General features: G+C 35.5%; 1 long non-coding RNA gene and 2 pseudogenes across 1 annotated transcript; 2 read left to right on the forward strand and 1 right to left on the reverse strand.

Moving 5' to 3' along the window:
- The first annotated feature begins 529 nt into the window (after positions 1–529).
- On the forward strand, positions 530–6,713 carry LOC105038111 (uncharacterized). Its single transcript, XR_012140711.1, has 4 exons — positions 530–1,003; positions 5,482–5,528; positions 5,655–5,688; positions 6,464–6,713. It is a non-coding gene; the product is annotated as an uncharacterized lncRNA (long non-coding RNA).
- On the forward strand, positions 1,014–5,469 carry LOC140857182 (uncharacterized; annotated as a pseudogene).
- Positions 6,714–24,721: 18,008 nt separating the features above from the next.
- Positions 24,722–92,770, reverse strand: LOC140856169 (uncharacterized; annotated as a pseudogene).
- Between the last annotated feature and the right edge of the window lie 32,034 nt (positions 92,771–124,804).

Genomic DNA, 124,804 nt, shown 5'->3' on the forward strand with positions numbered 1-124,804 from the left:
CTTTCTACGTACTTCGGTAGGTGATGCATTAAATCATGTTCCTGAAATAATGGCTACATTGACCTCAAACAAAGCATAGGATATATTAAAAGAAAGAGTTCAAAGGATGAGACAATGTAAAACTTCAAACTCTTTGCCATGAATTTAAAACTGATGATGAAAAATTATGTCGCATTCCGAAGCAAGCATATAATAGATACTGCATGCCTGCAAGATGGAGCAACGAGGCTTTCTGAATAGCAAATCTAGTTATTTTTCAATAATTCTAAATTAAGACAATCCTCAAAAATTAAAATTTTCTAAATGCTCTAGACAATTTCACTACAAAAAAATAATATTTAATGATAAAATTTTCAACGGTGACAGAAAAATTACCATAAAATTTCCCGATATCGCTACAAAAAGTTTTTGCGGTGATTTTATTTTTTCACCGTAAAATATCGTCGCAAAATACTTTCCGCAATTTTTTGTTTTTTGGGGCCAACTTTTTCCCGGGAAAAAATTCGCCGCAAAAAATATATCGGTTTAAGCGGCAATGTTTTGGCTGTCACAAAAAATATTTCATAACCTCTATCGGTGAATTTTTGTGGAAAATATAACTTTTTTCCGGCGACTGGATTTTCGCCGCAAAATCTCTGTTCTACACTTTTTTCGGTGACTATATTTTCGCCGCAAAATCTCCGCTGCACATTTGCTGGCGATTCTTTTCACCGGTAAAAATTGGCCCCATTTTTTTGTTTCACCACGAATCAAACGGCACACTTGAGGTTTTTTCCCCCTCCCGCCTTTCTGTTTTCCTACTCCCCTGAACCAATTGATCCATGCCCTAGACCGATCCCTTCCAAAGCCTCTATCGCACCGTCGGCCTCCTTCCTCCACCGTCGGGCTAGCCTCGCCTCACAAGGTCCTCCGCACGAAGCTTATCAGCGACAAGGTCGGCCGGTGATACGTACCCCCACGGAATCAAGAACGATGACCCCCTCGTCCTCGCCTGTAAAGAGGAGTATGCTTCTTCTACGCCTCCCTTCCTCTCTCTCTCACACTCTCTTCTCTCTTCTCTGCATCATTCATTTTTATTTCTCTCCTCATGCTTGAATAAGGTTTGCCCGCCATATGTTTGATTTTATGCCTATATGAGAACTGCCATTGGCTCCACACTTGGAGCTCAGAACCTATTTTCCTCGGCCATAAAGCTCTAAGCTCATCCATGGTACAGCCATCTGCAATCCTTAAGAGAAGCAACACACTTTTACACATGGTGAACCCCACAGAAAAGACCAAATTGTTAATAGGAAAGCTAATATCCTACCCAAAACTAGTGGAAACCACATCCATGCTTGTTCTAAGTTGTAGAAATCCTTATGCCTGATTGTAATTGCGGGACCATGGATGCTAACACTTTCTCCCCACCAGTTTCTTGATAACCCAAACTAGCATCAACCTTATTCACTTTAAATACGGATGGGAAATTATCTAGCACTATTAATTGTTTTGGATTTAGGTCCAATTGATCCAAAAATAGATCATCTGATTTATGTGACACCGTGAGCTTCAATTATAACCAAAAACCAACTGACACAACGTATATAATGGAAAGACATCTAAACTAAAAGCCTTCAAACTTCAAAAAGTTTACTTGCAATGCCAGAAAGGGAATAACATGGAATTAATGGCCCTACAAATATATTTTATAATAAGTGTGCAGCTATCATAACAAAAGAAAGTGCTTTTGAATAGAGTGTACAACTAACATCTATTTCATCTTAAAGATTTAGTTGGAGAGCCATATACAAGTTACATCAAAATGATGTACCTGATTTATGCTTCCATGAATTGAAGCTCTCTCCCTCAACAAATGTACCCTGGGCGACATGCTGCTAGATGCCTATTTAAAGTCACTAAGATTAATCACATGTCACATAAGAACTAACCAGAAAACGAAAAAAAAAAAGAAAACAAAAGTCTTCCCTCCTCTTCCCACATCCTTCAACAAATTAATGTTACCCCTCCTTACCAGGTCCTCCTCCAACTTATACAATACCTCTAAGAAGATGGCCAACCAACTTGCATGCACCATGGACCACTTAGAGGGAGAAGACATTTCAGCATTTTCTGAGAAGATCTTGGAAACGATTATTGGTGGCCTTATTTTTGGCACATACTGCTTGAGAGAAATGAAAGATTAATTTTATTTTATCATTATTAGTTAGCTTCTTTATTTTATTTTATCTTATTTGGTAGGATAAGGTACTGTCCTGTTCTGCTATTGCAATCGAATAAAATTTGCTTCTTTATTTATAACTTAATAAGATAAGGTTGAGAAAATGAGAGCCCAACTAAGATTAATTTTTATTCTGGATTCTTGATCTATATGTTTAGTTGTAGAAGGTTGCGTAAGTTCCAAGAAACCATTTAGAGTCTTATTTCGTAATGATCTAGTACATTTATAGTTTAAATTTTGAGACATTTTGATCATGCACTTATAGTACATTTATAGTTTTAGTTGTTGAACTAGATATATGCCAATATAAGAATCCTCATTCATTTCATTCTATCACTATTTATGAATTGACTTTATTTGACAGGCATTAAGAATGGATAGGAGTTAGATGAAATTAAGACATAGATGGTGTAAAGAGTATGTTAATGGAGTTAAGGAGTTTATTGAGTTTGTGAAGGATCATATGGGTCAAGATAATATGATCCGGTGTCCTTGTCTTAAGTGCATGAATGCATATTACAAGCATTTGGATGAAGTGGAAGATGATTGGTATATAAATGGAATTCAAGGTACTTATACACGGTGGATATTTCATGGGGAAAATCCATCTTCCCATGGTACCTATTTCATCGATAATAGTACTAATAATAATGTATGGGGTAATAATGGAATGATAGCTAATGAAGAAGAGAAGAAAATGAAATATTGGACATGTTGAATGACTTTCAAGGGGAAACTTTCACAGATATCAGAGATATAAACACATTTGGTGGCCATCAGGCTCCCGAAAAAGATGTACAAAAATTTGATAGATTGTTGGGGGACGCACAACATGACATGTATCCAGGTTGTAAGAATTTCTCGATATTATCCTTTATGGTAAAATTGCTCCATATGAAGGTGCATAATCATTTGAGTAACAAAAAATTTGATATGTTACTTGAGTTATTGAACGATGCTTTTTCTGATGGTACAGTGCTCCCAAAGTCACATTATGAGGCTAAAAAGATCTTACAAGACTTGGGATTGGGGTATGAGTGCATTCATGCTTGTAAATATGATTGTGCATTATTTTGGAAGGTGCATAGAGATAAAGATGAATGTCCAGTGTGCAAAACACGTAGATGGAAAATAAATGATGGGAAAGGTAAGAAGATCCCTCATAAGATCTTACACTAATTTCTATTGAAGTCAAGGTTGCAGAGATTATTTATGTCAAGACATACAACTTTGGATATGAGATGGCATGCTGAAAAACATATCAATATAGAAGGGATTTTAAGGTATCTAACCGATGCTGAAGCTTGAAAATATTTTGATAGACAGTATCCTGTGTTTGCAAATGATCCCCATAATGTCAGACTTGATCTTGCATTGATGGTTTTAATTCATTTGGTAACATGAGCAATTCTTATAGTATGTGGCCGGTGATACTTATGCCATATAATTTACCGCCTTGAAAAACCATGAAAGAGCCATTTCTTATGTTATCATTGCTAATATTCCTGGACCAGAGGCTTCAGGAAAGGACAATGATGTTTATTTGCGGTCTTTGGTAGATGAATTGAAGGAGTTATGGGAAAATGGTGTTGACACATATGATGCCTCAACTAAACAAATTTTTTCTTAAAGACAGCTATTTTGTGGACCATAAATGATTTTTCTGCATATGGTAGCTTGTCAGGATGGAGTACAAAACGATATATGGCATGTTCATGTTGCAACGAGCAAACATCATCTAAGAGATTGAGGAGCAAAATTTGTTACATGGGCCATCACCGATATCTTCCTTTAGATCATTGTTGGAGGAGTAAACTATTTGATAGTCAGCTAGAGGCTCGATCCCAGCCACAGGAGTTGTCTGGGGAAGATGTGTTGCAACAATTAGATCGACTTCAAGATTTGAAGTATGGGAAGCACCCAAATATGAGGAAAAGAAAATATACTTCTGAAGAATTAAACATGACTAAAAAGAGTATATTCTTTGAGTTATCGTATTGGTATAAATTGAAATTGCATCACAATCTTGATGTCATGCATATAAAGAAAAATGTTTGTGATAATATTTTGGGAACAATTCTTAATATTGAGGGAAAAATAAAGGATACTATTAAAGCACGAATGGATTTGGCTGATATGAAAATAAGAAAAGAGCTACACTTACAACCTTCATGAAATGGATTTGTAAAGTGCCCCCTGCATGGTATGTACTAAGTCGAAAGGAAAAGCAAGACTTATTGGAATTCTTGAAATCTGTTAACTTTCCAGATGGCTATGCTTCAACCATATCAAGATGTGTAAGTGTGGAAGATGGGATGATTTCAGGGTTAAAAAGTCATGACTGCCATATGTTGTTGCAACGTCTGCTTCTAATTGGAATACATGGATACTTGCATAAAGATGTGGTGACTGCATTGGTTGAGTTAGCAAATTTTTTCCACGAGTTATATGCTAAGACATTGAACGTCAAAGAATTAGACACATTACAAGAAAATGTGGTTGTGATATTATGTAAGTTGGAAAAAATTTTTCCACCTCTGTTCTTTGATGTCATGATCCACTTAATAGTTCACTTACCAGAAGAAGCAAACTTGGTGAGCCAGTGCAAAATAGATGGATGTTCCCAATTGAACGGTAATGTTTCATACGATTTAATAATTTACATTGAATTATTATGTTAGCATTTATGCACTTTGATAATATTAATATTCATTAATACTCACCTTAGTCCTTTTAGATTTAGAAAGAAAAAAAAAGGGGAGAATTGTGGCAATTGCATGTCCATGTAATAAACCAGAATGTCCGCCTATTATAATGAAATGCACTAGTCATTATTAATTGCTTCAGAAGATACAGAATAACTCCCTATAGAATCTCTTCTAGTTGGACTTGGGTATCATATCAGGTTTATGCAGTTGATGTCTTTCTATCTGATAACTAATTCTAGTTCCTCTAGTGACTTGCTTGAATATGATCAGAAAGTAACTTCAGTAGTAATAATTGGTTCAGATAATTCCTTTGCCTTTTATGTCAGTTAACATTTTTTGCCAAATTAGTTAGAAGCTTTCATGTAGACTCAGAAAGAGGTTAACTTTTCCCTGTTACATTTCATGGCATGAAATGTGTCTCCTTTTTTTATTGCTTTCTTAAAGTTACTCGTTGGAGTTTAATTCAAGCGGGGCATTTAATTTCTCTGTTTGTTGGCTTCGATCTGTATCCTGAAAATAATTTTGCAAATTGTTCACTAATTTTTGTGGCAGAACCTTCCAAATCCGCTGCAAGACAATCCATCTTATTCAGCTGTCAAGTATGCTCATCTATTCTATCTTTTATTGTAGAATCTTCTTGTTGTAATATTTTGTCAGCTGCTGACCACATTTGCTTCCACATATTCATCAATAATAACTGGGAATTATTTTCTATTGTCAAGCAGTATTTTGTTAATGCGGATGATACTGTTCCTCAAGGTAAATCCTTGGTGCCTCCTATATTAGTTAATTTGACCTGATAGTTTATCTTAGTTAGTTTGTTTAAGTTGTGATGATAGACAAGGTGTTATGGAAGTTAGTTGTTTGCATATACACATTGTAATATCAAACCTGTATTGGCATGATTGGGTTCTATAGTTGTGCCATGCCCCTGTAGGGCAGTAGCATCTGCGTGCCAGTGCCATACTCTGTTAGACTTGTTCCTATATTTTCTTTGTTCTATTTTCGGTGTGCAATACAGATATTGTTTTTCTTTATTAAGACAGGATGACCCATTACAATGCAATATTAGTTCATTTTTGTTTAGAGTGTATGATTATAAAAGAATTAACCCCCTTTTTGAGCACCGAAATTTCATCTTAAACAGATATTATTATCTTTTAGGTCAGTTCAACACTTTGCTTGTTTGGCATGCATGCTTTTTTAGTTAAGATTATATGTTACTAACAAGGATGGCATCTTGTATGTGACAGAATAAGGTTTGAACTTTAGTTCATATTATCAATATATTTTAAGCTTTGGACTTGAAGTCCAAAGGCATACAAAGTGATGTTGCTCATTTTATTATTTTGTTTGTGGCGCTCTAATTTGATGTACATGATTCATTACCATGTTGATATTATATGCACCAAGCCATGAATTCCATTTTATGCATTGTTATAAACTCTTGTAATAATATTTGTTTATTACAATGCAATATTAGTCATAGCTCTTCATTTTAAACTAATTTGTATTATATCTGTTTATGTTGCAGATTGGAAGATGTTGGCCATCGAAGAAGATTTCAAGAACTGGCTCCAGGACTTATTTCTGTTTTAGATTTTTTTTAAATTTTATGAGACGTACGTGTAGTACCTTTTGGCTATGTATGACTAATGACAATATCGAAGACTTTCTTTCTTACATACTATATTGACAAATGTGACATATGGAGGATTTGTATTAGTTTAATGTGATTTTGGATTTTATATGATGGTATATTAAATGATATTTGTTTGTTGTAATATTAGATTTGATAACAGAAAAATTTAATCAGTCTTCGGTGGCAAATTTTTATGATGGCATTATTTTGTCACAAAAAATATAAATATATTTTTTTTCGATGACTAATTTTGCTGTAAAAAATTGAACCGTAATATTTTTAGCGGCGAATAAGTTCACCGTCAAAGACATGGATCTTTTTCAGTGATAAAGTTTCATCATAAAAACTATCATAAAATATCATCATAAAAACTATCATAATTAATATAGAATTATTTTGCGGCAACTATTGTGGTCGCTAAAAGATAACTTTTCTTGACGATGCAATATTGGCTGCTCAAGGTTTTCATTTTTCGATGAAAAATTTTGTCGCTAAAAAGCTCATTTTCATTGGCAAAATTATTTGCCGCTAAATATGCATCTGGCTTCTATTTTTCGGTCATATTATTTGTCACAAAAAATTTATTTTTTCACGATGACAAAAATTCTCGCCATGAAAAATATCTCCCGATAAGTCTTTGGCGGCAACTTTCTGGCGGCACATTTTTTGCTGCTAAAAATATTTTGCAACGACATCCAGATCTTTTGCGGCAATTATTTTCACTGCTAAAAGTAAATTTTCTTATAGTGAATCTAGTGCGCTACCCCAAATTCAAAATTTGAAAAATAGAGAAAAAATAATAATGAGCTAGCTTAGTAAATAACATAACACTCTAAAGTGGGTTAGAGCATGTTAACAAATAATAAATCAAATAAAATATCATTTACTAAGCAAAATTTTATGCTTATAAAAAATCAAAGAATAATATTTTTTTTTCAAAAACATGTTTTTATACTAAATCCAACATTTGGCTACGGTCACATAATCCAATGACGTGGATCAGATAATAGACAATTAATGATGTCCAAATACCACTATTTTAGTCATCAGTGGTAAAATGTCAAAACTATTTTCTCATATTACTCAATCAAATCCAATGATACCCAATTGCATCAATCAGCTTAGTTTTCCCATTAAAGTATTCTAATTGCTCAACCTCATCCAGTCTTATCACCTGGGAACCATTCCAATCCAGTTCGCTCTCATACCTAGTTTCATCACCAATTGATCAATGTTTACAAAAGAAATGCTATTGAATTAAATCAAAACTTATTCTTTTTTTTCTTGCATGAAGCAAGGATGCACAATTGCAAGTTATTGTTCTTCCATCTGAACGAAAGTACACTATTATTCGATAAACAAATTAATTATTTTTTGTGTTTATGATTACAACTTGAATTATGAGCCCATTGTGCACAAGAGATGAGTGCATTTGGTATGGGTATAAAGGCTTATTGAGTTTGGGTTTTGGTTTGGATTTTTTTAAAAAGAAAAAAGAGGTTTTGGTTCAAAAAGTGCCAAACTTGATCTGAAACGAACAAACATGTTACTGACACCCGTATTCCCAAGTCTATATTTGTTTCTTCTTTGGAGAGGGGATAGGATTCACAGACAAGCTCGCTTAAGTTTGACTTGATACCAATTCACTCAAGAAATAAGTTGTGCTAGAGTAAGGTTCATGGTAACTAGGATCATTGCCAACGCTAATAACTGCTATTTCCAATACTTATAAGTGTCGCAAAAAAAAGACTCTCGATGCTTCCAAAAGTGTCAAAAATGCATCAATAAGTGAAGCGCAGAATATCTTTTTTTCTATGCTTGAGGAAAGCATCGATGATTGCTGACGCTTTAAAGCATTGCTAACCGCATAGAACATATCGATGCTTTTAAAAAGCATCAGTATATTTGAATACTTTGCTAATGCTTTAAAAAGTGTGACTAACCATGCAGACCAATGGTTTTACAAAATGTTGGTATGTTTAAATACTTTGCCAACATTTTAAAGCATTGGTATATATTTTAATGCCAATGCTTTAGTGCATCGCTAAATTACTTAATTGGTGATGCTTTAAAGCATCGATGATATTTTTTTAAAAAAATAAAAATAATTTACTAAAATCTGTATAAAATACATAAAACTATCTAAAATTTGTAAGAAAAATCAAACACCAATATAAAATCATAATAAATACTATGTAACATATGTATTTATTAAAAAATACGATTACATTGACCATCATGTTCACTAATTATAAACTATAATAGAAGATAAGAAAATAAAAGAAGTGTACACATATAAAACTCAAAAGAAAAAAAAGACATCGGGCTATCAGTGATATGTAGGAGAATGATCATCATCAACTTTATGACTACTAGAACTGTCAAAAACCTACAACAAAGATATAAAAATTTTAGTACTTTAGAATACTAAAATCATAACATAAATTAAATGATTAAGTCTATACAAAAATATAAATATAGCAACATATGTATCCTAGAAGAGTCCACAAATATCTGTATCATATATGTCAACTGCACAATCTAAGTTCTTGTGGAGGATATTACGATGTCATAATTTTGTCTCATCGCCCCTATCTACACCTCAATCCTATGAATATCTGCATTGTTAGAACTCTCTCAAGCATCTTGAGTATATCGACTCACTTCAGACAACTAAATATGGGTGACTCAAACACCATAACTCCTCATCCAATCATAGCATTCCAGTCTCAGCAACTCTATCATCACCTGAGCCTCAACTCCATAGATGCTGGGGACTTGCCGATACGCTTTGTAACAAGCGATGAAGCTCTCTTTTGTATTCAAGCAAAAATATATATTAATGTTACGCTTAATGAAACTACAAATCATTACACTACATGATAATGAAACTACAAATCATTACACTAAATGATTTTCAATACATACAAATATATATCTCGACTCCTCACTAACAAAATGCCATCTCAATGGATATGAGTCATCCTGTACAACTCCATTTGACTAGGCTCCCTTCCATGCTCATCCATCTATAGAAAATATAAATTTTATAAAATATATGGTCCATGATACATCATAGATGATAAAAGACACTTATCATACATTTAATATGATATGTGATAGATGATATATCATACATAATTCAATAAATGTTAAAATATCAATATTAATTGACAAACTCTAAGAGTTTCGATAAAATTTATAAGTATCATGATACATGATATGTGATACATGATATAGTTTTACTAGGAAGCATAAGTGTAAATATATACATTGAATTAGTTTAAGAAAGAGTTTGTAATATGCCAAAAAGTTTGAAAGAAGCATATGAATTCTTGTCTACGTCGTGCATAGCTTTTGGATCCTGATGTATAAGGAATAGATAGAGCTACTCATGTAACTCTAATAATATCAAAATATCTGCAAAATAAAGTAAATAGTATAATATATCTTGTATATATATATATATAATCTATGTTAGTAATCAACATAATATAATATATATGATGAGTGTATACAATCTGTCCCCTCTCGGAGGATCAAGAATGAACAAACTCCCTCCACTAATAAGGATCTATATCTAGAGAATAAATACAAGCAACATTGTCCTCTACCAAACCCTCTCTCTTGTAGTCCCTCTTCAGTATTGCCTTAAATTCTTTCTATTTTTGATTAAAGGACTTCAGAATCTAGTCATAGCTATTTGGATGGAGCACAAATTTACTCTAAAATAAAGAAGGATATTTGATTATAAAACAACATACTTAATATATATTATTAATTTATTTTTTTATCGACACTACTCATAGAAGCTCAAGCTTATATGCAAGAAGTATATTATTTCATTTCGCATAGTTTAATGGACAAAGTTGACCCCTCCACATAGCTGTACCTAAAAAGCTCATCAATAATCTGGAAGCTTTACAGATAGACTGCCCCATCTAATTATATTGGATGATGACTCTCTCATCCTCAGCTAATTGTCAAATATCTCTTGCTAGTGTGGGTCCACATCTAATCCTCATTCTCCCAAATCCATCTACAAGAAACACATAAAACAAAAAAAATATTAAGAATCAATCAATAAAAAATAATATATATAATATTTCAATTAAATTATAATGGATGTACATCTCATCCATAATAATCTCCTCATCAGTAGGAAGGTCGTGCTGTGACTTGGCCTACTCATAGATAAGGAAGGACCAACCTTGGGCTAGTGCATGAACGACGGATCGGCCTTAGATTGCTGTGGCTGCATCAACTATCGAGGCTAACCAAAATATGGTCCATCCTAGGAAGTCTGTAACTCAATACGATAGAATCGTCTGCATCGAGGAATCATATCACTTAGTATTCACAAATAGAAATAAAAATCAGGGAACAAAAATTATCAAATAATAAATATAATATTAATTGAATTGCTAATAAAAAGCAAGATTTACTAAATGAATGTGATAACATAATACAATATTTCATACAACATATACACATTTTAAATATCTCTTACCAATTAAAAATTAGTCAATATTTTCTCCTTCAATATCCATCCTAACCAAGCTTGTAGCATTTAGATCATTAATTGAGGCAAGATTATAAGGCACACATTATGTATATGTCTCATCATTCTCTACTTCTTATCTTTTTTTCATATCATACAAATCCCTAAATTTCATTTTCATAACAACAACTCATTTCTTATTTTTTGAGTTTTATATAAAAAATACTTGATGAGCTTGAGATGAAAAAAATGAATGGATCATCCTTTAATAACAAACTGATATGGATCAATCTTGAAAAATTTATAAGTATAAACCTTTTTATATCTTGCTTCAAAACTCTTGGCGAGTTTATATCCACCCAATCACATCAAAATAATACTATAAATTTTTTATAATAATCCAACTCAAAAACATCTGTAAGTACATTATAATAAGTCTTTCTATCTGTTTCCACTATAACTCTATTGTTCTTGATTTTTCTAAATTTTTTCTACTCTTTTGTATGAAATTGGAATCCATTAAAAATGAAATCATTTTATTTGTTGACAATATTATTAAGATCTCGAGCAATGATAATTAATTCATCTGAGTAGTTACTCTCTATCATCATTGATACATAAAAATCATGATAAAATTATTAATGTATTATTTGATATCAATAAATATATTTCAAAATTAATCTTTTTTCTCTCATATATGACTAATTTGTTTAAAAAGTATAATTAGAAAATAACTCGACCAACCATCATTGCTCAATCCTTGGATTGGGTTGAATATTATGGTTTGATCATCTCTAAGCAACTAAAAATTTACTATAAGAAAATTAATTTATTGATTAAGAATATTATATATAATGATAATGAAAAAAATTAATGTATAATTATACTAACCTGCGATATCGAGATATTATTTACTATAGAGTAACACATAATGATATGCTTATACCTTCAAAAATAATACTTTCAATCTTCCCTAAAACTTTTTTAGCAGTGAGAACTTGCAAATTTTTGCATCGTTGATAACATCACAATTCTTTTAAGATTGATTAAAAATAGTTTCTACATCTTTGAGATATCTTGAACAATATATCAAGCACTCCTCAGCAATATATTCTTCTACAATCAAGCCCTTAGGATAAGCTATATTTTGTACATAATCCTTTAAATGCATAAGATACCTTCAAAAATTAAAAATTTATTGAAACATCAATATGATGTGACATTACTTATAGTAAAGAATTATAAATTATAATTATATAGTTTAGCAACATCATCTCTTAATAGGATACATTCATTTATGGTGTACCAATCTACTAAGTTTAGCTTCTACAACTAAGGAATAAGCAGATGAACCATGAAAGTAAAAAATCTGAAAGGAAAGATCTTTTTCATATGATAAAATTTAAGTACAATACTAGACTCTAATTGATTAAGCTCTCATGGATTAAGGACTTTCGAATATCATAACTCAAAAAATAATGACTATTGAGCAACAATGGCAATAACTTATTTTGGCATTGATGATCTTAAAGCCAATGAAAAAATATCTTGCATCAAAATGTGATCATCATGACTTTTAAGATTTGAAAGTTTTTGCTCTTTGAGATTTATACATTTTGACATATTGGATGCATACCCATTAGGAACCTTGATATTTTTTAGAAAAAAATCTCTCTCAAGTGGACATTATGTAACATATAGGAGATATATAAATTTTACCATTAGCAAGCACTTTAGGATGAAGTTCTTATTTAATACCTAACTCTTTCAAATCTAGACGTGCTTTTAAGTTATCTTTACTCTTTCATCAAGATTCAACAATGTTTCAGTCAAATTATCACAAGCATTCATCTCTATATACATCACATCAAGATTTTGCCTAAGAAGCACTGCAACAAAACAGGTTATTAGAGACAATTTTTTCGTCGCTAATAACCTATTTTCATCACTAATAGTTATTAGTAACAAAATTTTTATCGTTAATTTTTTATCCTAAATAATCACGTCATTGATAATATTTTATGATGAAAAAATATTTCATCGCTAACAATATTTATTTATGATGAATAATTTTCATCGTTAAAAACTTTTTGATGAAAAATTTTAATCGTTTAAAAAAATATTTACGATGAATTATAACATCACTAATAAATAAAAAATTAATAGCGATAAAAATTTTTTCATCGCTATTAATTTAATTAATTTTTTTTTGAAATAAAATATTTAAAAAATTTTAGCAACAAAAATTTACGTCGTAAATAGCTTTTTTTGCAATAAAATTTTTTTATCTCTATTAATTTAAGAATAAATTTTTTAAAAACTAAATTTAAATAATATTAGTGATGAAAAACTTACATCATAAATATGATAATTTCTGACAAAAATTTCCATCACTAATAATTATTTACGATGAATAATTTTTCATCGCTATTAATTATATATAAAATTTTAATAATTTTATATTTATTAAAAAATTAAATTATCATACTAAAATATTTTTGATGACCAATATTTCATCGATAATAATTCCATCACTAATAATTTAAACATATTTTTTTAAAAAATAATTTATGAATATATATTTTTAATTTATAACTATAATATTTTTCATAAATTAAAAAATTAAAATAAAAAATTTATACAATAAATTGATAAATAAATTTTATTATTTTATTATATTAAATTAAAATTATAAAAAAATTAAAATAAAAATAAAAAGGTACATGAAGAAGCCGTCAAGTGTCGGCATCTGGAGAACGAGCTGGGGAAGGAGAGTGCTCGAAAGAGCTCGAACCGGTTTGTTGCTGTCTCATCAGCTATTTCATCTGCTTCATCTGCACCATCTGCTCCATCATCTGGATCTGGAGCTGCTGATACTCATCGACGCGTGCAGCTAACTCTTGAGCTCGCTGCTCAGCCTGCTGTCGATCCACGACAGCCTACCTCTGCACCTCCATCAGCCAAGCCTCGCACGTAAAATGGATGTCAGCCCTAGATGAGCGTGAGGATGAGAGAGCAGTGATCTCATACCCTGGACCCCTAACATAATAGGATCTCGTATCAAGCACCTAATCATAGATTTCATCGTCTGTGGGTGCGGTCGAACCCTCAGGGATAGGTTGGGATCTTATGTCTGTCATACGATCTTAAAAATTAAAATTATAGCTATTTTAATTTTATAATAAAAATCAGACTATGAATAAAAAAATAATTGAAAAAATTTATAAAGAGTTTCTGGCTCCCCGTCGTCCACTCTCTTGATCGTCACTGGTGGATCCGCTGGTAGATATCGATCCTACTAAGAAACTCGCCACTCTCAGCATCTCTCTATAATTTGAGAATTAATTAAATTTTTTTTAAATAATTAGAGAATTATATGTTAATTAAAAATTAAAAATTATCTACCATGTGCTCCATGTGACGAGCGAATGACCTCGAACTTTCATAATGCGGTACGGTCTGTCTCACCCGATTCATAGTATTCTGGGCATATCTTCTCAGTATAGTTACCCATCAAATTAGTAGATAACAAATTTAATTTAAGAATAAATGATTCAATCATTAAACTCTAAAAAAAGAAGAAGTTGAATGCATAACCTGATATGCCAGATCTTCGTAATGCCGGTATATGACAGTCCAATCATCCATAGTGATACTGTCATAGGGCTACTGCCGCACTGCCTCCTCCCCATGATCCTGCACCACATGGTACCAATGCTGATGCATGTGATGGCGATAATCCTTGAAATGCAACGATAAATGAGTGTCCACGCTCCTCTCACACGATCCTCCTCAAATCAATGATGTCGAATACACCCTGCCAATAATAAATATTAGAAGAATACTATACAAATTAAATATTCATAATATAATTTATTTTATCTGTAAGTGGATGTAGAAAATCTCTCTTTGAGCTGGTAGAATGTGACGCCAATCAAAAGGCGTCACAGAGGCATAGCTGCAGCATATGATGTCCAGCTCAGTCTGCCACAGCTCGCACCATCCCTTAATGGGCCTGGTGTAGCTGGTTGGTATCTCGATACGGAGATGCTGTCCCGGGTGCTGAAAAGCGAGGTTCTTCGATGGACCTCGCCCTCGCCTCACTACCGATGAAGACTGACCTTAAATAATAATAAATAAATCATTAGTATGATAGCTATCCAAATAAAAGAATCAAATTTTATTATATAAAAAGTATAATAATATCACTCGGAGCCATCTCACTGGAACCTACCTCACTGGGACCTACCAGTGCAGGGCAATAGAGCCGGTGCGGCAATGGAGATCGATGAAGGCACCTCAACCTTCGGGGTAGACTGTGAACGCGAACGTCGTTGTCTGTCTCCTGGTGCCATATCTGTAATAATTGACATATAAATAAATATAATATTAAATAATAATAATAAAAAATAAATTATATTTTAATGAATACAATTATATCACATACCATTATTGCAAGAGAAGATTGAATGAAGAATATAGATCTACTCATCAATATTCATATCTTTCTTGATGTGTAGATCCTCCTCCAAATCATAATAATCGATATATGTGTCGTCTTTTATCTCATCATCATTTATCAACTGATCGTTGCCCTCTGACTTATCAAAATTAAATACAAAATCAGCTTCAACTTCGTTGGACGGTAGATCAGTCCTATTCAAAGGTGCCGTTATCAGTTCTTCATCAACAAAAAGCTCGGCTAATATTTGTTCTTCTTGCTGAAAAGTTTTCTCTTCATGTAAATTTGAATTTTTATTCATCTCTAATTGGATTGGTATGTCATATACGCCTCTAGGTATTATTTTTTGTACAATATGTCAATTACCTCGATATTTTAGATCTTTCAAATATATTACTTGTTTCGCTTGAGTTGCTAATATATGACTCATTTTGGTACCATATTTGTGCAAAATTTACACTGATAAAGTGTGAATCGATATGAATACCAATCTTTTTATTACTAATATCCCACCATTCACACTGAAACAAGAATACAGAATTACTGGACCCATACTTCAGTTCTATAATATCTACCAGTACACCATAATATTCAATCTCTTCTTCTCCTTCATATCCTATTATAGCAATCCCACTATTCTGGATCCATTGTTGCATCTCAAGCTTTCTTGTATGAAATCTCATTCCTCCAATGATACAGGATGCATAGTGATTAACCTTTCGATCGGGATTACATGCTAAATCATACAACTCATCAGTCGCACCCATTTTTTTATTGAAATACTTATGTTTCATTCACACCATAACATAAAAAATTATGTTGGTTCAAATAATATTATTTATACTTAAATAAATAATATATCACTAATGCAACTTACAAGATCACCAAATTATTTTATAAATTTTCTCTTATATTGATCATCAGCATTCGTATTATTCTCTCTACATAGTATACTCTTATGCTCACTGCAACAAGTTATTATTTTTGCAGTTATATCGATATAAAAAAATTACTTAAAATATTAAACAGTATGCTAAGATGGTATTTACTCAATGAAATCTTTAATTTCTTTACAATTATTTAGAACGTAAAAGTATATCTTGGATAGCTCATTCACGTCCATAAATTCATATCTCCTTGCACCAATAGGTCAAAATATTTATTTGAATATAGACAGTGTCGGTTCATTATCACTCCATTCACGGTCTGCGTTACGATCTATACAATTGAATCTTATTTCGATATCGTCAAGATATATCGAGCAGAATATGACACACTCCATAGCTACATATACTTCTGTTATAGACCCTTTAGACCTTGCTTTATTGCACACATATTTTTTTAAGATACATAAGAATCTGTAAATAAAAATAAATTTAAATTTTAGAAATATATTTATATCTTATAATTGATATGATAAAGTGTGTATAATTTTTTTACCTTTCAATAGGATACATCCATCGATAATGTACCGGTTTGACCAAAAGAGCTTTCTTTGGAAGATGAACAGCCAGATGCACCATAATATCAAAAAATAATGGTGAAACTTACAAAGAATGAGTACAATATCATTCTCAGATCTCTCAAGTAAGTTAATCTTCAATTTTCGACAACACAGTTCTCAAAAGAATACTCCCAGCTTAATCAATACAGTTTGAACATCACCATCCAAATAGCCACGCATGACCGCAGGAAGCAAACATTGCATCATCACATAGGAGTCATGACTTTTCATGCTAGAGATATTACCGTCGTTGTTCTCAACACACTGCGATATGTTTGAAGTGTATGCATCAAGAAACTTTATGATTTTGAACCATCCACAAAAAATTTTTTTTCTCATCAAATAGCAAATAACATACAGGTGGCATAAAAAATCTCTCACCTCAACGAACTAAATGCAACTCCGATCGATTCTCATTTTTTATAAATCAAGGAGAGCTTTTGTACCATATTTTATTTTTTCTGTGATGTTCAATATAGTACTGATGATATTATCATAAATATTTTTTTCATTGTGTATTACATCCAGATTATGACAAAGTAGTAGCTGCTTCCAATATAGTAGTTCAAAAAAGATGTTTCGCTTCATCCAATTCAGCTCAGCTTCAGTATAGTTCCGCTTGTGAGTACCTGATATTTTTTTAAATTGGATGTTTTCAATGACTTCAAGTTGTTCTAAAATTTTTGCTCCACTTAATTCCTTAGGTGATGGATGTCGGTCGGACTTACCCTCAAAATATTGATTATAATGGATCCTCCAAGAATGATTATCAGGGAGAAACCGTCAATGACCTATGAAAAATATTTTTCATCCGTGCTTTAAATGTAAGAAGGATGCATCCCTATTGTATATTGGACATGAAAGACATCCTTTGGTGCTCCATCTAGATAAGTTTCCATATGCAGAAAAATCATTTATTGTCCATAGAATCGAAGCATGCAACTTAAAATTACTTCGACTCACAGAATTAAATGTTTGTACCTCATTTTTCCATAGCTCGTTCAGATCATCCATTAAAGATCGTAGATATACATCAATTTCATTATCTGGTACTTTCGGATCCGAAATCAATAGTGACATAAAAATAAATGATTCTTTTATGCACTTTCAAGGTGACACATTATATACAACTAGCATTATAGGCTACATACTGTAAGAGGTACTCAGATTGCCAAAGGGATTAAATCCATCTGTCACTAGACCAAGCCAGATATTGCGCGGGTCACTCACAAAGTGCGGATGCTTTACATCGAAGTCTTTCCACACTAAAGAGTCGATCGGGTGACTAAGTATGTTCTCCTCCAAAACCTGCTGCTCATAATGCCGTCTTATTTCTTCAGCTGTCTTTGTAGACATATACAACTTTTTAGTCTTGGAATCAATGAAACATATCTCAAAATCTTTTGAGGTATCTTCTTTGCTTTCTTATTATCAGTTTTGTATCTAGGCTCACTGTATTTTGGACATTTAGTTTTCTATTCGTTATCCTTATAAAATAATATACAGTTATTTTTGCAGGCATGTATAGGAATATAGCCAAGTCTTAATTCCCACATGTATATTGTTGCTTCAGAATATGATTTCAGAAGTCTCTCTCTATCGGGAAGAACTGCTTTAATTAATATCAAAATTTGATCAAATGACGTCTGACTTCATCGATTCATGGTTTTAACATGAAGTAATTTTATCAAAAACTCCAACTTGGAAAACTTTATACAATTTGGATAGAGTGGCTCTTGTGCATCCCTTACAAGCTTTGTAAATTGTTCAGAAGTCTCTTCTACCTCAAGCCGGATATTATGTTCATGATCAAAATTACTTTCAGATGCAGTAGTACTCATACATATATTTGAACAAGCACCCTGATGTAAATCATCTAATAATTCTCCTATACCACTATGTTTGACAGATCCAGCAGCATCACTATCATCTTCAGTATCGTCATCGTTACGCACCACTTCATTCGGATCACCCTCCCCATGCCATATCCAACAAGTATACTTCTTATCCATACCATAATATAGCAGATGCTCCTCAACAAGTGTTATGTGATGATATACCATATTGACACATCTCTTGCATGGATACTTTATCTGACTAACACTGTCAGCCTTATGCCGTGCAAACTCAATAAAATCTCGAACTCTTTTTCGATATTCAGACAAAAAAATACCTCTAGCATTCATCCAATTTTTATTGATATCCATCTAACAATAAATAGAAAATCATTAATAACAAAAAGAAGGTTCAGTGGTATTTTGGATCTCGATCCAAATTTCGGATTGAATCGTGATCCGAATTCTGACCAAAATCTCGATTCGAATCCAGACACGGATCACTTTAAACAAAACAACACATAATAAAAAATACAGACTGAACAGTAACACAAAAAATATCCTTCCATCAATTTAATGAAGTAAAAATATATGATCCTATCCATTTCAAATCATTACTAACAGGTGTGGTCCTATCCCTTTCAGAAAAGTAATAATCTTATTATTGTTATTAGTAGATATTTTGTCTCATTATTATAAAAATTTCAGCAGCATCTCTCTATGGTTCTCCAAGTATACGATGTGAATATGATGCCTACGCACCCTTTCCACTATATACCCAAAGAACAATAGACAGATAACTACTGAATACCACATAATGAAATAAAATATCAACTATTAACAATAATATGATTATTATTTTTCCAAAAAATCTGAATACAGGATATTCAAGAGTCGATCTCGATGAAGATCGACTCTTGAACGAAAATCTACAGCTCAATACAATTTAACTACCATCTCTGAATATACATTCGAAGATGGATTTCTAATTTATCAAAAAAAATAATTCTACATTGAAATTTTTTCATCAAAAATTTCAATAGATTTTTTTAAAAATAGAAATACTTTTTATATTTAATTATAATAAATAAAAGCATATAAAATAGTATATAAAATAATTAAATTATAATAAGTAACAGCAATGTGCATTATGTTAGTTGAATAAAAATAATTAATTAAATAATTAAATAATTTAAGTAGTAATATTAAAAAATTTATGCAATAAATATAATTAATCAAATAATTTTTTTGGCCCCGTCTCCATCGGTCGACACCCTCCCCAGCCCCGTCTCCCCCGACCGCCCCCTCCCCGACCCCATCTCCACCGACCGACACCCTCCTCGGCCCCATCTCCCCCGACCGCCCCCTCCCGAGCTCCGTTCGCCGACTGACACCCTCCTCGACCCTGTCTCCCCCGACCACCAGTGGCCCTGTCCTCGGCCCGGTCTCCTTCGATCATCGGTAGGCCCCCTCCCTGGCCCTATCTCCCTCGACCGCCGGCCGGCCCCTCCCCGACCTCATCTCCGTCTGCCGACACCCTCCCTAGCCCCGATCTACCCCGACCACCAGTGCCCCTGTCCCTGGCCCCATCTCCTTCGACTGCCGGCAGGCCCCCTCCTCGACCCCGTCTCCACTAGCCGACACCCTCCCCGACCCCATCTCCCCCAGTCGACCCCTCCCCGACCCTATCTCTGTCGATCGACACCCTCTTCGGCCTCATCTCCCCGGTCGCTAGCGGCCCTATCCCCAGCCTAGTCTCCTTCGGCCACCGACAGGCCCCCTCCCCGACCTTGTCTGCCCCGACCGTCGGCTGCCCCCTTCTCGGCCCCATCTCCGCGGGCCGACACCCTCTCTGGCCCCGTCTCCATCACCACCGACCGCCCCCTCCCTGCCCCTGTCTTCTCTTTTTCTTTTTTTCTTTTTTTTTTTTCTTTCTTTTTTTTTTTTCTTTTTCTTTTTTTATTTTCCCCCCCTCCTTTCTCTCTTCCCTTCCTCCCTCCCTGTCGCCCCCTCCCCGGCCCCATCTCCCCCGGCCGTTGGCCGCCCCCTCCCTAGCCCCATCTTCGCCAGCCGACACCCTCCCCGGCGACAGAGACAGGGCCGTCGGCCGCCCCCTCCCTCGCCCATCCCCCACCAGCCACATCTCATCCCAAACCCTCCCTGGCCCCCATCTCCGGCCCCAGACCCCATCCTCACCGGCCCGATCTCAGTTGCCGCCAGCCCATCCCTGCCGGCCCCATCCCAATCTACCCATCTCCGGCCCCATCCCTGTCAGCCCCCGGGTGGCCCGAGAAAACACCAAAAAAAAAAAGAAAAAGAAATCATTACCTCCGACGACAGACGGTGATGAACGGGAAGCGACGGGACCGTGGACGGCGATGGACGGTGACGGTGGACGGCGGATGAATGCGGATGGTGGCGGACACAGTGGCTGGAAGCGACGGAGGGGAGAGGGAGAAGAGCAGAGAGGGGAAGGGGGAAAGAATGATTTCGCACGAAACAGGGGGGGTAAGAAGAAGGGTTTCGTGCGATGGGATGTGAACTATTAGCGACAAAAATTTTCATCGCTAATTATTTAGAAAAAAAAAATTTCGATAAAAAAATTTTACACCAAAAAAATTATTTACAATGAAAAAAAAATTATCGTTAATAACACTATTAACGACGAAAAATAATTTTCATCGCTAATAATTTTTGTCAAAAAAAAATTACCTCATTTTCCTACTAAAAAAGTTTTCCCACCAAAAAAAAAATTTACGATGAAAAACTTTGCATCGTTAATTAGGTTATTAGTGATGGAAAAAGATTTTCATCGCTCATAATTTTTGATGAAAAAAATTACCCCAATTTTTCAAAAGATTTACGATGAAAATAAAATATTTCATCATTAATTATCTTATTAGTAATAAAAAATAATTTTTATCGCTAATTATTTTCCATGAAAAAAATTTGAATGGACATTATTTTGCTATATATATATTTTAAAAATAATCCGTTATATGACCTAGAACCCGCACACAATGTAGGGGCTCAAAATTAGTTAATAAATATATTGGATCTCAATCAAGTTTCCTCCAATCTCTATTTTTGAAACTTTTTAAAATAAATGGTAATGATAAATAATATTTATTGTAGTTAGGCATATGCACAGAGGGTATTGTTTTTGTAATTTGAAAAAGATATGTGATTTCATGGGATATAAATTTTTCTCTTCCTCAAGCAAGAATAAACTAGAAAAGATATTAAGTTATTTTTATATAGTTATTTTTATATTAAATCTAAGTTTCAAGTCTTTTTTCACTAAGTTATGCAACACATATCCACCCTATATAGTCATATTCTATTAGTTTCATTTTTTTGTTATTTAAATTTGTTTCATTTAATACTATGAAAAGTATACTTTAGTAGTATCAACTGTAGTTTGAGTTAAGAGTATTTGATTACTTGAGTAGAACTCATTTTAGTTCTTATCAGTCCAAGTCATTATAAGTATTTTTGAATCTGGATCCTTAGATTGGGAACTGACTTTGGTCCTTTGAGATAACCAAATGCTCAAAATTACTTTTCATACCTTCTAATTAAACTTAAAATAATTTATAGGTAACTAAATATTTTAAAAAATACTAATTTATTATAAAAAATTATGATAAATATTATTATTTTGTATGATATTAATTATGCTCAATTTTTTTTCTTTATTAAAGTAACTTAGATGGAGACACCATAATTAATATGATTTATCATAAAAGATATCTTGCTATTTAGACATGATCAATCAATATTATAAATTTTGAACTTGATGAACATTATACCTATTATGCATGACTTAATTACATCATCATGTAAATGACTTATACAACTACTAAAAAGTTTAGAAGAGCTTTTATTTAAAAATGTTTAGGAGGACTAGTTTGGTATATATTCGAGAATCTTTGGATAACCTTTTTGTGGATCATATTTTAACATATAAAAATCCAGTATCATCTCTTTTCTATGTTCTTGGGCAGATCCAAGATCTTTGTACTTTATGACCTCTGATCAGTTTATAAAACCAACAATCTATATAAAATTGAGCAATAAGACAGATTCAAAGAAACTTAAAGACGAAAAGTATTGCCGTAAATAATTTTTATATTTTTTAAATTTTTCTTTTTTGAGAAATATGGATGATGAAAATATTTTTGTCTCAAATAATTGACTATTTACGATGAAAATTTTTTTTTTATCGCTAATAATCTGAAATTTTTAAATTTTTTAAATTTTTATTATTTTAATATATTAGCGATGAAAATTTTTATCGTAAATAGATGAGTAACCTATTATTTACGATGTAATATTTTTGTCATAACTAATCTGTAATTTTTAAATTTTTAAATTTTTTTTAAATATTAGCAATAAAAATTTTTCATCATAAATATTAGAGTATTGGCGATGAAAAGTTGATATTTATCACAAATACATAATTATTTATGATTAAAAAATTTTTATCACTAATAATCTGTAGTTTTTGAATTTTTAAAATTTTTTATTTTTTTCACGTATTTGCAACGAAAAATTTTTATCGTAAATCATCTCATATTTTATGATGAAAATCAGCATTCTATCATAAATACTTGATTATTTATGATGTAACATTTTCATCATTAATAATCTATAATTTTTAAATTTTTATTTATTTTTTAAATATTAGCGATGAAAATTTTTTATCATAAATATTAGAGTATTGATGATGGAAAGTTGATATTCATCATAAATATAAATTATTTATGATGAAAAAATTTTCATCGCTAATAATCTATAATTTTTAAATTTTTAATTTTTTCATATATTAGCGATAAAAAGTTTTCATCATAAATCATCTCATATTTTGTGATGAAAATTGGTATTCTGTCAAAAATACATGATTATTTATGATGTAACATTTTTGTCACAAATAATTTATAATTTTTAAATTTTTAAAATTTTTAATTTTTTTTAAATATTAGCGAAATTTTTTTTTTATCATAAATATTAGAGTATTGACAATGAAAAGTTGATATTCATTGTAAATATATAATTATTTATGATAAAAAAATTTTCATCACCAATAATCTTTAGTTTTTAAATTTTTAAAATTTTTTATTTTTTTCACGTATTAGCGATAAATTTTTTTTTATCATAAATCATCTCATATTTGGTGATGAAAATTAGTATTCCATCATAAACTCTCAATTATTTATGATGTAACATTTTCATCATAAATAATCTATAATTTTTAATTTTTTAATTTTTTTTAAATATTAGCGATGAAAATTTTTATCATCAATAATTGATATTTATGATGAAAAATTTATTTTCGTCATCGATACTCTAGTATTTGCAACGTAACTTTTGTGTCGCAAATAATCTGTAATTTTTTAAATTTTTTATTTTTTCAAATATTAGGGATGAAAAATATTCATCATAAATAAGCTTGTATTTGCGATGGATAATTACTTTTCATCGATAATACTCATTATTTACGATGAAAAACTTTTATTATAAATAATCTATAATTTTTAAATTTTTTATTTTTCTTCAAATATTAGTGGCAAAAATTTTTTATCGTAAATAACAAATATTTACGATGAAAAGTGAGTTTTCATCGCAAACACTTATATTATTTATGATGAAACTATTTTCATCACTAATATTTAAAAATTTAAAATTAAAATAAATATTTTATTATTTATGATAAAAATAATCATCATAAATAATTTATATTTATGATAAATTTTTTTCATCACTAATATAATTTATTTATGATGAAAAAAATTATCATAAATATTTTATTATTAACGATGAAAATAATTTTTCATCGTAAATAGTCTTATTTGCGATGAAAATACAATCCGTCACAAATAAATTTGTCATAAAAACTTTCTTTTCTTAGAGTGAAGATTATACTTTCAATAAGGTAAATCAAACAAATGCTCTTCTTTTTCCATAATTGCTTAATAATTCTATGTCTAGATGCTACCATTATGTTATCATTATTTTCACTTTCATTTACATAATCATCAATATCACAGAAGTTGCCAGCATCCTCAAATGCTCTTGCATCAATATTGCAAGCAATGTCCACTGTCAATCCTTCATTCATTGAGCTTTTAATATCTTTCCTTCCTCTTTTCTTAGAATATTTAGAAATGTTACCATATCGGTGATTGATGCCATGCATTTGTCTAAGAATCTTAGTTTTAGATGGTGGTATAGGGGTAGGTCGCAACAATATCTATGGTACCATCCAATATATCTAACTAAAATTGAAATAAATGGTTGGCTTCCAACCATCGATGATGGCCCATATAGCATAACTTCTCTTTATATTTTAACCAATGTGAATAGGTAGACTCTCCACAAGAGGGACATGCAATACGCCCCTTAGTGCTCCAACTAGATAAATTAGCATATATAGAAAAATCATTGATAGTCTAAATAAGAGCTATCCTAAATTTGAATGTCTGACTACTTGAAGCATCAAATACATTGATACCCTCCCATAGCTATTTCAATTTCTCTAATAAGATTGAAAAAAAAATATCAATACCATTGCTTGGACCCTTATCACTTGGAATAACCATCGATAAAATATGTGAAGATTGTTTCATACACATCCATGATGGCAAATTATATGGAATCAAAATAACCGGTCAAGTACTATAAGTAGAATTAATATCTAAAATGGATTGAAGCTATCAGTAGCTAAATCCAATCTAACACTACAAATATCTAAGGCCAAATTAAGATGCCTATCATCAAATACTTTCTATGCCAAACTATCAGCTGAATATCTTAACATTTCATCCTTTGTACGACTTTCATCATATCATCTCATCAATGAAGCTATCTTCTATAATGTATGGATCTTTTTCAATCTAGGTATTAAAAGAAAATAATTTAAAACTTTAGTCAATTTTTTCTTACTCTATGCAGCATTCATTTCGTTCAATATATCATCATCTTCTTATGTGATGCCCATCGTGAAGATCTATAATATTGCATGATTCTTTATTAACATTTTTATCATGATACAACATACCATCATTTGGATAACTATAAATTATTTTATATCCAAGATCCAATTCCTTACTATTTTCTTAGCTTCATAAGAAGATGTTGGCAAAACGGTACCCTCATAAAATACATCCTTTAATAACTGAAGCAGCATAATAAAACTCTTGCCAAATCATTTATTTTCAAATATTTCAGATGGAATAGATGCAGAAGGAAAAAAAATTAAAAATTTCTTATAATCTGGATATAGTTCTTGATCGCAATCTTTCAGTAAATTGCAATATCGATGTTCTGTCTCATCATCAGATGAATGTTATGACCTCTCAACATATATAGGATCAGTAAATGAAATCTCTCAAGTATCACAACTATTTCTTATCCTCTATTGAAATTTTCCAAATTTCCAGCACCAAATACTAGATTTGACCCCTTATATCATCTTCTCTTATAGGATTTCTTTGTAAACTATTAGATCCTAGATTAGATGTATAATCTATATGGAGGTGGCAAATTGAACTCTCCATGAAATACCCACTCAGTATAACCACTTACAAAACCATTTCACATTAAATATTTTTTAACTATTTGTGGATCGAGAGAAGAATTATTTATACATTTTCGATATGTACAAAAAATCTTTCCATTCATTAATCCTTTTTCAGCAACAAATTTAATGAAATTTTGAACTCTTTCAAAATAATTTTTATTAGACTTTGGCTTGTTTATCCAACTTTTGTCCATTATATGAGAATAATAACTGAATAACAGTTACTTAAAAAAGTTATACAAGTGAAATATTAGCTGAGCTTCCCCCGATAGAAAATAAAAAATTCAACCTTATATATTATTATATTAATATAAAGACATATTTTTAGTTCAACCAATTTGCTGTCTTTTAATGAAATAAAAAAATTAAGTCTCTGGATCAATCAAAGACCATGACATCCAATTGAAATTTGCCCTTAAAAATTCAAAAATACAATCATCTTTTTCTACAAGTATGTTCAGTCAAAAATGAAAAGATTACTTCATAATGTTAGCTTATGTAAATTAAAAAGAGAACACCTTAATATTGTAGTGATTCATGAGGTATTAATTAATTAGTATGCAAATATAACAGCTTGCACAAATCTAACCAGCATATGCAATAATTCAAGATTCAAGAGTTTCTTTTTTCCTTTAATACCATCAAGACCCTTTTGTAAACTTAGCCACCATAAAATTTCCCTTTAAGTCCACCTAGGACTCTTAACTTGAAAAGAAAAAAGCTAATCTGTTGTATCCTCTGAAAGAAGCAAGTAATGTCTGCTGTAGGATGTAATTTTTGTCCTGAATTTCAGTCAAACTGCCTCTGGATTAGATATGGGACCAAAATTTAATAATAGTCTTTAGATTATTTAATTGGCGAACTCTAGCCCTAAACAACCAATTTTCTCTTTACCAGCATAATGCTTCTTCAAGAAAACCAAGAGAAGTTATTTATTCCCCGCAAGAAAATGATGGTTAAATGACTATGAAAAAATAATCTTTTGTGAAAAGAAAGGTTCAACCATAGGGGATCGTCATCATAGTGATCAACATTAGAGATATTGCCACTAAGAGGGAATGAAAGGTATAATTAAGTTTAACTATTATTCAGATACCACTCAATCTTGATGTATTAACTACTCTTCTTATTCTAGTCATATGTTTTGTTAGAAATAGGGAGGAAAAAAGCTGTTATAGAATTAGTTCTCTTTCCATGTTGCTAATAAGTTCATGAATTTAGAATTCACCACAGCAAAAGGATCTAGTTTGCATGATACATGGGTTTCTGGATTAGATAGTAATCAATTAAATAACATCATATAATTAATTATATGTAGGATAAGTTTTAAAGCTAGTAGTAAAAAGGTGTTTATCAAACCTGTAATTGGAAAAAAGTATTATTCAGGCAGAGAAATAAACAGAAAAAAGGAGCAAAGAATGGAAATTTGCACTAAAATTTTTTATTTCTTAAAATCTTTCCAACCTGAAAGAATCCAACTCATAATCTGAATTTGGACCACTTTCTTGGGTTGTATGTCATAAAAATATCAAGTATCTCAGCGATCCTTGACATGTTGTTTATAATTTTGCTGGGGAAAGGCACATATTTTACATATATTTTTGTAATATGTTAATAGGAAGCATAAAATATGTCTCCTGAACAGCCAATAGCTGCTAGCTCAGATGATCGGCACCAATCTCCTAAGGGTGAAGGTCCAAGACTCAAACCCTGGTGGTGGCACATTACCACCATATGACTCAAGAGAAAGTCTCTTAAGCACAAATACAGGTTTTTAAACAATTTTAATAACAACATCAAACAACAAGGTGCTATTAGAAAATTATACTTTGTTTATGCATAAATATGTGGACCACATCCAAAAGGGAAAAAATGAAGCATGATAAAAGCATGCCACCACCAAGTTACTCATAAAAACACCAGTGTATATGTAGCTTCCCTACATCTTGTGGATAGAAAAGGGAGCTAAGAAACTAAGAAGAAAGAACCCTATAATGGGTATCCTATAATGGCAACCGCCGTATACTCATGAAAAATTCTCTCCATCAGTATGTAAGGCATCTTATCATGATATCACAAAGCAATAAAGAAACAAATCTAAATAATTAATATTTAATTTTAATTTAAATAACTAAATCAAATATCTTACAAAATAAAATTTCATGATCTCGTCTCAAATCTTAATAAATCATAATCTAAAATAAAAATATCAAAGTCTGTCTCTAGATTGCTCTCACATGTCAAATCTCTGAATCAAACTAGTTCTCTAAATCTGTAAAAATTCTAAAACATAGAGTAATAAGCTAAACAGCCTAGCTAGTAAGCAATATACACTTTAGCTAGATAAATTAAGCAATAATAATATGCTAAAAATAAGCATGCAAGATGCAATAATTCAAAATATACATCACTAATTAAATAAAATCCATACAAAATTACTTTCATTCATAAATCAAATTCGTTCGAAACATCATGTTCATTTTGACAGTCATAAACTAAATCAGAGTACTAGTGCATATCCCCAACTGATAAGATATCAAGTATCAGTATTTAACCGTCCCACTGGCAGGATATCAAAATACCAATCCCCACTGGTGGGGTATTAGAGTACCAGTATTTAACCACCCCACTAATAAGGTATCAAAGTAATTACTAGCGTTTAATCGCTCCATTGGTGGGATATCAAAGTACCAACATTTAACCTCCACTAGTGGGGTTCGATACGTAATTAGGCTATGAGTCAAAATTCATCTCAATTCAAAATACTTTTTCATATATATTCCAATTCGAAAAGTCATAAATGAAGCAACATCAAAAGCAATTGATATAATCTATAGTAAAATTAATACGATCGATCATAAATCATTTGATATATCAAAAAAAGGGCATATTCAATAATCCAAAATACTATGCATCAAATTTATAAATCATGAATCATTCAATATGAAAAAATATTTTATAATTTATTGATAAATCTAAAAAAAAGTAAAATATTACTTATCTTATATGTATTCCAACAAATTCACATCATTTCATAATTTTTTTTTCAAAATCTTCAATTTGTAGATCAGATCACAGTATCCATCATTAGACATCTTCTTCTCGAGTTGACTATACTCCTATATATAATTTAGTCCGATAATCAGAAAGAATAAGGATAATTAGGAAAGACATGATTCACAAGTAGTTGCATCTAGCGATCTAGGTCTGTCAGTTATCTAACCTCATCTGATCAAGGGTCATCTAAAATCTAGATCGTTCAACAGAGATCAAGGGTAATCAAATTAATAGTATCCAATAAGAGTCAAGATAAAGGCCAACACAATGCTCGATGATCAAAGGTCAGTTTAGTCAAATAGTTTTATTTAATCAAGATTGGATTAAGATATAGTTGACTCCATAAAAATCAAATAGATCAAAACTGATGATTTTCGAATTCGATCAAAATGGATGCCGGCACGCTATCCGATGATTACAGATCAAGACTTTCACTAAGCTAAATCAAAATCATGGAAAGAAAGTCCATTGAACTAATCTTAGAGAGAGAAATCATCTTAGAAGAAGAAAATTCATAAAGAAAGTGGGGCTTTTCTAGAGAGAAATAGAGAAAGAAATTGGAGATAGAAACTTTTTAGAGAGAAAATGGAAGAGAGAAGGGAGAGAGAGAATTTGTCTCTTTTTTTTTTCTTTTCTTTTTTCTCCTCTTTTTTTTTTCTTTTTTTCCTTCTCTCTTTCTCTCTCACAGTTCCATAGTGAAATAGAGGATGGCTTTCCCCTTTTTATGTGAGATCAGTAGAGCAACCATCGTCGGCGCGCCTGACTAGATTTGGATACCATTAGATTTGATTATCTATGATGTTTATTGAATCATCTATATACTAATTCAACTTTGATTTAATTAAATCATTTTGATTTGATCGATCAGATTTTCGGATAGTATCGCCTAACTAGCCCTATTCCATCTTATTGATTTCTCTCTCCTCTGATATTCTCACTATATGATTTATGAACCAACCTGCTTTTTTGAGTTTGAGTTGATTCTGATGGAGGAGTTTAATTTGAAATTTTTATTTTGATTTAATTATGAATTAGAATTAATGTAAGGATATAAATTTGAATAATAGGTTCTGAAGGATACTTTCAGGATTTGATTGAATCTGCCTATTCAATATTCTACAAAAATAAGTAATAAAAAATCTTCTCGAAATATTTCATAGTTTATTTTGAAAGTAAATAATTATTCTTAAAATTATGCATGATTTATGAAATTATATTTTGAATAGCAATTGATTTGAAAAATTGATATTTCTAAAATACTATGGTTTATTGATTATGCATATGTTTAGTAAAAATTATTGAAGAAGATCCGATAGCATACATGATACAAAAATAAAAATATAGCAAAAAGTAAATAGATTAGACAAGCATGCTAGAGATGGCATCTCTAAAACATCAGGATCCCTCATAGTTAGGATTAAGATTAAAACAAAAGAAAAGAAGATCTGATCTTCACCTTGCATGGATAGATCTTCACTGCGATTCGATGATCATGGATGTCTTCAAGATTTCTTCGAAGCTGAGTATGTATTCAGCCTCTACAGATATCTACACAAGGATGATGTGATCAGGAGATCCTGATCTCACTGGGGTGCTCACTTCTTTGCAGAGATCGCTCCTTGGATGTTGAATATTTTTTTCTTTTCTCTTCTCTTTTCAAGAGAACAACAGAGAATTGGAGGAGGAAGATGGGAGAGGAGATGGGCATGGAGGCTAGGGGATGTCCAACTCCTTGGACATTGAAGAGAAGAAAGAAGGGAGGCATTACAGATAAAGTATCACCCCTTGTGCATGAACTACTTTCATGCAGATCTCTTTTTGCATAATCTCCTTTCACACATGCCCCCTTTTCAGATCTTAGGAGGCACTGATCTATCTCAAGGCCTTTTTAAATCCCAACACCCTAGGGTTTGGTGAGAGTCTTATGGCACTAGGACTCCTTAGGATGGAGTCTGCCCCATCTCATGAGGTGCCACTTATCTTATGGTGCTACTACTTTCCATGCAAAAAGAAAACTCCACGGTAATCCCTTTGTGGTGTGGATAAATCTAGGGCATGATGTCTCTGGGACCAAGTAAAACACTTGGTCCAAGGTTTGGTCAAAATCCAATCAAGTTTGGTTTCATAATAAGTTAAGTATTTATTGAGTCCAAACCTTTTTAGACCTATGAAATCCAATCTGACTCAAACTTAGACAAAGTCCAATCAAATTAAATCTTAATTTAATTTGATTAGGACTCAATTCTAATTATTCGATCAAGTTAAATAATATAGCAATAATTACAAATATATCCTCTTTTAACTCACTAACTGTTAGCAAGTCCTCATAACTTTTACAAATCAGTCCAATTATCAATCATATTGATAATCGGATCCTACAATGATTCAAAATCATAATTCAACCATCCGATTAGTTAGAACCTCCTATGTATGTGATTTCATAGATTTTATTCTATCTGCTAGTGGGATATATTATGATCTCCATCACTAATATCATTGAATTTTTTTTTAATAGATTCGAACAGTTCAAACTCATCCCATAAAAATTATTGATCATCAAAATAATTTTTGTTGATCTCACAATCCATCAATGATGCCTAGTAGTATGCAGTGGCAATCCAGCAGAATAAAAAAAAATTGATCCTCTAGGTATAGTTACCATGTGATATAATTCTTCTATCATAAGTCACAATAAGATGGAGGTTATAAAAAATTCATCAAACCCCATCATCTATCGTTTGTGAGATTAATTCAACTCGAGTTTATATTATAAAATCTTATGAAAATATTTTTTTATTATTCACATTGTCATGGCTATGGTCTTGAGATCTCAGTCTCATAAATCATATAAGACTACTCCTTATCTATCAATATCGATAGATCCCATCTAGATGCACATCATACTCCAATAAATCTATTACAGCAAACATGCACCGTAAGAACCCATATGGCTAGGGATCAAGTGTATGTATAGTCAAATTACAGCAATCTCATTATGAATAGTCGAGGCACCGCAGATTAGAAAATTAGTTATACTACTACAGCATCGAGAAAGTCATTAACGAGTGAGTAGATATCCAAGTGACTTCTCATGTTACCCTTGTTCTCTAACAATCATCTGTATTCTCACTCTAGTATCTCTACACTGTAAACTTGAGACTCATCTATCTAAAGAAAAGTGATCCATGCACCAATCTTATTGGATCAATCATCATTTATGTGAAGATCCATCGATCAAGAGTAATTTAGGAATTAATCACCAATGACACATGCCTCAAATTTTCAACTCTTGAGAATATGTATCATCATCTTATTATTTTTTGGATAATTTATAGACACATACACAACATGAATGGCAATAAACTATTCAATTTTATTAATAAATAATAAGATCAAGTACAAAATTATATCTCAAAAAGAATAAATATGTCAGTCAGATTGACTTCTAGGGCATACATCTAATAATCTTCCACTTGTACTAAAGCTAATCTGCTATATACCTAAACCTCATCTTCTCAAAGTAGGCTTCAGTCTTCTGCTGGCTAAGTGGTTTAGTTAGTGGGTCTGCTACATTATTCGTGGAGTCTACTTTCTGCACCTCGATATATTTTATTTCGAGATAGTCATGTATGATGTGAAATTACCGCTTAATATGCTTGAACTTCTGATGAGATCTGGACTCCTTAGTTAGAGCTATGGCACCATTATTGTCGCAGTATAGTGTTATGGCATTTAACGACATTACCCTAAGTTCTACAATGAACTTTTTAAATCAGAAGACTTCTTTAGCAATCTTAGAAGCAGTGATGTAATCTGCTTTCATGGTGAATCTACAATGATCGATTTTTTAAAATTTTTTCAATTTATCGATCCATCATTGCATAAGAACACATATCTTGATGTAGACTTTCTGTCATCGACATCAAATATAAAGTCTGAGTCAGCATATCCTTTTATCCTCAACTTTGATCCTCCTCCAAAGATCAAGAATAAATCCTTAGTTATTCTCAAGTACTTAAGGATGCTCTTCATAGTTGTCCAGTGCTTCTTATCTAGATTTGACTGATATCTGCTTGTGGCACTCACAATAAGAGATATATCAGGTTGTGTACATAGCAGACATACATGATGCTCCCAATAGCTGAAACATAAGAGATCTTGCTTATGCATTGAATCTCCTCAGATGTATTGAGACACATCTTCTTGAAGAGATGAATTTTATGTCTAAAGATAAAAATTCTCTTTCAAAGTTTTTCATACTGAATCTTTTCAATATCTCTTCTATATATATTTTCTATGAGAGATTTAGTATTCTTTTAGATTTATCTCTATAGATCTTTATTTTCAGAATATATGATGCTTCCCCAAGGTCATTCATAGAGAATTCTTTAGACAACCATATTTTAACCAAAGTCAGTATGAGAACATCATTCACAATAGGAGGATGTCATCCACGTACAATATGAAAAATATAACTGTACTTCTACTGACCTTCTTGTAAACATATGGTTCCTTCTCATTCTTGATGAAATCAAATGATTTGATCATATTGTTGCAATGAATATTCCAACTTTGAGATGCTTACTTTAGTCTATATATGGATCTTTGCAATTTGCAGACCTTGTGATCTCTATCACTGAAAGTAAAATTCAGAGGCTGCTCCATAAAGATATTTTACTTAAGATATCCATTCAAAAAATTAGTTTTCACATCCTTCTATCATATCTCATAATCATAATATGCTGCGATAGCAAGAAAGTATGGATGGACTTCAGCATGGCCACAGATGAAAAAATCTTCTGATAGTCAATGCTTTCATGTTAACTATAATCTTTCACCACAAGTCTTGCTTTATAGGTCTCTATCTTTCCATCTGAACTTTTTTTTCTTTTGTAGATCCAGTTGCATCTAATAGGTACCATACCTTCTAGTGAATCTACTAAGGTCCAAACTTGGGTGTAGTGTATAGAATCAATTTCTGACTTCATTGCATTTAACCACTTTTCAAAATTAATGTTCGACATCACCTCATAGTTATTTTTGGGATCATCCCTATGTTCCTTATCTTCTATGAGGAACATTTCCTCTACAACCTCTGTAATCATACCCAAATATCTTTCAAGAAGATGAAAGATTCTACTAGATCTATGAGATAGAGGAGGTACTACATGTACTGATTCAGCATGAATATATTCTATAGGTTCTATGACTCATTGCTCTTCATAGACTTTCTCTTCGAGCTCAATTTTTCTTCCACTACCTCCATCTTGGATTAAATTATTTTTTCACAAATATAGCATGTCGGCTCATAATCATATTATAATCCTCTGGAAAGTAAAAATAGTATTCGAAAGACTCTTTAAGATATCAATAAAATGAGCTCTCATAGACCTAGTCTCTAACTTATCTATCTATTATTGTTGACATGGACCGGACATCTTCAAATCTTGAGATGATCAAAACTCGATTTCTTACCATGCCACATCTCATATGGTATAGTAAAAATAGATTTAGAGAAAATTTTATTTAGTATATAAATTATAGTAAGCAAAGTATATTTCTAAAGAAATAAGAGAAGATTCGTGAAGCTCATCATGGATCAGATCATATCCAATAGAGTCCTATTCCTCCTCTCCAACATCCCATTGAGTTGAGGTGCATTAGTAGGAGTCCATTATGAGACTATACTATTTTTCTTGATATAATTCTAAAATTCTCCACTTAGGTATTCACCTCCTTAATATGATCGAAAAATCTTAAAGAATTTTTCAGTTTGCTTCTCTACTTCATATCTAAATTCTTTGAATTTTTCAAAGACTTTAGATTTATACTTCATAAGATACACATACTTATACCATGAATAGTCATCGATAAAGATAACGAAGTAAAGATAACCACTCCTAGCCTACACATTAAATAGGCCATACACATCAGTGTATGTCAGAGTAAGTATCTTAATGGTCCTCTCCCCATATTTCGCTAATAAGTGGTATATTTTTATATTTATTGAAGATATTTTTGATAATTTATGATGCTAATATCTTCTTAAAAACCTAATCTTATAAATAAATTAGATTTTCTTACAAAAATAAATAATTTTAAAAAAATATAAAATTAGAGCATATTTATGAAAAATAGATATTGATTTAATTGAGCAATTTAAGTATAAAAATAATAAAAAAATTTTGAAAAATTTAATACATATTTTTTCTTATTTTTTAGGCAAAAATTAGAGCAAAAATCAAGCCAAAATATCCTAAAAAATATTGAAAATTACCTTCGATGCACGGTGGACCGGCCGCTCGGTCCATAGAATCAAGGGTGTGATCCACAAGAATAATTCACGATCCATAAGCAAGGTCCATAGCAGAAGGAAGGCTTTTTGCACTGATCGATGGTTCAGATCAAATCTGGAGCTTGATCCAACAGCTGTGGTGGTTCTCAACTTTGTTAAGGAGAGATTTGCATGATCCAACGGCTATAATTCCATCTGGAGTGCGATCGGACAGTCAGAAATGCATCTAACTTTGATAAGGATTAAAACATCAGATTTTGGACTAATCTGGGCAGTTCAAAGGTGATTCGATGGTCAGAAATTAATGTAAAAGATATTATACGAATTTTAAGAATTTTAGGACTCCTTTTCCTACCAAAAAAATATGAAAAATTCATCTATAAATAGGAGACCCAAGAATAAGTATATAGGAGGAGAAAAAATCAGAAAAAAGGCAAGAAAAAAAAAATTAAAAAGCTTTAGGGATCAAATATTGGGAGATTATGAAGCTAGAGAGCTTAATGCGTGGCTAAATCCCTTCAATCCAGGAATATGATGAAGCCTGTAAATGAGTTTTTATTTTTATTTTTTTGTATTTAATTTTTATGTAATAAAATTATACTTTTAGTTCATATCTTTATATTTTCTTTTGAGATATTGATCCAGCCTATATGACCTATACCCTCTACTGACGTGCCATGATCCCTAGATATGGTACGTGCTTTGGAGAGATAGATCATGGTATGTTAGATTGAATCTTATATCTTGTAATTGAATTTAGATAGTTTATATTCTGATAGCATGAGCTGTAATCTACTGATACAGTCCGTATCCCTTGGAGATAAGCTATACTAATATCTTAATCACAAGAATTAATATTACAATATAAGAAAAAAAATCTAATTTGCATGGTGGATTCGAAATTCCTGGATTATTTTTTTGACTTATTTTTTTCATAAATTAATTTATATTTATAATTAAATTTTTATTATTTTATTTTTTTTAATTCTTCTACAATCAATTCTCTTTTATTTCTTCTTAAAAAAAAATAATCATCCTAAATTTTTGTGGAAACGATTCCTACTCATCCTATCTATATAGTTTGAGTTGATTTTTATTCTTGACTGCCTACGACAGTGATCAAATTTTGAGAAAGTATGTGACACCATGAGAATACACCAAATGTCAGATGATGCTATTAAACTTAGGCTGATTAATTTTATTCTCAAGGGCAGTGTTAAGAAATGGTTATATAGTCTGTCCAACCACGATCACAACTTGGGATGGATTTGTAAAAACTTTCTTGAGAAAATTTTTTCCGCATCATAAAACAGCTAAGTTAAGAAATGAAACTAACCAATTTTATCAATTTGGAGATGAGTCTTTCTGGAAGTATTTTGATCATTTCAAGAACCTTTTAACCCAATGCCCACACCATGGAATTGAGACATGAAGACTATGCCAAATCTTTTATGAGGGACTAGACCCAAATTCTAGAATCATGCTAGAGTCAATATGTCAGGGCCAGTTTATGCATAAGAAAGTCAATGAAGCCTCGCAATTCTTAGAGGACCTAGCAGAAAAGAGCCTGTAGTGGGAAGCAACTAGGGAACCTACAAGAGGTGCTATGCACCAAGTATCCACATCCCTAGCTACAGAGGCCAAAATAGATACTATACTACGTAGGTTAGAGGCCTTAGAACTCAAAGGACACACCCAAGTGAACCAAATTTCAACATCTACTTGCAATGGATGTAATGCCATAGACCACATCATAGAAGAATGTCTCTTTTTGATGAACCCAACTGGGAACGAAGTAGCACAGGTTAATGCTACCTACTACAAATGACCCTTATGCACTAACGTATAACCCAAGATGGAGGAATCACCCTAACTTTTCTTGGTCACAAGGGTCAAATCCCAATAGACCTATCCTTAATCAATCCAATCAAAAGCCCACTCAACCATCAAATTATTCACAAGGCTTCAACAATGATCAAAGGCTTAATGCACTAGAAAAAGGGTTAGAGATTTTAATAAAAACCACTTCTGATAGTATACAATTTAATGACCAAAAGCATAATTCACTAAAAAAAAGCCTTGAAGCCTTGACAAAAAATACAAACAATTTCATGCAAACCATGGGCCAACTTATAAATTCAAACACCCAAGCCATTGCTCGTCTAGAAATGCAATTAAGTCAGTTGGCTACCACCATGAGTGAAAGAAAAAAAGAAAAATAGCCAAGCCAACCTGAACCTAAGCCAAGAGCCCAAATTGGTCAACAATCTCAATCTGAAGGTCGATTCAACCATGTAAATACAATTCATACCTTAAGGTCTGAGAGACAAGTAGACAATCAGGTAGGTATAACTGAGAACCAAAAAGACCAACCGACTGAACCACAGACTGATCAGACCAAGTCTGACGAGCCTAAATCAACAGAGGTTGATGAGCCATCCAAGCCAATTACAGAACCCATCATTAGGTTTAAGCAAGTTGAGACATCAACTACCAATCCTATAGCTCCTTGTCCAAATAGACTTAAGTCCAACAGACACTCAGTCCACATGGATCAAATCTTAGAGATATTCAAACAAGTGAAAGTAAATATTTCTTTGCTAGATATGATCCAATAAGTTTTCATTTACGCTAAGTTCCTCAAAGACCTATGCACAAAGAAGAAGATCACTAATGTTCCCATGAAAGCCTTCTTGGTAGCTAGTATGAGCTCATATCTTTCAAGCTACATACCAGTCAAGTACAAAGATCCAAGATCTCCTACAATCTTATGTGTCATTGGGGAAACCATCATTGATAGGACCTTGTTAGATCTAGGGGCTAGTGTAAATATCTTACCTTATTCGGTCTATGAAAAATTGAGGATAGGAGAATTAAAGCCTATAGAAATTACATTGTAATTGGCAGACCGATCAGTGAGAATCTCCAAGAGAGTTGTGGAGGATGTGCTAATCAAGGTTAGTGATTTCATTTACTCTATAGATTTTGTGATCCTAAAGACTGAACCAGTGTCAAACCCAAAAGGTCACATCCCAGTCATCTTAGGTAGACTATTTTTAGCAACCACCAATGCCCTGATCAACTATCGCAATGGACTCATGAAGCTCTCATTTGGAAACATGTCCATTAATCTTAATATTTTTAATCTTGAAAACAAAAAAGATCAATTAGTCAATGTAAACCTAATCCAAGATGAGATTTATAAGCCCATTGATCTAGGGGAAGAAGATTTTGACTGTAATCTCTGGTCAGACTTAGAATTTGAAGTTGCTTATGAACTATCCACATCCTATGACCAAAGAGTTCATCCACAATGGCTACCACCTATCGAACCACTTGTTAGACTGGCTGAACCAAAATCCAAACCATCGATTGAGGAAGCACCGAAACTAGAACTCAAAACACTCCCTGAGCACCTCAAATATGTGTATCTAGGTCCATCTGAAACTCTGCTTGTAATCATAGCATCAGACCTAGATCCAATCCAAGAGGAGGAACTTTTAGCTATCCTCAGAGAGAATAAAGAAGCTATTGCATGGACCATAGCTGATATTAAGGGGATTAGCCCTTCAATTGTCCCACATTGAATTCACTTAGGAGAGGAAGCCAAGCCAATTAGAGACTCCCAAAGGAGATTTAACCCAGTTATGAAAGAGGTAGTGAAGAAAGAGATTCTCAAGTTATTAGACAATGGAATTATCTACCTTATTTTAGATAGTTCATGGGTTAGTCCAATCCAAATGGTCCCTAAAAAGTTTGGGGTTACAGTGATCCAAAATGAAACCAATGAACTTGTGTCGACTAGAGTTCAAACTAGATGGATAGTCTGTATTGATTATAGAAAACTGAATGTGGCCATAAGAAAAGACCACTTTTCATTACCTTTTATTGACCAGATGTTGGAGAGGTTAGCTGGACACGAGTTCTATTATTTTCTGGATGGATACTCCGGCTACAATCAAATTTTTATAGCACCAGAGGACCAAGAGAAGACCACGTTTACCTATCCATTTAGAACCTTTGCCTATAGAAGGATGCCCTTTGGCTTATGTAATGCCCCATCTATTTTTCAAAGGTGTATAGTTAGTATCTTTTCTAACATGATCGAGAGATTTCTAGAAGTCTTTATGGATGATTTTTTCATCTTTGGCTCCACCTTCTTCGAGTGCCTACATCACTTAAGGCTAGTCTTAGAAAGGTATAAGGAAAAATACTTAGTGCTTAATTGGAAAAAATGCTAATTCATGGTCAAAGAAGGCATAGTGCTTGGCCATGTTATCTCAAAAAAAGGTATTGAAGTAGACAAAGCCAAAGTAGATTTGATTGTAAATCTTCCACCACCTAGATCAATCAAGGAAATCCGCTCATTTTTAAGACATGCTGGTTTTTATAGGAGGTTTATCAAGAATTTTAGCAAGATAACCCAGCCACTGACTAATCTTTTAGCTAAAGATGTCACATTTGATTTCACTCCTGAGTGCCACGAATCATTTGAATGTCTTAAAAAGGCACTGACATCTGCACCCATCATTCGTCCACCTGACTGGACTCAGTCCTTCGAACTTATGTGTGCTGCATCAGATTAAGCCATCGGAGCTGTTTTAGGATAGAGAATCGATAAGCTATCATGAGTTATTTACTATGCCAGCAGAACTCTCAATAATGTGCAACTTAATTATTCCACAACAGAAAAGAGTTCTTGGCTATTGTCTTTGCCTTAGAAAAGTTTAGATCCTATTTGGTTGGTTCACATGTCATTATATATACTGATCACTCAGCCATTAGATATCTCTTAACAAAGAAAGATGCCAAGGCACGCCTAATCTGATGGATTTTACTTCTTCAAGAATTTGACTTAGAAACCAGGGATAAGAAAGGAACTGAAAATGTAGTAACTGATCATTTATTCCGATTGATAGATGCACCCTCTAATGAACTAGCAATAAAAAAGTCTTTTCCTGATGAGCAACTCATGGCTGTGACTGTAGAACCGTGGTATGCTGATATTGTCAATTATTTAGCCACGAATAGGATTCCTTCTTACTGGACTGCTCAAGACTAGCATAAATTCTTTGCCCAAGTATTTTATTTGGGATGATCCATATCTGTTTAAGCAATGTCCTGACTAAATCATTAGAAGGTGTGTACCAAACCATGAGGCTAAAAGCATCCTATCCTTTTGTCATGACCAAGCCTGTGGTGGCCACTTTGGATCCAAGAAGACTACTGCAAAGGTTCTACAATATGGATTCTATTGGCCCATCTTTTTTAAGGACGCACATGAGTATTGTAAAAGCTATCCTAGATGTCAACAAATAAGATGAATCATAAAAAGAGACATGATGTCATTAAATCCGATCCTAATTGTTGAGACTTTTGATGTGTGGGGAATTGATTTTATGGGACCGTTTTCAAACTCCTTTGGAAATGAGTACTTTCTAGTGGCGGTTGACTATGTATCCAAATGGGTAGAAGCTATACCATGTCGATCAAATAATAGTAAAATTATTATCAAATTTCTTAAGAAAAACATCTTCTCTCATTTTGGTATTCCTAGAGCCATTATAAGTGATCAGGGAACATATTTTTGCAATCAATACTTTAAGTCCTTGATGAAAAAATATAACATCAATCATAAATTGGCCACACCCTATCATCCACAAACCAGTGGGCAAGTAGAAGTTTCAAATCGTCAAATCAAACAAATCTTGAAAAACACCATTAATACCAATAGAAAAGATTGGTCGTTGAAGCTAATCGATGCACTTTGAGCTTATCGCATAGCTTTCAAGACCATTCTAGGAATGTCACCTTACAGGATTGTATTTGGTAAAGTATGTCACTTGCCAGTTGAACTAGAATATAAGGCTATGTGGGCCATAAAACAATTGAACATGGACCTAGATGAGGCTGGACATCAAAGGAAGCTACAAATAAATGAACTAGAAGAAATCAGGAATGAGGCATATGAAAATGTTAAAATATACAAAGAATGAACTAAAATATTTCATGATAAAGCAATTCTAAGAAAAGCTTTTACACCTAGTCAAAAAGTTTTTTTGTATAACTCTAGGCTATATTTATTTTCTGAAAAATTTAGGTCTAGATGGACAGAGCCCTATAGAGTAAAAGAAGTTTTCTCTCATGGGGCTGTAGAGATCAAAAATTCAAGCAATGGTACTATTTTTAAAGTAAATAGATAATGATTAAAACCATTCTTAGAATTGCCTATTAAAATTGAGGAGGAGGCCATGATTCTCCATGAGCCGATTTATTCTAATTGATTCTGTATCTCAGGTTCAGTCCGACTGAAGACTTAAAACTTAGTATTTTTTGGGAGGCAACTCAGTTTTAGCTTTTACTTTTACTTTTTTTTGTATTTTATTTAAGTTAATCAAGTCTTGTTTCGTATCTTTTGAAGGGATTTGAGCACAATATTGGCTAAGTTGGGGGGAGAACTAATTTTGAAAAGACTTTTGGATCAGGTAACATCTCTTCTTTTTTTTTCTTTTTATGCACCCTTTATTTTTTTTACTCCATTGAGAATAATGTTGATTAAGTTGGGGGAAGAATAATAAAAATTTTTAAATTTCTTAAAATCTTCAAGTAAGTTAGTATTTAGTATTTAAGCATCTGATTATACTTAAGAATCGAGTTAAACCAAGTATTTTTAAAATAAAATTGATATACAAATTAGAGAGTTTGTGAGATATTGAGGGATCAAATATTAAGAAAACTCAATAAGGAGTTAAGTTTAAAACTTAAATAGTTTTCTTTGAGCATTTCTAAATTTTTTTACCAGTATCAAAGAAGAGTTTACTTCTTATGAGTTTGTATAGGATAACTATACATTTCTTCATATTTAAAAGAAAAAAGAGAAGAGTTTTTAAGTACTTCATACTGAGTAATCGGGCTTTTTTACCTAAGCAAGCATTGAGTTTCTTGTCAAAAGGTATGAAGGGCAAAGAAGCTTTGTTGTAAAGCTAGTTTTAACTCGTAGCTTGTTTGATTCGAGCAAGTAGGTTCGAGGAATATTCTATACCTAGTGCTCTAAAGCCATCTGGTTTGAAAGTCATTGGCTGAAAACTCGCTACATGGATCAAACAGAAAGCTTAAGGAGTTAAGACACTCAATAGCAGTACAATATTAAAAAAAAATCAACAATAACAATAATAAATGAAGGATGGAAGTAACAATATACTCGTCCATATGAGGTTAATCATTTACAGATAAAGGTAGGAATAATTTAAAAAAAATTAAAATATATTTAGTATTCTTAGCTTAACTTCCACATTGACTAGTATTAATACTCCAATGACATACCTCATTTACACTCTACTGAACATCAGTGGCTCTTTTAAAAATTATTTGGTGAAATTAAAAATTTTAAGTTAAAAGGTACTTAATTCTAAATTCTTTCTTTATTTGAGGACGAGCAAAGTTCAAGTTGGAGAGTGTGATAAGTGATATATTTTTATATTTATTGAAGATATTTTTGATAATTTATGACGCTAACATCTTCTTAAAAATCTAATTTCATGAATAAATTAGATTTTCTTGTAAAAATAAATAATTTTAAAAAAAATAAAATTAGAGTATATTTATGAAAAATAGATGTTGATTTAATTAAGCAATTTAAGCACCAAAATAATGAAAAGTTTTTGAAGAATTTAATGCATATTTTTTCTTATTTTTTAGGTGAAAATTAGAGCAAAAATCGAGCCAAAATATCCTAAAAAATATTAAAAATTACTTTCGATGCATGGTGGACCGACCGCTCGGTCTACAGAATTAAGGGTGCGGTCCACAGAAATAGTTCACGATCCACAGTAGAAGGAAGACCTTTTGCGTTGATCGATGGTCCAGATCAAATTTGGAGCTCGATCCAATGGTTGTGGTGGTTTTCGACTTTGTTAAGGAGAGATTTACGTGATCCAATGGTTGAAATTTCATTTGGAGCATGATCGGATGGTCAAAAATGCATCCGACTTTGATAAGGATTAAAACATCAGATTTGGGCTGATCTGGGTGGTTCAAAGGCGATCCGACGGTTAGAAATTAATGTAAAGGATATTATACAAATTCTAAGGATTTTAAGACTCCTTTTCTTACCAAAAAAATATAAAAAATTCACCTATAAATAGGAGACCTAGGAATAAGTGTAGAGGAAGAGAAAAAATTAGAGAAAAAATAAGAAAAAAATTAAAAAAAAAATAAAAATCTTTAGGGATCAAATATTGAGAGATTATGGAGCTAGAGAGCTTGATGCGTGGCTAAATCCCTTCAATCCAGAAATACGATGAAGCCTGTAAATAGGTTTTTATTTTTTTCTTATATTTAATTTTTATATAATAAAATTATATTTTTATTATATATTTTTTTATTTTTTTTTTGAGGTATTGATCCAGCCTACACGATCTATACCCTTTATTGATGTGCCGTGATCCTTGGATACTATACATACTTTAGAAAGATAGATCGTGATATGTTAGATTAAATCTTATATCTTGTAATTAAATTTAGATAGTTTATACTCTGACAGGATGAGCTGTAATCTACTGATACAGTCCGTATCCCTTAGAGATAAGCTATGCTAATATCTTAATCACAAGAATTAATATTGCAATATAAAAAAATAAATAAATCTAATTTACATGATGGATTTAAAATTTTTGGGTTATTTTTCTGACTTATTTTTTTCATAAATTAATTTACATTTGTAATTGAATTCTTACTATTTTATTTCTTTTTAATCTATCTACAATCAATTCTCTTTTATTTCTTCTTAAAAAAAAATAATCATCCTAAATTCTCATGAAAATGATCCCTACTCACCCTATCTATATAGTTTGAGTTGGTTTTTATTCTTGACCGCCTACGACAGCGATCACCCACGAAGGGTTGTTTGGCCATCTTTTCTTAAAGATAGGATTCAACATTGGATATGACTCAAGAGTCAATGAGCTAAGAAGCCCATATTTTTTTAATTTATTTATTCTATTATCTCTAATATGACCAAATTTGAGGTGCCATATATACCTCTGGTTTATCTCATCTCTGAATCTTTTAGATCCCATAGCATTCACCACTTGCTCAGATATGTTCACCGATACATCTATATGTAAGTGATAGAGATTGTCACTCACAAAATCATATACAACCAATTTATTTCTAAAATAAATCATATAGTAGTCCTTATTAAAATTAAAAAATATATTCATCCTACACTAATAATGAAACAAAAATCAAATTTCTACTAGTAGTAAGTACATAATAACAGTCTTTAAGTATCAAACTAGATCCAAACAGTAATCATAGAGGATAGGTGCCCATGGCCACAGTACCAACTCTTGCCCTATTACCAACCTGATGGGTCACTTCACCTTCTCTCAGCCCTCTACTTTCTTTTAGACTTTGCATTGAAGTATACAAGTGAGCACTTGAACCAAAGTCTATAATCCAACTAGAAGTGGAAGAAACCATAAGATTAGTTTCAATAACAAGCAGATTTGACAAACCTTCTGAAGGTGTGTCCCCTTTTATTTTTTTTAGGCTCTCTAGATAAATAGGATAGTTTCTTTTCCAATGACCATCGATATTACAGTGGAAACATCTTCCCTTGCCGGCAGCCTTTTTAGGAGCTTCCTTCTTCAGCTTGCTCTTGGACTTTTGTTTCTTCATGGACTTCTTTTTCTTCCAAGTAGACTTTTTTTTGAAAGTAAAAGTCCACTCCATAGTGAGAAATATGCCCTTTAAACTCTTCAAGGTCTCTTCAGTAGTTGCCAACATGTTCAACAACTCAGTCAAGGTGCAATCAATCTTATTCATATGGTAGTTTACTATAAATGGCCCATATAAACTAGTAAGGGATTGTAGGATCAAATCTCCTTATAATTTCTTGTACATGGTCATATCGAGCTTCTCAAGATCCTCCAAATCTTTAATCATTATCAAATAATAATCATGAACAGACTGTCCTTTGCGCATCTTGGCATTGAAGAGTCTTTTGGATACTTTATAGTATGCAGATTGGCTTTGCTCACCATACAACTCTTGTAAGTGAGTCAGCATGGCCTTGACAGTCTTCATATCCTCATGCTGATGTTGAAGTTCATTGAACATCGATGCCAAAATATAACATCTGACTTTATTATTATCATCCATCCATTGATTTAGCACTTTCTGTTGGTTAGCGATGGGATGATTTGGCAATACAAAGGGATCCTGATCGAGTACATAGCTAAGCTTTTTAGAACTCAAAATAATTTTTAAATTTTTTAGCCAATCTTTATGGTTAATTCTGGTTAAGTGGTTATTATCAAGGATTTGGACTAGAGGGTTGGAAGCAAACATGGTGAATTGCAGAGAGTAAATATTCTAGTTAGATATTCATACTTAATTTTAAAATTTATTTTAGAATCTTTTAAAATAAATATATCTCTCATTATTTTTTTGAATCTCTTACACTTCTCAGGTCAAGAGATGAAAACCATCCATGACTATAGTTTCAAGTGGATACTACGGTCCCACCGATCTACATATATCTCATCTAACAGTTATTGATGACACTCAAACCAATGAGTGAATAACTCTTATCCAATACTTCTTAAGTGAGTTGCAACGATATCCACTCTCTAAATTATGTAGGCCTCACCTGATAGTTATTGGTCCTATTCTTTAGCTAAGTCAGACCCATCATTCAAATATGAATGCAAAGCCATCATTGAATCTCTTACTTAATAGTTATTGGATCCAATCCCATCTTTACTCTACAGCATCTCATGCTAATAGAGTGGTTGCATCTTTTTGATGTAACTAAACCACTATATCCAGTTGAAAGCAGTCAACATCAGTAGGACGTCTGCATATTTATAATAGTGGAAGATCGCACAACTTAATATATGTGATAAGCTTTAATTTAGGTCTCATCTAATTTTAATTATCTACATCTCATATAAATAACTAATCAATAATATTTAATTGATGATGATCATGGATATATGATTCGGGCTTAAGCCACTGAGTTAGAATCGGGTCTTAGGATCACTATTACAAGCACATGCACGTCAATCGATTTGATTGTCTTCAACTCTTTGATCTAATCTCGAGCATCTTTGATCTAATCACAATCAACTCCTTGATTTAGCATCGATCAATCACCCGTCTAGATCCATATTCAACATGTGTGATAGATTTGCAATTCGATCAATCGTTGATGCGCATACACATTACAGAATACAACCCAGAAGATCAAAATTAATAATAATTATTACAATCCTTTTTAATGGAACTCACAGGTCTCTAAATTACATAAATCATATGATGCACATAAGCACCCAAGATACAAACATTAGATCTAATCTAATGAGACGTGTAGGTGATCAAATACATAAATTTAATAATGCTTGTAGACACCATAATCACATCACAGAACACATCACAAATCTAAAAGGGTCTTCTCCATGATCATCACCTCATGCATCTCATACATGAAAAATAAAAATAAAATTCAGATCTAAATATAATTGATTATCATGCCATTAAATGATCTTTTGATGATTCGGTTCATGTTTCTGATTGCTGGTGATCAATCATCATAGCAGCAGAATCATGAAAATCAACAACATGATCAATTATTTTTAGATCTAAGATCTTAATCTTAATCATATGAGGGTGGCTCTGATATCACTTGAAGAAAATTCAATAGCATGCATGATACAAAATTAAAAATGTAGCAGAAAGTAAAGAGATTAAAACCATTTTAATTAGACAAGCATGCAAGAGATTGCTTCTCTAAAACACCAGGATCCCTCATAGTTAAGATTAAGATTAAAATAAAAGAAAGGAAGATTTGATCTGCACTTTGCATGGGTAGATCTTCATTGTGATTCGATGATCGTGGATGTCTTTAAGGTTTCTTTGAAGTCACATATGTATCCGACCTCTATAGATATCCACACCAAGACGATCTGATCAAGAGATTCTAATCTTATGACCAAGGTGGTAGCTCCCTTACAGAGATCGCTCCTTGGATGTTGAATCTTTTACTCTTTTCTTTTCTCTTCTTAAGAGAACAACAGAGAACTAGAGGAGGAGAAAGATGGAAGAGAAGATGGGCATGGAGGCTAGGGGACGTCCAACTCCTTAGATGTTGAAGAGAGGAAAAAAGGGAGGCATCATAGATAAAGTAGCACCCTTCCTTGTGCATGAACTACTTTCACGCAAATCTCTTTTTGCATTATCTCCTTTCATGCATGCCCCCTTTTTAGATCTTAGGAGGTGCTGATCTATCGTAAGGCCTTTTAAAATCCCAATGCCCTGGGGTTCAATGAAAGTCTTATCACGTTAGGACTCTTTAGGATGGAATCCGCTCTATCTCATGAGGCATCACTTATCTTTTGGTACTACTACTCTCCATGTAAAAAGAAAACTCCACGGTAATCCCTTTGTGGCATAGATAAATCTTGGTCGTGATGTCTCTTGGACCAAGTCAAACACTTGGTCCAAGGTTTGGTCAAAATCTAATCTAATTTGGTTTCATAATAAATCAAGTACTTATTGAGTCCAAACCCTTTTAAACCTATGAAACCCAATCTAACTCAAACTCAAACAAAGTCTAATCAAATTAAATCCTAATTAATTTAACTAAGACTCAATCCCAACTATTTTATCCAATCAAATAATATAGCAATAATTATAAAATATCCTCTTTTAACTCACTAATATTAGCAAGTCCTCTCTTGTAACTTTTACAAATTAGTCCAATTATTAATCATATTAATTATTGGATCCTATAGTGATTCAAAATCATAATTCAACTATCCGATCAGTCAGAACCTCTTATGTGTGTGACCCCACAGATTCTATTCTATCTAATAGTGAGACATATTATGATCTCCATCACTAATATCATTAAAACTCTTTTCAATAGATTGGAACTATTCCAACTCATCCCATAAAAATTATTGACCATCAAAATAATTCTCATAGGTCTCACAATCCATCAGTGACGTCTAGCAGTATGTAATGACAACCCAATAGAATGGAAGGAATGGAACCTCTAGGTCTAGTTATCGTGTGACACAGTTTTTCTATCGTGAGTTCTGATAAGACGGAGATTATAAAAAATTCATCAAATCCCATCACCTATCATATGTGAGATTTATTCAACTTGAGTTCATACTATGAAATCTTATAAAAATCTTTTCTATTATTCATACTTTCATGGCCATTATCTTGAGATCTCAGACTCATAAATCACATAGGACTACTCTTTTATTCATCAAGATCATAGATTCCATCTAGGTGCATATCCTACTCCTACAACAAACCTACCATACCCAATATGCACTGTAAGAATCCATATGGTAGAGATCAAGTGTATGTATAATCAAACTATAGTAATCTCATTATGAATAAATGAGGCACCATAGATGAAAGAACTAGTCACACCACCACTGTATCAAGAAAGTCACTGACGAGTGAGTAGACATCTAAATGACTTATCATATTGATCATGCTTGGTACCCTTATTCTCTAACAATCATCTACACTCTCACTCCAGTATCTCCACACTATAGATTTAAGACTCGTCTATCCAAACATAAATGATCCATACACCAATCTTATCAAATCAATCACCATCTCTGTGAAGATCCATCGATCAGAAGTAATTTAGAAATTAATCACTAATGACATATGCCTCAAATTCTCAACTCTTGAGAATATTTATCATTATCTTATTAATTTTTTGGATGATTCATGGATACGTACACAACATGAGTGAAAATAAACTATCTAATTTTATTAATAAATAATAAGATTAAGTATAAAACTATATCCTAAAAAGAATAAATATGTTAGTCAGATTGACTTCTAGGACATACATCTAATAATTATGATATCTATATGTTATGTTACAAAAATACTTTGACTTGGATGGAATTTGTGCTCTCAGCCAATTATATTTCAGTGGGCCATTCAAATGGGGATTATACTGAAGGAAATGCCATCACATGACAACACATATGCATGCAAAAATTTAAAAATAAATTATGCGATGGAAGTAAAATTTAGATCTAAACTCTTTAAATCTAATTAGATCTAATCTAATCTAGCATGCATGGAGATCATATCTCATAACTAGGAATCATTATATAGACAAGATTAAGATGTAATCTATTAAAGATTTGATCTTTACCTTTGCGTGGATAGATTTTCATTGCGATCTAAAATTTATGAATATTTTTAAAGATTTTTTGAAGTCGCACATACGTCTGACATCTACAGGTATCCACACAGGGCTGATCTTGATTAGGAGAATCTGAAGATCACCGGGGTGCTAGCTCCCTTATAGATCTTTTTTCTTTCAAACTGAATTTAACTGCTCCTTTTCTTCTCAAGAAATTAGGAAGAACCTTTTTGGAGATGAAGGAAAAAGAGAGGAAGAGGGACCTTCCTCTTGGGCGGCAAGTAGAGGAGATAGAGCTATCAATTTAGGTTGGACACATCGGGTTGGCCAACCCTGCCATGTAAATAGGACAGGTTAGGTTTATATTTTAGCCACCCATTTAAAAGTGGTTAAATAACCCACCCTGTTTGGGTTGCGTGTTGTGGCGGGTTCAGGGCGGGCCGGCCCACCTCTTTTTTTTTTTTGATGGGTTGTTCAGGGCAAGTCGAGATGGGCTGGCCTGCCTCTTTTTTTCTTTTTAGTACCATATATTATTTTAGTACTATATTTTTTTTATTTATATTGCTATTTTATAGGTTTTTTGCTATATATCAATATTAAAACTATTCAAATACCTTCCCAATCATATTTTTATACTTCATAATTTACCAGTACTTCATTATGCTGGATCACTACATTTCCTTTATCCACAAAAACAACATATGGATACTTGTCATCTTATGTTTATTTTACTATTTTAGTACTATGTTTTCTCTCTTTTTTTTAGTACTATATTTTTTTCTATTTGTATTGCTATTTTATAGATTTTTTTTTAAATTTTGGCGGATTGGCCCGTTTAACCTGCAGCCCATGGTGGGTCAGGTAGGGTTGGGGTTTTCCCAACCCACTAGTTAAATGGCCCAGCCCATCCCATCCTGTTTAGAGGCAGGTTGTAAAGGGTTGAGGAGGGTCGGGGTGGGCTGGCTCATCTTGATAGCTCTAAGAGGAGAGGAGAGGGCTTGGACAGCAAGAAGAGGAGAGAAGGGCGTAGTTCAATCATCTAGGGCATCCCTCCCTCTATCCCTTATTTATAGACCCCATACCTTTAGCTATCTATCCTCTCAATTTGAATCAAATTTAGATTTTAAATCTTTGAATCAAATTCAGATTTTAAAGCTTTGAATCAAATTCAAACTTTAAAACAAATTAGGATAGAGAGATAAGAGAGAAATAGGAGAGAGATCCTCAAGGGGTGCATGCCAACACTTGGATGCACCCTCTCTCTCTGATCTTATTTTTCACGCATGGCATAAGAGGAGGCATGGCCCCTCTTGTGCGCCCCTCCTTTCTTAGGCATATGGGATGAGAGAGAATTTCAATCTAACTAGAATTCCAATTTCTAGCTCTAATTGAATTCGATTTGAATCCAATCTAATTCCAAATTCAATTAGGTTTTCAAATCTAAATTTGACTATGACTAAACCCAAAGTGAACCAAATTAGATCCAATTTAATTTATGTTAAGCCCAATCTTTAATTAAATGATTAAATCAAATAATTAATGATTAATTCAATAACTATTGCTAATTATTCTTTCTCTAACTCACTAACCTTTAGTAAGTCCTCTCTTGTAACTTTTACAGCTTAGTCCAATATCATCAATCAATTGATAATTGGGTCCATTTATGAATCAAATTCACAATTCAATTATTCAATCAAGTCAAAACTCCTTTTGTGTGTGACTCCGTAGGTTCTATTCTATCTGAGAATAAGATATATCATTTTTTTCATCATAAATATCGTTGAAACTTCTTTCAATAGATTAAAATAATTTTAACTCATCCAATGAGAATTATTGACTATTAATTAATTCTCATGGATCTCACAATCCATCAGTGACACCTAGCAACATGTAGTGATAACCTAGCAAAATAAAAAAGTCTGAACTTCTACATGTAGTTAATGTATTATTCAATTCTTTTATCATGAGTCCTAACAAAATGGAGGTTATGAAAAACTCATCAAACCCCATCATCTGTCATATATAAGATTTAATTAGGTCAAGTATAAATCATGATTTCTTATAAATAATTTTTTCTATTAATCACATCGCCTAGCCACGATCTTAAAAACTTAGCTTCATAAATCACATTGGACTATCCTTTTTCTACTAAAGTCGATAGATCCTATCGAGATGTGCATCCTACGCCTATAGCGAACCTACTGTAACCAATATATACCATAAACATTCATATGACTAGAAGACCAAATGAATATGCAGTCAAAATATAGTAATCTCACTATGAATAGTCGAGACACCACAGATTAAAGAACTATTCACACTACTACAGCATTGAAAAAATCACTAACGAGTGAGTAGACATCTAAGTAACTTCTTATATGGTTATGCTGAGTACTGATGTTCTCTAACAACCCCCAACACTCTCGCTCAGTATCCCCACACTGTGACTCAAGACTCATCTATCTAAAAGGAAGCGATCTATGTACTAACCTCACTGGATCAATTACTATCCTCGTGATGATGCATCGATCAGGAGTAATTTAAAAATTAACCATCAATGATATATATTTTAAATTTTTAACTCTTGAGAATATGTGTCTTATTAATTTCTTGAATGATTTAAAAATACATAACATAAGAATGGTATAGAAAATTGCCTAAACTATTAATGAATAAAAGAGTTAGTACAAAATTTGTCTTAGAAAATTATAATGTGATAGTCAAATTGGCTTCTAGATATATATCTAACAATCTCTCACTTGCATTAAAGTCAATCTGTCATGTATCTAAGTCCCATCTTGTCAAGGTGGGCTTCAGTCTTCTGCTAGCTAAATGGCTTAATTAGTAGATCTGCCATATTGCCCATGGAGTCTACTTTTTGCATCTTGATGTATTTCTTCCCGAGATAGTCGTGAATGATGTAAAATCATCGCTTGATGTGTTTGAATTTTTGATGAGACTTGGACTCCTTAGCTAGGACTATGATGATGTTGTTGTTGTAGTATGTGATGGCATCTGATGTCATAACATCTAGTTCTACAATGAACTTCTTGTATCAAAAAGTTTTCTTTACAGCTTTCAATGCAACGATGTACTCATAGTTGAATCTGCAATGATTGGTTGCTTGAAATTCTTCCAACTTATTGAACCATCATTACATAAGAATATAAAATCTGACATAGATTTTCTATCATCAATGTCAGACATAAAGTTTAAGTTGGTATATCCCTCTCAGATCCTCCTCCAAAGATCAAAAATAAATTATTAGTTCTTCTCAAGTACTTGAGGATGTTCTTCCCAGCTATCCAGTACTGCTCATCTAGATTCGACTGATATCTACTTATGACACTCACAATAAGGGCTGTATCAGGTCATGTACATAACATGACATACATGAGGCTCCATATAGCTGAAGTATAAGAGATCTTGCTCATGCACCATATCTCCTCAGATGTATTTGGACACATCTTCTTAGAGAGATGAACGCCATGCCTAAGGGGTAAAAGTTCCCTCTTAAAATTTTTCTTGCTAAACCTCTTCAGCACTTCCTCTATGTATATTTTCTGTGAAAGGCCAAGCATCCTCTAGATCTATCTCTATAGACCTTTATTCTGAGAATATAGGATATCTCTCTTAGGTCTTTCATGGAGAATTTCTTGGATAATCTGTTGCCAAAAAATGTAGCAACCCCAGAGAGGGGATGAATTGGATTCTTTAAAAATTTTACCTAACTTTGAATTTAAACTATAATGTGTTTCAAATTAACCAAACCAATGTGGTTGTGAGGTGTTCGATACATTTAATAATGAATTTAAAATATGAGAGAAGCAAGGTAAGTATAAAACAATGCTAAGCAAGAATTAAAAGCAAGTATAGCAAATAAGAGAGGGCACAATATAAACACAAAGAATTTTATAGTGGTTCAGTGCAATCCCGTACCTACATCCAGTCTCCAAGATTTTCTTAAGAATTTCACTATAATTAGTTCAATTACAGCATATTTATTTTATCCGGTATCACAAATCAAAATCTTATACTGATAATTTTTCGGATTCACAATCAACCCAATTAGTTTTACAGGCTCACTAACCAAAACCTAACAAGTCTAATTTTGGACTTGGATGGACTTAATCCCCAAATTTCTTTCCTCATAAAAAACTTATAAAGAAACAAATTATAAGATATGAAATTTCAGCATAAAAAGAAAATAAAAAAAGAACCCTTTTATGTGTGAAGAAGAGGATGAAAGATTGCTCTTTTGAAGCTTGATCACTCTTTTTTTAAAGCTAGAGAGGATAATGAAAAAAGTTGTGGAAGATTGCTCTTGAATGTCCTCTGAATTTGGTACTCAAATTTCTTTCTTTCCTTTTTCTCAAATGTGTTCAATGAAGTTCACTCATAAAAATATTTTTTTCTCTTTCTTAATCCACTTCTCTTACTTTTTAATTGATTTTTCACCTTCTAATAAGCTAGACAATAGTTGGAGAGTGAGTTTGGACCGTTGGAGGATTTAAACTAGTTGTTAGAGTGAAAAAATGGCCGTTGGAGACGTTGCAGAAAACTAACTGTTATACTGTCCCTGTGCTTGGGATCGGCTCCTTTTCTCTTGGGTTGACTCCTTTTGACTTTGAGTAGACTCGAATTTGTTATGAGTCAGCTCAGTCCACAAGATCTGAAAAATATCTCTCTGCCTTTTCTGAGAGAGTCGGTTCGAATCTTTTTCGAGTCAACTCGTCTGTATGTCAGTCTTCCCCAACATGCCAGAGTCGACTCCTCTTCACTGAGGTTGACTCCTTAACTGTCTGAGTTTGAATTTTCTTCTATTTTCAATCTATTGCGTGCAGAGGTTGGCTCCTTTCTTTTTGGGATCGACTCCACTAAGTCCGAACTAAAACTTTCATCTTGAATTACCCTGTCTTAGCTTCTTTCGAGGAGATTATTTTTATAGATATTTTCTTCATCTTTATCACTGGAAAGCCATATATCCAATCCTTGAAACATATGATTAGAATGCTAATTACTCAAGGTTTGGTAATCATCAAAATCAATCATAGGGTTAACAATCTCTCCTTTTTTGATGATGATAAAATCTTGAGTATATACATAAATAAAAAGCATAAAGTGTTTCAACTTTAAATTACTAAGATGAATCATAAAGTGATAAAAATAACTACACATAACCATAACCTTCATGAATGCATTATTTTAGCTTAAGTTCACACTTCAAGCATTCAAGTTTCAATATATCAATCATTTTGAGACTTTTCAAGTGTGATTACTTCGAATGTTTCCAACATTTTAATTTTGAGATATTTTCAAGTATGATCACTTGGAACATTTAAGCATATACTCAACATCCACATATTCTCTCCCTTTTTTATAGCATCAGAAAGCACAAGGAAAGAGTTAAAAGGAACCATCAAAATCAAGTTGAAATCCAAGTATATGCATATTCTAAGTTCAAAAATTGATTGATTATGTTAATTTTAATATGAATTTAACTTTCAAATTCAGATTTTGTAAATTCTTTCCATTTGGAAAGTATGCACTAAATTGAGTCTATAAATATATCAAATTCAAATCTTTTTATGTGAACAAAACATACTTAAGAGTTCTTCTCCCCTTTCAAAAATTAACTTGATTTCAGATTTCATAAATTCTTTACTCCTTTTTGCAGCAAATTTAGATTGAATAATTTTTGAACAATATGGATTTAGAAACTTTCCTCCCTATTTTTTAATGAATCAAGGGTATGTATCAAATTTAATTCAATCTTGGTACTTTCATCTTTTTGCTTTAGACAATGTGTTTTAAATGAATTTTGAGCAATATAAGCTTGATGGTATTGCCCTTTATCCTAAAAAATACATCTCATCCTTTCAAATTCAGATTGATCAAATTTAAACCAAAATTGAAGATAAATCATTTTAATTATACCGATTAGGATTCAAGATTTGGAAAGTATCATCAAAATCAAATTCAAATCATAAATCAATTTTGAAAGTTTGAATCAAATTTAGACTAAAGCAAATTATATTTTTTCTCCTATCAAATTTATATGAATCATTTAAATTCGAATGAAACCACTTGTGAGCTTGAAAATTTAAGAGTTTTAAAACCAGTGAGTCACATCAGTTTGATATCAATTGCTTTTTAAAATAAGATGAATCAATAAAATTCAGATCAAAATGAAAAATTATTTTGATAATTTATTTTGAATTAATGTGATAGATCGTGCAAATCTTAGAGAGATTTTCTATTATCTTTTTTTAAAAAAGTATCACTCATTTAAGTTCAAAATAGGATATTAATTTCCATAGTTCGCTTCAAACATATCATATCAGGAATATTTTTAATGCAAACTAATTTGAGACTAATTATTTAATTCTTTTGTCAAAACATAAAACAATAAGGCGCAAGGCAAAGATGATATCATCAATACTGTTGGTGCAAAAATCCGTCTGCGCCGGAGAAGCTGGAGTTGAAGAAGCCGCGGTCGCCGCCGGGACCTGCAAGGGAAGTCTAAACCGGAGGTGGGGTTGCTCCGGCAAGACCCTCCGACGCTCAAGTCAGTTCTCTGCCTCAACAAGAATGGAGTGCTCGAACGGAGAGTTTAGCAGAGTTTTGAGGTAAGGCAAAAGAGCTTAAAGAATAACGTATCTGAGTCCCCCTTTTATAGGCGGGGGAGGCAACGGACTGATGGCGACGTTTGTAACCGCCTGGTAGTGGGCCGCCCACGGTCAGGGGAATTGATTACGAAAGATAATGGAGCAGACACGTGGGCATCACCTCGACTCGCCACGTGGAATCTGTTATGAGGGGTGGGGCAGCGTCCGTTGTCAGCGGACAGGAGAATCGCATGATATCCGTCGCAGGAGGTGGAGTAGGTTCGTGGCTGTCGCTGTGGCCTGCCTGGGGATAGCGGAGCTATGCGGAGTCCGCCGCAGGAAGTGGAGCAGGGCGGCTATGGTTACAGCGGCTTGTCAGGGAATGATGGTGCTGCACGGAGTCTGCCACAGGAAGTGGAGCAGGGTCGTGGTCGTTTTGAGGGCCTGTCAGGGGGCGTGGATCTGTCGATTGAAGCTCGGTAACGGCCGGAGCCTGGTTTCTGTTGAGGTGCGGGTGAGGTCCTCCTGGCGGTAGGGGTCGTGGGCAGAGCCCGACTCCCGTAAGAGTCCGGGCGGAGCTGCTCTGATGTCGACGGCGGAGTCCGGCTCCCGTAGGAGTCCGGGCGGGGCTGCAACTGCTGTCGGTGGTGGAGCCCGGCTCTCGTAAGAGTCCGGGCGGAGCTGCGCTGCAAACAAAGTTAAGGGTGAAACCCGACTCCGATAGGAGTCCAGATTGAGCTTACCAGCAGTTGATATTGAGAGCGGAGCCCGACTCCCGTGGGAGTCCGGGCGGAGCTGTTCTGATGTCGGCGGTGGAGCCCGGCTCCCGTAGGAGTCCGGACGGAGCTGCGTTGATGTCGTCGGCGAAGTCCGGCTCCCGTAGGAGTCCGAATGGAGCTGCACTTGCTGATGGCGGTGGAGCCCGGCTCCCGTAGGAGTCCGGGCGGAGCTGCACTTGCTGATGGCGGTGGAGCTCGGCTCCCGTAGGAGTCCGGGCGGAGCTGCAACTGCTGTCGGCGGTGGAGCCCGTCTCTCGTAAGAGTCCGGGAGGAGCTGCGCTGCAAACAAAGTTAAAGGTGAAGTCCGGCTCCGATAGGAGTCCGGATTGAGCTTACCAGCAGTTGATATTGAGAGCGGAGCCCGGCTCCCGTAGGAGTCCGGGCGGAGCTGCACTTGCTGATGGTGGTGGAGCCCGGCTCCCGTAGGAGTCCGGGTGGAGCTGCACTTGCTGATGGCGGTGGAGCCCGGCTCCCGTAGGAGTCCGGGCGGAGCTGCACTTGCTGATGGCGGTGGAGCCCGACTCCCGTAGGAGTCCGGGCGGAGCTGCACTGCAAACAAAGTTAAGGGTGAAGTCCGGCTCCGATAGGAGTCCGGATTGAGCTTACCAGCAGTTGATATTGAGAGCGGAGCCCAGCTCCCGTAGGAGTCCGGGCGGAGCTGCACTTGCTGATGGCGGTGGAGCCCGGCTCCCGTAGGAGTCCGGGCGGAGCTGCACTGCAAACAAAGTTAAGGGTGAAGTCCGGCTCCGATAGGAGTCCGGATTGAGCTTACCAGCAGTTGATATTGAGAGCGGAGTTCGGCTCCCGTGGGAGTCCGAGCGGAGCTATTCTGATGTCGACGGCGGAGTCCGGCTCCCGTAGGAGTCCGGACGGAGCTGCGTTGATGTCGTCGGCGAAGTCCGGCTCCCGTAGGAGTTCGGATGGAGCTGCACTTGCTGATGGCGGTGGAGCCCGGCTCCCGTAGGAGTCCGGAAGGAGCTGCACTTGCTGATGGCGGTGGAGCCCGGCTCCCGTAGGAGTCCGGGCGGAGTTGCACTTGCTGATGGCGGTGGAGCCCGGCTCCCGTAGGAGTCCGGGCGGAGCTGCACTTGCTGATGGCGGTTCCGTCGTGGGTTCCGGCTGTAGGTATTTTATACCCAACACCAGTCCCCCTACATCCGAGTTTTGAATTTCAAATGAAGGAAGTACACAGAAGTACAGTCGGAACCATCTCTTCGAATCCTGCGCCCCGCCGCTCCCAGATATTTTGGCATTAAATGAGCGCGTGCCGGAGTCTTTTCGAATTGGGGCGATACGAGGGGATGCTTCGAAGACCCCGCAGGTACGCTGGCCTAGGTACGGTGCAATTATGACCCTGCCAACCGCCAGCCGCCTTCAGCCATCTGCCACGGGGAGTGGGACACGTGTCGGATGCGGACTGGCCTGGGGGGATTCGATATCATTATGGCGCCGGATCCCAGGGTCTATTTAAACCCGTCCTCCCCCCTTCAGGCGCCCCACTCCGTTTCTGATTTCTTGCTAGCGTCTGTCACCTCCCCGAGAGTCTGCTCTAGCGAACGCCCTCTCGAGCCGCAGGCGCCTTCCGTTTCTCGCTCCCCAGGCCCCCAGAGCAAGATAGGTTAGTGCCCACCTTCTTCTTCTTACCGCCTAGGGTCCTCTCCTCCTTTCGCTTCTTTTGTGTCTTCTCCTGAGTTGACCTCCGGCGTCTCCCTCCCTTCTCGACTTGCTTTTCTAGGGTCCTTTAGGTTCTCCCCCAAAGAAAAATGTCTTCCGATTCTTCTGCCCCCGTAAGTTCTGGGAGTTCTTCTGCTTTAAACCCCCAGGCCCCTGTCTCTGCGGACGAACCCGCGTTCGGGGCAGGGCCTCGCCCGGTTTTCGCACCGGGCGCCATTCCTTGTTCGTCGACTTCGGACGAACTTCTCCTGATAAGGGCTCGGTACGGGGTCCCTTCAGAGTACGACCTGGAGCTCCCTGGCCCCTCTGACCGGGCCAGCGCTCCCCCTCCTGGTCGCTTTTGTTTGTACCAGGAGGCATTCCGTGCCGGACTCCGGCTTCCGCTTCCTGCTTTTGTTGCCGCCTTCTTTCGTTTCTTAGACATTTCTCTCGCCTCTGTCGCCCCGAATTCCTTTAGGTTTTTGATAGGGTTTCTCTCCCTCTGTCATATAGCCGAGGTCCAGCCTTCCCTCTCCCTGTTCAGACATTTCTACACCTTCAAACGCCATCCTTCAGCGAAGGACTGGTGGTACTTCTCCCCCCAGTTCGGTAAGAAGGGGTTGCTGAAGGGTGCCCCTTCTTCGATTCACAACTAAAAGGGGAAATTTCTCTTCATTTACTGTCCGACCCTGGAATTGGGCCTGCCCCCTTGGGGGTCTCTGAGGGATTCCGTCCGTCGGGCTCCTAGCCTGGGAGAGGACGACCTTCAGGCCGCCTAGAAGCTCCTGAGTTACCCCGCTCCTTCCCTTCCAAACCTACTGAGGGAGCCGCTTCTCTTCAACATCGGCCTGAGCCCTCAGGATCCAGCAAGTATACATCTTTCCTTTTCTTGTCTTCTTCTTCCCTCTCTTTCTTTCTCTCTCCTTTTTCCTCTTTTCTCTTTCTCTTTTTTCTTTCTTCTTCTCTTCTTTTTTTTTTTTTTTTGGACTGATTGGTGCTGCTTTTTCCTTCTTCTTTTCTTTTGTGTTTTTTTTTTTTTTTTTTTTTTAGTAATAGATGCCGAAGCCACACGGATGCTCGCCAAGGCCATGAGAGCCCAGAAAAGGAAGGGCGCGACGACGTCTGGCTCGGCGAAGAGGGCCAGGGTGGAGGAGACGAGCTTGGCCGCGCCCGTCCAGGCGACCCCGGCAATCGACATTCCTTCGGATGCCGAGCCAGCGGCCCCCCGGGCTCCCTCAAGGAGCCCGCCGACCGGGGTCCCCATTCCGGAGGTCCGTCCCGCGGAGGCGCCCGCCGTGGGGAGGAGGAGAAAATCGGTGGCCCGCAGGCCGAGCGCCATCGAGCTGCTGCAGACGAGTCCGTCTGCTCCGAGGGGGGATCGGAGAACCCCTTCAACGACAAGGCTTTGATCCGTCGGCTGCTCGATGGTTGCATTCTGTCCGATGTCGTGGAGAGGATCGACCGTGCCGACCCCGAGCAGCGGGCTTGGGACACCTTGGGGTCCTTTCTTGAGGTAAGCGGATTTTTATTTGCACAGTTGCTCGGTCTTTGTTATAATTCTCTATCTGTCTTTGCAGATCGGGCACCAGCTCTTCGCCTATGTCGAGGTGTCGGGCCGCATGAGAAGGGACCTCCTTCGGGTGGAGGAGCACTGCCAAGACGAGGTTGCTCGTCTTCAAGCGAAGACGGCCGAGGTGGCCGCCCTCCGGGAGACCTTGGAGAAAGAGAGACAAGATCGGGAAGAGGAAAGATGTGTCCGGGAGGAGGAGAGGCGAAGCCTGGAGGAGTCGGCAAGGAAGGCGGAGGCCGAGGTCGCCCATCTGGCCGAGCAAACTCTGGTTCTGGTCTCGAAGGCCAGGACCCTTGCGGTGGAGGAGTTCAAGACCTCCGCGGAGATGAGGGAGCTGAACATCCAGTTCGGCCTGGAGGCGTTCACCAAGAGGTTCGAGCTCTGCCGAGAGAGGGTGGCCAGCAGATATCCCGACCTTGATCTCGGCTTTTTGGAGGAGTCTGACGATGAGGCCGCCCCTTCGTCCGCTGCTGCCGCAGTCGCACCCCCCGCACCGAGCTCTCCACCTCCTGCCCCTGAGGTCTGAGACCTCCGATCTTGTATCTTTCTTTTGTCGCCATATTTTCTTTCCGCTTGTCTTCAAAATTAATCAATAAAGTTGAATTTCTTATTGTGGATGGCCTTTCCTTCCCCCTGCTCCTTCTTTTCTGCCTTTCTTCTTGTAATAAGTTGGTCTTTGACGTTTGCTTCTTCTGATGGCAGTGTCCCGCCGAAGCACTCCCCTTGCCCCTGGGGGTCCCGCTGAAGTCAACTATCCAACGGCTAAAAAAGGAGGTCCTCCACCTGACGAAGAAGTTGAAAAAGTCGGAGGATGAGCTCCGCAGATCGAAAAAATGCTATTCCGAGGCCGCCGCTGAGGCCGCCCACTTCAGGAGTCTCCAAGTGAAGGCAATCATGGACTACAGCCGGAGGAAGGCGAACTTCGCAAAGGAGCTCGAAGACTGCACGAAGAGCGCCAGCGACCGAACTTGGGCTCAAGAAGCCAGGATCAGCGCCCTTAAGGTGGAGCTGTCAGCTGCGAAGAGGAGGATCGGCCAACTGGAAGGGAACTCATCCCGACTCACAGCGCGGGATGAGCAGATATGGTCACAAAAAGTTTCCGACCTCCAGAAGCAGCTTCAAGATGCCGAGGTGAGCCACGACGTGCAGCGGGCCAGCTGGCGCCGGCAGGTAGAAGAGTACAAAGAGAGATTCCGTCGGGCGGCGGACGAGGTTGTTCGTCTCCAGGGGCAGTTGGTTACTAGGGCGCAGCTTGCTAACGCCCAAGATACCGAAGAGCTCCAAGCCCTGAGAGGCACTGTCGAAGGGATTTCCGTCTCCCTTGGGGAGAAGACAGCCGAGCTTCAATAAGTAAAAATCCAACTGGGGCTTGAGCGGAAGGCCGTCGTGGACGCAGAGGCAGAGTCCGAAGTTTTGCGGAAGTGGCATCGGGAAGCGGAGGCTGAGAGCCGGCGACTTCGTCAGGCGCTCCAGGATATGCTGCAAAAGAAGGAAGAACTAGAGGAAACGGTGGAGAGCCTGAGGCAGCCCTGGTTGAGGGATGGAGGTGATCACCCTAGGTTAGAGGGAGCAGGACCTCCTTAGAGTTCTTTTGTAGTCACCCCCTTTTTGTAGCTGCCCTTTTTTTTCTTATCGTTTTGTCCCTCTTTCTCTGGCCGTCCTGGCCCTGTAGTACATATATCGGAAATGAGGAAAAAGCATTTTGTGTTACCTTGTCCGCACGTAGCACCAATATTGTCGTTCGTTGACCCTTTCTCATCGTTTGGCCTGTTCGACTTAGAGGTCATCGTGGGAAGGGGCTCTTCCCTTCCATCCGATCTCGTCATGTGGCCAAGCCTCGCCACCATTCTTAACCCTTGCTGGCGAAGTAGCGGATGGAGCCCGGCTTTCTTGGCGACGGAGCCCGGCTCCCGTAGGAGCCCGGGCGAAGCTTTCCTGGCGGCGGAACCCGACTCCCGTAGGAGTCCGAGCGAAGCTTTCCTGGCGGCTGAACCTGGCTCCCGTAGGAGTCCGGGCGAAGCTTCCCTGGCGGTGGAACCCGGCTCCCTTAGGAGTCCGGGCGAAGCTTCCCTGGGCGGTGAAATCTGGCTCCCGTAGGAGTCCGGGTGAAGTTTACCTTGGCGGCAGAACCCTGCTCCCGTAGGAGTCCGGGCGAAGCTTCCCTGGGCGGTGAAATCCGGCTCCCGTAGGAGTCCGGGTAAAGTTTACCTTGGCGGCGGAACCCGGCTCCCTTAGGAGTCCGGGCGAAGCTTCCCTGGGCGGTGGAACCCGGCTCCCGTAGGAGTCCGGGTGAAGTTTACCTTGGCGGCGGAACCCGGCTCCCGTAGGAGTCCGGGCGAAGCTTCCCTGGGTGGTGAAACCCGGCTCCCGTAGGAGTCCGGGTGAAATTTACCTTGGCGGCGGAACCCGGCTCCCGTAGGAGTCCGGGCGAAGCTTCCCTGGGCGGTGGAACCCGGCTCCCGTAGGAGTCCGGGTGAAGTTTACCTTGGCGGCGGAACCCGGCTCCCGTAGGAGTCCGGGCGAAGCTTACCTTGGTGGCGGAACCCGGCTCCCGTAGGAGTCCGGGTCTTCCATTTTGCTTGAGCTGGCGCGAGGTTCTCGTTATCAGCCTGGCTTGTGGGGGCGCGTTAGGGTGCTGTAAGGCCTCTCCCCCCTCCGGTCTAAAAGAATCGGGCCTTCAACTTTGCTCATGTCAGGACGAGGTTCTCCTCCTGTTCCTGACATGGCTGTGGGGGCACATTAGGGCGTTGCAAGGCCTCTCCCCCCATCCGGTCTAAAAGAATCGGGCCTTCGACTTTGCTCAAGTTAGGGCGAGATTCTCCTCCTGTCCCTAACAGGGCTGTGGGGGCACATTAGGGCGTTGTAAGGCCTCTCCCCCCATCCGGTCTAAAAGAATCGGGCCTTTGACTTTGCTCAAGTTAGGGCGAGGTTCTCCTCCTGTCCCTAACAGGGCTGTGGGGGCACATTAGGGCGTTGTAAGGCCTCTCCCCCCATCCGGTCTAAAAGAATCGGGCCTTCGACTTTGCTCAAGTTAGGACGAGGTTTTCCTCCTGTCCCTAACAGGGCTGTGGGGGCACATTAGGGCGTTGTAAGGCCTCTCCCCCCATCCGGTCTAAAAGAACCAGGCCTTTGACCTTGCTCATGTCAGGATGAGGTTCTCCTCCTGTTCCTGACATGACCGTGCTTTTGGAGGAATCATATCCGGTCATAATACATCCATGCTAGGTGGGAGGAGCATGTTAGCTAAAAAGAAAGGTAGATTCAAAGCGAAATAGTAAGCGATACATTTACAGTATTCCCGCTCCTTCTTGAGGTCCTCCAGCGATGGAGTCGATGGTCCCGATAGGAGGCCGGTCCCCGGGCTGCTCCTCCCTTTTCTGCGGTTCGGGCGGTGGGAGGGCTCTTGGCCGGTCTCCTCTACCCTCAGGCCGGCGGCGGATGAACCTGTCGAGCCGACCTCGCCGGATGAGCTCCTCGATCTCGTCCTGGAGCTGGATGCACTCTTCGGTGTCGTGGCCGTGGTCGCGGTGGTAGAGGCAGAACTTGTTGGGGTTGCACTTCTCGGGGTGCGTGCGCATCCTCTCCGACCTAGGGAGCAGCTCCCTGACCTCCATCAGTACCTGGGCCTTCGAGGCATTGAGAGGGGCGTAGTTGCGGAACTTCCCTGGCGGGGAACCCCATCGAAACCTGTTGTCCGAGCTCCTCTGCCTGCGTGCCCGGGGGGGAGTATAGGCGAGCTTATGTTCAGGAGGGGATCGAGAGCGAGGCCGGGCTTCCTTTGGCCTCTTCTCAACTGCGGGCTTACCAGAATCTCCTGCCTGACGCTCCCTCGTAGTCTCTTCATCCTTCATTTTGAAGGCCTCTTCCGCTCGGGCGTATCCTTCAGCCCGAGCCAGCAGATCGGCAAAATCCCTGGGGTACTTCTTCTCCAGGGAGTATAAGAGATCATTCTTCTGAAGGCCACCTTTCAGGGCGGCCATGGCAACCGACTGGTCCAAGTTCCGGACTTCCAACGTCGCGATGTTGAAGCGGTTGATGTAGGCCCGTATGGACTCCCCTTCCCTCTGCTTGATGTTGATGAGGGACTCCGAACCTTTCCGGAGACGTCGGCTGCTGACAAAATGGGCCACGAATTGGTGGCTCATTTGGTCGAAGGAGAATATGGTACCCGGCTTCAGGGCCGAGTACCAGTTCCTTGCTGCTCCCTTCAAAGTAGACGGGAAAGCCTGGCACAAGATGGCATCGGGAGCACCATGAAGCAGCATCATCGTTCGGAAGGCCTCTAGATGGTCCACCGGGTCCGACGTCCCGTCGTAGCTTTCAAACTGAGGAAGCTTGAAATTCGGCGGGATCGATTCCTGCATAATCATTTGGGAGAAGGGAGGGTCAGTGCAGATATCCTCACCATAAGCGGGAGGCGTATGGTGGAGTTCTTCGATCCGCCGGTTCATCTCCTGGAGCCTCCGGTCCAGGAAGTCCTCTCGACTTCGAGTCTCGAGGGTCCTCTGGCAGAACGGGGGCAGGAATCTTCCAGGGGTGGAGTCGTGGTCCGATTGAGAGCTCTCCACCCTTGGATTCGCCTTCCCGGGGAGGACGGGGCGGCTGGCCCAGGTGGCCTGCCCCACCGTCGGGTTCTGACATTCCGGAGATGCCCCTTCCGGATGCGCTGACGCCTGTGGCGGCTGCTACTGCATTGCCTGTACGGCCTCGACGAGGCCTTTGACCTGCTGCGCCAGCAAGTCAAACTGCTCCGCGCCGACCGCCGTCGCCGGAGGGGGAGGAGGGGCTGGTTGAGAAACGGGAGGGGAGGCCGGAGCCTGAGATCTGGCCGCGGAGGTCGTGGACCGTCGGGTGGACGCCCTGCGCGGAGGCATCGGGTGTCGATCTCGCGGGGGAGGATTAGGAGTAGATGATGGAGAGATGGCCGGAGGTGGCTCCGTTGAGCGCTCCTTCAAGAACAAGGGTGCTGCGAAGACACAGGGCCCTTCCTCTAGCGCCAATCCTGTTGGTGCAAAAATCCGCCTGCACCGGAGAAGCTGGAGTTGAGGAAGCCGCGGTCGCCGCCGGGACCTGCAAGGGAAGTCTAAACCGGAGGTGGGGTTGCTCCGGCAAGACCCTCCGACGCTCAAGTCAGTTCTCTGCCTCAACAAGAATGGAGTGCTCGAACGGAGAGTTTAGCAGAGTTTTGAGGTAAGGCAAAAGAGCTTAAAGAATAACGTATCTGAGTCCCCCTTTTATAGGCGGGGGAGGCAACGGACTGATGGCGACGTTTGTAACCGCCTGGTAGTGGGCCGCCCACGGTCAGGGAAATTGATTGCGAAAGATAATGGAGCAGACACGTGGACATCACCTCGACTCGCCACGTGGAATCTGTTATGAGGGGTGGGGCAGCGTCCGTTGTCAGCGGATAGGAGAATCGCATGATATCCGTCGCAGGAGGTGGAGCAGGTTTGTGGCCGTCGCTGTGGCCTGCCTGGGGATAGCGGAGCTGTGCGGAGTCCGCCGCAGGAAGTGGAGCAGGGCGGCTATGGTTACAGCGGCTTGTCAGGGAATGATGGTGCTGCGCGGAGTCCGCCACAGGAAGTGGAGCAGGGTCGTGGTCGTTTTGAGGGCCTGTCAGGGGGCGTGGATCTGTCGATTGAAGCTCGGTAACGGCCGGAGCCCAGTTTCTGTTGAGGTGCGGGTGAGGTCCTCCTGGCGGTAGGGGTCGTGGGCAGAGCCCGGCTCCCGTAGGAGTCCGGGCGGAGCTGCTCTGATGTCGACGGTGGAGTCTGGCTCCCGTAGGAGTCCGGGCGGGGCTGCAACTGCTGTCGATGATGGAGCCCGGCTCTCGTAAGAGTCCGGGTGGAGCTGCGCTGCAAACAAAGTTAAGGGTGAAACCCGACTCCGATAGGAGTCCGGATTGAGCTTACCAGCAGTTGATATTGAGAGCGGAGCCTGGCTCCCGTGGGAGTCCGGGCGGAGCTGTTCTGATGTCGGCGGTGGAGCCCGGCTCCCGTAGGAGTCCGGATGGAGCTGCGTTGATGTCGTCGGCGAAGTCCGGCTCCCGTAGGAGTCCGAATGGAGCTGCACTTGCTGATGGCGGTGGAGCCCGACTCCCGTAGGAGTCCGGGCGGAGCTGCACTTGCTGATGGCGGTGGAGCCCGGCTCCCGTAGGAGTCCGGGCGGAGCTGCAACTGCTGTCGGCGGTGGAGCCCGTCTCTCGTAAGAGTCCGGGAGGAGCTGCGCTGCAAACAAAGTTAAGGGTGAAGTCCGGCTCCGATAGGAGTCCGGATTGAGCTTACCAGCAGTTGATATTGAGAGCGGAGCCCGGCTCCCGTAGGAGTCCGGGCGGAGCTGCACTTGCTGATGGCGGTGGAGCCCGGCTCCCGTAGGAGTCCGGGCGGAGCTGCGCTTGCTGATGGTGGTGGAGCCCGGCTCCCGTAGGAGTCCGGGCGGAGCTGCACTTGCTGATGGCGGTGGAGCCCGGCTCCCGTAGGAGTCCGGGCGGAGCTGCACTGCAAACAAAGTTAAGGGTGAAGTCCGGCTCCGATAGGAGTCCGGATTGAGCTTACCAGCAGTTGATATTGAGAGCGGAGCCCGGCTCCCGTAGGAGTCCGGGCGGAGCTGCACTTGCTGATGGCGGTGGAGCCCGGCTCTCGTAGGAGTCCGGGCGGAGCTGCACTGCAAACAAAGTTAAGGGTGAAGTCCGGCTCCGATAGGAGTCCGGATTGAGCTTACCAGCAGTTGATATTGAGAGCGGAGCCCGGCTCCCGTGGGAGTCCGGGCGGAGCTGTTCTGATGTCGGCGGCGGAGTCCGGCTCCCGTAGGAGTCCGGACGGAGCTGCGTTGATGTCGTCGGCGAAGTCCGGCTCCCGTAGGAGTTTGGATGGAGCTGCACTTGCTGATGGCGGTGGAGCCCGGCTCCCGTAGGAGTCCGGGCGGAGCTGCACTTGCTGATGGCGATGGAGCCCGGCTCCCGTAGGAGTCCGGGCGGAGTTGCACTTGCTGATGACGGTGGAGCCCGGCTCCCGTAGGAGTCCGGGCGGAGCTGCACTTGCTGATGGCGGTTCCGCCGTGGGTTCCGGCTGTGGGTATTTTATACCCAACAAATACCAAGGTTAAAAAATTTTCTTAAGAAGAAATTGTTAGATGAGTGTCCTAGAAGCCAATTGTTAACTGACATATTTTATATTTTTAAGACTTATCTTTATACTTATAATATTTTTATTATTAATAAGAGATATTTTTATTTTCAATCATGTTTATGTGTCTATAATTTATCTTAAAAATTAATAAAGATGATTTTTATATATTCTCAAGGTGTTGAGAATTTGAGACATACATTAATTAGTGGTTAGTTTCTAAATACTTTCAATTAAAGGATCATTACAGAGGACAATGATCAATCTATTTAAGATCGGTGTACTGTTCACATCTCTTATAGGCAGATGAGTCTTAGATCTGCAGTGTAGGGATATTGGAGTGAGAGTATGGATGGTTGTTAGAGAATAAATTACACTGAGCATGACCAACACAAAAAATCATTTAGATGCCTACTCACTCGTTAGTGGTTATCTTGATGCTGCAGTGGTATGAGTGATTCTTTGATCTGTGGTGTCATCAGCTATTCACAGTGAGGCTATTGAGTTTGACTGCATATTTTTTTGATCCTTAGCCATTCGGATCCTTGCAGTATATGTTGGCTATAGTAGGTTCAGGTTTGCTATTAGGAGTAGGATACACCTAGAAAGAATCTATCGACTTTGGTAGAAAAGAAAAAATTCTATCTGATTTGTGAGACTTAGTTCAGAAAGTCTTTGACCAAAGCCGGTGTGAATACTAGAAAAGAGTTTTCACAAGATTCACAAGTGAACTCGAGTCAAGCCAATCTAGTATATGACTGATGATGGAGTCTGACAAGTTTTGCATGACCTCCGTTAAGTCAGGACTCATGATAGAAGGATTGAATCATACGATAATTGCACCCAAGAGTTCACACTTTCATTCTACTGGGTTGCCACTACATACTGTTAGGTGTCACTGGTGGATTGTGGGACTCATCGAGCATGTCTTGATGATCGATGATCCTCAAAAAATAAAATTAAAATTATTTTAATTCATCGAAAGAAGTTTCGATGATATTGTGATAGAGATCACAATATATCTCACTACCAGATAGAATGAAACCTATGGGGTCACATATTAAGGGATTTAATCTTGAATTAACCAATTGAACTTATGAAGTTTCAATTTGGTTAGAATTTAGTGAAATCTTATTGGGTTTAAGAGAACCATGCTAGCACATGATTAAACCCAATGCTTCTATAAACTTGGATTTCTCATTAGATAAGGATTGGATCAAGTCTATAGCCTTGAATCTAATCTCAATCCATTTTGATTTGGGTTTAGCTGGGCACTTATTTGTGGGTCCAGAAGGATTGGATCAAGTCAATGAGTTGGTAAACTAATCTCCTCATTTTTTTCTTATTATTTTCTTATGTGGCATGAAATTATTAGAAAGAAGAAAGGAGGCGCAAGCCTCCCATTTTGAAAGTCCAAGGGGTGCAATCCCTTGGAGTTGGCATGAGAATGAAAGAGGGGTCCACCCCCTCTTTTGTGTTAGCATGGAAGGAGAGAGAAAGGGGCTATACACCCTCTCTTGTGTGCCAAAATCCTAGAGGGGTGCCAAGAGTTGGTGCCCCAACTACTTGCCATGTTTTGATGAGGGCGCCCACTCAACTTATCTATTTTGATGTGGGACACCCCATCTACTTACCAAAAGAGGTGAAGACCTTTCTAATTGGATCTAATTTTTTTTTTAAAAAATTAGATTAAAAAGATAAAAATTCTTATGAGATAAAAACTAGCCTTTTTAGATTGATTGGAGATTGATTTGGAATCAATCAAAGGTCTATATAAGAGATGGTCTCCTAGGGTTTTAAAATTATTCAAGTTAGAAATCAGATCATCTCCCTCTCTCCTTCTCCACACCATCTCCTCTTTCTCCTCTCTTTCCAACGCCCAAGGGTTGGGCATCCCATCTTCTCAAACATCTGAGTTGAGGGTGATTTCTTCTATAGCAAGGAACAGGGAGAAAGGCTGCAATTCAAGTGTTGAGTTCGCGGTCAAAGATCAAAAGTTGATCAAAAATTTAAAAGACTGAGATTTATCTTGGAGAAGATGAATCTACAATGAGAAGAAAGGTTCAAGATTGATCATGGTGGATACCTGTAGAGGCTGGACATGTGTATGGCTCAAAAATCTTCAGATCCAAGATCATCGATTATAGTGTATTTCAACCTATGCAAGATATTAAGATTCGATCTCAATTTTAATTTTTAATTTTTAGATTATATGTATATCTTAGATCCAGGGCTCAGATAGATATAGATTAGTATAGCATGTGGGGTTAAAGGGTTTAACTTAGATTTGTTTTTGCTGCTGTTTCAAAATATTTTTGAAATTTATGCATGCTAGTCTACCTCATTTTCTAATAGTGCTATCAGAGCCACTGATTTTTTAAGACATGTATAATCTAATTTTCATATCAGATCTGAAAGTATAAATAATTTAATATTGATCTTATACTGGTATAAGGTTATCCTAGTATAGAATGTTAGATGTATGTCCTAGAAGTCAATATGGCCGATACATTGTAATAAAGCTAGGATATAATTTTATACTTAATATATTGATTTGATCTATAAAAGTGTAAGTTTTAATTTTCATTCAAGTATGATGTGTCCTTAAATCGTTTATGAAATTAATATTTCGATACATATTCTCAAAATTTTGAGAATTAGAGATATATATTTAATTCTTAAATACTTTCGATCATAGTATCATCATGAGGATGGTGATCGATCCAGATAGACTAACGTACAGATCACTTTCTTTGGAGTAGATGAGTCTCTGATCTATAGTGTAGAAGTACTGAGTGATAAGTACGAATAGTTGTTAGAGAATAACTAGTACTGAGCGTGACCATACGAGAGATCACCTAGATTTCTACTCGATCGTCAGTGATTGTCTCGATGTTGTAGTTATGTGAATGATTCTTTGATTTGTGATGGTATGATTACTCATAATGAGACTGCTGAAATTTGACTGACACATAAAAATAATCTCAATGAGCCCTTATAGTAGATGTTTGCGATAGTTGGTCCACTATAGGAGGAGGGTATGCATCAAGATGAAATATATCGATCTTAATAGAAAGAAGAAGTTCTATGAGATTTGAGAGACTAAGTCTGAGAGTCTATGACCATAGTAGTGTGATTGTTGGAAAAAAATTTTCATAAGGATCACAATTGGACTTGAGCTGATTGAATCTATCATATGACTGATGATAAGATTTGACGATTTATCTATGACCTGCCATCTAGTCGGGACTCATGATAGAGAGACTGAATCACACGTGAACTATACTTTGAGATTCTTTTTCAATTCTACTGGGTTGCCATTACATACTCTTATGTGTCACTGGTGGATTGTGAGAGCTCACTAAGATTATTCAGAATCGATAATCCTTGATGAGTTGAGTGAAATTGTTTCGATCTGTTGAAAAGAGTTTCAATAATATAATGATAGAAATCATTGTATATTTCACTATCAGATAGAATTGAACCTATGAGATCACACAATAAAGAGATTAGGTCTGAAATAAGTAATTGGGCTTATGAAGTCTCAATTGGGTTTAGAAAAATCCTATTGGGTTCAGAGTAACCTTGCTAGCATATGGTTGAACCTAATTTTTTTTTCACTTAAATTTTTTATTTAATAAGATTAATTTAAATTTAATTATCTACTAATAATCTAAATAAATTAAATTTATTGAGCACCAATTATTGGGTGCCTAAGATTTTGGATTAAATGAATTAAGGGTTCAAGTCCTTAAATAATTTTCTTGATAGTTTTGATTGGGAACCACTTGATTTGATCAAGTTGGACATGTCTACCCATTAGAGGGTATGTGGAACCATTATGGGGCATCCCATGGGTGCCATATTGGGTGTGTTTTTGAGGGTGCAAAGGCTCCAATAGTTGGTGCCTAAAGGATCTCCTAAAGCGAATCAAATAACTAAAGGAATAAGAATTTCTAATACAAGTAGGAGTTGTATTAAGTGGTTGTTTGATTTTGAATAGGATTCAAATCTTATGCTTATTTAAAGGGGCCTTCTCTAAGATCTCTAGGACTTCAACCAGCAGCTCCATGCCTCCCTTGAAAAGCCCATGCCCCCTCTCTCTTCTTCCTTTCTTCTCCCTTGGAGATCCAATGCCCATACCTTGGACGTCCTCCATCTTCAACACCCAAAAGTGTTTGGGCATCCCCTATTACTAGCTAGTTTGTAGTCCCTGGTTTCTCCATAATCTAAGAAAGAAAAGCAAGAGAAAAAGAGAAGAAGAAGAAGATCAAGAAAAGCATCAAAGAGTTGATCACGATTCAGACTTCGTTCAGATTCACAAGCTGATTTTTCTTAAAGAAGAAAATCAATATCAAATAGGACTGTTCCAGACTGATCCTGAGTAGATATCTATAGAGGTCAGATACTTGCATGGCTAAGAGAGAGCCTATTCTCTTATAGATCTAAATTTGAAGAAAAGATTTACGAAACAGGTATGTGATTCGATCACATATTCAATTTCAGCATATGTTCAATTTCAGCATATGAAGTAGATTCTAGTGGTTTATATTTTATGCATGCATGATATAGATTAAAAGATATTTTAATCTTCTATTTTGTTATGATGTTTAGAAAAAAAAATTTTGAAACATACATACATGCCCTTATATTAAAAATCTAATAGTAGTATCAGAGCCACAAATTTTATATGCATGAAATTGACATACATGTTTTGAAAAGAGTTTCAAAATCTGATTTTTTCTTGATACATGAGATATATTGATAGGTATTTTGAATCTAAAATTTATTTTAAATTTAATTTTGAAACATATAATTGATATGTGAAAGCATGCATAGATCTGAATTTTATTCTAGAATGATTTCTAGTTCATAATTATGTGATGTATAGATGCATGCATAAACCTAAAATTTTATTTGACTTAATTCATGATTCATATATGAGATATATGATTACGTATTTAGATCAAAAAATTATTTTTAATATGATTCATGATTTATATATGAGATATATGATATCATATTATGATCTGAATTTTTATTTAGATCTAAATTTTATATATATATATATATATATATATATGAGATATATGTTTGTATGTTGAATCTGAAAATTAGTTTCATGATTTAAAATTTACCTTTCATGCAAAGAATTTAGATTTGAAATTTAGTTTTGAAATCCAAATTTGTATTTAAGCATAAGGATTTTGGTTATGAAAAAATCAAAAATTAGGTCATGTAATAGATTGCATCTAAAATTTTTGGTTTGAACATTATTGATTTAATTTGATTAAATAATTGATTAAATTGAGTTAAGTATTGATTGGGATTAGATTAATTAAGTTTTATATGATCATATAATTATTGTCGATCAAATCGATTAAATCTCATATGTAGAATCGATTAACCTAAGGATCTAATTTGGCTCGATAGTTTGAGCCTGATTCGCTTGAGCTAACCTATTTGGACCAATTGACCTATTAGTGTCTAAGACAAGTAATTGAAAGATGATTATTTAATTAGTTTCATTTGCTAACTTGGCTAATTTATTGGTGTCTAAGGAAAGCAATGGGGAGACCCCCACTGATATCCACTTATCTGACCAATTTGGAAGATTGAGTCTTGAATAAGGTTGCTTGGTATTTTGGTTTAGCCCATACCAATTAGATCAGTCATATGATGACTGATTAGATGAGACCTAAACCTAAACCTCTCCATAAATATTAAGTCCATTAGTCTTCCACCGTTGTAGATGTGCAGGCATGCTACTGATGTTGATTATTCTCGGTTGGCTACAATGATTCAGTTGCACTGAAAACATGCAACCACTCTATTAGTAAAGAATTGCTCCAGGGTAAGGATAGGGTTGGGCCCAATAACTATTAGGTGAGAGATCCAATGACGGCCTTACATTTGCTTGTGAACGGTGGGTCAGACTTAACTAAAGAGTATAGTCAATAACTGTTAGGTGAGCCCATATGACTTAGAGATCAAGTCACTGAACATACTTAGAGAAGCATCTGGATAAAGAGTTGTCCACGCATCGATGTACATATTACCAATAACTATTAGATAAGGTACATGGCATCGGTGGGACCACAGCACCCAGTAGGAATCCAATTATCATGTTAGGATTTTTATTTTCCATCCGGAGAGTGGAGGGATCCAAAAAATTAGTGGGAGTTATTGTTTGCATCTTAAAATCTCTAGAAGTAAATATAACTTTAAAGTATAAAAGTCTAACTTGAATCTCTACTCTCGCAGTTAAACAATGTCAGCCTCAAACCCTCTAGCCTGTATCTTTGAATCCAATTATTTGATCGGAACAAACTATAAAGACTGGTTAAAAAATCTTAGGATTATCCTAATTTCTAAAAAATTAGGTCATATACTCGACTAGGAACCCCTAGTGTTACCAAATCATCCTACTGCTGAGCAAAAAGTTGCTTATGAAAAGTGGACGGATGAAGGCAGTTGGGTCAAGTGCTATGTGCTGGCATCTATGTTAAATGAGTTACAAAGCCAGCATGAGCATATGCCCACTGTCAGGGCTATGATCACTCACCTACAAGAGTTGTATAGTGAACAGAGCCGTACAGTGCGCTTCGAAGTATCCAAGAGACTCTTCAATTTGAAGATATGCGAAGGACAGTCAGTCCATAAGCACTGTATGACAGTAATCAAAGATATTAAGGAGCTTGGGAAGCTTGGGCTTAATATGTAAAAAAAATTACAGATGGATTTGATCATTCAATCCCTTACGAGTTCATATAGTCAATTTATTATAAATTTTCATATGAACAAACTTGATTGCACTATATCCGAATTGATCAACATGTTGGTCACTATGAAAAGAACCTTAAAAAGTTCAAGGGGCACTGTTCTTGCTATAGAGCGAACTTCTTTCAAGAGAAAGTCTAGTTGGAACAAGAAAATAAAATTTGCTAAGAAGTAGAAGAAAGAGAGCAAGCCAAAGAAGGATGTTCCAAAGAAGGCTGAAGCAAAAGAAAAGTATTTCCATTGTGATGCTGAAGGCCACTGAAGGAGGAATTGTCCACTCTACTTGGAGAGCCTAAAAACCAAAAAGGATGATAAACCTTTAGAAGGTATACTCGTAATTGAATCTAACCTTATGATTTCTTCTACTTCTAGTTGGGTATTAGACTCTGATTCGAGTGCTCATATATGTACCTCAATGCAGGGTCTAATGGAAAGTAGGAGGTTGAGGAAAGGTGACATGATCCTTCAAATCGGTAATAGAGCAAAAATTATTGCAGAAGTCGTTAGCACTTACTTCTTTGATTACCATCAGGTTTTAAATTAGATTTAAAAGATAGTTATTTTATTCCTGTAGCTAATCAAAATTTGATTTCTGTATCTGTGCTAGCACAGGAAGGTTTTGAACTTAATTTCAATAAAGACTTTTGTTTCATTTATTTATGAAATAAATTGATTGTACGAGGTCTTTTAATTGATAGTCAATATCACTTGCATGTTGATGCGAATGTAAATTTGAATGAGCAAATAGTGAGTGCCATAAGTCAAAAGAGACCCAGAGATAAAATTAATCAGAAATACTTGTGGCATCATAGACTAGGCCATATTGGAGAGGACAAGATAAACAATTTGAAAAAAGATGGGATCTTTGACTCTCTTCATCCAGAGTCGTATCCAACTTGTGAATCTTACCTTTGAGAAAAAATAGCCAAGTTATTCTTTGTAGGATATGGAAAAAGGGCCACTGAGTTACTTGCCCTGGTACACACTGATGTGTGTAGGCCATTTGATGTACAGGCTAAAGGTAGTTATAGCTACTTCATTACCTTTATCGATAATCTGTCTAGGTATGGGTATGTGTATCTGATGAAACACAAATCTAAAGTCTTTAAAAAGTTTAAAAAATTCAGAAATAAAATAGAAAAACAAACAGGCAAGCCCATTAAGATTTTTTGATCTAATCGAGGAAGTGAATATCTTAGTTAAAAATTTTTGAGATATCTTAAGGACAATGGCATAGTCTCTCAATGGACTCCTCTCAGAACACCTCAGGTCAATGGGGTATCCAAAAAGAGAAATACGATCCTATTAGATATGGTTAGGTCCATGATGAGCTTCACTGATCTACCTTTATATCTTTGGGGATATGTCTTATTAACTGTCACTCACTTGTTGAATAGGGTTCCATCAAAATCCGTTCCTACCACACCGTATGAGATATCGTACGGTAAGAAATTGAGTCTAGGTTATCTTAAAACTTGAAGATGTCCGACCTATGTCAAGAGATAAATGGCTGATAAATTGGAGGATAGATCTATAATTCCTCATTTTATAGGGTATCTACAAGAATCAATGGGATACTACTACTTTTCATAAGATCACAATGTGATTGTGAGTCAGAATGTCATATTTTTAGAAAAATAGTTTATCCAGGATGGTGGCAGTGGGAGGTTAGTTGAGCTCGAAGAAGTCTCTGAAGTATAAAGAGCTATAGATTATCAGGAATTCATTATTCATGAGCCAGTAGTTGACGTTCCTCCACCACCTCGTAGATCTAGCAGCATCTCCTGACCTCCTGTAAGTTACATGGGTATGCTTACGGAGAAAGTAAAAGAAATATTTCTTATAGGAGATAAGGATCATGGTGATGATCCTAATAGCTTTGACGAGACAATGTCTGACATCGATTTTGAGAAATGATTAGATGCAATGAAGTCAAAAATTGACTCGATACATTCGAACCAAGTATGGACCTTAGTGGATCTATCCGAGGGTATAGTACCCATTGGGTGTAAATAGATCTACAAAAGAAAAATAGATGCCGATGATAAGATAGAGACCTATAAAGCTAGGCTTGTGGTAAAAGATTATAGCCAGCGTGAGGACAGTGACTATCAAGGAATCTTTTTGCCCGTAGCCATGCTGAAATCCATCCGTACTCTACTTAATATTGCAGCTTATTATGATTATGAAATCTGGTAGATGGATGTGCAAACTGTCTTCCTGAATAGATATCTTGAGAAAGATATCTAAATGGAGCAACCTTTGGGTTTCACATCTGGTGATGGTGATCACAGAGTCTACAAGCTGCAAAGGTCTGTATACGGATTAAAGCAAGTTTCTCAGAGTTGAAATCATCATTTTGGTGATGCAATCAAATTGTTTGACTTCTTCAAGAATGAAGAAAAATCTTGTGTATACAAAAGGGTCAGTGAGAGCGCAATATCATTTCTCATATTGTACATGAATGATATTCTCCTTATTGGGAATGACATTCCCATGTTGATCACGGTCAAAAGATGGTTGTCCAAGGAACTTTTTATGAAAAACTTAGGGAAAGTATCCTATATTCTTGGAATAAAGGTCTATAGGATAGATCTAAAAGGATGCTAAATCTGTCACAAAAATTGTACATAGAGAAAGTGCTGAAGAGGTTCAGCATGAAAAACTCTAAAAGAGGATTTTTATCTCTTAAGCATAGTATTCATCTTTTCAAGATGATATGTCCAACCACATTTGAGGAAGTTCAGTATATGAGTAGGATTCCTTATGCCTCAGCCATAGGGAGCTTCATGTATGCCATACTGTATACTCGACCTGATATTGCCCTTGCTGTGAGTGTCACAAGTAGGTATCAATCGAATTTAGGCGAGGAGCACTGGATAGCTGTGAAGAACATCCTTAAGTACTTGAGAAGAATTAAAGATTTGTTCTTAATCTTTGGAGGAAGTTCTAAGTTACGAGTCGAGAGATATACTGATTCAAATTTTGTGTCTGATTCTGATGATAGAAAATCTGTCAGGATATATATTCGTATCTAATGGTGGCGCAGTCAGCTGGAAGAGTTTCAAGCAACCCATCACAACGGATTCGACTACAGAGGCTGAATATGTCACTGCTTTGGATGCTGCAAAGGAAGGCTTCTGGTTCAAAAAATTTGTTATGGAATTTGAGGTTATGACATCAGACGCCATACCACTTTACTGTGACAACAATGGAGTGATAGCACTTACTAAGGAGCCGAGATCTCATTAAAAATCAAAGCACATCGAATGGTGGTATTATATCATATGCGACTATCTCAAAAACAAATATGTCAAGGTGCGAAGAGTAGACTCCACAGACAATGTGGCAGATCCGCTGACAAAATAATTGAGCCAGTCAAAAATGAAAGTCCATCTTGAGAGGATGGGACTTAGATTAATGGCCAATTGGCTTTAGTAAATGTAAGAGATTATTAGATGTATGTTCTAGAAGTCAATATAATCGACATATTGTAATAAAGCTAGGACACAATTTTATACTTAATATATTATTTGATCAATAAAAGGATAAGTTTTAATTTTCATTCAAGTGTGATGTGTCCTTGAATCATCCATGGAATTAACATTTCGATATATATTCTCAAAGTGTTGAGAATTAGAGATATGTATGTAATTCTTAAATACTCTTGATCATAGTATCATCATAAAGACAGTGATCGATCTGGATAGACCGACATATAGATCACTTCTTTTGGGGTAGATAAGTCTCTGATCTACAGTGTAGAGACACTGAGCGGTGAGTGCAGACAGTTGTTAGAGAACAACTAGTACTGAGCGTGACCATATGAGAGATTACCTGAATTTCTACTCGATCGTCAGTGATTGTCTCGATGCTGTAGTTATGTGAATGGTCTTTTAATCTATGATGGTATGACTGCTCGTAATGAAGCTACTAAAATTTGATTGACATATAAACATGGTCTCAATGAGCCCTTGTAGTGGATGTTGGGGATACTTGATCCACTGTAGAAGTAGGGTGCGCATCAAGATCGAATCTATCGATCTTGATAGAAAGGAGTAGTCCTATGAGATTTGAGAGGCTAAGTCCAAGAGTCTGTGGCCACAATAATGTGATTGTTAGAAAAAAATTTTCATAAAGATCATAATTGGACTTGAGCTAATCAAATCATCATATGACTGATGATGAGATTAGACGATTTATCCATGACCTGCCATCTAGTCGGGACTCACGATAGAGAGACTAAATCACATATGAACTAAACCTTGAGATTCTTTTTTGATTCTATTGGGTTGCCATTACATACTGCTAGGTGTCACTGGTGGATTGTGAGAGCTCACTAAGATTGCTCAGAATCAATAATCCTTGATGAGTTAGAGTGAAATTATTTCGATCCATTGAAAAGAGTTTCAATGATACAATGATAGAGATCATTGTATATCTCACTACCAGATAGAATTGAACTTATGAGGTTACACAACAAAGAGATTAGGCCTGAAATAAGTAATTGGACTTATGAAGTCTCAATTGGATTTAGAGAAATCTTATTGGGTTCAGGATAACCTTGCTAGCACATGGTTGAACCCAATTTTCTCTTTTCATTTGAATTTTTTATTTGATAAGATTAATTCAAATTTAATTACTTACTAATAATCTAAATGAATTAGATTCATTGGGCTCTAATTGTTGGGTGCCTAAGATTTTGGATCAAATGAATTAAGGGTTCAAGTCCTTAATTAATTTTCTTGATAGTTTTGGTTGGGCGCCACTTGATTTGATCAAGTTGGGTGTGTCCACCCATTAGAGGGCATGTGAAATCATTATGGGGCATCCCATGGGTGCCATGTTGGGTGTATTTTTGTGGATGCAAAGGCTCCAATAGTTGGTGCTTAAAGGATCTCCTAAAGTGAGTCAAATAACTAAAGGAATAAGAATTCCTAATATAAGTAGGTATTGTATTAAGTAGTTGTTTGATTTAGAATAGGATTCAAACCTTATACCTATTTAAAGGGGCCTTCTTTAAGATCTCTAGGACTTCAACCAGTGGCTCCATGCCTCCCTTGAAGAGGCCACGCCCCCTCTTTTTCTTCTCCCTTTCTTCTCCATTGGAGATCCAACGCCCATACCTTGGGTGTCCTCCATCTTCAATGCCCAAAAGAGTTTGGGCGTCACCTATTGCTTGCTGATTTTTAGTCTCTGGTTGCTCTATAATCTAGAAAAGAAAAGTAAAAGAAGAAAAGAAGAAGATCAAGGAAAGCATCAAAGAGTTGATCGTGATTCAGGCTTCGTTCAGATTCGCAGGCTGATTTTTCTTAGAAAAAAAAATCAATATCAAAGAGGACTGTTCCAGGCTGATCCTGAGTAGATACCCATAGAGATCAAATACTTATGCGGCTAAAAGAGAGTCTATTTTTTTCTAGATCCAGATTTGAAGAAAGAATTTATGAAACAGGTATGTGATTCAATCACATATTCAATTTTACTGTATGTTCAATTTCAGCATATGAAGCAGATCCTAGTGGTTTATATTTTATACATGCATGATGTAGATTAAAAGATATTTTAATCTTCTATTCCACTGTGATGTTTAGAAAAAAAAAATTTAAAACATACATGCATGCCCCTACATTAAAAATCTAACATAGGATTTACCCCCTATATTGAAAAAGTTATCCTAGTACAAGATTGATCGATTTTGAGAATTATTTTTAAAATATTTAAATCAATCTTTTAGATCTAAAAATTGATATATATAATACATCTCTGTTCATGTTAGATCTAAAATTAGAATGATTAAATGTTCGCATCATACTGGTATAAGATTGTCCTAATATATATAGGGTTTATCCTCTATATTGAAAATGTTGTCCTAGTTTGATGCAAACTGTTTTGTTGAAAATTATTTTTAAAATATTTTAATCATTATTTTAGATCTGATTATGCATATATTTAATATGTATAAATTTAATTTTAGATCTAAAAATTAATATATATATATATATATATATATATGATATATGTTTATAGTTTAGATCTAAAACTTGATATATGTGATATATGACATTAGGTTTAGATCTGAAACTATTTCAAAATCATAAGCCACTAATGCATGCAATGAAATATAATCTAAAAAAATATTTGTAGAATCTAAAAATTATATTATTGTATATGGGTTTGGGTTGAATAAATTATGTTTAGTGATCTAACTACAATTAGGGTCAATTGATTAGATCAGGTTAGAATCCACTGTCGATTTTGAGCAATTGATTGAACCTAATCAATTATTGGTTAGGATTAGGTCAAAGAGGCTCAAAGTCAGTTTTAGTTGTAGTTGGTCGTATCGATTTATATTTTGATGTAAATTGATTAACTTAAGATCTAATTTGGCTCAGTGGTTAGGGCCTGTTTCAATAGGTTAATCAGATCGATTCTAATCGATCAATTTGGTGTCTAAGATAAGTATCTAGATGGTGATTATTTAATTGGTTATGTTGTCTGATCTGACTAATTCATTGGTGTCTAAGAAAAGCAATGGGAGGACTCCTACTCATCTTAACTTGCCTGATCATTTTGGGAGATTTAGTTTCATACTAGAATACTGTTGACTCGAGTTCATCCATGCTGACTAGGACAGTCAGAAATATGGATGTACAGGCCTGAACTTGATCAATCGGATATCATATCTACTAATTTAAAAAAGATCTAAACCTAAATTTTCTCACTAAATATTAAGTATAGAGGTCTTTCATCATTATAGAGATATGGGTGCCTTCCTGGTGTTGATCGTTCTCGGTTGGTTACAGCGGTTCGATTGTATCGAGAAGGTACAACTACTCTATTGACATTTGACATCTTGGGGTACAGATGGGGTTGGACCCAATAACTATTAGGTGAGGATCTCAATGATGGCTTTGCGTCCATTGGTGAATAATGGATCTGACTTAACTAAAAAATATGCCAATAACTGTTAGGTGAGGCCATAGGACTTAGAGATCAAACCCACTGCATCTTGCTTAGTGAAGCAATAGATAAAGTATTATCCACTCATTAGTCTATGCTTATCAATAATTATTAGGTAAGGTACGTATGGATCAGTGAGACCGTAATACCCATTAGAAATCAAACACATATAGGTTTTTGTTTCTCCATCTGAGAAGTGTGGGAGATTCAAAATAATAATAAAAGTCTTATTTATTTTTTAAAAAATTTTTAGAATAAATATTTAATAAGTATAAATATCTAACTAGAAACTATTTTCTCTACAAATAACCATATCGAGTTTCAATCTTTTAGCTCATATTCTTAACATAAATAGGTTGACCAGAACGAACTACAAAAACTGACTCCAAAATTTAAGAACTGTTCTCAATCTTAAAAAACTAACCCATGTCCTTGGTCAGGATGCGCCTGTGTTACCAGCTCATCCATCTCTTGATCAACGAGCCACACTTAAAAAGTGGATGGATAAAGACAATAAGATGAAGTATTACATTTTAGCATCTATATCCAATGATCTTCAATGCCAGCATGAAGACATGAGGACTGCCAAGGAGATGTTAACTCATCTGTAAGAGTTGTACGGTGGGCAAAGTCGTGCAGCTCACTTTGAGGTCTCTCAGAGACTATTCAGAGCAAAAATATATGATGGACAGTCCATCAATGATTATTATTTGACAATGATCAAGGACATCGAAGAACTTTAGAAACTTAGGATGAACATAGACAAGAAATTGTAGGTGGATTTGATCCTCCAGCCTCTTCCTGATTCGTATGGATAGTTCATTATGAACTACCATATGAATAAAATTAATAGCACTTTGCTTGAACTGTTAAACATATTGGTAACAGCTGAGGGCACCTTGAAAGGTTCGAGGGATACGGTTCTGACTGTGGAGAGGACTTTCTTTAAGAGAAAGTCTTCTTTCAAGAAAAAGAAGAAGCCTGCAAAGAAGCATAAGAACGAGGCCAAGCCCAAGAAGCAAGTTTTGAAGAAGACTGACGATAAGAAAAAGTATTTTCATTGTAATGTCGAAGGCCACTGGAGAAGGAACTGTATGGCATACCTGATGACTGTGAAAAATAAGAAGAAGGATGGGTCTTCAGAAGGTACATCTGACTTGCTCGTAATTGAAACTAATCTAACAGTTTTCTATTCTTCTAGTTGGATTCTAGATTCTGATTCGAGTGCTTATTTGTGCACTTCTATACAAGATCTTGAAAAAGTTAGAGGGCTGAGAGAAGACGAGATCACTCTTCGGGTCGGCGATGGAGCAAGAGTTGCTGCTATGGCCGTCGGGACTTACCCTCTGCGATTACCATTAGGAATTAATTTAATTTTAAAAGACTGCTATTATGTACCGATAGCTAGTAGAAATTTAATTTTCATATCTGTGCTAGCACAGGATAACTATAATTTTTATTTCAATAAAGATATGTGTGTAGTTTATTTTGAAAATAAAGTTGTTACACATACTTTCTTGATTGACGGTCTTTATCATTTGCATATGGATGCAAGTCTTAAAATTAACAAGCAAACTATGAATGCCGTAGGGTCTAAGAGACTTAAAGATAAGATTAGCTAAAAATATCTATGGCACCTTAGGCTAGGCCATATAGGAGAGGACAGACTCAACAAAATGGAGAAAGATGATCTTTTTGGGTCATTGATTTTTGAGTCTTATCCAATTTGTGAGTCCTATTTTTAAGAAAAATGGCTAAGCTACCCTTTATGGGACAAGAGAAAAGGGTCACTGAGATTTTAGCCCTGGTACACACTAATGTGTGTGGTCCATTCAATGTACAAGCCAGGGGTGGCTATATCTACTTCAAAACTTTTATCGATGATTATTCACAGTATGATTTTATGTATTTGATGCATCGTAAGTATGAAGCCTTTGAAAAGTTCATAGAGTTTAGACATGAAGTAAAAAAATAGATCAAAAAATTTATAAAGATTCTTCGATCAGATTGAGGAGAGAATTATCTTAGTGAAAAATTTTGGATCCATCTCAAGGATAACGACATAGTCTCACAGTGGATATCTTCAGGGATGCCTCAGCTCAATAGGATATCCGAAAGAAAAAATCGGACCCTAGTAGATATGGTCTGATCTATGATGAGCTTCACAGATCTTCCTATCTTTCTCTGGGGACATGCACTACTTTCTACAATTCATCTTTTAAATCAGATTTTTTCTAAATCCATTTTTACCACTCTATACGAGTTATGACATGGTAAGAAAGTCGACTCTTGGGTACATCAAGATTTGGAGATGTCCGACCCATGTAAAGCTACAGCAGGTGACAAGTTACAAACTAGATCTTTTAGGGCTCGCTTTATAGGATATTCTAAGAAAACTATAGGATACTATTTTTATCTTCTTGAGGATCACAATGTGATTATGAGCCATCATACCATCTTCTTGAAAAAAAATTTATCCAAGGTAGAGGCAGTGGTAGGAGGATTGAGCTCGAAGAGAAGGTCTCTGAAGAGCATCGAGTTCAAGAATCTGAATCCAGTAGTGAGCTACTAGATGTGGTACCTCTTCCACCTCATAGATCAAGTAGGGTCTCCCATCCTCTTGAAAGGTACTTGGGTATTCTTATAGAGGATCTAGAGGAAGCATTTTTTGTGGGAGATAGGGACACTAGGAATGATCCCAAGACCTACGATGAGATAATATTAGATATTGACTCTGAGAAATAGATGGAAGCAATAAAGTCAGAAATTGACTCCATGCATTCCAATCAGGTTTGGTCCTTAGTAAATCCACCTGAAGTATTGTACCTATTGGGTGTAAATAAATTTATAAAAAAAAAAAATTAGGTCGGATGGTAAGGTAGAGGCCTATAAGACAAGGCTAATTATAAAAAGTTATAGTCAACGAGAAGGCATTGACTATCATAAAATCTTTTTATCCGTGGCTATGCTGAAATTGATCCACACTTTGCTTGCGATTGCGGCTTTTTATGATTATAAAATTTGACAGATGGATGTGAAAACTGCCTTACTAAATGAATATCTTGAGGAAGATATCTATATGGAGCAGTCTTTGGGTTTCACATCCAGTGATAGTGATCACATGATTTGCAAGCTGCAAAGGCTCATATATAGACTCAAGCAAGTATCTCGAAGTTAGAACACTTGCTTTAATAATGTAATCAAAATATTTGATTTCATAAAAAATGAGGAGTCATGTGTGTACAAAAAGGTCAGTGGGAGTACTGTTATATTTCTCATATTGTACATGGATGATATTCTCCTGATTGGGACTGATATTTTCATGCTGACATCGGTCAAAGTATGGTTGTCAAAAGAATTCATCATGAAAGATCTAGGAGAAGCTTCCTACATTCTTGATATTTAGGGATAGATCTAAGAGAATGATAGGACTCTCACAATGAATGTACCTAAAAGAGGTGCTAAAGAGGTTCAGTATGAAAAACTTCAAGAGAAATCTCTTGTCCCTTAGACATGGCATTCATCTCTCCAAGAAGATGTGTCCTGACATTCTTGAAGAGATCCAGCGCATGAGCAAGATCCCTTATGCTTTGGCAATAGGGAGTCTCATGTATGCCATGTTATGTACACGACTTGATATTGTCCTTTCTGCGAGTGTCACAAGTAGATATCAGGTGAATCTAGATGAAGAATACTAGATTGCTGTGAAGAACATCCTTAAGTATTTGAGAAGGACTAAGAATTTATTCTTGATCTTTAGTGGAGGATCGAAGCTGAAAGTTGAGGATACGCTGATTCAGACTTCATAACTGATGTCGATAATAGAAAGTCTACATCAAGATATATTTTTTTATGTAATGGTGGTGCGGTTAGCTGAAAGAGTTTCAAACAGCCGATCATTACAGATTCGACCTTAGAAGTCGAGTACATCGCCACCTCTGAAGCTATTAAGGAAGCTTTTTGGTTCAAAATTTTTTTTGTAGAGCTGAGTGTGATGTCATCAGATGTTATTACACTAAACTGTGATAATAACGGTACCATAGCCCTAGCTAAGGAGTCTAGATCTCATCAAAAGTCCAAGCATATAAAGTGATGGTTCCACATCATATGCGAATACCTCAAGAAGAAGTTCATCGAGATGCAAAAGTTGACTCTGCGTAAAATATGGCAGACCCATTGACCAAGGCTCTCAGCTAGCAGAAGATCGAAGCTCACCTTAAGAAGATGGGTCTTAGGTATATGGCCAATTAACTTTAGATCAAGTAGAAGTTTGTTAGATGAGTGCCTTAGAAGTCAATTATTGACGGACATATTTTATATTTTTAGGGCTTATCTTTGTACTTGTAATACTTTTTTTATTTTCAATCATATTTATGTATCCATGATTTATCCTAAAAATTAATAAAGATAATTTTTGTATATTCTCAAGGTATTAAGAATTTGAGAGATACATTAATTAGTGGTTAGTTTTTAAATACTCTCGATTAAAGGATCGTCATGGAGGATAGTGATCAATCTATTTAAGATCATTGCACTGTTCACCTCTCTTATGGGCAGATGAGTCTCGGATCTGCAGTATAGAGACACTAGGATGAGAGTGCGGGTGGTTGTTAGAGAATAACTTACACTGAATGTGATCAATATAAGAAACTACTTGGATGTCTACTCACTCGTCAGTGGTTATCTTGATACTACAGTGGTGTAAGTGGTCCTTTGACCTGCGATGTCACTGATTATTTGCAATGAGGCTACTAAATTTGACAACACATTTCCTTGATCTCTAGCCATTCGGATCCATATTGTGTATATTAGCTACAATAGGTTCAGATTCACTGTTAGAAATAGGATGTATCTAGAAAAAATCTATCGATCTTGATAGAAAAGGGGAAGTCTTATGCGATTTACGAGATTGAGTTCAGAAAATTTTTAGCCAAAGCAAGTGTGAATACTAAAAAAAATTCATGAGATTTACAAGTAAACTTGAGTCGAGCCAATCTAGCATATGACTGATGATGGGGTCTGATGACTTCTCCATGACCTCCATCAAGTCGGGACTCACGATAGAAAGACTGAATCATATGATAATTACATCTAAAGGTTCACACTTTCATTCTACTGGATTGCCATTACATACTGCTAGGTGTCACTGGTAGATTATGGGACTCATCGAGCATCATCTTGATAATTGATGACCCTCTAATGATAAAATTGAAATTATTCCAACCTATCGAAAGGAGTTTCGATGATATTGTGATGGAGATCATAATATATCTTACTACCAAATAGAATGAAATCTATGGAGTCACACATTAAGGGATTTAATCTTGAATTAACCAATTAAACTTATGAAGTTCTAATTAAATTAGGATTTAGTGAAATCTTATTGGGTTTAAGAGAACCATGCTAGCACATAGTTAAACCCAATTTTTCTTTAGACTTGGATTCCTTATTAGATAAGGATTGGATCAAGTCCATAGCCTTGAACCTAATCTAAATCTATTTTGATTTGGATTTAGTTAGGCACCTATTTGTGGGTCCAAAAGGATTGGATCAAGTCAATGAGTTGGCAAACTAATCTTCTCATTTTCTTTCTTGTTATTTTCTTATGTGGCATGAAATTTTTGGAAAGAAAAGAGGCGCAAGCCTCCCCTTTTGGAAGTCCAAGGGCACAATGCCTTGGAGTTAGTGCGAGAATTAAAAAGGGGCCTGCCCCCACTTTTATCTTGGCATGGAAGGAGAGAGAGAGAGAGGGGCTATGTCCCCTCTCTTGTGTGCCAAAATTCTTATGAGATAAGGACTAGTCTTTTTAGATCGATTGGAGATTGATTTGGAATCAATCAAAGGTCTATATAAGAGATGGTCTTCTAGGATTTTAAAATTATTCAAGTTAGAAATCAGATCACCTCCCTCTCTTCTTCTCTATGTCATCTCCTCTTCCTCCTCTCTTTCCAACACCCAAGGGTTGGGCATCCCACCTTTCCACATGCCTAAGTTGAGGGTGATTTCTTCACCAGCAAGGAACAGGAGAAAGGCTGCAGTTCAAATATTGAGCTTGCAGTTAAAGATCAAAAGTTGATCAAAGGTTCAAAAGGCTGAGATTCATTATGGAGAAGATAGTCTACAATGAGAAAAAAAGTTCAAGATTGATCTTGATGGATATCTGTAGAGGCCGGATATGTGTGCGGCTTAAGAATTATTAGATCCAAGATCATCGATTGCGGTGTATTTCAACCCATGCAAGATAATGAGATCTGATTTCAATTTTAATTTTTAATTTTTAAATTATATGCATGTCTTAGATTTAGGACTTGGATAGATGTAGATTAGATCTATAGTATGTCAGGTTAAAGAATTTAATCTAGATTTATTTATGTTGTTGTTTCAAAATATATTTGAAATTTATGCATGCTAGTTTATCTGATTTTCTAACAGAAATATCTTGATACAAATGGTGAAAATAATTGATTTTATTTCAAGCCAAATAGTCTTTTTTTTGAAAGATTTTCTTGATACCACTGGAACAAAATCATACTTTTCTTGAAAATTTAATGTCAATCAAAGAAAAGCAATTTTCAAAATTACATACTCCAACATTCAATTCGATATCAATTGTGTGAGGCATTTTCAAGTTCCAATGTTTTAAATGATAAATTGATGCAAAATATCTTTTAAATACCAATTAAATATAAAAAATGATGATACATTTAAACCATGCAAAGTGTCAAGAATATAAATGTTCACCAATGAATTTTCTTTTAAGGATTAATAGTGCTTTTCAAAAATAAGTCAAATATATAGAACAAATGGAACAAAGGATACACAAGGTGCAAATGATCATTAACAAAATTTATTTTCATTAAGTTCCAAAAAATTCTTTCTCTTAAGATTCCAATGATTTTTGGTTTTTATGATCAAAAGTTATTTCTCCCCCTGTTTTTAGTAATTAGAGCTAGAAAATGTGTTTTCTTGTGTTTCTCTCCCTTTCTCTTTCAAATTATGCATATTTAAGCTTTATATTTTTCTCCCCTATTTATTTTATAAATAAAGCATATACTCATGAATTTCCAAACTTATAAGCATCATTGCACACTAGTTTTTTCATAAAAGGTCAACTTTCATTCATTGATTTCTAATATGTAATTACAAAGATAGAAAATACAAATAGTGATCAATATATCCAAAATATATGAAACCAAAGTAAGTCCAAAATGAGTTCCATGTGGATCTCTAGGAGATATATAGCTCTACACAATGAGTCCTAGCATCCCAAAAGATGGGTCAATGGAGCTCTATGAATTGGGTCCAAGCTGAGATGGAGAAGGGGATCTAGTGTCTCCAAGTGGCTCGCCCTGAGCATCCCTCACTATATAGATCTCCTGAACCAACCACGTAGCCTCCTTTCTGAGTAATAAAATGACCTTTGAAGTCACTGAATCTCTATGCTGACGACTCTAATAATCCTCGAGGAGACCCTCTCGACTAGTGAATCCTCGTACAGTCTAGTAAATAGTCTGTCTGATGTCTTTGGATGATCTGCCTCTGCCTGCCCTATCTGAGCTATCGGCTCCTCAGTCTGAACATCCATCATCAGTATTACTATCAAAGCCTCATCTTTATCTGAGTCTTCTCCTCTACAAATCCAACGAGTTCCATCTCTTTGAAATCTCATGCAAAGAAGTGAATGCTCATTATAAGTATCTATGTGCATAAGAGCTCTAGTGGTCTCTCCCTCTAGGTCTACCCCATGCTTCTAAAATACTAGAGTCAGTGCCATACCATAAGGTAGAGATGTCTTTGACCTACCTGCTGTGTCCTCCATCAATCTGATCATCAAGACCGGAGGTTTAATAGAATTTCTCTAATAATATGGTACATAAAGCAGATGTCTCAGTCAGATACAAAATTTAATCTACCAGTCTTTGGGAAGAAAATTCTATTGGTCATATGATGCAGGAGGTGCATTTCGGTGGACAATTGATTTGCTCTCACCTCCTCTAATTCACTCTGAACCTCTCTTTCCAAAATGTAACTAAGACCAATTGATCTCCTTTCCAATTTATATGATATACTACCCTCTGCTCTCATTCTTAGTATTCTAGCCAAATGCGCTACATTAAACACAGTTTGGACACCCTTTACCTCAGTTTCAAGAGTTCCATGTCCTGATTTTAGATTGGCATAAAATTCCCTTACAAGGTTAGTGTAGGTCAAAACATTGGGTGAACACAATTTCTAACCTAATCTCTTAATTTTCTCCCCAAAACCAAAGCCTTCTTTTTCCAAAAACTAAAAATCCACCTTTCTCGCAGTGCATACAACTCTAGATGAGGTGATAGATCGAGAAGGGGTTACCAGCATGTGAAAAGGTGCTGCTGGAGATGGAGAAAAAGCAAGAACCAGCTGTGCAGAGGAAGGAGGTCATGTAGGCATCTAAGATGGAGCTAAAGGTGGAGGAGAAGGATCTAGTATTGACTGGGAAGGCTGCCTTAGATCATTTCTTCATTTGGAGTGGCGTTCATGAAAGGGAGGAGATGAGCTAGGGTTTGAGAGAACCGAGTGGGAACACCTTTCCATTCGGGCCACTTCTTCATGGGAGCCATGGAGACCAAATCCATGGAAAATTAAGTGAAATTTAGAGTGGGAGAGGTCGATTTGGTGAGGAGAGAGTTTGAAAGGAGGTTTCAGCTCGAAAAGAAATGAAATGGAATAAATGAACAGAGCCACAGGTCCCTCTGTTTAAAAAATCCTATCCTGACAAAGGGGTTGACTCTTTTAAAAATGAGTCAACTCTAGAGAGGTGTCGACTCCAGTAAAATTGGGGTCGACTCCTCACAGAATAGTTTCAAATCAGAGAAGTCTGATCAAATTTAATGAAAATAAATTTGCAATCAAGTTGAGAGTCAAGATTGACATTCATATAAAGTTGGAGCATCAAGAATTAATCATTTACTAGAGTCGACTCCTCACAGAATTGTTTCAAATCAAAAAAATCTTATCAAATTTAATGAAAATAAATTTGCAATCAAGTTGAGGGTCAAGCTTGACATTCATATAAAGTTGGAGCATCAAGAATCAATCAATTGAAGGCAAGATAATCAATAAAATTAGAGACATCAAATAAGAGGAATCTGGATATAGGCTCTCTGTGTTTTGGTCCAACTATGAAAATTTCAAATGCTTAGGGGTAAACCTAAGTGCAATACAAATCATCAATATAAAGCACTTGATCTTTTATGAATAAATGATTTATCTTAAAATTCTTAGATCATGCAAAAAAAAATTTGAGATATTTTGATAATTAAATATTTTATGGGGGAATGTCAAAGGTTAATTTGTAAATTTAGCACTCTACATAATTTCATATGCAATCAAGCTCATTTTAATTTCAATTTTTCAAATGATAAAGTGATGTGGGGGAGCTATGAGTACATGATGAATTCAAGATAAATACTTATGCTAATAGCCATTTAAGGTAATACAACGACAAATCATATTGACTTTGAAATTTGATAAAATCAATACATTATAACATTCAAACCATCCAAGTCATGAAATATGATCCTCACAAGCATAAATAAATCATCAAAATCAATCATTTGTACTAAATAAATTCAGTACATATTGATGGCATGATGTGTGTAAAGTTTAGCTTTTACCAAATGTCTGTTGCAAATAGCCGATACTCAATGTGGACTTGAGGAGACCAGCGATGGAGCCCTCTACAAGAGCCCACTACGATCTGGACTCTCTAAGGTTAGCAAACTTCATGTCCTAGGTTGCTGCACACTCTGAACCCTGCGCAGCGACCTAGTTCATGTCCCCCCTCACTTCCAGGGACCTAAGATGCACCTCTAGATCTGATTTTTCACCCCCAACACCCTAAGAACCAGAGCTTGAGGCATGGTACCTTGGGGCTATCAGATCGAAATTTGAAACCTTAATGAGGAGGAGTCCTTGTTGGACTAGGACTCCATGGTAGCATCTCCCAAATCACAGCCTTTACTTGTGTGCTTGATCTTGACCTCTACACACCTCTGATCTGAACCAAATCAGAGCCCAAACCTCTTCATGAGATCAACTAATCATCCTCTTAGATATTAGGATATTAAGGTATCCAACAACTAGAGCTATACCATACAAGAGAGAGACCCTGCAGCCTTCTACAAAACTACAGCCTTTGTGTTCTGCACCTCGTTCTTCCTCTCCCAAAACCCAATTGATACCAGATCTGAAACCCTCCGTTCCAGTTTTGAAAATATCTTTCTTCAAGCCCCCAACCAGCAGAGAAGAGGAGGTGTGGAGACCTAGTATTTGGCAGCACAAAGGGTGATGGGGCGCCTCCCTCCTCCTAACCCTAGGGCGTCTAGGGTTTGAGGGAGGCACCCCCCCACTCTAGGGTTTCTTCCTTACTACCTAAGGTGGCGTGCAAAACCACAGAGAGAGGAAGAAGTTAGGAAAAAAAGGTTTCTTTTATTTTTCATAAATTAGGGTTACATACAATGTATATATAGTCCTATACAATGTACTCAATTAAACCAAAAAAACTTTCTAGACTAACCCAATCTGAATGCACTCACCCAAACCCATATACACCCATGGTCTGATCATGCACTCAACTCCATGAATCCATACTTGGTCCATACTTGGATTAGCCCCATGAGACCCACAAACCAGGGTTGCATGATCATGGAGGGTTGAACCTCCACACTAGAACCAAATCGATCCTAGCCTTAGGATCCAAATCAGTCCTAGAATCATGGAGCCAAGCTTATGGCTCTTCTTATGGCCTCCCAAGGCTTGGGAGCACCATACATGCACCAACAATCACCACCTTGGTACCCCCAAGCCTTGGCAAACCTCTGTACGATCCGTTTGCATGATTCTACTGCCGCTGCGTGCCCTGACAGCTCTCTGTGCAAACCTCCATCGTTGATGCCAAATCCTTCAGTCTTGGAGTTCCCCTGGAGGTCTCTGAGATGACCACTTTCACCTGGGCTGAAGATCTTTGCTCATATTTGGGCACCCTCCTGTGTCCTGTCGGTGTCTTCCTCTTTTGTACCTGCACCAACTATCACTTCAGCTTCTCTTAAAGGAACTGTAGCTCAAACCATGTTCGAGCTCAGACCTACCTATCTCACTCGAAGCTCATCTCAGCCTCCTCATAGGTATCTGATCCTCTCTTATTGCAAATGAACCATCTAATATGATCTTCTTAAAGCCACAACTCTCTGGTGCCCACACATCCCGCATAGAACCATGCTGTGCATCACCACCTCTGGTGCTAGTATCTGGCTCCATCCCTACACCCCTTAGCTCTAAACTTATGCCAAACTATCCTCCACTGTGGAGGTACCTCTGGTCAGTTCTCCACCTGAATGACAACTCCTTCTAACATTCCTATAGAAGATAAAATCAGATCTGAGGTCAGCTGCCCAACACTGACCTACTGGACCTCCACTGTCATTGCTATAGTTTCGGACCTTCCACATTTTGTGGACCCCTACGAAACCACCAGAGAATCTCTTCCTCCTCTGAATCAGCTGCGACACTATGTAGATCAGCTATCTCCATCATTCCAAGATTTCACAAATCCATGCTCTGGTCGAACCGCTGAATGCACCCCGACTACTTCCCCACCTTCCTATATCTGAAGGCTGTATAGTCGCTTCTTCAACTCCATCTCGACCATTATCCCTTGAAAAACTTCTCTTCTAGCATATCAAACCTACCAATCACTCCTCATCCACAAAACAGCCCCTTGCTGCCCATCTTCCTTAGAGAACCCTATCGCCTAACCATTACACCCTCTAAGCGAAGTTGGATTAGAAAACCTACCATCCAAACCTTTCACCTCGAAAAACTTTCCTTCCTGTCAATCCTCTCAACCTCCACCTTCCACCTGCTATTCCTAGTTGGCTGAACTATAGCAAAAATAAAGATGGATCCGAGGCATACTGTTGAACAGGTGTGCAAATTTTAGCAAATAGCCTCCTATTGATGCCTCCTTCTCCTAATCCTCCTAGGATTAGATCGGCCCATAATTAAAATAGTAGATATGTGGTTGACCTAAGAACTTACTATTTTAATACCTAAAATATCTAAAACTTGGGCATTAAGAAACAACTCCATCAATACGAGGTGTTCAGGATCCTCTGTAGCAAATTTTTGGTTTCATCTTGTGTGACTTCTTCCATGCTTCCATGCTTCATCAGGCTCTAATACCAATTGTTAGGACCACTATGCACCTGTGTGAACCTAAGCAGACCAGCGATAGAGCCCTCTGTAAGAGTCCACTACGATCTGGACTCTCTAAGGGCAGCAAACTTCATGCCCTAGGTTGCTGCGCACCCTGAACCCTGCGCAGTGACCTAGTTCGTATCTCCCCTCGCTTTCAGGGACTTAGGATACACCTCTAGATCTGATCTTCTATCCCCAATATTTTAAGAATCAGAGCTTGAGGTGTGGTACCTTGGGGCTATCAGATCTGAGTCTGAAATCTTGATGAGGAGTCCTTATTGGACTAGGACTCCATGGCAGCATCTCCCAAACTACAGTCTTTACTTATGCGCTCCCTCTTGGTCCCTACACACCTATGATCTGAACCAAATCAGAGCCCAAACCTACATATGAGATCACCTGATCATCCTCTTAGATATTAGGGCATTGGGGCATCCAACAACTGGAGCTATACCACACAAGAGAGAGAACCTGCAGCCTTCTGTAAAAGTATAGCCTTTGTATCTATACCTTATTCTTTCTCTCCCAAAACCCTATTGATATCAGATCTAAAATCTTCCACTCCAGATTTGAAAACATCTTTCTTCAAGCCCCCAACCAACAGAGAAGAGGGGGCATGGAGACCTGGGAGATGGTGCCACAAAGGGTAATGGGGTGCCTCCCTCCTCCTAACCCTTGGGCGCCTAGGGTTTGAGGGAGGCGCCCCCCACTCTAGGGTTTCTTTCTTACTGCCTAGGATGGCATGCAAAACCAAAGAAAGAGGAAGAAGTTAGGAAGAAAAGGTTTCTTTCATTCTCTACAAATTAAAGTTATATACAATGTACATATAGTCCTATATAATGTACTCAACTAAACCAAAAAAACTCCGTAGGCTAACTCAATCTAAATGCACTCACCTAAACCCATGTACATCTATGGTCTAATCATGCACCCAATCCTACGGATCCAAACCTAATCCATACTTGGATTAGCCCTCATGAGACCCATAAACCAAGGCCTCATGATCGTGGAGGGTTGAACCTCCATCCTAGGACCAAATCGGTCCTAGCCCTGGGATCCAAACCATTCCTAGAATCCTAGAGCCAAGTCCATGGCTCCTCTCATGACCCCCCAAGACATGGGAGCACTACACATAAACCAAAGACATCACCACCCATCCACTTTCATGTCCTAAAAATCCATGTCTTATGAGTTTGCTCCTTCCACTTTATTGGATGCTTCGCATATCGATAAAGAATTATTTTTAAATTTTTGATACCCAAGTCATCTTGGGTTTATTGGGGTTAGCGCACATGGTTCATTTTAAAATCCAAATTTATTTTACCAAAATATGGCCAATTCTCTTAGCATTGCATTCAGAAATTATGTGGCCTACTTGGTTGCATCTAAAACAAATAATGTGATGATTTTCGTATAAAGCTTTTGCAATCATATTTTTAATAGGTTGCTGTTTTCTTGAAAAAATAATTTTAGCTTTATTGAAAATATTTTTTTTTGTTATTTAACATTGTTTGAAGATTTTGAAAACTAAGGATAAATTTTTCTACTATAGGTTTCGAAATCTCAATCTTTTTTCTAAGATTTGCATTTTCATTCTTAAAAGATTTTTTAGATTTCAAAAGAATTTCTTTTTCTTCATCTATCCCTTTCTTTTCCTTCAAAAGGTCTTCTTTTTCAATCAATATTTTATTCTTTTCTTTAGCCAAAAATATATTTGAACTTTTAAGCTCCTTATTTTTCAGCCTTAACTTTTTATATTCCTCCATTAAGTCATTAAAAGCTTCATATAATTTATCAAAAGAAAATTCAGAAGAGTTTTGAAGATATACCTCATTATTATTGGCCATAAGGTGTAGATTTGCAATTCTTTCCTCTTCTTCATTGGAACTTGAAGTGTCACTATCTTCCTAAATTCCCAACATTGCACTCTTTTTGGTCTTTTTGGGATTCTTTTTGAGTAGAGGGCTATATGGTTTATAATATCCCCTTTTGTTATAATTGTAGCATGTGACACTCCATCATTATTTTTCTTCTTCATTTTCTTTCTTCTTCAAATTTTTCTTCATGAGAAACTTTGTAAATTTTCTTGTAAGTAGCACCATATCCTAATCATCATCTTCACTCTCTTCTTCTTCTTCATCTTCATTCGACTCATTGCTTTCCTCAAAATATGCGGTAGATTTGAAGGCAATGGTCTTCTTCTTCTTTGACTCCTCTTCTTTCTCTTTTTGAGCTATGTTCATTTCATGAGTCATAAATGAACCAATTAACTCTTCTAAGGACAGCTTCGTAAGGTCTTTAGCTTCTTATATGGCTGTCACTTTTGCTTCCTATTCTTTTGACAAACATCTCAAAACCTTGCAAATAATTCATGATTACTATAGATTTTGCCAAGACTATTTAAAGTATTAATAATATCAGTAAATTTAAAAAAAATATCAAAAATAGATTCATATTTTTTTATTTTAAATATTTTATATTTATGAACAAGTAAATTAACTTTGGACTCCTTGGCTTGTTCCCTCATGAGTTATATCTAATCTTTTTCAATTTTTTTTGTCAGATGTACAAGTAGATATTCTATTAAATTCATGTGCATTTAAAAAATAATAAAGTATATTAATAGTTTTAGCATTTAGTTGTGCCATCATTTTATCATATTCATTCTAATCCTTTTCCAGTTTGGGATGCGACACTCCATTTATTTCAATTGTGGGTGTGTGTGGTCCTCTAGTTATGATTCTCGACATACCATAATCTAGAGCTTATATGAAATTCTCATTCTTGCTTTTCAAAAAGTGTAATTAGTGCCATTGAAGAGTGGTAATCTTGATGTAGATTGGCCTTTGATAAATGAGGAATCAATCAGGATTGCCATAATTTTTTACTCTAGATCGTTAGGTCAATAATAAATAATAGAGTACCTGCTCTGATACCAATAGTTGTCCAAAAATGTAGCAACCCAAGAGGGAGGATGAATTGGGTTCTTTAAAAATTTTATCTAACTTTGAATTTAAACTATAATGTGCTTCAAATTAATCAAACCAATGTGATGGTGAGGTGTTTGATACATGCAACAGCAGATTTAAGATATGATAGAAGCAATGTAAGTATAAAACAATGCTAAACAAGAATTAAAAGTAAGTATAGCAAATAAGAGAGGACACAATACAAACATAAAAAAATTTATAGTGGTTCGGTGCAACCCTACACCTACATCCATTCTCCAAGATTTTTTTGAGAATTTCACTATAATCAGCCTGATTATAGTATGTTTGTTTTATCCAAGATCACAAACAAAGTCAATTGGTTTTTTGGGATCACCAACTAAAATCTTACACCGATTATTTTTTGAATTCACTATCAATCCAATTGATTTTATGAGCTCACCAACTAATATCTAACAGATCCAATTTCGAGCTTGGATAGGCCTAATCTCCAAGTTTCTTTCTTCCAAAGAAGCTTGTAAAAAAATAAATTACAAGATATGAAATTTTAGCACAAAAAGAAAAATAGAAAAGAACTCTTTGGTGCATGAAGAAGAGGCTAAAAGGTTGCTCTTTTGAAGTTTGATCACTCCTTTTTTAAAGCTGGAGAGGATGATGAAAATGTTATGGAAGATTACCCTTAAATGTCCTCTGAATTTGGTGCTCAAATTTCTCTCTTTCCTTTTTCTCAAATGTGTTTCATGAAATTCACTCATCAAAATATTTTTCCTCTTTTTTAATCCACTTCTCTTACTTTTCAATTGATTCTCCATCTTTTAATAGGCTTGATAATAGTTGAAGAGTTAGTTTGGACCATTGGAGGACTTAAACTAGCCATTAGAGTGAAAAAATGGCCATTGAAGACATTACAGAAAACTAGCCGTTATGCTGTCCCCATGCTTAGGGTCGACTCCTTTTTTCTTAAGATTGACTCCTTTTGACTTCAAGTTGACTCAAGTTTGTCATGAGTCAGCTCAATCCATAGGGTCTGAAAAATAGCTTTCTGTCTTTTCTGAGAGAGCCGACTCAGATCCTCTTCGAGTTAGCTCATCTGTATGCCAGTCTTCTCCAACATGCTAGAGTCGACTCTTATTTATTAGGATCTACTCTTGAACTACCTGATTTCGAATTTACTTCTATTTTCAATCCATTGCAGTGTAAGGGTCAGCTCCTTTCTTTTTGGGATCGACTCCATTAAGTCTAAAACTTAAAGTTTTATCTTGAATTGCCTTGACTTAACTTCTTTCGAGGAGATTATTTTAATGGATATTTTCTTCATCTTTATCACCTAGAAAGCTTTATATCTAATACTTGAAACATATGATTAGAATGCTAATTACTCAAGATTTGAAAATCATCAAAATCAATCATCGAGTTAACACAACCAACTCTTAACTGAAGTCAGCATGAGAATATCATTCTCAATAAGGAGGATATCACCATATATAGTACAAGAAAGTTAACAGCACTCCCACTGATATTTTTAAAGACATAAGATTCTTTCTTATTTTTTATGAAATCAAATGGTTTGATCATATTATTGAAATGAGTATTCCAACTCTGAGATGCTTGCTTCAATCCATATATAGATCTATATAGCTTGCAGACTTTGTAATCTCCATCATCGAAAGTGAAGCCCAAAGACTATTCCATATAGATATCTTTCTTAAGATATCTATTTAGGAATGCAGTTTGCACATCCATCTGTCATATCTCATAATCATAATAAGCTGTAATAAAAAGCAGTGTATGGATAGATTTTAGCATAGCTACAGATGAAAAGGTATCCTGATAGTTAATACCTTCGCATTGAATATAATCTTTCGCCATGAGCCTAGCTTTATAGATCTCTACCTTTTTATCTATACCTATTTTTCTTTTATTAGATCTATTTACATCCAATAGGTACCATATCCTCTGGCAGATCTATTGGTTCATCCTAAGGTGGTGTGCATTTAGTCAATTTCTGACTCGTAGCATTTAACTACTTCTCGGAGTCGATGTCTGACATCATCTTATTATAGATTTTAGGATCATCTCTATATTTTCTCTCTCCTATGAAGAATATTTTTTCTACATCCTTTATGATCATACCTATATATCTTTTAAGAGGGTGGAAGATCCTATTAGATCTATGAGATGGTGGAGGCATTACATCTACTGGCTCAAGTTTCAAATAATCTATGACTCATTGCTTCTCAGAGATTTTCTCTTTAAACTCAATTTGCCTCCCACTACATCCATCTTGGATAAACTATTTTTTTCAAAAATTATAGTATATCAGCTCATAAGCACATCATGATCCTTTGGAAAGTAAAAATAATATCCTAATGACTCTTTAGGGTATCCTATAAAATTAGCTCTCATAGACTTAGCCTCTAACTTGTCTGTCTGTTATCTTTTGACGTAGACTGGATATCTCCAAATCTTAAGATGGCCAAGACTTGATTTCTTACCATGCCACATTTCATATGGCATAGTGGCATAGTAGGAACAGACTTAAAAGGTACTCTAATTAACAAATAGATTGTAGAAAGTAAAGCATATCTCCAAAGAAATAAGGATAAATCAATGAAGCTCATCATGGATCGGATCATATCCAATAGGATCCTATTCCTCCTTCCTAATAGCCCATTAAGTTAAGGTGTTTTAGGAGATGTCCTTCGTGAGACTATGCAGTTCTTTTTAAGATAATTTTAAAATTTTTCACTAAGGTATTCTCCTCCTCAATCTGATTAAAGGATCTTAAAAGATTTTCTGATTTATTTTTCTACTTCACATCTGAATTCTTTCAATTTTTTAAAAGTTTCAGATTTGTGTCTCATAAGGTACACATACCCATACTATGAGTAGTCATCGATAAAGATAATGAAGTAGAAATAACCACCTCTGACCTGCACATCGAATGAGACACATATATTAGTGTATACTAATGCAAGTATCTCAGTGATTCTCTCCCCATGTCCCATAAAAGGTAATTTGATCATTTTTTTCTTGAAGATAAGATTCACAAACTAGATATAACTCTGAATTTAATGAGTCAAGGATCCCATCCCTTTCCAATTTGCTTATTCTATCCTCTCTAATATAGCCAAGTCTGAGGTACCACATATACCTTTGATTTATCTCATCCCTAGGTCTCTTAGATCCTACGGTACTCACTATCTACTTGGATGTGTTCATAGATACATCAACATGTAAATGATAGAGACTATCAATTAAAAAATTATGTGCAACCAATTTATTTTTGAAATAAATGAAATAGCAGTCTTTAATAAAATGATAATTGTATTCATCCTGTGCTAGTACAGATATAGAAATCAAATTTCTGTTAATAGTAGGTATATAATAACAACACTAAGAACTAATCTAAATTCTGACGATAATCATAGAGGATAGGTGCCAACAGCAATAGCAATAAATCTTCCTCCATTGCCGATCCGAAGGATCATTTCACCTTTCTTCAGTCCTCTACTTTCTGCAGACCATACATAGAAGTACATAAATAAGCACTAAAGTCAGAGTCCATGATCCAACTAGAAGCAAAGGAAACCATTAGATTGATCAATAACAAGCAGATCTGACATACCTTCTGAAGGTGTGTCTCCTTTTTTTTTTCAGGCTCTCTAGGTATGCAAGATAGTTCCTCTTCTAGTTGCCATCAACATTACAGTGGAAATATTTTCTCTTATCAACCACCTTCTTGGGAGTATCCTTTTTTGGCTTGCTTTCTTGCTTTTGCTTCTTTGCAGACTTCTTTTTCTTCCAAGTAGATTTTCTTTTGAAAGTAGATGCCCGCTCCATAGCAAGAATAGTGCCCCTTGAACTTTTCAAAGTTCTCTCAGTTGTCACCAACATATTCAGTAATTCAGATAAAGTACTATCAATCTTGTTCATATGGTAGTTTACTATAAACCACCCATATGAACTACGAAGGGATTGTAGGATCAAATCTACTTGTAATTCCTTGTGCATGGTCATTTCAAGCTTCTCAAGCTCTTCCAAGTCGTTAATCATTGTCAAACAATGATCATGAACTAATTGCCCTTCGTGCATCTTAGTGTTGAAGAGTCTCTTGGATACTTTATAGTGTGCAATTCGACTCTGCTTACCATATAACTCTTGCAGGTGAGTTATCATAGCCCTGGCAGTCTTCATATCCTCATGCTGGTGTTGGAGTTCATTAGACATCAATGCCAAGATATAGCACCTAACCTTCTTATCATTATCCATCCATTTGTCAAATATTGTTCGTTGTTAAATAGTTGGATGGTTTGGCAAAATAAAGGATTCTTGGTCAAGTACATAGCTTATCTTTTCTAAGTTCAAAACTATTCTGAGGTTCCTGAGCTAGTTTTTATAGTTGTTACTAGTTAATTGATTGGTTTCAAGAATTTGGACTACAGGATTGGAAGCTGACATTGTGAACTGTAGAGAAAAGAGATTCTAATTAGACTTTTATACTTAATTTTTAATTTATTTTAGGATCTTTTAAAATAAATATTTCTCTCATTATTTTTTTAAATCTCCTATACTTCTCTAGTAGAGAAATAGAAGCCCTTCACGATTAAGGTTTCAAATAGATACTGTGGTCCCACCAATGTACGTGCACCTCATTTGATAAATATTGGTGACATGAATACCGATGAGTAGACAACTCTTATCCAATGCTTCTCAAGCATGTTGCAATGATGTTCGGTCTCTAAGTCATGAAGGCCTCACTTGATCGATATTGGATCTATTCTTTAGTTAAGTCAGACCCACCATTCAATGCTCGTGCAAAGTTATCATAGGGTAACTCACCTAACAAATATTAGGTCCAATCTCATCTTTATCCTACAACATCTCATACTAATAGAGTGGTTGTACCTCTTGATGTTATTGAACTATTGTATCCAATCGAGAACAATCAATATCGAAAAAATGCCCACATATCTATAACGGTGGAAGACCATTAGACTTAATATGTGCGAGATGATTTAATTTAGATCTCTTCATTTTAATTATTTTAATTTACATTATATGTAAATCTACAATTACTAAGGATCTACTTGAGAGATCCTGACTTGGTTCACCAAGATCAAAATCATGGTGCAAATGCGACATATGTGGTAAACTCAGCACCAGGCACCCTAAAGAACTTAATCAATCAAATTGGCTAGATAAGTTCAAGATTGGTGGGAAGCTCTCTGTGCATAAGCAATGGTTCTAATTAAGTAACCACCATCCTATCACTTGCCTTAGACACCAAATGACCAATCAATTTCAAATTGGTTTAGCCCATTGGTTATTGCCACCATAGATTGCAAACTACTAATCAATTTAGTGTGTGTTCACGATACACCCTACTTCAAGAGTTGTAGTGATTCAAAGAGATCATTATATATATCCATAAAAACATCCTTATGATTATCTCATAATCACTACAAAAAAGTAGACTATTAGCGATGGCTAACTGCCATCACTTATAATTATTTTGCATCACTAATAGTATTAGTGACAACACATCGTTACTAAAAATCTGACAAAAATAATCTCATCGCTAATTACTATTATTAACGATAATAAATTCACCATCACTAATAATGGTAATTAGCGACGATATTAGCGACAAAAGTCATCACTAATAATTTTAATTTTTTTAATTAAAATATTAAAAAAACTATTAGTGATAGCCATTATCATCGCTACTACCGTCACTAATAATTTTTTTTTATTTTTTAATAAAAATTTTAAAAAATTATCTACCATCGCTAATGCCTTTGCTGATAGTTTTAAATTTTTTTAAAAAAATATATAATTAAATATTTTAAAATCTATTTTAATTATATTAACAAATAATAATATTTTTTAAAATTTATTATAAATAAAATAATAATTATTTAATATAATTATAAATATAAAATTAATTATATTATATAAAAATATAAATTTTATAATTTTATAAATTATACTTCTTTATAAGTATGAAAATTATATATATATTAAAAAAAATTATGTAAGATCCTCTTCATCATTCTCCTCATCCTCCTTCTACTCCTGTACATCCTCTTCAGTAGCTGGTGGATGAGAATCGGATGTCCCAGTATCTTATAACAAAGAAAAATAAAATATTATTAATAAATTTTGATACAAAAATATATATATTGATATGGAGATGTATATTTTGATATACTACTTCAATTTTTGAATAGATTATTTTTATATATTTTATTCGATGATACGGAGCTATAGATACTCCCGATCTATTGTTGGAATGATTAGATTGAATTTTTACCCCCTATATCTCCTTTCCAGACTCAAGTCTTAATATGTAAAACTTTTAAATATAAAAATTTAAAATAAGTAAAGAAAATTATTAATAGACTTATCTACTCTGAGAGTCGGATGCTACTCCATATGATTATGGGATCACTAGTGATCCTATGTCATCCGAATATCAGTGTGGCATGCATGCGGCCCAAAACATCTAATTCTAGCACCGTCGAGCCAGAGTCGGTCTGGTGGTAGCCCGACCTTAAACCCCTACCATCGTCCACCTCATCCTCCTCCTACTCCTATAGGTCCTCTCCAGCAGTTAGTGGATGAGAGCTAGATATCTTAGCATTATGTAACGAAGAAAAATAAAATATGATTTTAAGTTTCGATATGAAAGCGTATATATTGATATGGAGGTGTATATTTTGATATACTACTCCGATTCTCAAATAGATTGTTCCTACACATTCTATTCGATGATATGGAGCTATAGATATCTCCAACCTATTGGTTGAATGGTTAGATTGAATTTCTACTACTTAGATCTCCTTTCCAAACTCAAGTAGCTTTGAAAAGAATAATCAGGCATGTTTTACATGGATCGAAAAAAATCACAAAATAAAATATTAAGATGTATTAAGGATAAAACATATAAAAGATTGCAGGAAGTGCAACATCACCTCCATTACCCACCTAGAAGACCTAGGACAAGAAGAAGAACAAGAAAGAGAACCCAACCAATCTTGAGAAAGAAATTTAGAAGCCAACCTGGGGAAACAATCCCTCCCGCATTGTCTTCTTCTCCTTTCCATCTAACGATGGCTGCATGCCAATTGTTTGCATAATGATAGACCTTCCAAAGCAATCTTGTCTTATCGATAGAGGAGGAGAAGAAAGCATACAAAGAAGTGGAGAAGATGGGGGCATAAGCTAGGGAATCGGGAGGGGACGCGGCGTAGGAAATCCGACATGCGGACGGCATGATTTGCAATCATAATACGATAATATCAAATAGTATTTTATTGAATTTGTGCAAATATCTTATCCTGAATTTCAAAATTTATAACAACAGCATCGAAGAAGATTATGATTTTTGACTGGTGTTAAAAATTTAAATATGCAACTTGCAGAGCAGGAAACTCAGATTTAAGAATTTTTTTAAAATATACTCAACATCATGAGCCTATAATGAAAATATTTGATAAGTAGTTAATATAATGATTTAAAGAAATCATAAGACTTCAAATGCCTTGAAGTGAAGTGAAGATTCATAAATAGACGATCAAGAAATCTATGTCCGATGCAAAAGATGATACAATCCTTATCATTATGGAACCTAAAAATAAACCCAAACACCCTTTATATATTAACTCTCCCATGTTAAACAAAAACCATGAAAAGAACTATCCATCAGAATTAAGAAGCTGATGTAGATGCTGCAGTAACATACTAACATCTAGAAAGTAACACTATCCAGTACCTACTGCAACACCACTACTAGCACCAGAGCTATGCTTAAGATTTGCTCAACTAGCCCCTCTACAAGACCATAGAAACCATCTTTGATTTCTCAGAAGATAATTGGACAAACTTGAGAATATATAACTAGAAATTTTATGGCCACCATTATAGTGCTAGAGAACTACATTCACAATGATAACACTAATAAACATTTGCAAAGATAAAATGATGCCAACATAATCTCAGAAATCAAGAATAAATACCCTATTGATCAATAAAAAAACTTTAGATTCTAAAGATAGCATGGCATTCATCAAAACGATATATCAAAAACATCATTAGATATTAAATCTTACACCAAAATAAATCATCAAGAGATCGATGCTTACCCACTTCATTACTCTAAATATATATATAATTAGATGCAAAATTTGGATATAAACACATCTAGATTCTAGTAAAAATGAGCTTCTAGATCTAAAACCCACTAACGAGAGAGGAGTTCAAAGAAGCAATAGGTAAAAATCAAGACTTGACCAAAAACAGAGCCGAAATGACCATCAAGTTGTGAGCATGAGAATGGATCCGGCAAGAGAACGGTGGCACGGGGACTCCGGTGGTGTGAGGACGGCGAAGGGGGAGGCGACGGCATGTGGACAGGGAGGACATGAGCTGGGGAACCAAGAGGGGATGCGGTGCAAGAAATCTGATAGGCAGATGGCGGCAATGGGGAAGCGACGTAGGGATGCCGACGAAGACAGTGGCATGCGTGAGCTAGAGAACCGGGAGAGGAGGAGAGGGGGGTTCGGTCAGTCATTGGTGGAAGAGATTAAAATCGAGGGTGGGGCAGGATGTAAGGGGAGAATGAGAGGGTGGGGAGGAAAGAGGAGGGCCAGAGGTAACCAGGGGGAGCTGGGCTAGGGCCTTGGGGAGGCGGTCGAGGGGCGCATGATCCGATGAACAGGGGCTCGGGGAGGCGACTGGGGGGAGGTAGGTCGGGGGCTCAAGGAGGCGACCGAGGGATCGAGGCTTGAGAAAGCGACCAGGGGCTCGGGGAAGCCCGATCCGATGGTGGGGGAAAGAGAGGGATCGAAGGCGGTCGAGAGGAGGTGGGCTGGGGACTCAGGGAGGCGGTCGAGGCTCGAAGAGGTGGGAGGCGGTCAAGGGGCTCAGGATCTAATGAATGGGGGCTTGAAGAGACAGTCGGGAGCTTGGAAAAGTGGGATCTGGTGGTTGGGGGCTTGAGGAGGCAGCCGATGGCTTAGGGCAATGAAATTCAATGATGGAGAAAAAGGGAGATCGGAAGCGAAGGAAAGAGGGGGTCGGTCACCAGCGGGGGAGCCAACCCAGAAATCGAGAGGGGGGCAGGGGAAAACAAGGGCACGTAGGGAACTAAGAGGGGGTGGGGGAAAACAAGGGTGCACAGGGAACTGAGAGGGGGGGTGGGGGAAAACGATGGGTGGGAGAGGAAATTAGGGGGAGAAAAAATTTAAGGTTATTAGCGACGGCAAAAGGCCATCACTAATAAGAATCTTTCATTATTAATAATCCTACAATCAAATTAAAAAAAAATAAAATTATTTTTGATTAACAATGCAACTTGCCATTGCTAAAAGCTAAAAATTTCATCACTAATGAATTTTTTTTATAACAAAATAAATATTGATCACCATTTGCCATTGGTAAAAAGTATTATTAGTGATGATAAAATTGTCATCGTTAATAGCCATCACTAAAGCTCTTTTTTTTATAGTAAATCTAGATTGAATGATCTTATATTCATGTTTAATTTCTTATGATGTTTTATTTCATCAATCTCTTTTCATCCTAGGACAACCGGACAGCATAAAAGATTTTGATTGTTATGTCAGGACAACCTTATTTCAAGATGATCTAAGATTGACTTATAAAATATTATCTTATGTTCAATCAAATTACATTAATTTGAAAACATCTATACCATCATAGATCACATCAAGATTGATCTCTTTCTATGAACATCATCTCATGCATGAACATATAATAAAGATAAAATTTAGATCTAATATAATTCAGATAATATGAAGATTAGATAAGAGTTTTAGATGCATGAACATAAGCATACCAATTTTTTTTAGATTTAAAAATAAAGTTTAGATCTAGAAAATAATAACATGAACATCAAATATCTAAATTTCAAATCTGAAAATAGATTTTCAGATCTTGAAATCCTTCTCCTGATCATTCTAAATCTGAATTTTAGATCTAAAAATAGATTTTTAAATCTAAAAATAATTGCATGATCAAAATTATTTTTGATTTTAGATCTTAAAAATAATTTTTTAGATCTAAAATCAATCTTTTAAAAAATAAAATTCATATTGCCCAAAAAGATAGCAACCCAAGAGGAGGGTGAATTGGATTCTTTAAAAGTCTTAACTAAATTAATGATCTAAATAAGTATGTACTTCAAATTAAATTTATTTGAGTATTTATGAAAAGTAAACAATGTGTAGTAGCAGAATAAGTAAAACTATGCAAGAATTAAAACGATACAAATCATACAAAGCAAGAGAGCAAAAGGCACAAGACAAACACAATAATTTATAGTAGTTCAGTGCAACCTTGCACTTACGTCCACTCTCCAAAAGCTTCTTAAAAATTTTACTATAATCCTCTTGATTATAGCATGTTTGCTTTATTCGGGCTCACAAACAAACCCAGTTGGCTTTTTGAGATTACCAACCAAAATCTTACATCGATTATTTTTTAGGCTCACAATCAATCTAGTTGATTTTATCGATTCACCAACCAAATCTACACTTGTCCAATTCTGGGCTTGGATGGGCCTAACCCTAAGTTTCTTTTTCCTAAAGAAACTTGTAAAGAAATCAAAATACAAGGATAAAAAATTTCAACACAAAAAAAAAAAAAGAAAATAAACTTTTTTAGGTTCGGAGAAAGTCAATGAAGAGTTGCTCTTTTGATGCTTGATTTCTCTTCTTTGATGCTTGAGAGGATGTAGAAAATATTGGAGAAGATCACTCTTTAAAAGCTCTTGAATCTATGCACTAATTTCTCTCATTCTTTCTTTTTCAATGATATTCAATGTTTCTCACTTAAACTGAAAATTTTTCTCTTTAATCCTCTTAATCTTTCTTTCCAAATGATTCTCTAACTTTTAATAGGCTTGAAAGAGGCTGGAGAATGAGTTTTGATCGTTGGAGAGCTTGGAGTAGTTATTAGATCCAAAAACTAGCCATTGAAAAAGTATAGAAACTAACTGTTATTACTATCCCTGTGAATGGAGTCGGCTCCATTTGCAAGCGAGTCAGTTTAGATTGAAATCGAGCTGGCTCGAGCAAGCATCCTAAAAATATAATTTTCTATCTTCTCTAAGAGAGTCAGCTCAGATTGAAATCAAGTGATTTTGAACCTGTGCTAGTCTTCTTTCAACATTCCAAAGTCGACTCGAAACCTTTCGAAGTCAGCTCCAAACCTTCTAGCTTCATGTTTCTTCATATTTTGACCTTCCAAACTTGAATCTCTTAGCCCTAATGCTTCCAAATGACATTTGCTTCTTCTAATTTTATTTTTTCATAATGAGCTATTTAAATTTATGAGAACTTATTCTTTAAAGTATTTTAGCTTGGCTTCTTGAAAGGATTTATCCTTAAGATAAATTCTTTATTTTGGATACTTGAAAAATTCTACATCCAATCTTGAAATACATGATTAGTATCATAATTACTCAATATTTTATTATCATCAAAATCCATCATAGGGTCAACAATCTCTCCTTTTTGACGATGACAAAATTTTGAGTAAATGTGCAAATAATAAACATAATATAATGTATTTCAATTGATTTTACCAATATGAATCATGAAGTGAATAACTAAACACTTGTAGACATAAATTTCATGAATGCTTCAATTCATCTTAAATTCAGATTTTAAGCATTTTATACATGATATTCAAGAAGGCATATATCCATAATATGTACTCATGTTATTTGATTATCTCAAGCAAAATAAATGAGCATTTCAAGCATCTCAAGAAAATAGTCAACTCAAGCATTTTAAGCATGTGATCATTCAAACATATACTCAACATAATTCTCCCTCTTTTTAACAGCATCAAAAAGCACAAGGGAAGGATTATGTTGAATTTTTTAGAATTTGACTTTTAAAATTTTTTAAATTGAAATCAATCATCAAAATCATCCAAAAAAATTTAATTTTTAGAATTTTTTTAAGTTCTCCCCCTTTCAAATTCAACTTGAGTTTAATTTTTAAATTTAGATCAAGACTTCTCCTTTTTTTCTTAAAAACATAGATGCAAAAATACTTTTCAATTTTAATTAAAAATACTTGAGCTTTAAAAATTTATTAGAGATCAAAATTTTGAACAATATAGGCTTAAAAACACTTCTCTCCTTTTTGATATTAAAGTAGAGTATTCAAAAATATATTATAAGAATTTATCTCAAATAATATAAAAGCAAGAATATAGCCATAAAAATTTAGATTTAAAAAATAGCATACTTTCTTTTGTCAAAAGATAAAATGATAGAATTTAAGATAAAATTAGATAATTTGATATCAATTATGAGAATTATGATATCAATTGTAATAATGTTCTTAAAAAATTCTACTTGATACCAATTGAAAGATGTTTGAGTTTATATCTTTGAAAAAAAATCAATTTAATTCTTCTTAATACCAAATATCTTGAGATTTAATCCAAATAGCAACTATCCAAAAAGAATTATCTATCTTCTTTTAAGCAATATAGATTTAAAAAATATATCTCTCCCTTTCTGAATATAGTTAATGCATTAAAAGATTCTCAAATTTAATTATAAAATAACTTTGAACTTTAAAGATTTAAAAAAGATAAAGCTTTTCAGAATAATAAATTTTCATAAGATAAGTTTAGTTTTTCAAAAGTCATTTTTTTTTCTTAAAAAATATCAAATACTTAAATTTAGAAATGATATCAATTTTTTTAATTAATCTCAAATGACATCATACCAAGAATGTATCAGAGCAAAACATGGTCCTAACATATAGTATCAGAGCAAAATTAGAGCAAAATATGGTATTAAAGTGAAATAAACTTGAAATAAGGTATTTTTTTCTTTTTGCTAAGAGATAAAGCAATGTCGTATAAAGCAAAACTATGTTGCTTGATGTCAATTATGAAAATTAATCTTCTTGATAGCAATTATTTTGAAAATCAAATCAAATAGTAATTATCATGATATCAAATAGAGATTTTAAAAAGAATATATTTTAAATCTATTTTTTGAAAATAATCAATTGTAGCAAAATATGAAAGTATGTTTCAAATTCAGCTGGATGCTAGATTCTTTTTTTTTTTGAAATAGTAACTTTGTCAAAAAATTTTGATACCAATTATTTTAGTTTTAAAGTGATAAAGATATATTGATTCAAATCAAATAGTTTTGAGAATTTAAAATGATAAATTAATTTAAATTAATATAAGCAAATCATTTAAATTAGAAGATTTTTAGTTATTATTCAAAAAGATCATTTCATCCCTTTCATTAAGCAATTAAGTTCAAAAAAGATATTGATTTTTTAGATTTGTCTCAAATGATATCTTATCAAGAATATAGCTTTGCATAATCAGATTTGAGGCAAAGATATTTTTTCTTTTTTGTCAAAAAGTGGATCAATAAAATATAAGATAAATAGTAAATTATCTGATACCAATCAAATAAAACTGAAGTCTTCTCTAAATATTTAGCTTTAAAGATAAATGATAGCTTCTTTAAAATATTTTATTTGATATTAATTTCAAAAGATTCCAAAAGAGTATTTTTCAAATTTATTTTTCAATATCAATCAATAGAGTAAAGTATCAATGTTCATTAATAATTTTTTCTTTTAGATCAAAAATAATTTCTTGATATCAATTAATTATCTAAAATTGATGATATAATCAAAACATGTGAAGCATGAATAATTGCTCAAATGAATTAAACAATTAAAACCATAAGAATGCTCAAATAAATCTATAAGAAAAGCCAAGTGCAATTGTTTATCCATGAATTTTCTTTTAAATTCAAAAATAATTTATCTTATAATATTCAAATAATATTTTCTCTCCTTGTTTTACATAATAAATGTTAGAAAATTTATTTTTCTTAATTCTCCTCCTTTTTCTTTTAAAATATGCATATTCATTTTAAAAAATAAGCTTTGCAAGAATATATTTTTCTCCTCTTTAGTTTCATAAATAAGGTAAATATTCAATTAAACAAATAAGCACAATCATTTAACTTAAGTAAGCAATCATTTTTCTCCCTTTGTTTTACAAACAAAATACATATTCAATCAAACAAATATAAACATCAAACATATTATATTTTCATAAAAAGTCACATTTTATGGATTTGTAAAATATGATTATAGAAGGTGATGTAAACATACATGATTTATTAGAGCTATATCTATCAAAGGTGGATTGCCAGGGCCATTAAAGATCTAAGAAGTGAATGCTGGCATCCTAAGCAAGGATAGGTCAGGATAATCCTAAGATAAAGGTCCATGATGACTAGAAGGTGAAGATGGTCAGATATCTCCAGATGACTGACCTCGATCATGAACATCCCATGCTGCAAGATGAATTTCTCTCTGACTAATGCTAGAGCATCCATCAGCTCTCTCCTTGCCTGTTGTGCCTCTAATGGATACCTCTAAATCTTTGCACAAACAGAAGAAGTGATCTTAGTGAAAACTTTCTTAACCAAAAAATCCTCGTCCAGTCTATTAAGTAGATGATCTGAACACTCTGGATGACTAGTCTATGGAGGAGAAGTGGTCTCTTATGCTGCTCTACTAGCTCCTTAGTTCTGATATCTATCATAATGGATTTTGCTGTAGGAGTCTCATCATCATTATCTGCTGTAGAATAAGTACTGGTATTGGTATCCTCAATATCCTCAACATTATCTAATGTAATATAGATACTTTAAACTTTTGATTCTAAGTTTTCGATCTCGAACTTCATATTTTCATAGAGAATTGTCGAACTAGGTTTGGGTAGGTCAAGAGATCCAAAGAACATAAAAATTTTCAGTCCAATTTCTTGACTTTTTGTCCAATTATAAATCCTTCTTGGTTCAGAAACTCAGCTTGGTCATTCTTTCTTGCATGGGAGAGCTACTTGGAGAAGCCTTAGATTCTTAAATTTCTACATAGAACTTCCTCTTCCTTTGGATGAATTGCTTCTGTGGTGCCATTAGAGAACAATGACCACAAAAATAGGATAGAAATGGAGAGGGAAGATCCAATTTTGAAGAGAGAAGAGTTTGAAAAAGGTTTTGGATGGAACTATTTTATCTTTCTTGAGAGAGCGAGTCCACTCCTTAAGTTTAAGACTCAACTTCTCAAAGTAAAAAATAGTTCAAGTAGTTTCAAATCAAGAATAATTGATCAAATTTGATACAGATCAATTAGCAATCAAATCAAGAATTAAGAATGATGTTCAAATCAATTTAGAGGATCAAGAATTAATCAAATAGGGGGTTTATAATTAATCTAAGCAAATAGGATCAAATCAAAATAATTTGGGGAATCTAAATGAAGGCTCTAAGGGTTAGGTTCAACTAGAGGGTGTTTAAATCTTTAAGGCTCAAGCCAATATGCTATAAAAATCAAAAACTTCAAACATATGATCTTTTATGAATGAATGTCTTATCTTGATATTTTTTGAATCATGCAATTTTTGCCATATTTCAATAGTTATATGTCTTATGAGAATATCAAAAATTAATTTAAGAATTTTGCATCCAAATTGTTTCATATACCATCAAGCTTATTTTAATTTAAGTTTCACAAGTAATATCATGTTATGAAGGGTTTAGGAGCATGCTGAATTTAAAGTAAAAATTTATGCTTATAACAATTAAAATGATACATAGAAGAGAGCATATTAATTTTAAAATCAAATCATTTAAGTCATAGAGTAAGATCATTACAAATATTGACAAGTCATCAAAATCAATCAATTATGTTAATAATTAGCAAGACATAAAAAATATTCAAAGCAAGAAATCACAATAAGCATACATGCGTAAATGTCAATGGATCATCAAAGTCAATCAATTCCATAAAATAATTTAGCAAATATTAATGATGTGATGTCAAAATAAGTTTAACTTTTATCAAGTATCATCATCCATCCATTTTAAGTCTAAAGCATCCATTTTTTCAAGAATTCACTCCTTTCATACCTTTGGATGCTTGGCATACCTACAAAATCACTTCTTAATTTTTGATACTCAAGTCATCTTAGGTCCATTCGAGTTAGTACATATGGTTCCTTTTAGAATCCAAATTTGTTTAATCAAAGTATGACCATTTCTTTTAATATTGTTTTCAAAAGTTTTATGGCCTACTTTATTACATTTGAAACACACTATAGAATGATTTTCATGTATAGTTTTATCAAGTATACTTTTCATAAATTTTTATTTTCTTGAAAGATTAAAACCAATTCCAGCTTTATCAAAAATAGTTTTTTGATTATTCCAAATTAATTGAAGCTTTTGTGAGCCAATTGTAAACTTTTCGAGCATAGGTATTAATGCATCAATCTCTTTTCTAAGTTTGGCATTTTTCTTTATTAGAGATTTTTCAGATTTCAAAAGTTATCCTCTTTCTTCAACCAAAGAGTTTTTTTTCTTTCAAAAGATCTTCTTTTTCAATCAAGAGTTTATTTTTTTCTTCAATTAAAATCAAATTTGATTTCTTAAGCTCTTTATTTTTCAACCTTATCTTTTTGTATTCATCCATAAGCTCATGAAAAGCATCAAGTAATTCTTCAAAGATAAATTTAAAAGAGTTTTCAATGTTTATCTCATCATTGTGAGTCATGAAGCAAAAACTTGCAATACATTCTTCCTCATTTTTCTTTTCATTACTTTGCTCCCCCTTAATCAATGCTTTTTTTTTCTTTATTTCTTCTTCTTTTTCTTTTCATCCTCATGAGCCATGAGGTATATGTTGGGGAGTTCTTCCTTATTTTCTTGGAAGCTTGATTTTTCTTCTTGATTTGTTTCCTCATAAGTTATTTTCAATTTCTCCCAAACTTGTTTTACTAAAATACAAGAAGAAATTAGATTGAACTTATTTATATCTAATGAGCAATAAAGCATATTCATAGTCTTAGCATTTAGTTGGGCCATTTCTTTATCATGCTTAATTAATGCATTGGATGTATGTGAGCCATCGATTATAATTTTTCATAGATTATAAGCATGTGCTTGTATGAAGATTTTTATCCTAACTTTTCAATAAGTATAATTTGATCTTTTAAATGTGGGAGATGATTTATAGAATGCCCTTCATTAAACAAGATTTCTATTTAGATTGTCATGATCTTTGACTCTAGACCACTAGGTCAACAATAAATAATAGAGAATTTGCTTTGATACCAATTGTTGCCTAGAAAGATAGCAACCCAAGAGAGAGAATGAATTGAATTCTTAAAAAATTTTAACTAAATTAACGATCTAAACAAGTATGTACTTTAAATTAAATTTATTTGAGTATTTAGGAAAAGTAAACAATGTGTAATAGTGGAATAAGTAAAATTATGCAAGAATTAAAATGATACAAGTTATGCAAAGTAAGAGAGCAAAAGGCACAAGATAAATATAATAATTTATAGTGGTTCAGTGCAATCTAGCACCTACATCCATTCTCCAAAAGCTTTTTAGAAATTTGACTATAATCCTCTTAATTACAGTGTGTCTATTTTATTCAAGCTCACAAATAAATTCAGTTGATTTTTCAAGATCACCAATCAAAATCTTACACCGACTACTTTTTGAGCTCACAATCAACTCAGTTGGTTTTATGGTCTCACCAACTAAATCTATATTTGTCCAATTCTAGGCTTGGATGGGCCTAACCCTAAATTTTTTTTTTTCTAAAGAAACTTGTAAAGAAATCAAAATACAAAAATAAGAAATTTCAGCACAAAATAAAAATAAAAAATAAACTCTTTCAAGCATGGAGAAAGTCGATGAAGAGTTACTCTTTTGATGCTTGACTTCTCTTCTTTGATGCTTGAGAGGATATAAAAAATGTTGGAGAAGATCACTCTTTAAAAGCTCTCAAATTTGTGTGCTAATTTCTCTCATTTCTTTTTTTTCAATGGTATTCAATATTTCTCACTCAAACTAAAAATTTTTCTCTTTAATCCTCTTAATCTTTCTTCTCAAATGATTCACTAGCTTTTAATAGGCTTGAAAGAGGCTTGAGAGTGAGTTTTGACTGTTGGAGAGCTTAAGATAGTCGTTAGACCCAAAAACTAGTCATTAAAAAAATATAAAAAACAAACCGTTATTACTGTCCCAATAAATGGAGTTGACTTTATTTGCAAGCGAGTCAGCTTGGTTTGCAGATGAGTCGGCTCAGATTGAAATCGAGATAGCTCGAGTAGGGATCCTAAAAATACAGTTTTCTGTCTTATCTGAGAGAGTCAGTTCGAATTGAAATCGAGTCAACTTGGGTCTATGCCAATCTTTTTCCAACGTGCCAGAGTCGACTCAAAATCTTTTGAAGTCAGCTCCAAACCTTTCAACTTCATTATTCTTCATATTTTGGCCTTCCAAACTTAAATTTTTTGGCCCTAATGCTTTCAAAAGACATTTGCTTCTTCTAATGTTATTTTTTTCATAATGAACTATCTAAATTTATGAAAATTTATTCTTTTAAGTGCTTTGGTTTGGCTTCTTGAAAGAATTTATTCTTAAGATAAATTCTTCATTTTGGATACTTGAAAAATCTTACTTCTAACCTTGAAACATGTGATTTAGTATTATAATTACTCAATATTTTGTTATCATCAAAATCAATCATAGGGTCAATAATTTAGAATTTTAGATTTGAAAATAGATTTTTAGATCTAAAATTTTGATCTTAATCTTGTAATATAATGATCGCTCTGATCCACTTGAAAGAAATGCCATCACATGGAGATACATATATATGTAGAAATTTAAAAAAAATTACATAGTAAAAATAAATTTTAGTTCTAAACTCTTTAAATCTAATTAGATCTAATCTAATCTAGCATGCATGGAGATCATATCTCATAACTAGAAATCATTACATAGACAAGATTAAGATATAATATATTAAAGATTTGATCTTTATCTTTGTGGGATAGATTTTTATCACGATCTAAAATTCTTGGATGTCTTTTGAGGTTTCTTGAAGCTGCATATACATCCAGCCCCTACAGATATCCACACAGGACTGATCTTAATCAGGAGAATCTGAAGATCACAGGATGCTAGTTTTCTTGCAGATCTTTCATCCTTCAAATTGAATTTGACTTCTCTTTCTTTTCTTCTCAAAAAACTAGGAAGAAGAACCTTTTTGGAGAGGAAGGAAAAAGAGAGGAAGAGGGATCTTCCTCTTGGGTGGCAAGTAGAGGAGAGGAGAGGGCTTGGGCGGCAAGAAGAGAAGAGGAGGGCACAAACCAATCATTTAGGGCATTCCTCCCTCTATCCCTTATTTATAGACCCCATACTCTTATCCATCTATCCTTTCAATTGAATCAAATTCAAATTTTAAATATTTGAATCAAATTCAAACTTAAAAATAAATTAAGATAGAGGGACAAAAGAGAGAGGAGAGAGATCCTCATGGGGCGTGCACCAACATTTGGAGGTGCCTTCTCACTCCCTTCTTATTTTTCACATGCAGCACAAGAGGAGGCATGGCCTCTCTTGTGCACCCCTCCTTTCCTAGGCATGTGGGATGAGAGAGAATCCCAGTCCAATTGGGATTCCAATTTCTAGCTCTAATTGAATTCGATTTGAATCCAATCTAATTCTAAATTCAATTAGGTTTAGTCAAATCCAAATATGACTAGGACTAGACCCAAAGTGAATCAAATTAAATCTAATTTAATTTATGTTAAGCCCAATCTTTAGTTAAATTATCAAATCAAATAATTAATGATTAATTTAGCAATAATTGCTAATTGTTCTTCCTCTAACTCACTAATCTTTAGTAAGTCCTCTCTTGTAACTTATAAAATCAGTCCAATCATCAATCAAATTGATAATTGGATCCATTTGTAAATCAAATTTATAATTCAATTATTCGATCAAGTCAAAATATCTTTTGTGTATGATCCCGTAGGTTCTATTCTATCTAGTAGTGAGACATATCATAATCTCCATCATAAATATCATTAAAACTTCTTTCAATAAATTGAAATAATTCTAACTCATCCAATGAGAATTATTGACCATCAATTAATTCTCATAGATCTCATAATCTATTAGTAACATCTAACATCATGTGGTGGTAACCCAATAGAATGGAAGAGTCTAAATCTCTAGGTGTAATTAACGTGTGATTTAGTTCTTCTATTGTGAGCCCCGACAAAATAGAAGTTATATATGAAAAATTTATCAAACCCCATCATCTGTCATATATAAGATTTAATAATTAACTTAAGTTCAAATCATGATTTCTCATAAAAATTCTTTTTCATTAATCACATCACCGTGGCCATGGTCTTAAGAACTCAGCTTCATAAATCATATAGGATTATTTCTTTCTACTAAGGTCGATAGATCCCATCTAGGTGCACACCTTACTCCTATAATGAACCTACTATAGCCAATATATACCATAACAACCCATATAACTAAAAGACCAAGTAAATGTGCAGTCAAACTACAACAACTTCACTATGAATAGTTGAGATACCATGGTCAAAAAATTATTCACACAACTATAGCATCGAGAAAGTCACTAACGAGTAAGTAGACATCCAAGTGACTTCTCGTATGGTCACACTCGAAATCGATGTTCTTTAACAACTATCTACACTTTCGCTCAATATCCCCACACTATAGACTCATGACTCATCTATCCAAAAGGAAGCAATCCATGTACCAATCTCATCAGATCAATTACCATCTCCATGATGATCCATCGATCAGGAGTAATTTAAAAATTAACCATCAATGATATATATCTCAAATGCTTAACTCTTAAGAATATATATGTGTCATTGTCTTATTAATTTTTTGGATAATTCAAAGACACATAACACAAAAATTATATTGAAATTGCCAAATTTATTAATGAATAAAAGAGTTAAGTATAAAATTTATATCCTAAAAAATTATAATATGTCAACTAGATTGACTTTTAGGGCATACATCTAACATATATGTTGGTAATCAGTGGGCTCTGTCAATGAGAATCATATGTTGGTACTCAATAGACCCTGCCAGTGAAGGTTGTGCACTAATAATTAGTGGATCCTACCAGTGAAGATTGTGTGCTAGTATTCAGTGGACCCTGCTAATGGGGGTTATATATTATCATAGTTAAAAGCTGTTGAATTATGTATTTTGATTTGAATCAGATTTATGATTATGTTTATATATGAATGTTTGAAGGATTTGATTTGCATTGAATTAGCATGGAATAGTTATTATGGTATTTATTTTCAAACACCATATCTATGATAATATCTGAAATATCTAGTTGAGATATTTATACTAACTAAGCTATCATGCTCATCACTTCTCTCTTTTATTTTTTTTAGATTTAGATAATTTATTATGAATGTGGGCATTATATTTAGAAGAGAGCTTTTAGAGGCGAGACATAGCTCTACCAGCTTCATTAAACTTAGATATATTTTCATTATTTTTAGTAGAACTTTATTTGATGTAAAACATTTGAATTTGAACACCATTTGGTTTGGTTAATAAATTTAAATATTTGATTTTAGTATTTTAATAAATACCACTATGTTATCTTATATCTGTTTAAAATATCTTACATATTTATGAAAAGATTTTTTCATTAGTATGCAGCGGTTGCCATAACCCTCGGTTCACGATATCAGATTGAGATGTGCCAATCTGCTAGCTGAATCATCTTGCAGGATCAATCTAATTTCAGTCAAGACTGCTTTTGCTAATGAGTCAAGGGCATTTCAAGATTATTGTATTTGGCTAAAGTAAAGCTACATGAGCAATGCTTTTCAAACAACAGATAAAATCATACTTGCTCAAAAAAAATGATAAAATCGTAGAATTGTAACTAATAGACAAACAGATTGATTTACCCAATATTATAGTTATCCTTGTAAAAGAACATTTGAAAAAACATTTATATTCTTCAATTTTTTATGTACTATATAATTAAATCCATGACTTGGAGAACATAATAAGGATCAAGAACAATAATTAGATATTTTTCAATGCCTCTGCTTACAATCCCCTTCTACTCTTGTGTCTGTTCATCCCTTTTAATAGTCACAACAATCAGATTTTAGCAACTAATTATGCAATTTAGATCTAGTAAATATCATGAAAATATATTAATTATGCATAGATTTTGGGATGGACTGAGATCGAATGTGGAAAAAGAAGAAGAAGGAAGAAGGGAAGGGAAAGATTCATTGGGATTTTCACAGCAGACATTGTAGAGCTCCTCAAAGCCAAAGAAAATACAAGAAAAACCTATGATATTATTAGAAAAATTAGAAATCTCATACCATTGCTAGCAAATAGAGAAGATGATGAATCCAATAGAAAAATGATCTTCGAATAATACCTCAGCCTAAGAAGGAATCCTACAAAGAAGATGATGAATCCAAGCTCAAACCCTTAACCAATGGATTAGAGAATGGCTTAAGAGATCAAAAAAGGAGGATGCTTATGAAAAGTACAATCACGGTTGCTAGGGACAAAGCCAGATCAGGAGGAATGGAAGGGTGGTCGCCAAGAGATGGCTGGGAGGAGCGCATATGCGCTGAGGACCAAATCTCTCCTATTCCACTATCAATGATAAGGTGGAGAGGCCACATCAAAGGTGGAGGCGGAGTTGGCTCAAGAGAGAAAAGAAGAATAAGGAGTCTAGGGTATTGACTCGAGAAGGAGATAAATGGCTTCTGCCAATGCTCTTGAGCATCGAAACCTCACCGACACTTTAAAGAATCATAAAGGGCCATTGTTCTGATGCTTTTTGTTTCCAACACTTACGAAAAGCATCGATAGGTGGTTGTGAGATTTGAATTTTATCAGCACATCCTCTTAGCATCGACAAAATTAAGTCGATAATTCTCCTAATTCCTATATAGTGGCTTAGGTTGCTCATGCTCAATTCGAATCAGATAGAAATAATAAGACATAAATAATTTAATATATAGTTATTATTGTAATTATTATTTTATTAAATAAAATGATAATACTATTATTTTATAATTATTTGCTATAAACTAATATAAATTATATAAAATAGAATATATTATAATTATAATCATAAAGTTAAAAATAGGCCAAATTATCGAAAAATCCTATACTCAAACATCCTTTTCAATTTTAGCATATTGTTCTAATATTTGTAATCGGGTATAGGTACTTTATAAAATATTGCAATGTTGGTTTACCATCAATTGTCATCTAATTTTATCATTAATGTGTCCTCATGGAAATGACATAGAAATATTTTGGACAAGATGTCAAAATTAAAAGCCTTTTGCAAATAATGAAAGAGAAGAGCAAGAAAGAGAGAGAGAGAGAGAGGGAGACATTAAATAGGAAGCTGCAGGATGGGAAAACTCTCGATTGCCTGTGCTGCAATTGGCTACTTCATGAGCAAGGCCAGAGCACTTATTGCCTCTTTAGCCAACCCTTCATCTCCCACTACTCCTACCAATGTGGAGACTACCCCCTATCCATTGTCCCAACCCAGCTCTCCTAGTGAGTTGATAGATTGGACAATGCCATCATAGCATCCTTCCTCCCTTTTGGGCTCCCAATTATCAATATGTTTGTCAATGCCTCCACCACACTTTGTTCATTTAAGATCTTTTTTTTATATTCATCTACAATCGACAAGTTGAACAACATATCTACTACATTCTCTCTCACCTCCAAAGTCCACCTTTATCTCAAAACATAAATGATCAACCTTAAACACTCTTCTTCATCATGACCTTGTGCCCATGTGGCCACACTTGGCCACATTGATGCTCTCTGTGAGCTCGGCCACTACCTCCAGGATGGCTACAACATGCACTAGAGCATGACCGAGGGGCAGCACTTCCTAGTCTAGACCAACATGTAGGGACTAGCCATTATCCTCTACATTGTTGAGGCATGTGGGAGGCCTACCACTACCACAGTATCTCAAATGGGGGTAATGCTTGCTCTTTACTCAGTAACTTCGAATGTAATATTTTGGTGCCAGAGACCCATCTAATGAACCTAATCATGGTGGAGTGGTTTGCTATGAGGGGCGGCACCACTAGAGAGAGGATGTGCCCCCAAGGAGGCTACAATAGGTTGAAAATGTGGCAGCACAATTTTCAACGATGGCTGATCTATGACATTGTTAACAACTTCTCTCAAGCATGCTAGGTTCTCCACTAGAAGGTAGCCCATAAGGCAGCATGCTCCCCAATGAATGGGTGGCTTAATGCCCCTACCAGCACTATCGATGACAGAGGTAGTGCTGGTGGTAGAGTGCCATTGTTGAACGACAGCATTAGCCTAGTGAATTATTAGAGTAGATGGAGAAGCAAAGTGGTAGTAGACATCACATACAAGCATGTGTGGTGGTGCTAGCATGGCAGTGGGTGATGTTGTTCTTAGGAGGAAAGGGGGTGGAAATGGCTCATTGTCTTCTCTAACAATGGTGTACCATTGGTTGGGTCCCATCAGGTCCTCCTCCATGAAGAGGTCATCAGTCCGCCAAAGAGCTATGTGGAGAGCATCACTACCAGCCCCACCATTAAGGATACCAAGATGTTGAGTATGGTGTTAGTGAGAAGCAATAGCATAAGGGTGATGACAGTGAGCAAATTAGGACCATGCCATCACCGATTATGGGATCAAGGATGATTACTGGCTCATTTCGAAGGAAGTAAAGGAAGATCCCAAGAGCCAACATGATCATGAAAATGATTGAGAGATGAGATGCTAGAGGAGACTGAGGAAGATGATAAGGATAATGATGATGTAGTTCATGGCAAAGTAGCCCAGGTTGGTTCGCATTCGAAGATAGGCCTTTTTGAGGCTCGATGGGTGCTTCAAGAAGATCCCCAAACTCAATATAGATCACTTTTGCCACTGAGTAAGACTAGATAGAATTTAGGAGCAAGATTTCTCACATCAAAAAGCTGCATTGCATGCCAAACTTTAAAGGGCCATAATTTAGTCATATGATATCCGATTTAGATGATCTTTTTTAAATTGGATATCTTTTCGAGATCTATAACTTTGGACCAACTCCTAGGAGATTAAATTGGATAGAGATTCTATCTTTTGGACCTTGATATAGATTGATGTTGATCCTATAATTGATTTTAATGATTTCAAAATATTGAATATAGATGATACCAATCATGTATTTCAAAGATAAATGTAGGATTTTTTAGGTGCTCACAATGAAAAAATTATCCTTAGAAAAAATTCTATCAAGTATCTAAGTCAAAACACTTCAAAAATCAAGATTTCATAACTTTGGCCAAGAGGAGTCGACTCTTGATGCAAAAGTATCGACTCTGGTATGCTGGAACAGGATTGGCATATACTCGAGTCGACTCATAAACAATAAAAATTGACTCTCTTAAAGAAAATAAAAAATTATATTTTTAAGACCTCAACTCGAGTCGATCCTAGAATAGCTCAAGTCGACCCCAGGATAGCTCAAGTTGACCCCCAAGGAACTTGGATCTATGCTTGGCATTGGATCTGCAATAACAGCTAATTTTTTTGCACTTTTCAAATGACTAGTTTTCCACTCCAATGCTAGTCCAAGCCTTCCAACAACCAAAACTCATTCTCCAGCCTCTCTCTAGCATATTAAAAATTAGAGAATCAATTGGAATGCAAGCTAAGAGGATTAAAGAGTGAAATACATCAAATTGATTAAGAATTATTGCATACTATTGAAAAGGAAAAAAGAAAGGTATTGAGTGCACAGAATTGAGCGATTTTTCAAGAATAATATTCTCCATCATCTTTCATATCCTCTCCAGCATCAATAAGAGAAGTTCAAACTATGCTAGAGCCATCCATCAGCAACTTTTCCATGCTTCAAAGAGTTCAATTTTTCTATTTTTATTTGGAGCTAAAAACTTTCTATCTTGTATTCTTATTTTCTTTTCAAGTTTCTTTATAGGAAAAAAACTTGGGATTATAGATTTTGATTAGTGAGCCCGCAAAACCAACTAAATTGACTGTGAATTTGAAAAAATAATAGATATATAGGTTGTGATTGGTGATCCCAAAAAATTAACTGAGTTTGATTGTTATTTCGGATAAAACAAACATATAGTAATCAAGCTAATTATAGTAAAAAATTTTAAGAAGAGCTTAGAGAGTTGACATAGGTATAAGGTCGCATCGAACCACTATAAATTTTTTATATTTGTGATCGTGCCTTGCCTTCTTGCTTGACATCATTTTAATTCTTGTATAGTCTTATTTATTCCTTAATTCTACTACTGCACATTGTTTACACTTCACAATAAATTAGGTTAGCTTAATTTAAAGTACATCATTATTTAGATATTAATTTGATTGAAATTTTTAAAGAACCCAATTCATTTGCTAATCCTTTTGGACAACAATTAGTATTAGGGTGGGCGCTCTTATATTTTTGTTGACCTAACGATCTTGAGTTAGAGATTATGATAATCCAAATTGAATATTTTCCTATCAAAGGTCTTTCTATAGATCAACCCCCACTTTTTAATGGCTCTAATTATACCTATTGAAAAGGTAGAATAAAAATTTTTATACAAGAATATGACTATAATTTATGGAGAATTATAGTCGATGGTGCATAGACACCCAATGTATTAATTAAGCATGATAAAAAAAATGATCCAACTAAATGCTAAGATCATGAATGTGCTTTATTGTTCATTAGACATTAACGAATTTAATATAATTTCTTCATGTATTTCAGATAAATAAGTTTAGAACAAATTGTAAGTAATCTATAAGAGAGTAAATCAAAAAGAAGAATCAAGTTTCAAAGAAAACAAAGAAGAACTCCTCAACTTATGCCTAAGAACTCCTCAACTTATACCTCATGGCTCATGAGGATGAAAAGAAAAGAAAGAAGAAGAAACAAAGAAAAAAGAAAGCTTTGATTAAAGGGGAACAAGGCAAAGAGAAATAATGAGAAGAGGAAGAAGATATTATAAATCCTTAACTCATGACCCACAATGATGAGGTAAACAATGAAAACTCCTTTGAATTTTTTTTTGAAGAATTACTCGAAGCCTTTCATGAGCTTATTGATAATTTCAAAGAGATAAGGCTGAAATATAAAGAGCTTAAGAAATCAAATCTAATACTAGCTAAAGAAAAGAATAAGCTCTTGATAGAAAAAGATAAATTTTTGAAAGAAAAAATTTTGGTCGAAGAAAAGATAAAATTTTTAAAATTTGAAAAATTCTTGATAGAAGAAAATACTAAATTAAAAGAGGAATCTGAAAAATTAAAACTTTCAGCGGATGAAAAAGAGAATTGTTTGAAAGAAATGAATGCAGAAAAAAAAGATCTTATTGCTGAAAATGGTGAACAAAAGAAAGAAATTGAAAGATTGAAGTCCTTTGTAAATAAATTTATATTTAGTTCTCAAAAATTTTAATTGATGTTAAATAATCAAAAAGCTATTTTCAACAAAGATGGAATTGATTTCAATTCTTTGAGAAAATAGAAATTAGTCAAAAATATGTTTGCTAGATCTTCACATAAAAATGATTTTATCACTTACTTTAAATATAACAAAATAGATCATAAAATTTTTGAATGTAATATCAATAGACATAGTCATACTTGTATTAAACAAATTTAGATTTCAAAAGAAACTATGAGCACTAACTCCAATGGACCCAAAAAAGTTGGAGAACCAAATTTCAAAAAATAATTTTTGTAGGTATGCCAAACATCAGATGGTTTGAAAGGAGCAAATTCTTGAAAAATAATTGCTTTGGACTTAAAATAGATGGATGATAATGTTTGGTAAAAGCCAAACTTATTTTTACATCATACTATCATGATTATTGAAACTATTTAGCATAGTTGATTGATTTTGATTGTTTGTAATGATCTTATTTCATGATTTGAATGTTTGGATGTATTTCTTATCATCATGCTCGCTTATCACTTGATAACATATAATTTCAATTGATAATTATTTGAAAAACCTAAATTAAAATAAACTTGATTGAATAAGAGATTAGTTGTGATAAATCTTATGAAACTAATATTGACACAAATTGTTTCGTATGCTGGTGTAGGAATGTGACACTAACAGTCTTAGTCAATTCAATGGATCGGGTAGGGGTTTACATACCTTAGTCC

Source organism: Elaeis guineensis, chromosome 1, assembly GCF_000442705.2.
Source record: "Elaeis guineensis isolate ETL-2024a chromosome 1, EG11, whole genome shotgun sequence".
NCBI lineage: Eukaryota > Viridiplantae > Streptophyta > Magnoliopsida > Arecales > Arecaceae > Elaeis > Elaeis guineensis.